The 140,845-nt window shown below is 52.0% G+C and overlaps 3 protein-coding genes and 1 long non-coding RNA gene across 5 annotated transcripts in view; 2 read left to right on the plus strand and 2 right to left on the minus strand.

Moving 5' to 3' along the window:
• Positions 1–11,582, plus strand: part of HELZ (helicase with zinc finger) — a 158,724-nt gene extending 147,142 nt beyond the window's left edge. For both annotated transcript variants that reach the window (XM_055326387.1, XM_055326397.1), the window contains exons 33-34: positions 2,297–2,549; positions 8,206–11,582. In XM_055326387.1, the coding sequence (XP_055182362.1) occupies positions 2,297–2,549; positions 8,206–8,540 (588 nt within the window). In that variant the 3' untranslated portion in view covers positions 8,541–11,582. The remainder of the gene's footprint in view (positions 1–2,296; positions 2,550–8,205) is intronic.
• A 15,172-nt stretch (positions 11,583–26,754) lies between these two features.
• CACNG1 (calcium voltage-gated channel auxiliary subunit gamma 1) lies at positions 26,755–39,720 on the minus strand. The gene is made up of 4 exons (XM_055327724.1): positions 39,386–39,720; positions 29,101–29,175; positions 27,955–28,092; positions 26,755–27,492 (listed from the first exon to the last, which is right to left on the minus strand). Exons 1-4 carry the CDS (start codon positions 39,618–39,620, stop codon positions 27,266–27,268), a joined length of 675 nt encoding a protein of 224 aa, XP_055183699.1. The 5' UTR covers positions 39,621–39,720; the 3' UTR covers positions 26,755–27,265.
• An 11,400-nt stretch (positions 39,721–51,120) lies between these two features.
• Positions 51,121–111,862, minus strand: CACNG4 (calcium voltage-gated channel auxiliary subunit gamma 4). The gene is made up of 4 exons (XM_055316201.1): positions 111,626–111,862; positions 64,025–64,108; positions 58,480–58,620; positions 51,121–54,137 (listed from the first exon to the last, which is right to left on the minus strand). The coding sequence occupies exons 1-4, from the start codon at positions 111,843–111,845 to the stop codon at positions 53,599–53,601; spliced, it is 984 nt and encodes a 327-aa protein (XP_055172176.1). The 5' UTR covers positions 111,846–111,862; the 3' UTR covers positions 51,121–53,598.
• On the plus strand, positions 69,828–71,329 carry LOC129503802 (uncharacterized). The gene is made up of 3 exons (XR_008663247.1): positions 69,828–69,910; positions 70,045–70,167; positions 71,153–71,329. It is a non-coding gene; the product is annotated as an uncharacterized LOC129503802 (long non-coding RNA).
• Positions 111,863–140,845: the final 28,983 nt, after the last annotated feature.

Consider the following 140,845-nt stretch of genomic DNA (forward strand, 5'->3'; position numbering starts at 1 on the left):
ATATAAAGCAGTTTAGAAAGGTTGGTTATTTTACTCAACACCATAATTTAATGTCCTAGACAAAGAAATTTTAAATATGCTGATTAAATTCACAGTTGACAGGATGGCTAATATTCTAGAAAAGCAGAATCAAATTCAGAATGATCTTGATCATTGAAAACATTCTTTTAAAGCAGAGGAAAATTAAAGGTGAATTTTGATATTATACTTAGAGACAGAAGAGCATTAAAAAAAGAACTAGGTAGATGGAAGTATTATCTCTTGCCCTCCTCAACCAGTAACTAAAAGTTTGGAAATGAAGAAACAACCTGAACACTCATTGTTTAATACGGAAAAATTTGCTCTTTTCCCATCCTTTCCTGCCTTTCTGAACAGGGACAGGCAGTCCAGACCCATTCCCTCCCCTGCATTATATTACTAATGGTTCATCTGGGATGATTTTACCCTCACAGTGCTTATACCCACAATTTCCTCTGTTCAGTTGGCCTGACATTTTCAGTTTGTGCTGTTTTATATTCCAGCAGACATCTTGCTATTAGTGTGCTAATTCATCTCTCTCTTTCCTTTGTAATCTAATCTCCAGTTCCTGATTTCCAATTATTGCTAACAGCAATGGTAAAAGAAAGATTCCTCAGAATCAAAATGATCACAAACCGAATAGTATATCTGTTATTATTGGGGAGGAGGGTAAGGGGTGCAAAAAAAAGTCTATTTCATTCCATCATTTAAGATCTATGTGGAATCTTATCTTTATATGTTGTATTATAGTACTTGTATGACAACAAACCCTTTCTGTGTGTCAGGAACAGTTCTCAATGCTATCTATACATGCTGAACTCATTTAATTCTTACCACAATCCTAAGAGGTAGGTCCTGTCGATAGTGAAGCTACACTTTACAAAGCTCCCAAGAGGTTAGGTCAGTTGCCCAGGTGACATTGCTGGTTGGTAAAAGGCAGCCTGAAGTCGAACCTGGATAGTCTGGCTCTAGACTGAGGCTGCATACCTAACTGCTCCTCATACTGCCTTGTTACTAGAATGGAGGCCAAATATCAGTTACAGCAATCAGGCAGGAAGAAATTGGAGAGTATGTAGGGAATAGCAAAAAATCTTGAAGTGGTTGACTGATGGCTCTTGTTGAAAGGATTAAAGATAGCTGGGGTGTACAGTTTAAGGAGGAGAAAATACAAGAAGTAAGTTAATTGGGTTTCAAATGTATAAAGGATTTTTTTTTTTTTTAAGAGAGAGAGAACAAGAGCGCAACAGGAGGAAAGAAGGAGAGAGAGAGAATCTCCCTTCATGGGGCTCAGTCTCATGATCCTAAGATCATGACCTGAGCCGAAACCAAGAGTTGGATGCTTAACCAACTGAGCTACCCCGGTGCTGTAAAGGATTTTTTAAATAAATATTTTATTTACTTGAGAGAAAGAGAGAGAGAACGAGAGAATGCACATATATGAGCATGGGGGAGGGACAGAGGGAGAGGAATAAGCAGGCTTCTCATTGAGCAGGGAGTCTGATGGGGCACTTGATCCCAGGAATCGGAGATCATGGTCTTAGCCGAATGTAGATGCTTAACTGACTGAGTCATCCAGGTGCCCCTAAGAGTTTTTATTTAGCTATTTATTTATTTATTTATTTATTTATTTATTTATTTATTTATTTATTTGAAAATAATGTTCTGTGTCAGTTGAAAATTGTGTGAAAGGAGGCACTCACAGTGGAGCCCAATTAGGAGCACTTCATGTTGGGCTGAAGGAGTGTCATGTCCTGCCATCAAGTCTAAGGAATAATAAATAGGGAGACTGAAGATTTGGCACAAGAGAGAAGTCAGGAATGGGTTATTGTTCATGGTGGCTATAGTTCAATTGACTGTGACTGTAATTTCCCCCATTTAATTTTGAGCAGATATGTTTCTTCATTCTTAATCTGATGTTACCTAAGATGGCAATAGAGTTTTAGAACTGAAGAAAGGTAGTTCAGCTCCGTACCTTACAGACAAGAAAACAGAATTAGAAATTATTATTTTATTTTTTCAGAAATCAGAAATTAGACATGTGTTGTCATAGGACTGCCAGCTAAGGGCCAGAACTGAGTTTTGAACCCAGTGTTCAGTTCTTCTGAACACTGTGTCCAGAGCTCACGCTGCTTTTTGGGGCCACGTGGTGGGAAGAGGTCATAGTCACAGCGAAGAGTATTTTGAGACTTGCCGTTTAATACAGTGAGATTACTGTGTACCAGAGGGGGAGGGGGTGTAAGTTTCACTGATTTATGAAATGTCCTTTTTCTCTGTGTAGTATGAACCCAGAGGACCTGGTCGGCCCTTGTACCAAAGAAGAATCTCATCTAGCTCAGTCCAGCCTTGTTCTGAAGAAGTAAGCACTCCTCAAGACAGTCTTGCTCAGTGTAAAGAACTTCAGGACCATAATAATCCGTCTTCTTTCAACTTTTCATCCCCGGAGTCCTGGGTAAACACCACCTCATCTACCCCCTATCAGAACATTCCGTGTAATGGATCCAGCAGGACAGCTCAGCCCAGAGAGTTGATAGGTAAGACTGAGTTAGTGGGTTATTAAAACTGCAGTTTTAACTACTCATCTCCTAGGTATTTATGGAAGTTTTTCTTCTGCTTTTTCCACCCTCATTTACATTATCGTCTTTGAATAATATTTAATGTTCATAGCTCATAGGTGTGTCAGGTATACAGTGTGAATTTAGGACTATATTGAGTCCATAATTATGGTCTGGAAGAGAAGCAGATCTTTCTCTGGGAGCTCATCAATTTGATCAGTTTGACCTGTGAATGAATGAAAGAAGTAATGGAATTTAAAGTGTATTTCTAAATAGAATCACCTTTCCTTGGGAAATACTTGTTTTCTGGCTTTTGATTCCCCCTCGCTCCCTACCCCCTGCCCCAGGATTAGGGGTGGGAGGAATTGGTTGGGTCAACATTAGTTTTCAAGAATTTTTTGGCAATAAAGCCATTGACAGTTTGCTACACAACAGAGAACATTAGTTTTCAAGAATTTTTTGGCAATAAAGCCATTGACAGTTTGCTACACAACAGAGAAACCAATAAAGTCCAACATTTTGAGATTTAGAAATCTTGCATTTATTCCTTATTTTCTAATGAACTGTGAAATCCAAGTCTAAAGAGGGAAAAAAAAGGCATAGAAAAGCATTGGAATGGACAGGACCATATAGTGTATTGTTCAGTGGGAAGTCTAAAGTCTCTAGCCTTGAACACAAATAAATGCACTTTTATCTTTTCTCTGTTCCCTCTTTTTTTATATTAAATGTAAGGAAACAAATGATACTATTTGAGTTCTCCAACCTATAGCCTTCTCTTTGTAGGCTGTAGACATTGATCTGTGTGAACAGGCCTGTGATCTTTGTTGGATGAATTTCTGCCCTGGTGGCATCAACCATTGTATTTGAATTTAATTTTGTTCATCTTTAGAATGTGAATCTATTGTTTCTGTAACTGGCCCATTTTTGAGTATGTGCCATATAAGCATATTTTTAGAACAATAGACATAGTAGGACAAAAGCTTTAAAAAGATTTTGGTTTTGTTTCCTGGCAAAGACATTGTCATTTTAATTTTTAAACATTCATTAATAGCTGCTGAATTTTTCCTGGGATTGCTATGTCATTTTAAAGGTCTGACATACATAGACTCATATTATCCTACCTGAATTTCTTGAGAAACATCTCAATTGCAAATCAGTGATAAGAATTTGTTAATTTTTAGTTGTTTTATTATAATTTATTTTTATTATAATCGATTTATTTTTATTTAGAAATTTTTAAAGATTTAAACCCAATGCAGTTAACATATATTGTATTATTAGTTTCAGGGGTAGAATTCAGTGACTCATCACTTGGATACAACACCCAGTGCTCATTACATCAAGTGCCCTCCTTAATGCCCATTACCCATTTAGCCCATTCCTCCACCCATCTCCCCTCCAGCAACCCTCGGTTTATTTCCTATAGTTAAAAGTCTCATGGTTTGCCTCCCTTCTCTGTTTTTATCTGTTTTTATCTTATTTTATTTTTCTTTTCCTTCCCTCATGTTCATCTGCTTTGTTTCTTAAATCCACGTATGAGTGAAATCATATAGTATTTGTCTTTCTCTGCCTTATTTCGCTTAGTATAATACCCTCTAGTTCTATCCATGTTGTCGCAAATGGCAAGATTTTTTTCTTTTTGATGGCTGAGTAATTATTATAATTTATTTTAAAGACAATATCCCTTCTTGTATTTTTTCCACCTTAAATTTTAGGTTAACTTTTGTCCTTGGTAAATCAGTAAAAACCTGATTTGAACTGAAAAGATAGAAAGTTTCTAAATAACTGCCCAAAGCACATGTTAAATTATCTTATCCACAAATATCCAGTTATTATTTTGTCATTACTAGCAGACAAACTGTAGTATTCTTTAGTTTGAAAGTAACAGTTAAAAGTGTTAAAAAAAAATTAACTCAAGATGAGTATCCTGAAGCACAACTTCCTGTCTATCAGTATTTATTTATTTACTCATTTTTAGAGGAGTGCAGCCATTGCCAGTGAGGTGAATCAGAGGGAAAATAATCACCACATGGGAAACTTCTTTCTAGAGTTTGAGACTTCTTGAGTTGAAAAAAACCGTTTATATCATATTGATTTGGAATTTAAAAGTGGTCCTTGTGTCTGATGTGGCCATATTTTCTCCACAATTGAAAGCTTGGGAGCAGAGAACTGTGTCTTTGACCTTTTTGAACTTTGTTTCCTGTTTTGTCACTGATCACACTTCAACCTCTCGGTGAATGTCTGCTAAGTGAGGGGATAGCCAGTCTGGTTGCACTGCTCAGCCTTCACACCTGGTGATGCCCACCAGGGGACAATGCATACTTTATCAGACATTCTCTAATGTATGGATGAAAATTTAAGATTGGATAGAGATACATACTTTGAAAAATATCATTGGGTGTCAGTTTTAAAGGATAATTTCTCTTATCTGGAGAATATGTGGTAAGTCATATTGCAAGAGATATCCAATTAGGCATTAGGCTAAACTGCCTCTGGAGTTATTTTGGAAGTATTGATTATTTAGTTAAAAATACTTTAAGCTCTCATTATATTGTCATGAAAATGAGAGCATACTTAAATAGTAAATCTTAGTAAAGTAAATAAAAAAAGTGATTTTTTTTTTAAAAAATCTATTCATTCATGAGAGACACAGAGAGTGAGAGAGGGAGGCAGAGACACAGGCAGAGGGAGAAGCAGGCTCCTCGCAGGAAGCCTGACGTGGGACTCAATCCTGGGTCTCCAGGATCAGGCCCTGGACCGAAGGTGGCACTAAACTGCTGAGCCACCCGGGCTGCCCCCAAAATAGTAATTCTTGAACAATCAATAAAATGTTTATGTGTTATATTAGGCAGTACAGGTTACTATTATATGTTGAAATATTTTTTTTTGTTTCAATATAAGTTCTAGTTAACATATAGTATAATATTCATTTCAGGAGTAGAATTAGTGATTAATCATGAAATGTTTGTTAAACTAATGCTCTTAAAAGTAATTGTTTTGCATGGCACCTGGGTGACTCAGTTGGTTAAGTGTCTGCCTTTGGCTCAGGTGATGATCCAGAGTCCTGAGATGGAGTACATCGGGCTCCCTGCTCAATGAGGAGTCTATTTCTTCCTCTCCCTCTCCCTCTACCTGCTGTTCCCCTTGCTTGTACTCTCTCTCTCTCTCTCTCTCTCTGTCAAATGAATAAATAAAATCTGTTTAAAAGAAAAAAAAAAGAAAAGAAAAAAGTAATTGTTTCACAAAATCAGTGACACTTAGATGGACAAGTGAGAAATGTTCTAGAAAGACATTAGGTGGTTTAAACTAATTTTGAACAATTTTATGAATGTTTTTTTAAAAGATTTTATTTATTTTTAAAGAGAGAGCATGGGCACTCATGAGTGGGGGAGGGGTAGAGAGAGGAAGCCAGAGACTCTCAAGCAGACTCCTGCTGAGCACAGAGCCTAATGTAGGGCTTGATCCCACAACTCTGAGATCATGACCTGAGCCAAAATCAGGAGTCAGGTATCTAACCAGCGGAGCTGCCTAGGCACCCCTGAACAATTTTATGAATTTTTAAAGTTTTAAAATAGTACTAAGAAATTAGCATGTTCAATTAATGAAATGCTAAGACTAAAAAATGAAATATTTTCACTTTAGTATCCCAATCCACAAATAGATAATAAACATAGGGAAAAAAATCTATAAATACTAGTAATCAAAGACAGGCAAATTAGAGCTACAACAAGACATTTATTTATAAAATAGGCTAAAGCTAAAAAAATTAACACCGATGTTGTGATTGGGTAGGGAAATGGGCAAGCATTGTTGGCGGAGTGTATGTAGGCAGTATCTATCTGCAGGGAAATTTGTAGTTATCAAAAGCTTTAATTGTGTATATACCTTATAATTCAAGCATTATACTTCTAGGGGTTTATCCTAAGGGATTAGTCATGATGATTTAGAAATATTTACCTATAACAACATTTATCATAGTATTTAAAGGTGAAAAATTGACTATAAATCCAAATTTCTGTGTTTTTAAAAGATTTTATTTGAGAGGGAGAAAGAGACAGCATGAGTTGGGGGGAGGGGCAGAGTGGGAAAAGCAGACATCTTTGCCCAAGCAGGGTGCCCAATGTGGGACTTGATTCCAGGACCATGGGATCGTGACCTGAGCTGAAGAAAGATGCTTAACCTACAGAGCCGCTCAGGTGCCCCTATAATCCAGATTTCTGAAAATAAGAGGTAACTTAAATAACTTATGAAGTATCTATGTTATATAATGTCTTTAGAAAAAAGCACACCAACAAGGCTTATCTCTGGTGTATGGGAATGTGAATGACTGATTTTCTTCTTTGGCCTTCTCAGCAATTTCCAAATTATCCTTGATGAATATTATGATTATAATTGAATACAGCATTACTGAAGGGGAGCAGAATTTACCACCCTCAGATAGGCTTTAAGATTATTTTAGGCTAAAAAAAAAAAGATTATTTTAGGCTGATTATTTTGAAGAAACTATAGAACCTCTGAAAATGGAGTTAAAGTTACCCTTTGGTAAGAAAGATTTACATTTATAAGGGAAATCTCTGTAAGAGAATCTTCCTCACTGTACCAGGAAAAGAAGGATGACTCTAAATTTCTGGAAACTACCCATGGAGAAGACAACAGTTTATCCTTAAGTTAACTTACCCTGCGTAACAACCTTGCCCTATTTCACTGTGCTTTTCCTAGTAACCTTGCATAACTGCCCTCTGCCCCCAACATCTTCTTTTGCCTTTAGCTGGAGATGTTATTTTGTTTGCTGGCTTGAGCCATTTCAGGGAGTTATTCAGTTTCCTTGGATCTCCCTCATGTACACAGAGGGTGTACATATTTATTAAACTTTTATTTGTTTTTCTCCTGTTAATCTGTCTTACTGTAGGGGAGGTCTCAGCCAACAACGTACAAGAGTAGAGGGAAAATTATTTTTCCTCCCCGCGTTTCAGTTAAACATTTAAGAGATTGAAAAAAAGCAGTGTTTGAAAACAAGTCACAGTTTGGTGGACAATAAAAATAGGAAGAATGGAGTCAAATCTTAAAGGATTGTTAAGAATCAGGCAGATTACATACAGGAAAGGTGAAGAAAAATTTATAGCTGTTTTTCCTCCACCATATTCTGTATTTACTTTCATATTACAAAAAAAGGGAGGATTTTTAAGAAATGGAATTTAATCTTACTATTATTTAGGTTAATAAGAGCTGTTTGACCAGAAGTCCACATATACAGCTCCTTTTTATTTCAGAAAGAACATATATATTCCCATTTTCAAAGTTGAGTAGTTAGAGTAGTTAATACAATACATATCAAAGTGTACAATAAGTGTAAAACGAGTTTTTTTGAAGCAGACCTTTGGCTTTGACCTTTAGTTTTTATATGTTAGCTATTCCAGTTTTCATAGTTAATCATTTTGCTGCAAATATTAATGAGATTGGAAGTTTGATTGGATGTGTTGTGACTTCAACATTCTGTAGCAAAAATTATCTGTCCTGTGGCTGCACTGTCACTGAGTTCCTGGAGATGAGAACCACTTGTAACACCTGAGCTAACGGATTGCATGAATATTGCTGGGTGTGCCCTTAAATGCGTCTTACTGTTCTCTGTTTTTAGTTCCATCTAAGACCGTCAAACCCCCTGAGGATCAGCTGAAGTCTGAGAACCTCGAGGTGTCCAGTTCCTTCAACTATAATGTGCTGCAGCATCTCGGCCAGTTCCCCCCTCTCATGCCCAACAAGCAGATTGTGGAGTCGGCCAACAGCAGTAGCCAGCAGAGCTCTGGGGGCAGCAAGCCCGCCATGTCCTATGCCAGCGCTTTGCGGGCCCCTCCCAAGCCCAGGCCCCAGCCTGAGCAGGCCAAGAAGAGTAGCGACCCTCTGTCTCTGTTCCAGGAACTTAGCCTGGGGAGCTCATCAGGCAGCAATGGCTTTTACTCATATTTTAAATAATCACTTTTTTTTCCTTCGAGGGAAAATGTTTTAATTTCTGTTTGTATCAGTAGAATTAAAATAGTTGGACTCCATCTATAGATGCACAGTTCCCTTTGTTTTAATATTAAATATGTTCTCACTTAATTGCTTTGCTGCTAGACTTGCAACTAATTTTTTAAAAGTATATTCCATTATTTTGCATTTTTGATGTGTCTTTTGACAGCTTTTATGTAGAATAAAAAATATTTTTAAATTTGTGTATTGTTACATATGTTTGCATCAAGCTAGCAGCTCAGAGGTTAATTGTGCAACTATAAAAAAAGAGAAAAAAACTTTGTCTAAAATGTATTTAAAAAGAAAAAAAATTGTAAGTAGCATTTACATTTATTCAATAATATTACCATATGCTGGGTTTCTGTACCAGAAATGGCCAGTTGATGTACAAATGTATGTTATTTTTGCTTAAATTCATTTAAAATTTTTTAAAAATAAAGGGGCAGCATCTTCTAAATACTTTAAGTTTTATCAGCTTTTTTTTTTTGTGACAAGATGCTGCATTCTAAAACTTTTATAGTTTTAGACTATGTATGATGTGCTGTTGTAATCTCCATCCACTGTAGGATAGAGTTAAAGGCATTCTTTGCAGGTGTATTTTATATGCCACTGTTTTTTGTAACATGAAAAAACAGTGGCATATTTAGTTATTTTTTGGACAAGCTATACTTCAAGCTTGTTTTTAACGTTAATTTGATAGTGTGTGTGTGTTTTTTTTTAAACAAATCATGAAGCTGAAAAATTTTTAGGATTGTTGGTGCTTAGTAGACTTGATAACTATTTTAAAAATGCGTGAATTTAGTAAAATCCTTTTTTTCCTCACTATGCATGTGTAAATGTTTGTAATCTGGCTTTCCCCCCCTCTCCAGTGGTATAAAGAATTGTGCCGCTTTAAGGTTTGGTTTTTTTTCCCCCCCTTCAGTAAAAATTTTGGTACCTTATTTGATGTTTACATTAAAATGTGACATTATATATGGCAATTCAACTATTTTGCTAACTGTTTTATTTGAGGAACATCATTAAAAAGAAATATAATGTTTGTCCAAGATGTATCAAAATTCATCAAAATCTAAGGGCAAAAAAACTACCCTTGTTTTTCATGGTCTTTTGATTCTTATAAAATAACCCCACTGAACTTGTATAAAAATATAAAATTTAAATAGTTATCTTAAATATTCTACAGCCTAAAAATTGTTTTGAATGAACTTTGGTAAAATCCAAAGGAAAACATTTACCCTCTTAAAATTTGTGGTCTTGTAACACATTTGAACAATGCATGTCCTTATTTTCCTGATTTGGTAGTACTACTTTTATACTTCAGAGATACCCTGAAACTACAGTATAACCTTTTTTTTTTTTTTTTTTAATGAGATAAGGTTGGAAAACATTGCTGATGAAACAATGGGTCCTGATGATCCATTCAAAAATAGTTTTTTGGAGGGCTACTTTTGAACAGGCCATCCTGTATTCACAGTACATTTTTAAAATGGGGTTGGAAAGCTGCGGAAGTAAAGAAAACTCCTTTCATCTCTTTTGTGACTGGCGTTTAGTTGCTGTTGGCCAGCTACAACCCCCTGTAATCCTCAGACAGTTTAGGAGAGGAGAATGCCTTTTTAGTTTGAGGGTAGCAAGCCTGCAGGACAAAGAAAGAGCACCACTTTTCTTCCTTCTTTCTGCTCAGAATGGGTGCGCTTCATTTGCCTGTGGCTTTCAGTGACGTGCTGCAAGTCTCCCTGTGAGGCAGCAGGTGGAGGCCTGTGGGCTGTGGACGAGTTCATGGTTAGTGTGAATCACAGTTGGAACGCAGTGCCAGCAAGGTACAGCACCACGTTTTCTCTGTGTGATGTCCGACCGCCACATGGAACTATGTCACATTTTGCTCAACATAACTTTAGTCACAAGAAAAGAAGAAAAATGTTTGCCACGTAGTTATGTATTTCTGACTCTATGATGAAACTCAAGACCTAACCCAAATGAAAGTTAGATCTCCCTGATGTGAGGATGTCTGTGAAAAATAATTCCTTTACCAGTGATGATTCTCCTGCCCCACAACACAGATGTTCAAGAGCATTTGACAATATGAAGACAGAACTGGCCTGGTCAGGGCTTTCGATTAATCCCCTGTTATGGAGTGATGGCCTAATTTTCTGTTTTCCATACTTGAAACTTTAAAAAATATCAGTTTGAAGTTATTTGTGTTTATATTTAAAGAGGTCAAGTGCACACCCCACCACTTTATATAAATATACTGAAGTTGGAAGCTTTGGATAAAGCAGCTGCTAAGTCGTTATGACAGTCCTTTTCTAAGCAGTTATTTCCAAAAAAACTAAAAATAATAGCTACTTCTCAGTCCCCTGCTCTGCTGTGTCCGAGGGTCCCTCATTCCCTTACTGTTTCTGCAGCCGGTCAAGGATTCAGATATTGTTTTCATCTACTACCCTTTTAGCTTCTGCTTCAAATGTGTGTTCTAACACACTTACTCTTCCTCAGCATTACTTAGTGCCATCTTTCCAAACCATCTTTCCAACAGCTTCCAACAGAATTCTAACACACTTACTCTTCCTCAGCAATACTTAGTGCCACCTTTCCAACCATGCTTTGAACCTGTTACTTACTCCTAATACTGTGTAATGGTTCTGAGCAAGTCTTACTGTGGGAATCATTTTAAGTTTCTCTTGAAAAATGAGGACTATTGATGCTGTCTGGGTATTTCTTGGGTAGTATTAGCTAGTACCCACAAAACAGACTTGGAAAACAACTTACATGCTGGGTTTCATTCAACCTTAGAGTTCAGACGGAACTTTTTTTCTTAAAGAAGCCTTGATGTTAGCTCTTGGATGATACCAAGTAATACCAGCTTCCTTTTCTTGCAGAACAGATTTCTTTTAAGTGAAGTTAATTGTTCACACGATGTCGTTCTACTTCTTTGTTCTTCGTATCACTCTGAGGTTTTTCCTTTTTCTTGCCAGAACTTTTTTTTTTTTTTTGATTCATCTCACTTTTTAATTTCAGTGCTACTTGAAAGAGTTTCTTTCTTTTTTCTTTTTCTTTTCTTTTCTTTTTTTTTTTTTTTTTTACCTTAAAGAAATTCTTTTGGGTGATAGAATTTGGGAATATCTATGCTAAAAGTTTTTTTCCTGATCTAAAAATGAATTTTTGTTAAGATGTGAATAACCTCCTTCAGTATAACATGGGTATTTTCTGATATACTTTTGAAAGGGGTGTTTTGGCTGCCATTTTGGCACATGCTTTGCCAAATGGTTATAACAGAGCTTTGTTTTTGATTAATCAGTAGTTAATTATTGACCACTCAAACTAACATGACCTTAATTTTCCTTTCCTCAGACAGATATGCTTTCTATCCAGGTCATTTTGTATATATGAAATAACAAACTGCTTTGTGTGGTTTTTTTCACGAGAGATTCTAGGTTTTTTTACACGAAACCTCTAGAGTTCAGGTTTCGTGTAAACATGAGTTGGTCTTTTCAGTTTGAAGAATTGCAGAATAAGTAAAATAAGCAGAATTCCCACTGAATAAGCATTACCTAATTAAACATAGCAATCTCCAAGACTATTTGCGAAAATAAGTTTCCTTGTTTATGGAGGCATTGAAATTGCTGAGAAAGCTAACTGAATTTCCTCACTTTGAGATAATTAATATATAGTATTATCTTGCTCCAGTGTAGTTACCTGACATGTTTAATATTTTCATGTATATACATCTCAAGAGCAAAACTATAAACATATAAGAATGTACCTTTAGCTACCTTGGCTAGAGAGAGCCACCCTTACTTAAAAGCCAGGGGTATGAAAAGACAATTTCACGTTAAATTTTATTTTATTTTTTTTTTCACGTTAAATTTTAGATTTCAGCTCTTGTTATTAAGAAAATTAGATTTACTGAAATAGTCATTTAAAAATAAAAAAGAGACACCTGTTAGCATTGTTTCGTGTCGGAGTTGTCTCTAAAATGGTGATCCCAGAAAAAGTATAAAAATGCAAGATTAAAACTTTAAATATATTGAAAGATACAGATTGCTGCCTTAAAATGTTCTTTAGGTTACCATCCATTTTTTTTCCTTCTAGCTCCACAAAGGTAGTGATTTGTCCTTTATGATTTACCAGACATTATTTCTTTCAAGCCATCCCCCCCTAACGTTTAAAAACCCTTAATTTCTATCACCACCCTATGTGTCTTCCTAAATCTTGAAAGTAAATGTGTTAATCAGATTTTGCTTCCCCCTCTTTGCTATCTGATCCATAAACTACCCAGAAAGTAGAAATAATGGATAATGTTCTATGATTTCTTGTTCAAACATCACATAGTGATGTCCGTCATAATGATATGGTCATGAAAGAGTAAGTGGCATGCTAGTCTTCAAAGTTCTCATTATATTAGGCGTCTCGCATTTCCCTTCTTCTTTGAAGTTGGATATTTATTGCTGAGATTTTACTGTAAAGCTGCTAAATTCACACTTACTACTTTCATACATCTGTTTAATTAGCAATTGCAAGACCATTGTTAAAAGGAGTGAATCTGACTAACGGTTAATATTCTTACAAGACACAATCAGAAAATGTATTGTTATTTAAACTAGAATATCAAACATTAAAAATAAGACATTTTTAATGTAACATTTGAAATTTTTGAAATGATGGAAAATATCTACTTTGGAATAAACTTTAAGGAAACAGTCACAGGAGTTTCTAAATTTTTTTGAAGGGAGGTACCTAATAGAAAAATCTAGACTTAGTAATGTGAGCTGTGGTTAAATCCTAAACCCAGTTATACAGTTGTTTAAAGCTTCTAAAACTGGAGCGTGAAGGAAACCCAGAGACATTCATAAACTAATAGTTTCAGTAATCAGTATTAGACCAGCCTTTATTTACAATTTGTTCAACAGAGAGATTTTATTTTGATACAAATATTAAGCATAAAGCATAGTAAGTTTTATATAATTGTTCATTAAACAATATTATGGAACTTTCATTATGTTCTTGGGGTGTCTTTTTAGCTATTTTTACACCTCATATAGGAGGCCTCTTCTGTGTTTTATTTTGCATACTAGCATGTGACTGCCTGCCTTAGAACTATGTCTAGGAGGGGAAATCAATATTACTTTAAAAAATATATTTGGTTTTTTCAAATATATTTTTTCATTAGTACTTTTTTTTTTTTTGGTGTTTGAGAAGTAAAGGGGGGGTAGCAAATTACCTAGCTTCAACAGAGAAGTCATCTAGTAGCATCTGTTTAAAAATCTGTCCTATTTTAAGATTTTAGAAGTTTGAGCAGGGTAGGTAGAGCAGTGGTTCTCAAACTTCAGCCAGCATCAGAATTACCTGGTGGTCTTGTTGAAATACAGATCGCTGGGACCCTGCCCCAGAGTTTCTGATCCCAGGCTGAAGCTTGATCATTTGCATTTCCAACAAGTTCTCCGGTGATGCTGCTGCTGGTGGTCCGGGAACCATACTTTGAGAGCTGCTGGTCTAGGGAAAGTCCAAAGGTCTTTCCAACCATGCATTTCTTTACTCAGTGTAAACAACTTACACGTGAGAAATTTTAATAGTTACGATGCCACGAGTGGAACATTTCATGGAGAAAGATCTCTATGGAGTGACAAGAGCATTTGGATTGACTGCCACCCTACCCCCACCCCCACCCCCCACATCTCCGCCACTGCCCACCCTCGTTAAGGTCTGTGCTACTCTTTCACACTAGGGTGAGGGAGCTCATTCATTTCTAGGGCAAGATTGGTTTTGTGAACCGTGCAGCCTGGGCTTTGTTCGGGAAACTGCGTTTGTGTGATGTTCTTAGAGGTGGTCTTGACCATATATATGTGGAGATGAGAATTGTGGAAGGGAGCCATCAGAATGTCACGAGAATGCACTTTGCACTTATCGTGGCACTAAGTACAGGAGGCCCTGTCCTAAGATGGCAGTGACATGGAGCATCGAAAACAACAGATAATCCCCAAATAATGTATTCCTAGTTTTTATGGCTTTTTTTTGGGGGGGGGTAGTGGGGGATGAAGGCAAAGGATTTGCTTTTTGAATTATGTGTTTCTCAGGTTAACAAAGTTATGTTGGATTCTCTGCCATGCCAGCAAGTGTTAGGGGAGCCTGAAGTGTTCAATATGGCAGAAAATTGATAATTGTCTCTGATTACTTAGCTACTTAAAAATCTACATATGTTTGCAAAAACAGTCTAGGGGAATCTACCACCTACCCAGCATGAGTTATTCATAAACTATAGGTGCACATGTATAAGCAAGTTATTTTTGAGAAAGAAACTGCCTATAATATAATAAATCTGACAAGTCTTTGGATATTTTACAATTTCTGTATTACTGTCGTTGTTAATGTCTCCCTGTCCCCCCCCCCCTCCCCACCCTCCCCCGGGCTGCAGCTTAGAGGGTATTGGGCTCTGCCTCTGGTTTTTAGTTTGGCTTTGAATTTACGGAGATACTAGAAAGAGAAAAAAATATTTTTAAGGTAATAGGTTATAGAATGACTTAGATGTAGAAGAACACATGATAAGCATCCTAGAATGCACAGCTTTAGAATTCTTCACACACAGTACTTCCTCCCTGAAAGGCTTGGTCACCTTCAGTGGGGATTGTTTCTGCATTCAGCACAGGTTCCTTTGTCCATTTCCAACTCACAGGGAGCTTCGGTTAGTCACATTTTGCTTTGCACGATGCCTTGTATACAGACACCTGTCTCTGTCTTTCCTTAGGTCAGAGGGCTTTTTTTGTCCAGGTTGAATTCCCAACGTGTGGGTTCCACCTGAGAATGTTTCTCAGTCCCCCTGCCCTCCCGTACAGAGGAAGGGTCTTGGATGTGCACATATCCAGACCATGCCTGCTTCCTGTCAATCCATGTATATGACATTGTACTGTATCCGCTTTCTGTGCCAGTCATCTGACCTGACTCTTTAGAACCCATGAAGGTACTGGTTACATGTAGTAGTTTGTATCCTAGGTCAATATGGTGATTAAAATACCTCTCCTCTAAATTATAAAGGTAATGGGTTTTGCATTTTGAAATGGGTCCTGTTATTAGTGACAGGTTTGTGTGTGTGTGTGTGTGTGTGTGTGCGCGTGCGTGTGTGTGTGTTTTTTTTTAAGCTTCAGAATGACAGTTCTTATCTAAACTTGTTCAGCTAATTTCATACAATCAATTAATTAGCAAATTCATACGGGGTCTTATTTTGGCAAGTCTTCCAAAGGGAGGCTTTATAAAACTGAGATGGCCTGTTTCCTCCTCTTTAGGAACCAGTTGTGCAGCCATCTGATAATATTAATTTCTGGCAAAATTATAACAATTATTTTTTTCTGTGCAGTTAACAATACCTCCTCTGAGAGGTTCTAATACCTAAAGAGTTTCTTCTTAAAAGTAAAAATGACTTTGTACCATAAAATAACCCCAAAGCCACTCTCCAGAGTCTTTATTCTCTTTCCTTTTTTCTTTTGGTCATTTTCTTTTCTAACCAGGTTTTGGAATTACTTTAGCCGCTTTGGTTCCTTAGGACAACTTTTCCATTTGGGGAGGGGAGGGTGTGGGGTCTACAGTTCTTACATTGTGATCATTGTCTCAGTGAAGTTCTTTTGTCTTAAAAGATTCATGGTAACACAAAATGTATTTTACTGCTACAACTAAAATGTATTTATAATAAAATGCCTTTTTAATAACTTGGAGATTTGTTTATTACTTGTGACCCACAATTTTCTGCTTCCTTTTACTTTTGTGATCAAAGGTCTGTTAGAAGTGAAGCTCAGCACCTTGATTTGATTCATGATACTAATCCGTAAAGCTAGCCAAAGTAACAACTCAGTGTTCATTTGTAAAACTCTAACTAGTTTCTGGAGATTTGTGACTTGACTTAAATTTCTGAAACTCAGGGGAAGCAACGGCCTTTATGAGGCCTCGAGGTGTGACCTGGAAGTGGTCAGCGAGAAAATGTACCCTCCTCAGGGAAGACGCCGTTCAATACAGATCTGAGGAATTGGGAAAAATCACCAAGGTCCCTTGTTAGAGCTGGGTTTGTGTAGCCCAGAATTTATTTCAGAACTCACAAACCTAGTTTATGTCAGTATACTCTATGGGGATAACAATAAGACACTACACGGTGGCGTGACGAGCGTTAATTCAACTATCCCCCACTCCCACCCCCAGAATGCGGGCTGTGCAAAAAAATCACCCTGAGTCAGGGTCTTCTTTTTGTTGGGGAAATAATTCTTTGCATCTGCCATGATGTGATTTTGAGAAGCATTCACAGGTCACAGAATGCTTTGTGTGCCTTGGCAATTTTATTTTTAACACCCTATTAATGTGGCACCATAACTCTAACTTGAATATACCATGCTTGAAGTTTGTAAATGTAAGTGGATGATAGGACCCTCAGCCTTTCCTAAGGACAATTTAGAATCCTTACTCATAGCCGCAAATCAGTTTTTAAGCTAGGTGTCTTGCTTTCTTTGAGTTGAATTGATAGGATACGACATAAATCATCTCTGGATTTCGGAGAGAGAAACACTTCTTTACATATAAATCAAATGGATTTGGAGGACTCCCTGAGAAGTAAGCCTGGCCCCTTTCAGTGGGAAAATGCAAATAAGACTCTCCAGTGTTAATCCCTATGCCTCTCCGGAGCATTTTTCTGAGAATAATATTAGTGTGAAAGCTGGTGGGAAAATATAATTTCATCAAAACTGCAAGGTGGGAGTGCAGGTCAAACACAAAGATGGAGAGGTTGGCTTAGTGGAGGCTCAGTGCTGGCACGCAGAGTTGTTTGCACTTCCCTTAGTTAACCGGCAACATCCAGGCCCCGCCGTGGGTGGTTTGAAGCAGCTCAAGGTCCCTGGGTCTGCAATGGGCTTTGCTGCTTGACTCACATAGTGTTGTCCGAACCGACCAATTCCCTAGTGGCTGGAAATCCTTTTCTTCAGGCTTGGTGAACCCCGTCTTGGTTGCACGGCCTCAGCTCCTCTGACCAACTGCAGCCAGAGTTACTTTCCTGAAACAGAGCCATTCGTGCGGCTCTTTTTCTGAGAAGCCCTTGGTGATTTGCCATCACATCCTGAATTTCTTAGCTGGGCTTTGGAGGCACCCCCCCCCCACGCCCTCACCCGGTCCTCCAAGTTTTGTTCCCAAGCACCACATACAGCCAACCAAATCACACCACTTGCCATTCCCTCCGTGGATGAGCCTTTCTTGCCTCTTTTTACTTTGGAGCAGCCCTTGAGCAGCCCTTGAGCCCTTGAGCCCTCCTACCCCCAACCCCAGGCTTGCTTTGGGGGGCTCCACATATTCAAGACTGTCAACTCCGGCAGTTGGAATTAGCTCACTTTTTCTCTCTGCATGCAATCGAGCCTTCTACCCCTGCTCTCATAGTTTGTGTTTTACAGGTTGGAGTTGGTGAGTTTGTGGGTGGCAGAGATGGTGTCCTCCAGACCTCCGGTCCCTATGCCTTTCACGCAGCAGGCCCTGGAACGCGGGCTGAAGCGGCCAGCTCCCAGGCTTGGCTTAGAGAAGAATGTAAAGACCCTCTCCCCTCCCCGCTGACGTCCTGTGCCAAGGCAGTGTGACCAGAGGACGGCCAGGTGACAACCAGGCTGGACAGCTGGCCTGGGGGGCAGGAGGGCTGAGCTGTCCTGTGCAGCGACGTCCCCACCCACTCCATACAGCTCCCCGAGCAGTGACAAAGCCTTAACATTCACCAGTTTTTGTGTCTCACCGGGTATCACTGTGAGCGCCCTTAGTTTGACAGCTTCACCATGGTTACGTCAGTTTTGATGGATGCTGCCTACTTTGGCATGTCCCAGTCTGTGGGCATATACCTACCGTGCGGAGTTGGGGGAAAGTGATGAAATGCCCTTTTGTCTGAAGCCAGCTCTGGTTGACTGTAAACCCACAGAGGGAGGTAATTAAAGTGAATAGAAGTTGCAGCTTGCAAAATCCATGGTATTATCCTGCTCTTTGCTCATTAAAACTGGGGCTCTGCAAAATGATTTGAACCACGGTTTTGGGAAACTGTGCTGCTAATCCCTGAGAAGAAAGTGGCTCTGGGGAGGTGCTCAGAGGAGCCGGCGAAGGACCCTGGTCACTGGGCTGGGCGTGGCTGGCGGGCTCTGGGCGCCCCTGCCAAGGAGACCACAGGGGAAGGTGCTGGGGTGCCGTTTGCTCACTGATTGAACAGGAAGTGTTGTCGGAGGCATCTGATGACAAGCCGTCTGGATAGGAGCGGAGCACCTGCGAGTTTGGAGACCTTGCAAGGGGACCTCGGAAAGGTCCTAATTAGCCTTTAGGGCTTTGTCCCCTTACTGTACAGGAGACACCAGGGGGCCTCGAGGGAAGGGGCTGAAGTCACGGAGTGGGTGGCATGGCTTTGTCTCGGCCCTTCTGGCCCACCTGCCGGTCAGGTCTTTCATCCTCTTGGAATCTAGACGCGTCCGTGTCCGTGTTTGTACAAAGCCGAACGGGAGTGGGTGCTCCAGGCGGAGGCTCTTCTAAGGGAAAGTTTTGAGGATTCAATCCTTTTAGCTTCCTGACCAGGCTTAAAGCTGGTTACGTAACCCGGGACAAAAGTAACGAGGAGGAACGCTTGGAAGGTGGGGAAGCAAGCAGGCTTTATCTGATGAATCCAACCTCCTCCTCCCGGTGACCCCACGGGCCTCTGGGGACCCACATAATTCCTGCTGGGCGGGGTCCGCTGGCAGGGCGGAAGATGAAACTATTTTGGAAAAAAAAAAGTGATGCAGCCTAATTAAAAGTGGTTTTGAGCCTTTCAGCAAAGCTCTCCTGGATGTGTGTGTCCTTCCAGGCCAGAATCCCTCCTCTGGGAGCCCTGCAGCCCTGTGCTCCTGGCGGCGAGTCCAGCCGGCCGGGTCTCGCCAAGGCGACCAGGCCGAGCGCGGGGACGAGCCACGCTGGCCGCCGCCACCCACGGCCCGGGAGCAGCTCACCGAGGAGCTCTTTCGGGGTCCTCTTGGCTGCCAGAGGCCTCCTTCCCGCCCCCGACTCCCTGCCCCGCGGCACTCCGGCTCCTGCACCCGCTCCCTGCACCTGCTCCCTGCGCCGGCTCAGTGTCCTGGGCGCCCTGCAGAGGGTTTGGGAGAAAGGACCGGTAAGGGGAAGGTTCTAGCTGCTGGGATCATCCTGGAGAAAATACAGCCCTGCCCTTCAAAGAGTTTAGAGTCCAGCAAGGCACGCAGACACGACGACTCGCTCAGAGCGGGGTAAGTAGGGGGCACCCTGAGGGCGGCGTCAAGGGCACTAGAAGGAGGGAAGCATGAATTCTTTTTTTTTTTTTTTAAGATTTTATTTATTTACTCATGAGAGTCACAGAGAGAAAGAGACACAGGCAGAGGGAGAAGCAGGCTCCACGCACGGACCCCGACGTGGGACTCGATCCTGGGCCTCCAGGTTCACACCCTGGGCTGAAGATGGGGCTAAACCGCTGAGCCACCCGGGCTGCCTGGGAAGCATGAATTCTGCATGAAGGGTTGGAGGACGTGTCGCCTTGTGATGTCTGAGCGGGGCCCTGGGGAAGAAATAGGACTTCAGTGGGTTCAGAAAAGGGGCCGGCCACCTGCCCCTCGGTGCTGCCAAGACCCGCCCAAACCTCACAGCACTTCAGTTTTAAATCTTCCACCCTTGAACTGTGACCTCATTATGTCCTGGTTTAACACAGTCCCCGGCAGGCGGTGGTGATGCCCGGCAGCATAGGCAGGTAATGGTCCCCCGAAGATGTCCCACAGCCGAATCCTCAGGCCCTGTGACTCACACGCCCCCATCCTAATCCCTGGGACCTGTTACTTTGTGTGGGAAAGGGCACTTTGCAGATGCGATTAAATTGAGGGTCTCGAGACGGGGAGATTATCTTGGATTATCCGGTGCAATCAGTCACAAAGGTCGTCGCAGGACGAGGCAGGAGGGTCAGAGCCGGAGAGGTAGATGCGAGGACAGAAGCCGAGGTGGGAATGAGGCCCAGACCGAGGAACGTAGGTGGCCTCCAGCCCCTGGAACTCCCACCTGGAGCCGCCGAAGGAGCCGTCCCTTAGGGCCCCGACTTCAGCCTCCTAAGAGTCATTTCAGACTTCCGACCCCCGATCTGTAAGAGAATACATTTGTGTTGTTTTTAGCCACTGAATTTGTGTGATTTGTTACAGCATCAGAAGAGAAAGAAACCCCCAAACATACCCAAGCACATACTTGTTTAAGTGAAGGACCTCCCTCGGGTGAAAGGGGTGAGCGGGCCTGGGGCTTTGGAAGGCCTCTCGGCGGCCAGGGCGCAGGACGCGAGGGGCAGAGTGGGGCAGCGGAGCCTGGGGGAGCAAGGCCAGGGGGCGGATGTTTGGGGGGGGCTGGGGGGGGCTACAGATCTGTGAAGCGTGGCTGGCTGGCTGGCGAGCTAGGAGTCAGCCAAAGGAATGACAGCGATTTGCAGCTTGGGTGATGGGGGCGATAAGGTGCCTTCAAACAGAAGGAACAAAAAGTGAGGAGTAGGTTTAGGTAAGAAGTCAGCGGTTGGGTCTGGACCTGTGTCCGGGGTCCTCCGGGACACAGGGGTGCAGGTGCAGAGCCACCATGGGAACAGACGCCTGCGAGGGGAGTTGGGGGGGCGCAGGCTGGGAAGGGGTCACAGGGAGCCCGGGCCCTGGGAAAGGGGGACGGTCCTCAGCAACTGTAATGCCCCAAGAGGGGAGACTGGGGACCGCCCAAGCTCCAGGGGCAGGTGGAGAAAACAGCGACACTGTAGAAAGGGAATTTTAAGAAGGCACAGCGGCCCGGAGTACAAAATGCTACCGGAGGGTCTACTAGGATGTGGCTGGCAATGCACGGTGGCCTCCAGGAGGGCAGTTTCGGGGGCCACAGGGCGTGGAACACAGGCTGTGTGGCTGGAAAGGTGGACGCAGAGTAAGGCAGTGGCGACGAAGAATTATTTCAGGACACGCGTGAGCTGATAGGACATGGACGGTGGCACGGTAGGTAGACCCAGGAGGAGGGACGCTTACCGTCCTTTCGCTGGCCAGCCGCTCTCCCCATCTGCCCTTTGCCCCTCAGACCCCTCTCACCTGCGGCTCCGTTAGTTTGCCTTCACCGGAAGGCCTCCTTCCCCAAATCCTGCCCTCGGCCGCGCATTAGATGAGCCACGTGTCCTTTAAGGAGATTTTCTTTCTTCCTTGAACTTGTACAAGTTATGACCCCAGGATTTGCTTCATTGAGTGTAGCTAGAAGGAATCTTAAAGATCATCTAACAAAGGTTTCCAAATATTTATCTATCTATCTATCTATCTATTTATTTATTTATTTAATTTTTAAGAAAGATTTTATCTCTTACAGAGAGAGAGAGAGAAAGAGAGAGCACGCACCGGTGGGGGGAGAGGCAGAGGGAGAGGAAGAAGCAGACTCCCCGCAGAGCAGGGAGCCCGATGGACATGGGGTTCCAACCCAGGACCCCGCGAGCATGACCTGAGCCAAACCACCCAAGTCCGCCAGGTTTCTGAGCATTCTAAGCAACAGAATCCTTTTCTCTAACATTGCTACTGTTAGCATCAAAATAGATAAGGCCTAGATATATAATATGTTAAATGGGTATTTTGTTTAAGATTTTATTTATTTAATCATGAGAGATACACAGAGAGGCAGAGACACAGGCAGAGGGAGAAGCAGGCGCCCTGCAGGGAGCCCAATGCTGGACTCGATCCCGGGACCCTGGGATCACGCCCTGAGACAAAAGCAGATGCTCAACCATTGAGCCACCCAGGTGTCCCTCAAACAGATATTTTATGAATCACTCAGTGAACCCAATGTGTAAAGGCTCCTTGGAACATCAGTTCACTGGAGCAATTACGATATTCTGAAGAACACAAGCATTTGACATTGGAATTTGTGAAAGATACAGTCTGATATCTAAATACAGCCCTGTCTTATTTTGTTTGGGTTGGAGCATAGGACCAACCAGCGTGAGTTAGGAAGGTGGACGGAGGTCTATTTGTACCATCTGATTGAACAGACTTGCATGGGCCTGAGTTTTATAAAGATGAAGGCAGAAGACACGTCCTAATCCCTGAAACGAAGACAAGAAATCGAAGTGTATGCCAGGAACTGTCTGAAGAAACTCCGTTTTAGGGTCTCCCTGGGAGAAAGTCACAGCCCGAGTTTTATCTCTTTGGAGTTAAAATGATGCACATCACATTGCACGTTGGTTTCCGTTCCAGTTGGAATAAGCTGGAGTCCAGTATCTGCACAGCTCACCAGGGACCTTCGAGAACCGCTGGTCCCTCCGGAAAGCTGCCACCCAGCAAGACTGAACCCAACTCCCATGGCCGGACGGCCAACAGGAGAAAAGAAGGTGGTTCTGACTGTTCATGACTTCGCCGCTTACTAGCTGTGTGGCCCTGGGTTACTCATCCTTGGTGAGTCTGTTTCTTCATCTGTGAAATGGGGATGACACTAGCTGCCACGCCGTGTCACTGTGAGGCTTGAGGGAGAAAAGTCACATCAGGGGCTTGACTTGGCTTAAATGCCCTCACCACCACGACCTTGGGTGTATTTTACAGTGATTTTTAAGATGTGTAAATCATGTTTCCTGAGGCCATATAGTGTGTCTCCGCGTCTCCATGAACCCAGAGGACAGTAGAACTGAAGGGACCTGGCGACGAGCTAGTCACAACAATGTGAATGTACTTAATATTATTATTATTTATTTTTATTTATGATAGTCACAGAGAGAGAGAGAGAGGCAGAGACACAGGCAGAGGGAGAAGCAGGCTCCATGCACCGAGAGCCCGACGTGGGACTCGATCCCGGGTCTCCAGGATCGCGCCCTGGGCCAAAGGCAGGCGCCAAACCGCTGCGCCACCCAGGGATCCCTGTACTTAACATTATTGACTGTACACTTAAAGATGGTCAAGTGTACTTCCGAACTGCTCGGTCAGGACCTTCTGTGTGTTAGCCAGGGCCCCTGGGTGGCTCAGTCGGGTAAGCGTCTGACTCTTGATTTCAGCTCAGGTCATGATCTCGGAGTCGCGTGATAGAGCTCCATGCGGGGCTCTGTGCTCAGCAGGGAGTCTGCTTCTCCCCCACTCTCTGCCCCTTCACCTCCACGCTCTCTCTAAAACAAATAAATGAATCTTTTAAAAAATGGTTAAGATGGCAAATTCTACGCTATGTATATTTTACCACAGTTAAAAATAATCTCACACTTGGGACGCCTGGGTGGCTCAGCAGTTGAGCATCTGCCTTCTGCTCAGGTTGTTATCCTGGAGACCGGGGATCGAGTCCCGCATCGGGCTCTCTGCAGGGAGCCTGCTTCTCCCTCTGCCTGTGTCTCTACCTCTCTCTGTGTCTCTCATGAATAAATAAATAACATCTTAAAAAATAATAATCTCACACTCACATATTTATCCCAATAACTGAATTGCTAGCCCTGGCTCCTCATGGAATCCAGTGAATTATAACTGATTAATTAATTTCTTACTTATTTATTTAGAAAGAGCATGAGGGGAGGGGCAGAAGGAGAGGGAGACAAGCTGACTCCCCACCGAGCAGGAAGCCAGACATGGGGCTTGATCTTAGGACCCCGAGATGATGACTTGAGATGAAATCAAGAGTGGAGGCTCAACTAGCTGAGCCACCCAGGCAGCCCAGAATCCAGTGAATTCTAAAGAGCTGATGGAGCCAAGGTGTGTGAGACCTTGATCTGGATGGCCGTGAAATTCCCACACACCCAAGCGAGGGGTTGGAAGCCCTGTGCGGTGGCTCCGCTCTGGGGCCCTCGGAGCACGGCCTGCCTGACCTCTGCCCTGAGGTCCAGTGGGCGCCCTGCATCCTGAGCCAGACCCAACCAGAGCAAGACGGACCGACTGCCCATTCCGGACATCTCTCCTGGCAAGCACAGGTCAGTGGGCTGGGGAGAAAACCAAGTTTTCCTTCATTGGTTTGGTTGGTTTCTTTTTTGGCATCGGGCTCTGTTTTGCTTTGTTGTGGCATATTTTTCTCCACAGCAGAAGCTGGAGCGGATGCGATAATGCTTGGCTCTCTGGCAGCCCACCCCCAACGGCCCCCGCCCCGACGCTTTTGTGTGCAAAGCAGTTTCAGGTGCACCCATGTCCTCTCGAAAGAGTTCAAATTCTGGGAAACCACATGCATTCTGTTCAGTCGATGTTCGACTCAGAAGGGGTCTTTGGTGCAGAAAATACAGGCACCCACATAGGCGTATAAAATGCACACCGGTCTGATTCTGGTAAAAGTAGTAGTAATAATAATAGTAAAAATAGTAACACTGACTTCCAAATGGAGTTTGTGGGATGAGGTCCAGCTGTCTTTCTTCCTACTCAGAACCCGTGGCCCCAATTCCCTGGCTGGCTCAGATGTTCGTTTTCCTATTTCTCTTGCCTAGAGCATGTTTGCTCTCAGGTTCCCTCTTTACCTCTTTGGGACAGTGACCTGCTGGTGGCTGTAGGCCACCCTCCCTTCTCTGTGGCTCCCGGGCTTTGGCTTCATGACATTTATGTCACCCTTCTCTCTTGGCCGCTTTTGCTTTCACGATCGTGTGCCAGACATTTGCACTGCCCCTGGTTAGAAAGCAGGCTGTGCTGTACCTCTCAGCCACCCCTGCAAGCCCAGCCCAAACCCCTGGGACAACAGAGAGGGATCTCAACAAGGCCCACCGCGGCCACCACCCAGATGCCTCCACGCTCATGCACCTTCCTTTTAAATTGTTCTCAGCAGGGGACACCTGGGTGGCTCAGCATTTGAGCACCTGCTTTTGGCCCAGGGTGTGATCCTGGAGTTCCGGGGATTGAGTCCCATATCGGGCTCCCTGCAGGGAGCCTGCTTCTCCCTCTGCCTGTGTCTCTGCCTCTCTCTGTGTGTCTCTCATGAATAAATGAATAAAATCTTAAAAAAAAAATAAAAAATTGTTCTCAGCAGAATGAATGAGTCTCTTTGCTCTCACATTACAGACAGGAACAGCAAGGGGTTAGTAAACCTACTGATGAGTATACAGTTACTCCAGAACAGGGGTCAGTAGACTTTTTCCATAAAGGGCCAGATAGGGCGAGCTGGACGGTCTGTCACAGTTTATACTGGATTCTTCCCTACTGCAAGAGTAAATTACTGATTAAAGATTTTATTTATTTATTCATAAGACATACACACACAGAGAGAAGCAGAGACAAAGGCAGAGGGAGAAGCAGGTTGAGTGCCCTTACCATTTTAGTGACTTTTTTTTTTTTAAGATTTTATTTATTTATTCATGATAGAGGGGGGGGGAGGCAGAGACACAGGCAGAGGGAGAAGCAGGCTTTATGCCGGGAGCCAGATGTGGGACTCGATCCCATCCTGGCTCTCCAGGGTCACGCCCTGGGCTAAAGGCAGGTGCCAAACCGCTGAGCCACCCAGAGATCCCCTTTAGTGAGTTTTTTTCTTTGACAGTTCCGATAAAACTTCATTTACGGACATTGAAACTGAAATATTTTTCAGACATCATAAAATATTCTTCTTCTTTCGATTTTTAAAAACCATCTAAAATTGTAAAAACCATTCTTAGCTTGTGGGCTGTGTAACAACAGGCGGTGGGGTCAGGCCTGGCCCACGGTAGTTTGCAAGCCCTGCTGTCGAAGAAGGAGGGCTAGACGGGACTTCCGGGGTATGTTCAGGGCAAGGGACACGTGGATCCTCTCTGCCACCCGCGTCTGGGTGAATACGATGGGGTTTTGGAAGGTGGAAAGTGTAACTTATGACACTCCGTGGGACCCTAAGTGTCTAACTGCTAAGCCCTGCTTCCTGATGCTCCTTGCATCAAAAATCCAGCGTCTGAAATCAGACACGTGTGGTTGTGCTGCTTGAGTGCTGTGTTAGCACTTGGATGCCAGCACGCTGGGGCTCTGGAAATAACCCCTCCTTATTTTTAACACCCTTGCCTAGTCAGATGGTCTCTGGTTTCTCCCAAAGAAACTCCCAGGGCCCAGCGATCCGGGCTGGAATTCAGAACCCCTAAGTCTTATCGGTAAACAGGATCCCATTACCCCGTCATCCCCACACCTCCCTACAAAAGTCCTGGACACAGGCCAGGGGGACATGGTTTTCTTTTTCCTTCGGGGTAGTGGGGCCGCCGGGCTGACCGATGTCAGGAATCCAAGCAATTTCTATGCAAGGTGCAAGGAAAAAGTAAGCTTTCAAAGAGCTTTTATTTCAAACACAGGTTGTACCCAGTTAAAAAATGCTCCTCAGGTGTCTTGGAAACCAAGGAAAGGGTGTATCTTGTCCCAGAGAAGGAGGGAGGGGTTGGCTATTTACACAGGCAACACCCAGAACTGGTAAAGGAGCACAGGGTGTCCCTAGAGGGCTAACAGAGGACAACTGGACCCAGCTTATCAGAGACAAGTGGCTCAGTGAGGGCGGCCTGGAGCTCCAGGGGAAGGTCGGTCCTCGCCAAACACCTGCGCACCTGCTGGCCCCACTGCGCCCGCCCGGCGTCAGGTGTGCATCACGTCCACTTGCTGGATTGCCAGGGAGGCCTGTCACAGCCCAGAGCAGGGCTCAGAGAGGGGAGCAGCCGCGGCTGTGGTGGGCTGGTGGGCGCGGGGGAGGGGCAGGCCCCGCCTCCTCTCTAGAACGTTCTGGGCCAGGCCCGGCTTCCTGAGGGCAAAGCCCCGGGGGCGGCTGGGGCTCCGGGAGGGCTAGTGCTCGGGCTCGGCGTCCATGCAGGACTCCCAGGGGTTCTGGGGCATTCGAGGCAGGGAGAAGAGCAGGAGGGCGAGGCCGCCGAGGAAGAGGAGGACGAAGGCGGCGCAGGCGCAGGCGAAGGACCAGGAGTAGTAGTAGTCGATCCAGGCCGTGTGCTCGCTGTCGATCATGCGCTTCACCGACTGCCGCGTGACCTCCACCGACACGAAGATGCACAGGCCTGCGGGCCACGCCCCTCAGGGAGCTGCGGGGGGGGGGGGGGGGTCCCTGCCCGCCCCGCCTCTGCGGCCCCCGCGCCCTGCACCCCGCGCCCCTGCCCGCCCCGCCTCTGCACACCCCGCGCCCCCGCGACCCTTCGCGCCCCGCACCCCGCGCCCCTGCTCGCCCCTTCCCGCCCTGCGCCCCTTCCCGCCCCGCCTCTGCACACCCCGCGCCCCTTCGCGCCCCGCACCCCTGCTCGCCCCTTCCCGCCCCGCGCTCCGCACCCCCCGCCCCTGCCCGCCCCGCGCCCCGCACCCCCCGCCCCTGCCCGCCCCCCGGCCCCGCCCCGTGCCCCTGCCCACCCCGCCTCTGCACACCCCGCGCCCCCGCGCCCCGCGCCCCCGCGCCCCGCGCCCCTTCCCGCCCCGCGCCCCTGCCCACCCCGCGCCAGGTGCACAGCCCCCTCCAGCCCCCCCCCCACCTGCGAACGCGTAGAACATGGACGCGGGCCGCAGCAGGTAGTCCCGCTTCCTCCCGCAGGACAGCAGCGCGCACGTGGTCCCCATGATGATGAAGCCGAGGCTGAAGACGGCGATGGCGGCGGCCGAGATGCTGTACTCTGCGGGACGGGCAGGCGCGGCGGCGGCTCAGCCTGTGCCCCGGCCCCTGGGGAGCACGCCGAGGGGCCGCGACGAACCCCGCACTCGGAGCCACGCAGCGGGGAAGGGGGACCGCGATGGCACCCGGACCCCCTTCCCACTCCCCGGGGGGTGGGGGGTCCTAAGCTGCGGGCTCCTTCCCCGGGCGGGGCCGCAGACCTTTCTGGAGCTGAAAGCTTCCTGCGAGCCACGGGGCAGAGGGCGGGCTCGGGGTGAGGGTGGTCTGTCCTGGGTGCTCAAGCAGCCGCGGCAAGGGTGGCTTGTTGCAGGGCTGAGTGTGCATGCACCGAAGATTGCCAGGGAGAGTGTGCTCGTGTGCACTGGCATGTGACCGCTGCAAGGCGGCTTGTTGCAGGGCCTCGTGGGTGATCGTGTGTGTGCATGCACCACTGTGCAGAGATTGCTGGAGAGAGTGTGCTCGTGTGCACTGGCATGTGACCCCTGCAAGCGTGGCTTGTTGCAGGGCCTCGTGGGTGATCGTGTGTGTGCATGCACCACTGTGCAGAGATTGCTGGAGAGAGTGTGCTCGTGTGCACTGGCATGTAACCGCTGCAAGGTGGCTTGTTGAAGGGCCTCGTGGGTGATCGTGTGTGTGCATGCACCACTGTGTAGAGATTGCCGGAGAGAGTGTGCTCGTGTGCACTGGCATGTGACCGCTGCAAGGTGGCTTGTTGCAGGGCCTCGTGGGTGATCGTGTGTGTGCATGCACCACTGTGTAGAGATTGCCGGAGAGAGTGTGCTCGTGTGTGCACTGGCATGGGAGACTAGTCCTGCAGTTGGGGGCCCTGCCGGGAAAGGCCTCCCCACAAGCTCCCTCAAGCCCTCGGGATGGCTGGCCACCCAGGGCTGTGGTCTCGGGGCGCTGAGCTGCTTTTCATCGCAATGGTTTGTGCCAAACGATTCTCTGGCTCAGCAGCCTTCACAGAAGTCACTCTTCCTGACCCTCCCTGCTTCCCCCACCAGCTCACCTTTCTGAGTAGTGACTTCGAAGATCTCCGAGGTCTCGCCAGGGTTAAAATGCCTGAAGTAGGAACAGTTTTTCTCTGTAAAGGGGGGAGACAGCCTATGAGTTGAGCCAAAGGGCCTGCAGCCCCAGCGGAAGCTCCACCCAAAGACGTTGGGTGTGATCCCACTGGACCTGCCCTCATTCTCCTAAACCCTGAATCTGGGCTGAAATAAACCTCTTTCTCTGACCCTTAGACCAACATTTCAGTAGGAGAAGGGGGTTTCATAAGAGGCCAGGAGATCTCCAGAAGGCAAAGGCCGACTCAGTGGAGAGGGCACATAGTGCTCTGGGTTCTGAGCCCATTAGGTAGATGGGATAACTGAGGCTCAGCAATTCGTTTGTCACGGGGTGACAAATGGAGGGAACACCATTAACAAAGGGCCAAATGGTGCTTCTCACCGTTTGGAGCTTATTCTGCCCTCCCAGGAGATGGTGGGCAGTATCTGGAGACAGTTTTGGTGTCACTACTAGCACATAGTGGACAGAGGCCAGGAATACTGCTAACATCCTACAACGACAGGCCAGCCCTGTACAACATAGAATTAACTGGCCCCACTGTGTCAGTAGGGCTGAGGTTGAGAAAGCCTGGTCACACCAAAATCTAGGCCTGTCCTGATGCACTGGGTGTGACCCCGAAGCCTGTGATGTTTTTCAAAGGCTTTCCAGAAGATTCTGATGCTCACTCAGTTTGGGAAGCCCTGCTCCAGGTCTCTTAAATGCCCCCACAAGGAGCTTTTCTGAGTGGGCCAAATGGATACTTTAGGGTGCAGGGGGGAGTGTTTCCATTCAAGAGCCAATTGTGACCATGTGTCATTTTATCAGACCTTTGACCCCTGTGGCCATAGAGACGGCCCAGACAGAACCTTTCCTGGTGAGCCAATTGTTCTATCTGATTAGTGTCAGAGAAGCCGTAGAAGATCTGTGAGTGACAGGACCAAAAATCTGGATTTTATGGGGGGTGGGGGCGGGGGGGGGCAGAGGAAGGACTCAGAACAAAGAAATTTATGCGGGTTTTAAACACAATTTCAGGCATAATTTTTCTTCCATTTTTCTCCTTAAAATTTCTCTGGTCACTTGACATACTTCAAAATCAAAGGATATCCTTAACCCCCCCCCTGCCCAAAAAAAACAAAGGATATCCTTACTGCTTAATGAATACAGTTGGATATTCTTTACTCCATTTTTAGGAAGTAGGTGAATGGTTTTTTAAAAATCATGTTATTCAAAAAAATAAAAATAAAAAATAAATAAAAATCATGCTATTTTACATTTCTTTAAAAAAAATTAAATTAGGCTGCTTTTTATTTGTGCAAGGCCCTCCATCGATTCCTTTTTCCCCTGGGCGGGCCCACGACCCTCCACTCCTAGTTCAGATGGCGTCTAGTTTGCGCATTCATTTCTTCACTTTCAGGCTCTATTGAGATCATCACGATTATTGGTGCCTGGTTTCTTTAGGAAATGCACCTGAGGCGGTGCCAGAGTCATAGCTTTCGTGGGGTTGCAGGCCTTCTTCCCTCTGACCTAAATCATCTTATTGCTCCTTAAGCCTATGGCCTCCCCCCCAACCCCGTCCCCCTCCCCCAAGGTCAGGGTTGCTGGGTTGCTGCTGCTCCCCGAGGTGGAGGAAGGAAGTGACCCCTGGAGCCGAGCCTGGTTTAGCCACAGTAAGTGTTCTGGGAGGTAAACAGCTTTCTCTTTGAGCTTCTATATTTAAATCACTTTCCTTTTGAGCAGAGTTACCTGGGGTGTCTGACTGCGGGGTGATGTCAGAATTAATGCTGCTCTTTTTTTTTTTTTTCCCTCACAGCTTCCGGCGCTATTTTAAAGCCTAATGCAACCCTCTTCAGTTGGTTAGATTATTGGCTCTAGATAATTATTTATTTATTTATTTATTTATTTATTTATTTATTATTTATTTATTTTTAGCTCCAGATTCTCTTGAATCACTGCTTCCGAGTGGCTGGTGCTGGGCCACAAGTCTCCGTGTGTGTCTCCCTCTGGACAAAGGAGCATTTCTGTTTCATTCTTTAAGGGCCAGTTTCGGTTGTCATTGAAAACCCTCTGAAGAGAACTGACTGGATTCGAGCGTATTTCAGGGTCAGCTGCCTCCCTGACCACGCAGTGCGCGAGGTAAAGGCCTTGGAGCCGAGGGCGGCCAGATAGAGGCCCACCAGAGCCCGGCCGCAGCGCAGCGCTTTGGCAGCTCGGGCTGCTGAGCGTCTCTTGTGGCCTTGGGTTGTGGTGTCAGCCCCCCCCCAGATGGACGGCACAGCGCGCTCCACCCGGACACACCGCCGCCTGCGTAAGCCCGTGCTCAGGCCCTAGCGGGAGGCTGCGTGTCTGGGGAAGCCGGCCTGGGGGTTTTCCGGGGGGAGATTTTCCCCTTCAGCAGCCCCGGCACACTGCCTCTACCTCCTGTCCTCCCCTATTGAATGATGTCACATGTGGAGGATGGGGGGGTCCCCAGTAGGGTGGGGGTGGCTCCCACACAGCACATCTGGAAGTCTCAGCTTCTCCCTGACATAGCTGAACCTTGGGCTTGAGAATGGATGGGCCAACCCCGTCCCCCCCGCCCTCTCTTTTTATTTTTATTTTTTAAGATTTTATTTACTTGGGGATCCCTGGGTGGCTCAGCAGTTTAGCGCCTGCCTTCAGCCCAGGGCGCGATCCTGGAGACCCGGGATCGAGTCCTGCATTGGGCTCCTGGCGTGGAGCCTGCTTCTCCCTCTGCCTGTGTCTCTGCCTCTCTCTCTCTCCTCTCTCTCTGTCTCTCTCTCTCTCTCTCTCTCTCATAAATAAATAAATAAATAAATAAATAAATAAATACATCTTAAAAAAAAGATTTTATTTACTTATTCATGAGAGACAGGGAGAGAGAGAGGCAAGACACAGGCAGAGGGAGATCCCATAGGGGACTGGATCCCAAGACCCTGGGATCACACTCTGAGCCAAAGGCAGACGCTCAACTACTGAGCCACCCAGGTGCCCCCTCTCCCCTCTCTTGAACTTAGCACGTGAGGAAGGCCGGAGTCTTCTGCCCTGAGCCCCAAGAGTAACATCTGCTCCAGGGCCCCATGACCCCCTCTGGAAGACGATAAGCCCCTTTGTGGTCCCTGATGACCCCAGCAGGAATGGGGGCATGTCAGACCCAGCCGTCATTCCGGACACATCCGGCACCAACAAGACACTCCTTCAGGAAGAATCAAGCTGGGCATCTGCCCGTGTCACTCAAGAGTTGCCCAGGGTCCTGCTCAGGTGGGCAGACCCTGCTTCTGCTTCTTTGTCTGAGGGATTCTGGGTAAACAGAGCATCCAGAGCAACTTAAAAAGGAAGGACATCCGAGTTGGGCTCTGTGTGGGCCACTTAGTCACCGGTGAGGGGCTCGGAGGAGAGAGGCAGTGACAGCTCTGTGACAGCTGTGCAGATTCCGAGTCTTCCTGCCTCTGCCTTTCTGAAGTCCTTCCGTTGCCTCTTCCCTGGCTTCCATCACAACTGCACAAAGCTTAGGGCTTATTATGGCTTAGCCTTGATGGATTATAGCCCCTTCACTGGGCAGAAGCAGCAGGACGTTGATCCTACTCCTGCAAAGTTCATGGGGGGCTGGCATTATACACACCAAAACCACCCAGATTGATAGCTTACTGTGTTTCGAGCCAAATCTGTGCTTTAAATCAAGTCAGTGGAGATACCAATGTCAGGGTGATGACCTGGGACCAATTATTAGGAAGTCTGAAGTTCCTCCAGCCTCCTTTGTCTCTGTGAATGGCTCACGGTGACTCGAATATTTGTATCTCTATTTTTCTATATTTCAGAAATGTCTGTCATGAACAGTCCTAAGACTCAGTGGGTTGTTCCTTAAAAATATAGTGAACTTGGGGGTGCCCGGGTGGATCGTGTCGGTTGAGCATGCAACTCTTGGTTTCAGCTCAGGTCATGATCTTGGGGTTGTGTGATTGAGCCCCGCATCAGGCTCTACACTCAGCAAGGAGTCTGCTTAAAACTCTCTCTCCCTCTCCCTCTGCCCCTCCACTCTGCTCTCTCTCTTTCTCATAAATAAAAATAAAACTTTAAAAATAATATGGTGAACTCAGCTATTGAGCTGGCCTGGGGTAGGGTATCATGGCTAACCAAGTATTCCGATTCAGGGAATGCCTGCACAGAACTATATCTAAGGAAGTTGGTCCGAGGGTTGTGGGTTATTGTTAAGCTGTTTAACTAATCTAACGGTGCCAATTTCAAAGAATTATAACAGGAGGTACATTTAACTACAACCTAAACTTGAGTTAATGCAGGTTTTCTCTGATAGTTGGGATAATTTATATGATTAGGGGATGCTTCTGGGTTATCACTGAGAACATATCAGTGTACCCAGTGCTGGGGGATGCAGACTTTAATATATTAAAAAAATACCTTGTTGATTTACACAAAACCAAGGGAACTAACGACTTAGGGGTCAGAAAAAATATTTCACTTACTTGTTACTTGCATCAATGCAAGGGCTGTCTTCACTCTTTTTGTAAAAGAAGTTCTTGATGCCTGACAGTGATTTCTCTGTGCTCTGTCTCCCCCCACCGCTCTGATTGAGGACTTCTATCAAATGGGTTGCAAAAGTCCCCAGGACCCAATCCCAGAGGGTCAGATCATTGCTGTTATTTGGGGGGAAAGTCTGAGCTGGGTCTCTAGCATGGGTTCTTGTGGATGGGAAAGGGAGCCCCTGAAATTCTTGGGGTCCATAACACGATGTTCTTCCATATGGCTCCAGTTCCTGCACTGGGAGAGAGGATGGGCCATAAGGGAAATGGGGTACTGGGGCAGTCTGCTGCCTTAGCCTGGAGAGACAGCGCCTGAGAAAAACAACATTCCACCCAACCCACGGGCAGGGAATGATGAATCATCCCTCTGGGGTGATTCACTTGGGCTTTCAGACAGACAGCGTCTCCTGACAGTGGGGGAAGACCCTCCTCTCATTCTGAAGGCATTGGAATTGACCTTAGATGTTAATCTTTGCATGACAGTCCTTCTAAAACCCTTTGGGTCAGTAGGGAAAACCAGATTAGACAGTTTATGTCCTTAGAGCCTCCAAGGCTCTAAGGCTGAATAGGAACTTAAAAAGTCTCCTCTATTGAACCAGCCCCCCCGGCTGAGCTTCTCCTAAAGCATGGCCTGCCAAAAGTTGGCCTCTTATGTGTTTGCCTGGATCAGCAGCTTTGAGGAATTGTGTTTGTACGTGCAGTGGCGGTGGGGTATCATATGGGAGTGGGCTGGTGAGGAAAGGAGCTCTGGATTTGAGACTTGGGTGTTGAACCTCTACTTGTGAGAAGGTTAGCTTGGGAAGGTTGCTCTAAGCATCAGTTTTCCCACATGTAGAACGAGAACCATCTAAAGAATGACAGCCTCCCCACTGGCTTGTTGTAAAGTAATATAATGTAGCAACCAAGAAGGTGGATTTTAGGGGTATGAGCCCTAGCCGGTCTGCCATGGTAATTGTGTTGACCTCAGTCAAGTTACCCAACTTCTCTGTGCCTCATTTTCTTTATCTGTAAGATGGGATGATGGTAATAGTATGAATCCTGTAGAGGATTTTGTGAAGATTAGATGAGTGTATATATATTTCTGCTTGTCATCCCAACTGCCTTCTGGCCTCCATGGTTTCTGGGAAAAGTATCAGCTATAAATCTTACCTTACTAAGGTCCCTTGTATGTGGTGAGTCATTTCTTGCTGCTTCCAAGATTTTGTGTCTTTATCTTTTAACAGTTCTGATTATGATATGTCTAGGTGTGGATTTGTCCTACTAGGATTCATTAAGCTCTATAAATTTTAAGATTAATATTTTTCATCAAATTTGGAAACTTGAGATGCCTGAGTGGCTCAGTAGTTGAGTATCTGCTTTTGGCTCAGGGTGTGGTCCCAGAGTCCCGGGATCGATTCCTCATTGGGCTCCCCTTGAGGAGCCTGCTTCTTCTGCTTATGTCTCTGCTTCTCTCTCTGCATCTCTCATGAATAAATAAATAAAATCTTTTAAAATTTTTGGAAACTTTTCAGCCATTATTTTTCTGCTTTGCTACTTCCTTTCTCTCTCCTGTCCTGGGACCACCATTATGTGTATATTAGTGCATTTGATATTATCTCACAGGTCTCTGAGGCTCTGTTCTTTTCTTCTTTTTTTTTTTTCTGTCTATTCCTCACATTAATCTCAATTGATCTATCTTCAAGTTCACTTATTATTATTATTATTTTTGCACCTGCACAGATCTGCTATTTAATCCTTCTAGTGAGTTTTCCATTTCAATTATTATAGTTCTCAACTCCAGGATTTCTATTAGGCACTTTATTTTCTTTTGTGTGTGTGTGTATGTTTTCTTTTTAAAGATTTGTTTATTTATTTAAGGGAGAGAGAGAGAGAGCATGAGCAAGAGGGGCAGTGGGAGAGGGAGAGAGAATCTCAAGCAGATTCTCACTGAGTGCAGAGCCTGAAGTGGGGCTTGATCTCATGACCCTGAGATCACGACCTGAGCCAAAACCAAGAGTTGGACACTTAACCAACTGCACCACCCAGACACCCCAACTGGGTTCCATGCCCAGTGCAGAGTGCAACATGGGTCTTGAACTCACACTATTAGATAATTTCTATCTCTTCATTGATAATCTGTATTTCATGAGACATCATTCTCATCTTTAGTTGTTTAGACTTTTTTTTTTTTTTTTTTTAGTTCTTTGAGTGTATCTAAAATAGCTGATTTAGGGCAGCCTGGGTGGCTCAGTGGTTTAGCGCCGCCTTCAGCCCAGGGTGTGATCCTGGAGACCCAGGATCGAGTCCCACGTCAGGCTCCCTGCATGGAGACTGCTTCTCCCTCTGCCTGTTTCTCTCTCTCTCTCTCTCTCTCTCTCTCTCTCTCTGTGTGTGTGTGTGTGTGTGTGTGTTTGTGTGTGTGTGTGATGAATAAATAAATAAAATCTTTAAAAAAATAAAATAGCTGATTTATAGTCTTTGAGACCAATATCTGGTTTCCTTAAGGATCTATGGACTGGCTTTATCCTCCTTATTTATGGGCCATACTGTTTTACCTCTTTGCATGTCTTGTGATTTTTTTTAAACTTAAAATTTAAATTTAAAGCTGAAATACTTAAACAATATAATGAGCAACTCTGGAAATTAGAGTCTCACCCTTCCCTAGGATTTGCTCACTGTTTATTATGGTTTGTTTAGAGACCTAATTAATTTTGCAAAGTCTGTTTTCTTTGTTATGTGTGACCTCTGAACTCTGCTCAGTTAGTTTGGTAATCAGCTCACATTTTGTAAAATGCGTGGACTAATACACCTCCTAGTCTTTACTGAGGGGCTCTGTGCTAAGCAGAGAGCTAAGTACTCCGCCAAGCAGCCCACATTTCTGCCTTAGCCGCCGCTTTCTGCTTTCCCACAGCCTCAAGATCAGCCTGAGGTGAGAGCTTAGGGCCTTCTTGGGCTTTCCTGTGCACCATACAGCACTGTGCATGCACATGGCCTTCTAAATTCTCAGGAATATGTTGGAGCTTTGCTTTTCTTTTTCAAAGATTTTATTTATTTATTCATTGAGAGACACCCAGTGAGAGGCAGAGACACAGGGAGAGGGTGAAGCAGGCTCCCCCTAGGGAGCCCAATGAGGGACTTGATCCCAGGATCCTGAGATCACACCCTGAGCCAAAGGCAGATGCTCAACCACTGAACCACTCAGGCATCCTTGTTGGAGCTCTTCCAAGCCACCTCTGGACATCTAACTCTCTAGCGGTTTTGGTAGCCTATTGTTTGCCGTAACTGTTGTCTACTGCCTCAGGAAATTATGCTATTAAACAATTGCTTCTAATTGTTTTTGCCAAATGCCCCCTGAGAAAAAGACTGTTTCCACTGAGTGAGCTCAGCATCAGGTCAAATAAAGACAGCCTTACAAGTGGGGACTTCCAGGGAACCACCAGGCAGATCAAATAATGACAGTTCTCTGGGAATGAGGCTTTGAATGAGATCCAGCCCCATCTGTCCCCTTTGGGGGCTAAATTTACACTGTTTGCAGGCTGTTGGTTTTCAAGGCTCTAATAGACTTGGGGAGTGGGGAACAGAAATAGAGCAAGTTAAAGCACCACAAAACTCACCATTCTGACTCAGATTCACCTGTTTTTCTTGAATAAGCACTCGCTGGATTGCTGCAAGATTCGTTAGTGTCCAGGGTTCTGAAAAGGTTTGTTCTGACCGTGTTTTGCCAGAGTTCTCATTGTCTTTATGGAGAAGAGGATTTAGGGGGATTCTTACCCTGCCATTTCTTCTGATGTCATTCAAAGTTAAAAGATGGGAGGCACTGAAAACAATATTTGGCAGATTTGTGTTTACGGTCCCTATTACTGCTATTAATAATAAGCGAGAGAACATGTATGCCCTTTCTTCCTCCCTCTAGAAAAAAGTAACCCCACAGAGCATAGGAAAGGTGGGTGGGGAAGGAAAAAGGTGTCCATCTGCAGAGAAAGGAGAGGGGAGATTGCTGGCACATGCTTTAGAAGCTTGTCAAGGGTAGGGCTGGGCTCACAAGTGTGGGAGGTATGATTCACTCTGGAGCGGGGCAAGAAGGCGTAGAGATAGACTCTGGTCAGGGTCAGGACCAAACCATGCCTGTCGGGCCTGTGCAGCTAACCTCTTGCTAGTTTGTCCCTTCCTTGTATGGACTTGCCTCGCCTCCCTGCTCATCTGCTCTATAAACTCAGCAGACTTTAAAAGGTAGGTGCCTCTGAGGACAGGTGGACGGGACCATGGCAGGGCACTCCCATGCGTGGTCCGTGGAGAATCTGCCTCCCCCTGCCCTGCCCCACCCATGGGAATTGGCTGGATGATGCATCTGTTTACGGCTGTGCTGGGCCGGGGCTGAGGAGCGCGGGCATGTGAGCTACGTGATACCCTTCAAGCACATGTCCACGTCTGTTAAAGCCCTCGGCCCGGGGACGCAGTGTTTCTAAGACAGCTGGGTATTTACGAGTCTTCCGTGTGTCCAGGGGGAATGAGCAAGGCAGGGGTTTTCTAGAGCCAGCAGGAAGGAAAAGAGGAGGAAAAGGAGAAGTAGAGGAATGGGGTTTGGGCTCCTTTGTCCCACGCACAGACTGCAAGATCTCTGGGGACTTAGCCCTGACTTCCTTGAAAGTTCAAGGAACTGGGTTCAAGGAACACCCAGTCTGATAACAGAGGGAATAATTCTGCAAGGCAGGTGGGTCCCTGTACTCGCCCTGGCCCACTGCCACCTTACGGTGCCATTTGTAAAGGCTGAAAGGGGCTTTGCAGAGCCCGAACACTGTATTTTATAGGGGGAAGCAGAGGCCGCAATGGGCTTGGTGGACCCCGGAGTCATTGGAGTGTCGTGGGCAATGCCCGCAGAGCCCAGTCCTCTGGTTCTCCACGCAGGGCTCTTTCCCCAGCGTGTTCTCTGTTCGCTATGAGTGTGGAGGGCTCCGCATTTGAAGCATAGACTGGTCACCCTAATACCACCCTGATCCTTCACGAGGAGCTCACCTCGGATGTGCGGTTCGGTCACAGGGCAGGAAATTGGGGAACGCACTGAAATCAGAGCAGGAGGACACGCATCCCAGCTCTGAGGGGTCTGAGCTAAGAGAGGATGTGCAGGTGTGACAGTTCTGACAAAAGGCGGGAGGCTCGTCTACGACCGGGCCCTGCTTTACAGATGTGTGGCTTCTGCGGTCAATCAAGGCCCTGCACACAGAAGGGACCCACACTCGGCTCCGTGCGTCACTGTTACCATCTCGAAATCCTTAAAAATATTCACAAAGAGCCTTGCGTTTTCGTTTTGCGCTATGCTGTGCAAATCTGGTGGCCGACCCTGGGGAGTGACCGTGCTGGCCGCACATGTCCCGGCAGCCTGAGGACTTAGGGCCACTGAGCCTGTCTGTGCAGGGAGAGAGGAAAGCGGGGTCACCCAGAAGGGTGGCCACTGCGGGGGCCAGGGCCTCGGGCCTGTTAGGCCCAGCTGGGTAGCCCCCTGCTCAGGGTGAAGGCCAGGAGCCTCTGCGGGACAGAAAGAGGGACAGATGCCCTGGCTTTACAAGCGGCCCTGGCCAGTAGGACACAGGCCGTTCGGATCCTCTTCCCTGGGCACCGAGGCTAGGCGCAATCTCTGCTCTGAGGCAGGGAAACCTGCCCTCTTTCCCAGCGGCACCTTTTCCAAGGGCATGAAGCAGGGCAGGAGGCAGGGACAGGGTCAGAGGGTGGGTACGTTACCCCCAGGCAGGGTGATGGGTCCGCACGTCTTGTCCTTGCTGTCAGTCATGACAATGCGCTTGGTGCAAATCCGCCAGAGGCCGAAGTGGGCCGCCTCGCAGGTGGCATTGTGGTGCTTCACCTCGGGGCTCAGCACTGCCCAGTGGTCGGTCACCACGGCCACCAAGGCCAGCACGATGCCCACCAGGATGCAGAAGAGGGTCGCGCGGACCTTCGGCGCTTTGGTCTGGGACATGGTGGTGGCGGAGGAGTGGGTGCCCTGGGCACAGTTTGGTGGCAGTGTGTCCCGCGCAGGTGGCAGCCAGGCTCGGGAGGTGACGGTGATTATCGAGCTGGGGGTGGAAGCTAAGTTTAGTGCGTCCGGCTGAGCCAGAGTGGGCTGGCCTCGGGGCTGAGGGACACCAGACGGGGCTGAGCAGCTGCCCAGACGTGTCAGGGGCCTGAGGGAGGCTTCTATTAATGCACATCCCAGGCGTGTCACCGAGGATAGCTTCTCCTCGGGTTTCAGGACTTTCTTTCCCTCCTGAGACCTAAAATACCTCAAGGAGGGGCAAGGAGAGAAGGCTCTAGATGGTGACTTGGGATCTCCACGATTAGCAGCTCAGGATACCTGAGTTGGAGGCAGTGAGGGATAGGCCACAGGGATACTAGATGTGTGGGAATGTGCTTGCTCTGGGCTGCAGGAGGAGGCGACACTGCTGGGTGAGGGCAGGGGACCCTGGGGGACACAGGTGCCACAGCCCAGCTCCCACACTGGGCAGGCGGGTCACCAGTGCAAAGGGGTGTGAGTGGGTCCTTGTCCTGGGGGTCTGGGGAATGCAGGAGCCTGCGTGGGGACATCTTGGGGCTCCTCCAGCAGAACCACCAGGGGCCCACCTCCCTGGCTTTAGCCTCAAGTCCTAGCACAACCCTAAACTGTGGGAAGATTCCTGGTGGTTCCTGGGTCTGGCATTACCCAGCACTGTGCCTGGTGTGGGAATGCTTTTTCCTTTTCAATTCTCCTCCCACCCCTTCAACTGGGCCCAGAAGGAAAGGAAGTCTTTAGCTAACCTTTCTGATGCTTGAAAATCAAAGACTAGCTTGGAGAGGACAAGGAATCTAGCTGGACCTGACTGTAGTTCTGTTTTTATTTTACTGTTTGAGTTTTACTTCTATTAACGTTTTGCCAGTTCTGTTTTCATTTACAAAATAAATATATTTAAGTTAAAAACAACAGAAGAGGGTTGGTCGGCAGGGAACTGTGAAGAGGCTGATGGTGTGTGGACACAGCAGAGGACAGAGGACAGTTTGGGATGGCCCCCAGAGAGTCCTGCGAGCCCGTGTGCCCCCCACCCCAGGCTCGAGCCCCTGGATCCCTCCTGGGTTCTGCATCTCTCTCTCTCTCTTTCTTTTTAAGATTTTATTTATTCATGAGAGACACAAAGAGAGAAGCAGAGACATAGGCAGAGGGAGAAGCAGGCTCCACGCAGGGAGCCTGATGTGCGACTCGATCCCAGGACCCTGAGATCATGACCTGAGACGAAGGTAGATGCTTAACAGACTGAGCCACCCAGGCGCCCCTCTGCATCTCTTCGTTATCAATTGACCAGTTGCCTCTTCTGGGCTCTATCCAAGAGGCTAGTGTGTGGCCAAGAATAGACCCCTGAGCTGGGCAGGGTTTTGACTTCAAAATCCCAGCCTCAGGCTGACACAGCTCACAGAAATACTCTGCCTGTGGGTGGAGAAGCACTCAGGCGTCCAGCCTTGGAGTCACAGACGGTTAATAATAACGATAATCATCGGAACAGCTCATCTTGTGTATCTACTGTATATCACGTGTTGTGGTAAACCTTTCCACATCATTGCCCCCCCCCCTTTTAAAAGATTTTATTTATTCATTAGAGACACAGAGAGAGGGGCAGAGACATAAGCAGAGGGAGAAGCAGGCTCCCTGCAGGAAGCCTGATGTGGGACTCGATCCCGGGACTCCGGGATCACAACCTGAGCTGAAGGAGCCCCTCAACCACTGAACCACCGAGGCTTCCCTCCACATCATTGCCTTTAAGCTTCACACCAATCCGTGAGGTGAGTGTGACTATTACGTCCGTTTTACAGGTAAGGATACAGAGGCCCAGACACACGAAGCAACTTGTCCGAGGTCACCCAGCAGGGAGATGGTGAAGCCAGGCTTCAGAACCCAGAGCCCGAACTCTAAAGCAATGCTTGGAGCTGGGAGGAGAGGTCAGGATCTACTGTGGCTACCGGGAGCAAAAGTATCGTTTCCTCTGCCCTTCTAAGTCCTCAGTTTAGGCTCCCATCACTAGAGAAATGCATCCAAACTTATTCCCTGTAAGTTTTCCATGGCACGGAAGCCTTGGCACGGAAAACAAAGACCCAAAGGAAGGGTTAAATCTGAGTGTTTTTATGCCAGTGGGATGAAGAGAGGAAAGTTGGTGGAAAATCTGATAGGAAAACAAGAAGCTATGAACTAAGTGCCCTAAGTTGGGGAAACAAGATCTGTTCTGACCTCTCTTGGGCTGGGGGAGTCCTGAGTGCTCCATCCCAGTAAGCAGAGCATTAAAGACGGTTGGCCTCTTCCTTTGAAGTTGTCTTTGTGTAAATCTGCCACGATGGAGGTAACTCCAGGGGTTGCAGGTGATCACCCCCTACCCTCCAACCCCCCTACCCCTTGTTTGCAAAATTTCTCCAATCAGACCTTTTCTGCTCATTGAGGCCATTGTCAGCCCCCCCCCCCGCCCCCGTGCACCTCTCCAGCACCTTGCTGGGCCAGGGCAGGGGCTCTGTGGAAGCTGGCTTTTGCTGGGAGCCAGGGCTGAGAGACATCTGTACCTGCTGGGTGGGCTCTCCCCTTTCCAGGGCAGGGGGAAGGAGGGCGTCCTGGGAGTGGGAACTAGCCTGCCAGGGATGGAGCAGCCACCTGGGCATCAGAGCCCTGCTCTGCCCTCTGGGATTCCCTCAGGTCATGGGCCTCCCTAAGCTGCCCTCCTGCGTCTCTAAATGAAGGCAGTGCTGGCCGGCTGGGGTGCTGGCCAGCATCACAGATAATGCTGTTTACCAGCTTAGCCTGGGCAAGGGGCTGCAGACAGAATTATGTTGAAGCCCAAACCCCAACGTGATGGTGTTTGGAGGTGGGGAGGTCTCTGGGAGGTGATTAAGTTAGAATGAGGTCATGAGGGTGGGCCCCTCGTGATAGGACTCCTGTGCTTAAGAGAAGAGATACCAGAAGCTTGTTCTTTTTCCCTGCCACGTGAGGACTCAGTGAGGTGAGCCCAGGAAGAGGGCTCTTACCAGAACCCAACTGTACTGGCACCCTGATCTGAGACCTCCAGCCTCCAGAACCAGGAGAAAGTACATTTCTGTTGTTTAAGTGAGGTATTTTGTGTTCTGAGCTACTAGAGTAAGCAGTCATCCAGGATGGCTGGTGATATTATTATTATTTACAGGCCACAGATGGATCAGCTTTCTCTGATGGGCGATAAGCCTCTGGACAGTAGAGACAATGAGGCCATATGACCTACTCCTTCTGGGTGCCCTCAGAGAACACCCCCAGATCGGAGCCCAGGGTGGGATCTTCATAGATGTTTGTTGAATGACTGAGGGATGGCCGGATGGACAGATGCACTAAAAGAAGGGGACGGAATCAAATAATTTATCCCACCAGATGATCCAGAGGACTTTTTAAATTTTTTTTTTATTTATTCATGAGAGACACACAGAGAGGCAGAGGCATAGGCAGCAGGAGAAGCAGGTTCTCAGTGGGAAGCCCGATGCAGGGCTTGATTTTAGGACTCCGGGCTCACGACCTGAGCCAAAGGCAGATGCTCAACCACTGAGCCATTCAGGTGCCCCCCAGAGGAACTTTCTATGTGGTTTGAGGCCATAGGGACATTAGAAATGGTAGCTTGGACCAATGGCTAATTTGCCTCAAGGTACTGAGGGACACCCCCGGAGGGCATCATCATTATCCCTGAGGTCAAATTCAAAAGGAAGCAGCCTCCTGAGAGCCAAAATTTTTTACAATCTTTAGATATGCCCCAATGAGCTAAACGGGAGTTGTCTATGTTTTATTTGTCTAAATGAACCAGTTTTCTTTTTTTTTTTTAAGATTTTATTTATTTATTCATGAGAGACATAGAGAGAGAGAGAGACAGACAGAGACACAGGCAGAGGGAGAAGCAGGCTCCATGCAGGGAGCCCGACGTGGGACTCGATCCTAGGTCTTCAGGATCACGCCCCGGGCTGAAGGCGGCGCTAAACCACTGAGCCACCCAGGCTGCCCGATGAACCAGTTTTCAATGGTCCCAAATGACTGTTCTTTTTCCAAGAAGGACCAGACACAAGTAGGGGAAAGAAAACGTCTCCCAGAGGTGGACCTCATTCCGAGCTGGGGCTACAGCCCACCTGGGAGGGTGCTGACTAAATCTTCCTTGGCAACATGCTGATCTAATTTTGAGCTCAGCCTTAATTAGGCTGCAGCATGGCCTTGAGCGTTTGATCTTAAGATACTCTAAAAAAGCATGGTGCCACTAGTTGGTCCAACCTCTTTACACCACTTTATCTGCTTCCCTACACTGTTCAGCTCAGACCTTCTGCTGCATCGGGCTTGCTGCCCCCAATTCCATCCTCTGAGTCCAGCGGACCAGGAGCTCTTCCATCATCAAGGCCGAGGATGGCGCCACTCTGACCTCTGCTTCTGTCATCATGTCTCTTTCTCTGACTGCTGCTTCCCTCTTTCCCTTAGATGGACTCTTGTGATGACACTGGGTGCCCCCCCCCCCAGACAATCCAAGAAAAGCTCCCCATCTCAAGATCCTCGTTTTAATCATATCTGTGAAGTTCCCTTTGCCACATAGAGTGACATCTTTGCAGATTCCAGGGATTGGGACTTGGACATCCTTGGAGGCCACTGTCTGGGCACACGTGTTGATTAACAATTTGCTTGATTTTCTCTGGCCTCCAATTGCAGCTCAGATGCAGGAGAGGATGGAAGGTGAGAAGAAGAGGGTTGGGGTCTTCCAGGAGGGAAAAGAGGTCAAGGGAATGGGAGGCGTTGGCAAGGATGAGTTTAAACGATGATTTTTTATGGCCCTGCTACCAGGAGGGTCAATGTATTGGGGGAATATGGAGCAGTCAAGGCCCCCAGAGGACTTGAGAGGTTGGAGAACAGGTAGGGGGTGGTAAGGGAGAGAAGGGGTGGTCAGAGAGGAGACACTGTCCCAGAAGATTATGGGGCAGAGGGGGGGCAGACAGGGGTGCTACCAAGATCCAGGTGGGCGACAAAGGTCATTGGGCTAGAAGGAAGGAGAACTGTGGGACCAGGGAGTTGGGGTGGTTGGCCCCATGGATGTTGATGATGGCAATGAGTTTATTTCGGCTCAGTGGGCCCACGGATGTGGGCTGCAAAGGTGAAGCCTCTGATGAATGTGAAGGAGTGGCCCGGAAGGCATTTGAGAGATGATGATGATGAGAAGGGGCTCAGGGTGGTTTACCCCAGGACCTCAGAGAAGGCTTTCTCCTAGGAGGGTGGAGGAATAATGGCCTGGAGGTGTCAGCATCCCCACACTTCCCTCTCCTGCTATTACAAGTCCAAGGACATGAGTTCATGACCTTCTCTGACCACAGACTTCTGTTCCTGAGGTTGTCCTGGCAGTTTTGTTGGAAGTTGCAAGTTTAAAAATATCTGTGTCAGGTGTATGAGCCCCAGTCTTCCTCTGGACCCTAAGGTCCCTTGGATTCCATTTCTCCCTTTGCAGCCCCACATCTCTCGGGACTGAGGATGGGGCTGAGCAGCCAGGAATGTCATGTTGGGAACCTGGGCAGGGAGCCCCAGCAGAAGGGACAGCTATCACCAGGAGGACAGGGATGAGGGTGTCCTTGGAAGGGAGGGTGGTTTCATGTGCCCCCAGAGGTGGAGCTGCAGGGAGCTCCAGAGGACACAGTGGGGACAGAGGCCAGAAGGGAGGATTGGTGGGTGGAGAAGAAGCCTAGGGCAGGCAGGGTACCAGAGGGATGGTAGTAGGAGACGGGAGATTGCATCTTCCAAAAAATGGCCACAGAAGTATTTCTGTGGCCACATGTTCTTCCAGAACCTTGTCACTCCTTGCCAAGAGTGCAGATCATTTCCTCTCTCCTTCAATTCCAGTGGGTCTTCACCCTTAAAGTGCAATGGAAGTGACTTCTGGGACTTCCACCTTTCTCTCTTGCTCTGGAGACATTGGCACTTGGACCCAGCCACCATGCTGTGAGGAACCTCAGGCCACACAAGAAGCCGGGTGTAGACAGGCTGAAAGCTGCAAGTTGAGTGTTTGCCAATAGTCAGCGTCAACTGCCAGACCTGTGAGCAAATAAGCCTCTAGATGATTCCAACCCTCAACCATTGAGTCTTCCAGCCAAGGCCCCAGACACTGTGGAGCAGAGATTATGCCATCCTGATCCTGTCTCTATCAAGCATCCATGACCATATTTAATGGTTGTTCAATGCCACTAAGTTCTGGTGTAATTTGTTACACGGCGCTACTAACGCATACGGTCGGAGAGAGGAAGGAATTACATTTAGCCTGGCTGAGGATGGCTGACTGTGAGGCGTGGTGGAATGAAGCAGCCCCAGCCTTTCGAGAGAAACTTGGCACAAAGCTGCTTCCTAGCCACTGGGGAGGGGAGGCTGTTATCCACCCCCAGCCCATACACCCAGGTGTATGTGTATAGACAAGATCCTGAGTGTATTTCAGTGTGGACAAGGAGCCTGACCTTTTCATCGGCCTCTAGGATAAGACTGAGCCAGAAGTCCATAGTGAGAACTCACCGGATCTTAACAAAATGCATCCCGAGAATCCCAGCACTTCAGCCCCATTCAGCCACCATTTAAGATCTAGGGGGCAAAGAGGTCACGTCCAGCAATAGGACACCAGTTAAATCAATGGCAGCACCTCTGTTTTATGTGGACATTAAAGATCATGGTTTTGAGGGAAGGGGTGCCTGGGTGGCTCGGTGGATTAAGCATCTGACTTTCGATTTTGGCTCAAGTCATGATCTTAGGGTTGTGAGCCCTCAGTCGGGTTCCACATTTAGTGGGGAGTCTGCTTGAGATTTTCTCTCCCTCTCCCCCTCCCCCTACTTTCATATCAGCTCTCTCTCTCTCAAATAAACAAATCTTAAAAGACACCCCCCCTAAAAAAAGACATGGGAAGATTCCCATGATGAGAAGCAGTGAACAGAGGCAAGGTATTAAGCTGCACCCCGACACGCATTGGTGTGCACTGCATAGTTATAACTGTGTTTATGGCTTGGGTGTGGGATTTTGGCTGTCATTGTCTTAATTTCTCTGTATTTTTCAGATTTTTAAAGACAAAAGGGAATACTCTTAGAATTAGGAAAACATAGCATTATTTGTCTTAAGAAGGACCTACCTCAGAGCACCTGGGTGGCTCAGTGGTGGAGCATCTGCCTTTGGCTCAGGGCGTGATCCCGGGGTCCTGGGATGGGTCCTGCATTGGGCTCCCTGCAGGGAGCCTGCTTCTTCCTCTGCCTGTGTCTCTGACTCTCTCTGTGTGTCTCTCATGAATGAATGAATAAATAAATAAATAAACAAACAAATAAATAAATAAAATCTTTAATAAAAAAAAAAAGGACCCTGCCCTTTGCAATTTAATTTGTGTGTCCTGGAGGTGCCCCAGGGGTCGACGTCTCTCTGAGAAAACTTATCAGGGGACGGAGGTCGGAAGTAGGTCCCGTCCTGCAGTTGTAAGCACAGGGAAAAGCACTCGGAACCCTCTTCCATGGCAGACTTCTGTTCCTGAAGTTGTCTCTGGGGTTTTGCTGGAAGCTGCAAGTTTAAAAATATCTGTATCAGGTGTGTGGGCCCCATGTCCCCCTTTGGATTCTAAGGTCCCTGAGTGCCTCTCCTGCCTTCAGCCCCTCACCCCACCCCTCCTGCCTAGGGAGGGGCAGCCAGGGGTGCTATATTAGGAACCAGTGCAGGGAGCTGAAGTCACTTGCTGGCTCTGAGCTCCCTGCAGGGAGGCCTCCCTTCCCCGGCTCCCCCCTCCCTCACCCAGGCCTCTCCTGTGCTAGCCTCACGCTGGGGGACCCAGACCTTCTCGTGCAGCCCAGCTCCCAGGGCACCTGCAAGTGGTCGGGACCGGGCTCTTGCCTGCTTCCGGGGGACACTGTATCGTGTCGGATGGGCTGGATGACAGGTGTCTCCCAAACCAAAATGCAGTAGGCACAGCACCCCGCAGGCCTGGCTCTCAGAGCACCACCTCCAAGGGCTGTTCTAGAACAGTCCATCTGGAGAAACTCCTTGTGTGTTGTCAGTCAACAAACACTCCTGAAAGCTCACTCCTGATGCTACTGCTGAGCTGGGGCGTTTACGACTGTTTTTTTGTCCCGGTTTTCTTTATTCTCCCAATAACCCTGGGAGGGAAGCACCACCTTGTCATCTGACCCTGGAGGAGGGTCACTGGGGGCCTTGCCCAGTGCTGCCTGCGGGAGTCGGTCTTCCTGGCTCCAGGCCACCCCTGCAGCTGCCGGGTGGGTGCGGGCAGGGAGGGCTCCGCAGCTGTGCAGTCCCAGCAACTCAGGCTGGGCCGGGTTTCTGGCCTTGTTCTCCGGTGGCCTGTTTGGTTGGATTCAGGCAGCCTTTTGCCCCCAAACCCAGGCACCCCCACCCCCGCCCAGGACAGGTGGCTGGTTTCCCATCTCCTTCCACAACAACCAATGTGTCGCCAGAACTGTTGGCTCAGAAGCGAAGAGGAAAAGGCAAAAATCAGGGACGCCCAGGTGGCTCAGCGGTTGAGCATCTGCCTTCAGCCCAGGGCATGATCCTGGGGTCCCAGGGTCAAGTCCCACATCAGGCTCCCTGCATGGAGCCTGCTTCTCCCTCTGCCTGTGTCTCTGCCTCTCTCTCTTCTGTGTCTCTCATGAATAAATAAATGAAATCTTAAAAAAGAAAAAGGCAAAAATCAGAAAGTGTTGCGGGGAAAGAAAATCCTGGACATAAGTGAACGAGTTTTCCTACTATGTGCACAGCCTATTTGTAAATACCAAAAGCTCATATGTGATCCTGTGCCAGGGACCTTCCCGGCCAGTACCTTAGTCTCCCTCGCTGTAAAATCAGGCCAGTGCGTGGTTTTTGGCATTATTGACATCTTGGGCCAAGTCATCCTAGCGGGGTAGGGTGAAGGCGCCGTCCTGCGCGTCGTAGTATGTTCAGGAGCGTCCCTAGCCTCCACGGAGAAGAATATCACCCCTGCTTGAGAACCACTGGGCTAGTGGCGCCTCCCTTTTAGGGGTGTTGTGAACATCCTCAAAAAGGATTTCCTTCCTTCTTCTTATTCTTCTTTGATCCCTCTCTGCCTCTTTGGGCTTATTTCCTCTTCTAGGATGAGTGCGTCAAATGAGATGATTCCTAAAGTACCGATCACTCCCGCTGGGCATAGTGTCCAGTGATTCTGTGGTTCTTGTTTGGGTCAGGGTGCAAGCTCCAGCCTGTTCCTCCAAACCTCGGGAGAAGGGAGCATGGGCCCATTTTGCAGATGGGGCATCAGGAGCAGAGAAGAGGCCAGATGTCCCGCTGGAGCTGAAGGAGGGCCCAGGCCACACAGAGGTGGGTGCAGTCCCAGACAAAGTGTCAGGGTCAAGTGGGCACTCCCCAAAAGATTGGCAGTGGCGGAGGCAAAAGAGGGAGGTACTGAAGGACACAGACCAGGGAGCCGAGACTGGCCAGCTGTTCCCCTGAATGCCCCCCCCCACCCTGCCACCAACTGAGACTGGCCAGCTGTTCCCCTGACTGTCCTCCCCGCCGCCCTCCCAGACTGGACTACATTTCCCATCTTCCCCAGCTCTTAGAGATGTGACTGTGTTACTGAGTTCTGGCCAACGGCCTACGGGCAGAAGGGAAAGTCATAACTTCCTGGTCCATTGAAACTCCCCACAAGACCCCCCCATTCCCAAGATCACCTGCCCTCCGTCTTCTCCTTCAGCCTGCTGGACGTCAATGCCAGGGCAACGTCGGAAGCCTATGTTGAAGATGAACGGGCCTCCGCAGCATGAGCCTTGACCTCTGGATGACCGTGTGGAGCACAGCAACCTCCCACCCCCCGCCCGGTTGGGTGGACTTGACATGAGTGAGAGGTAGACTTCTGTTGCCTTAATCCGATCTACGACTAGGGGGTTTTGGTCATGTTGTTGTCCTGCTCTAAGTGATAGAGTGAAGGGAAGAATGGGGGACCCGCTGGACCGGAGTGGGGCTCACAGGGGCATTTTGGTTAGGGAAGAGGAACACCCACTTTTGTGTCGGTTCTTGTGGCTCTAACTGCAAATTCGGGTGGCTGAGTTTTTAGTGGAAAGAAAGTCGTGACCACGTGAGCCCCACGCAGGAGGCCGTAACCCACCCGCTTAATTCAGACTGCTGTGGGATTCCACGAGCATGGCTGCAAAGCTTGTGCCCAGCCAGAGGTTCCTGAGGGCTAAGAATAAATAGGCAAGGAAGTTCTGGCACATGGCGCTCGTGATGGGTGGCGTTGGCTCCGGCTGGCAGAGCCATGGGCCCAGAGCTTGGCAGGGGGTCAGTCGGCGGTGGGGTGGGGGGCTGAACTCCCCTGGCCCCAGTACCTGGTGGCTCAGCGCATCTGGGACACGGGTTTCCCCACACGCCCATCTCGGGTGGGAGGGAAGAAGGGTCCAAAAGCCAGGGCTGGAAGTTCAGCCATTCAGGGAGTGGTTCCTGCAGCCACCAGAGCGGGGACGGGGCACACTCAGCCGCCCTTTGCTGGCACCAGGCTGAGAAAGGCCATCCTGAGGTTCAGAGTTTAGAGCTTCTAGGTTCCAGGAGGAGCAGCAAAGTCTCCTCGGGGAGGAAAACTCGAGGTTATGATCCCGGAAGACAGGGGAACGTGTGATTGATCTAGAAGTCCCCTGGACTGCAGCTTGGGCAAAACTAGGGGAGGCCACCGATCATCCCCTCGACGTGCCTCCTCGGAGGGGACGGCTGACGCATCCCACCAGTGCCCACCTGCCCGGGTGAACGTGCTGGGTTACAGCGGGTGCCCAGTGCGACCGGCTGGGGCCTGTGGCAGGGTGTCAACATTGCTCTGATCAGGGGGGTCACCCTGTCCCTCTCTCTGACCCTTACCTCACTCTTCCTTGGTGACTGGGGGCAGTGGTGGCCGGCTGCTGTGCCCGAGATTAGGTGGCTTGGTCCCATTTGGCCTCTGGTGGGAGCCCCATTCTCCTGTCTCGAGTACCAATCATTTTGGTACTTGGCTCTCCTTTATTTCTTAATTATTTCAAAATTTGGAGGGCAAAGGAGGCTGGACGCCTTAGAAACCCAGCCAGGCAGCCTGGGGCCCCCGAGGCTATGGTTCCGTCTGTCTGGCCGCCACCCTGCAGGTTCTGAAGACAGGCCTGGCTTGCTCAGCTGCCCAGATGGGCGCAGCGCACCCAGGGTGGCCGGTCCGTCCGCCAGCCCATCTGTGCAAAGGCGCCTCGGCGACACCACCCAGCAGTCTGGAACCAGCCGGTGGTGCCGGGGAGGTGGCTGGTGACCTGGATGAAAGCCAGAGAAACCCACCTTGACCAGAACAGGATCCGCCCTCCCTCTGTCCTCTCCTGAAGGGTCCGCTGGGTTCCCCGGACTCCAAGTGCCCACAGAGACTCGTGGGGAGCTCTACCCATCCCCCCCACATCAAGAAGAGAACATTTTAAAAATGTTTTTATTTAATTAAAAAAAAGACAGAACTAACAACCCAAAACCAGTAGTAGGTACAGGATTCACAGGTGCTTAACTGGCGAAACACACAGGGGCTGGTTGGAGAGGGCGGTGGGATGGGAGGGGGCGGGCACAGGCCACCGGGTCCCCCCCCTCGAAGGACGCAAGGTCTCAGACTGACAGGTGGCAGGGAGCCAGTCCGCCCACACCCCCAGGCAGGCCTGGCTGAGAGGGGGTGAGCGGGGGTGGGGGGGTGGAGGGGTGCGGGGGGGACCAGGGCCGAGTGAGCGGCCAGGAGCTGGGGGAGCAAAGCTACGAAGACCAGGGGCGCTGAGGTGGTTCTGCTCCTTGCTCTTCTGTCCTTCTTTGTTGCTTCTTTCTGCTCTTTCTTGGTCCCTAGAGCGGGCCCCACATTCTCTGCCTGGGACTGGGCAAGAGGTAGGAATCGCTAGAACACGGCTTTCTCCGACGACGTCCAGGGCAGCAGGTGCGGGCGGGTGACGGACGTGGAAGAAAGGGCTCGGCTGCGTCGCTTCAGGAAGGGACAGAAGAGCCTGGGGACCTCGCTGGGCGATGGGTTCCCAGATCTTGCCCGCTTCCTTCGAGCCTGGTGAGATAGTGTCATGGATGGGGTCGGGGGGGGGGGTGGCCGCGGCGGGGGCAGGACGGGCCGGGGTGGCCCACGGTGGCGCAGGCCACGAGCCCTGACATCCAGCATTCACTGCGGCACGTGCTTGGACCAACCACCACACAAAGCCAACCTCGACGGCAGGACGGGGTTTCGAGCAAGCACTGAGGGGCCCCAGCACACCGCGCCTCAGCTGGCCCGCGCTCCGGGGCTGTCGGGTCGGGGGGGGGGGGTCCCTGCGGAGATCTCCTCTTGGGGGCAGGGGTGTGGAGGAGGATGGCGATGACCATGACCCAGATCTGAACTCCTAGGGGTGGGGTCCGCCCCAGGGGGTCGCTGAGCAGGTGGCTGAGGTAAGAATTTGCTTGTCACTTCTAAGTATGACAGCTACCGGGACCCCAGGCGACCGCTCGAGATGGGATTACCAAGTCTCAAAAAGTAAGAAAGGAGTTGTCTTTAGAAAGCACGTGTTTTTATATAAAAGAGGGGGAGCTCCCGGTTCTGGAAAGGTTTTCTTGGGAACCCACACAGGCTTCCACGTTCTCCGCTTGCTTGGGGGAGGTGCAGGGAGGGGGAGATGGTTGCGCCCCACAGCCGTGGAACCACCCCCAGGATCCCCAGCGTGGAGATGTCCCTCTCAGGCCCAGGAGGCGGGGAAGCAGAGCGCGGCCACCTCGGCCACCTCGGCCACCTCGTCCCAACTCCCCCGGCTGAGCCCTTCGTCGTCGGGTGGTGGCAAGACAGATCACGATCCTAGGAGTCGGGGAGGGGGGCTGCTGCTGCCTCTTTTAGGGTGAAGAAATGAGCGTCACTTGCTCTCCTGGCCTTCACTGGCAATAAACCATCATTCATGACCATTTGGGAAATGGATGTTTGTTCGGAGTTTTTGGTCGCTGTTCACCCTCGGGTCTTCCTTTCTTGTACAGAAGTCCGGGCTCCCGTTGCCAAACACCAGTGGGGGTGGGGGGGGTCTGGCCTTTCCTCTCCCCGAGGAGGGACCGAGCTGCTCCTCGGCTCGGTGGGGAGGGGCACAGCAAGAGGCCATATGGCCACCCATCCTCGGACCCGTGGAATCTTCCAGACTCTCAAATACCGTCAGCATGTTCTGCCCTTTCAGTGTGAGGCAGAAACTTCTCAAAGCGGGTGGGAATGCCGGCAACAGACTCTGGCCTTGACCTCACACCCAGGCCAGCCAAGGCCTCCCCGCCTCTGCGGATTGTTCCACAGGCCTCGGTCTCCTCGGGTTGAGGGAAGCTGGGCCCAGAACAGCACAAAGGCCAAAGCACCAGTTGGCCACAGGGCTTTCTCCTCAGGATTGCTGTTGTTTCAACGACTGGCCGCTGTCAGACAGAGAGAGAGAGAGAGAGAGAGAGAGAGAGAGAGATGGACAGGAAGGGGGCAAGTTTCGGCTTCCTCGTTTCCCGGCTCACGGACACGGAAACCCCAGGTCAGAAGCAGCTGACCAGCGTCCAAGGCTCCCGTGCACCTGCTGGAAGCCCTGCCAGCGGCCCCGCACCCGGCCAGGGAGGGGGGGCCCCGAAAGCCCATTCTTCTGGCAAGATTTGTTTCCAAGAGGAGATAATGGCTCAATTTTATTTTCCCGGGTTGAGCAAGGCCGTGCAGCCTCAGGAGATTTCAGAATCCTGGGGCATCCAACACCTTTTTTGGGGGGGGAGATAAAGTCAGCCTTCTGCTTTCCATTCCCGGCTCCCGGGGCTTCCCTCCAAGCCAGCCCAGCCCCTGCCACTTTCTGGAGACCCAGGGAGGGGTTGGGTTTGGCATCAGTCCATGGCTGGTCCATCTTAAGGGTCAGGTGCCCTCCTGTGGGATCCAAACGGCTGTTCTGGGGAGAGGCCGGTGCGAAGAGAAAGGGGCAGCTCACACGGGGGTCGTCCGCCGGTTCAGCATGCTGACGTGCAAGCCTTCCTTCAGGTCCTGCTGGAAGAAGTCATGCACCTGCAGGAAGCTGGCCTCCTGGTCGGGGCTGTAGCTGGCGGCGGTGGTCACCTTCAAGGGCTCCCTGGACAGCGTGTACATGGACAGCTCGCCCATGGGGATGGCCCCGGTGATCTTCAGGCCCACCGGAGACGCTGCCCGCGACGGAGAGGCCTCGGTGGACCTCGAGCTGGACCGCGAGCGTCGTCGCCGGTACCTGTAGCTCGGCATCCTGGCGTAGGGAGACGAGGAGGGAGCCTTCAGGAACTCCCGTTTGGTCTTAAATCTCAACTCTTTATTTTTCTCAATGTAAATGTTTACCGCCAGGACACCCACGGTCTCGGCCACAATGAAGGACAGCGCTCCAAAGTAAAAAGACCAACCGTAGTTGTAATGGTTTTTCTTGTCTTCATCGCGCTTGTCGCTGGGGTCACCCGTGTTGCTGGAAATGTAGACGATGATGCCGATGATGTTACTGAGGCCTGAAAGAGAAGCAGAAGAGGGGGCGGGGGGAGCGAGGCGGAGGTTAGGCCCCCAGCTGGACAAGCAGAGGAGGGGCTGGTGGCCACACTCCCTTGGATATATTCTGGTGGTGAACTTTTCTATTAAGTGATTAGTTTGGAATGGGCAATAAAGTCAAAGTTTAGATAAAACACAGGCACTTTGTTACCCAGTTCCCTTCCTGAAGGCGGCTACTGTTTTTATATCATGGTTATATCCAGTCTCTCTCTCTCTCCCTCTTTTTCCCTCTCCCTCCTTCCCTCCTTTTTTCTCTCTCTTTCACACACACATACACACCTATTTTTTCTTTTTCTCTTTTTTAAGATTTATTTATTTATGATAGACATAGAGAGAGAGAGAGAGAGAGGCAGAGACACAGGAGGAGGGAGAAGCAGGCTCCACACTGGGAGCCCAACGCAGGACTCGATCCTAGGACTCCGGGATCACACCCTGCGCCAATGGCAGTTGCTAAACCGCTGAGCCACCTAGGGATCCCCTATTTTTTTTTTTCTTTGCACAATACTCTTCATCCCCTTGCTTCTTCACGGAATAGTCCACCTAGTAGACGGTTCTATGTCAGGACACACAGAGCTATCTTTCTAAGTGCACGTGGCACCTGCCGTGTGGACATCTGACCAAGCGTCTGCTGTGGACATTCAGGGAGCTCCCAGCCCTCTGCTATGACAAAGTTGTCACGGACACATGGACATCCCTGTGTCCACACCATTGCACATATGCACGAGTACAACTTCGAGACGAATTCCTTGATGTGAAACTGTTGCCTCATCGGGTATGTGCATTTAAAAACCTAAAAATAAGCTTTCAGGATGTTAGATTTATTGCAAAGTTGTGACGATAGTACAGAGAGTTCCTTTCTACCTCCTTACCCGGTTTCCCCCATGAACATCTTACATTACCAGGTACATTTGTCACAACGAGGAAACCTGGAACCCCCCCCCCCCATTATGTTACTACTCACTACCCTCCAGGCTTTCCTTGGATTTCACTGAGGCTTCCACTGGTGTTCTTTTTTCTCTTCCAGGATCCATCCAGGATACCATGTTGTGTTTCGCGTTTTGAATTCAGAGTTACTGCCCAAGAGCCTTCCATAGGAGCACAAAATGTCTCAAACAAAATGTTGAAAATGTCTCAACAGCCTATAGTTTGTTACGTGAAACTGCTGGATCTTTGCCAATCTGAGAGGTGAGGTACAGCCACCTGTTGCGGTCTTTATTTGATTTAATCTTTCTAAAAAGTTCATTTATTTATGAGAAACGCACACAGAGAGAGGCAGAGGGAGAAGCAGGCTCCCCACAGGGAGCCCGATGTGGGACTCGATCCCAGGATCACGACTTGAGCCAAAGGCAGAGGCTCAACCACTGAGCCACCCAGGCGTCCCCGATTTAATCTTATTATAAGTGAGGTTACGTAGAGCCAAGCTGCCTGGGTTTGAATCCCAGTTCTACCAACTATCAGCTGTAGAAATTACTCAGCTTCCTGTGTCTCAGGACTCTCATGTGCAAAATGGGAATCCCAGTGCCATGCACTTCATAGGGTAGACGTGAGGATTAAGTGAGCTAATATATACAAAGCACAACAGCACCTGGCACACAGTGAGTGTGCTGTACATTCCATTATAACCCACTGGGTTTTATTGTAAAGTGGTGTGTCATGTGCTCTATGCCCTGCCCATGTCCTTTGTCCATTTGCCAACAGGCAGTGATCCCGGTGTGGATGGTGTGCTTCAGGTTCTCCCAGACTTTGAACCACATGCCTCTCCCCAGGCTCTGACCATTTTCCACCTTAAATACTTTATGGGCCTAAATCACCTTACTGCTGGGGTTGGAGTGGTCTGGAGCTGGCCTCTGTGCCCTGCCACTGACCCCTGGCCTGCCACTGCCTTGGCCCATGATCAAAGCTTCCATAACCCAGGAGTAAACGGGAACAAACGAACATTGCCTTGCTTGTCTGCCAGGATTGCTCCTTGTTGTCACTGCCTCCTCTCCTCTCTGGACCCATGCTTTTAGCTGATCGTCCCTGGGTCCCGGGACTCCGCAGTTCCTCTGGTGACCCAAAGCATCTGGATATGGCTTTGTATGCTTCCTCCTGGGGAAATGGGCAGCTGCAGAGAACACCTCACTTTGGAGGCTGACAATGCTGGGTATAGCCTGTGTCTTTGCCACCGTGTGACTTCAGGGAAGCCACCCAGGCCTGACTGCTTCCTCAGAATCTGGGATGATGTGGTTGTGCTCACGGAGCATCTGGCACCATGGCCTTAATGTGTGGTAGTTGGTGTTATTGCCTCTCTTCTTTCCCGGGAAAGGAAAGGGGACAGTACTCAAGCTTCATGGCAGGGACTTCTCCAATGGTTTACACCTTCAGAAATCTGGGGGCTCATGGGACACCTGGGTGGCTCAGTGTTGGGCGTCTGCCTTTGGCTCAGGTCATGATCCTGGGGTTCTGGGATCGAGTCCCACATCGGGCTCCCTGAAGGGAGCCTGCTTTTCCTTCTGCCTATGTCTCTGCCTCTCTCCCTGTGTCTCTCATGAATAAATAAATATGATCTTAAAAAAAACAAAGAAATCTGGGAACTCAAAGGAGGAGAGAGAATGGGGTGTGCCCCTGTCCTTCCACCTCTGCTCCTGGAGGGGACAATAAGGAAAGGGATGGGGACCTGGCCAAGAAGGAGACCCTACACTCAGATTCTCCTTGCCAACACACACACATGCACACCTTGCACCCTTGACCACACATACAGCCTCTCAGACACACACACACATATACACATTATTTATTGCCTTGGAAGGATGCAAAAGTGGAAGTGATGGAGGGGAAGGAGCAGAAGAAGCTGGTTGACAGATTTTGAACTTGACAGATTTTGAACTTCCCTTAACTGCTTTGGCTCTTCTCTCTCACAGAGAAACTGTGAGGAGAGGACAAGATGGGGTTGGACACTGTGAGGCCCCTCCACCCCCTCCCCTGTCCCCGCTGCCATCCTCAGAGAAGGAAGCAAGACCACTAATGACCACCAATAACCACCGCCATTATTGGGATTCCCATTGTCATCATCATGGGACCTCCTGACTGTTTTAGGATGCAGAGCCCAGGCCAAGCTAGGGCAGCCCTACTAGACCAGGGTAAGAAAAAAGATGCTTTGAAAGCAAGAACACTGTTAAGGCCTTGCAAGGAGCTATGGTAACAATTTCGGAAAGAATCACTGAACTCAGGGCGCCTGGAAGGCTCAGTTGGTTAAGCATCTGCCTTGGGCTCAGGTCGTGATCCCAAGGTCCTGGGATTGAGCCCTGAGTCTGGCTCCCTGCTCCCTCTGCACCCCCACTCTGGTGCTTGCTCCCTTGCTAGCTCTCTCTCTCTCTCTCAAAGAAATAAATAAAATCTTAAAAAAAAAAAAAAAAGAATCACTGAACTTTGTAACAGATCTCAAGCTTATTTACTAGAAGGCTTAAGACATCAGGCGGGTCCTGTTTCTCCTGTCAGGGATCCTTGATGCAAGTTGATCTGAACTTCACAGGTGCTGCCCGGAGCCTCCAGGATGCCACTGGCCAAATTCTGCCCTGGCAGGTGCCCCCTCAAGACTCCTCTGGAGACTCAGGCCAGGAAACCTGGGCTTTTCTCCTGGACTCTGTGTATTGCACCTGCCGGCCACTAACCAGCTGTGGGACCCACTTCCAGCCTGGATTTTTTCCATGTCTGCAGTGGCAAGAAATGTCCTGAAGTGTCTCCATCGAGGTTCAGAGGAGCGACAGTGTGAAGGGGGCAGGGGGTGTGTTACTGTCACCTACAGCTCTGTCGGTTTTCACTGGGTCTCACTCATTGGGAGGCTCCCTGCCAGTTCTGTAGCCCCTTCACCCTGTCCTCACCTGGTCAGTTCCTTTAGGTCCTGGCTTCCCTGGGTACCTCCATGGCCCCCTATTCAGCCAGGCTTCCCTGTTCCAGGCTGCAAGGCCCCAGCACCGCGCCTTTGTGGCACTTTGCACACTCGGACTTACTTATTTTTTTGGTCGAGGTGAAGTTCACTTAACATAAAGTAACCCTTTAAAGCTCATAATTTAGTGGCATTAATACATCTACAATGTTGCACACTCACCACCGTTACCAAGTTCCAGAATATTTATCATCATGCCTGAGGGAGACCCCGTGCGGGTCGAGCAGTCGCTCCTCACTCCCTGCTCCAGCCTCCACACGTGGACTTTTGAGATCCATCTCGAATGACAACTTTATGTCTGTCCCCCTCCGTCCCCGCGCTGCCCTGTGCACGCACCGGGATGCACACCCTGTGCGGAGGGAGCAGGGCTGGCGGCTCACCTGCAGCCACAAAGAGGATGCCCGCGCTGAGGACGATGTTGTTCCTGCGGCTGTAGAACCTCCCGGCACCGATGCAGAGGCCGCCGAGCAGCAACAGGATGGTGCTGAGGATGGGGAAGACGCTGGAGGCGCGCACGATACCTGGGATGGGCAGGAGACAGAGCAGAGGGCAGTGAGATCGCCTGCCATCCTGGGCACGGCCACGGGGGCCCTTCCCCTGACACTGAAGGTTCCCATCTGGCCCTGGGGATCACGGTGGGTTGGGAGCTGACCGGGTGGGGGCAGCTGGACCAGACTGGAGTCACCTCTGCCCATAGCTCACGTAGGCTCTCCCTGGGCGTGGGTCATGCTTCTGCTGGCCCAAAGGCAGGCAAGCTTCTCTGTGGCATCAGGGAGCTACAATGACAGCCAGGAAAACACTGGTCTGCCTTCCATTCAGAGGATACTGCACAGCGCACGGAGCCTTTCACGGACACCATCTCTAAGAAGCCTCTAGAAGGCTGGGAAGTGGTGTCCACAAGCTTCAGCTCTGATGGGTAGCTGAGAGCACAGGATTTGGCATCAGGTGGTCTGGGTCTGCTCTGTGACCTGCTGGTTATGTGGCTTTGGTCAAATCACCTCTCCTGAAAGTGAGCTTCCCCATTTGTGGGAAGCAATTCAGAGTAGTGCCTACATCCTCTGGTCGGTTTTGTACGTCTAAGGGGCTTAGCACAGGGCCCGGCCGAAGCACACACGTCCTAAGTGACGGCTTTAATCTCTACCATCTTCATCACTGTCATCACCCCCAGGTGACAGACAGGGGTGCGGAATCACAGGACATCCTGAGGCCACAGAGGAGGAAGTAGCTGACCAGTGGGACATACGCGGACCTCGCTGTCCAGCAGAGCTGGGTTTGCACACTTGCTCCCCATCGACTAGGGGGATGACCAGGGCAGCTGACGTCTGACAACGTCAGTCCCCTCTTATATAACCTGGGGAGAATCGTCATACCTATCGGTGGGGGTTGCATTACACCCCACTTCCCGCCCCCGGATGTGACCAAGTCCTAAACACGGGTACCTAGGAATGTGACTTTTGTTTGGAGAAAAGGTCTTTGCAGATGTGATTTAATTACAGATCTCAAGAGGACACCATCCTAGGTTAGGGTGAAGGTTCCCATCCGGCCCTGGGGATCACGGTGGGTTGGGAGCTGACCGGGTGGGGGCAGCTGGACCAGACTGAAGTGGTGGCTCCCGGCCTGCTGGTTACTCCCTGCAGGACACCAGGTGGCCTGGAGTCATCTCTACCCATAGCTCTGCCCATTGAACCCAAATCCAATGACAAGCACCCTCGTAAGAAGAGGAAGAGTCGCGGGCAGAAGACGAGGCCCACAGGGGAGAAGACAGAGGCAGAGAAGGCAGTGAAGTGGCCCCAGTGGAGGAGAGCCACCAGACTCTGGGAGAGGCAAGGACAGATGCTCCCCCGGGGGGCTGTGGAGGGAGTCCAGCCCGGCCAGCCTCGCACTGTGAGAGGGGAAGTTCACAGTAAATTCCCATTGTTTTAAGCCACCCCGCGTGTGGAATCTGATCATGGTGGCCCTAGGAAAAGAATACACTATGTGCACTTCGTAGGGGTTCAGGGGATGCGGGTCCCTCTTCCTTGGCGTCTGGCTGGGAGGAAGACCGGGAGGAAGGGCAGTGGGGCATCAGGAGGAGCCCCTGGCTCAGCCTCCCTGATGCACCCGCAGGTCTCCCAGCCCTGCAGAAATCCTAGCTATGTGGACCTCGGTGGCCCCAGCAGGGGACAGTGAGCCAGGGGAGCCCTCGCAGGCGCCAACTCCTGAGCCGGCTGAGCCAGTTTGTGGCCTCTCAGCCTCTGAAGGCAGCATTTGTCTCCTTTCTTGTAAGGCCACCAGTGTGTGCCCTGCTTCACAGAGGGGGCTTTGTTGGGGGCATTAAATAAAGCTCTTCTCTCCAGCACCTCCTCCTCCTTCCTCCCTTCTCGCAGCCACAGGCCCCGGGAGGTTTCCCGTGGGCTTTGGAAACATGCCTCTGAGCCATGCTGGCCAGAAACCCTGGGATCGGCTCCCCTTAGATGTCCTTGTTCCGCTGACGGGTCGGAGGGGCTGGGGAGAGGAAGCCCAGTGCATCTAAGGTCCCTGAGGTCAGACGTGGCTCAGAGCCACCCACCCTGCCCAGGTAAGTCACGTGAGGGCCTGTCCTTTGCCACACTGGCTCATCCCAGAGTTCCGGATGTGCAGATGCCAGCGGGGGCTGCTGTGGACACTGGTGCAGGTCGGTCACGCAGAGCTGAGGCACGAGCAGGGCTGAGGTCCAGCCCATGCCTCCTGGCCAGATCAAGCCCTGGCGAGAACCTGTGTCTGTCTAGAGGATGGGCATCTCCTTCTAACGTACCCTCAGGCACACCATGGCCTCCCAGCGGCCCTGATACCAGCACTGAGGGGCTTAGTGCAGAAATTAGCTACCTAATGGGAAGTGCAGAACCTGGGGAAGAGGCACCAGACACAGGGCAGGGTGGATGGGATTTCTGGGGCCAGCGAGGCTGGTGGAAAAGACATGGGGGGTAGGGTGTGGGCTGGTGACCCCTCAAGCCTCACACCTGCCTGTGGATCCACAGACCAGTGGAGGGGGGCACCAGAGCCCCAAGGCTGGAGGGAATCCCTGTGACAGTTACGGAACTCAGTGCACAAGCCTGGTTTCTCCAGACTTCAGAATGCGTGACCTGCAGCTTGACCTCATTCTTGAGTTGTCGAAGACAGGGTATGAGAAGCACAGCCCCACAGTATCCCGTGGGATACCCCATGCCTGGACCAGCTGCCATTCCAACAGGCTCTCTCACAGGCAGACACCATGGAACCTTCTGTGACCTTCTCTGACCTACCTGTTCTCCGCTGGAATGTCAGCAGCAGGACGCAGAGCTCTGTTTTGGTCACTGCTGTACCCCACATGCCTAATAGGGTGCCTGGCAGGTAGTAGGCCCATTATCACTTTCTGCTACAGGGTGAATAAATGAACTCTCACGGCGCCTTGTCTCACTCTGCTGTGCGTCTACATATTGTCAGGATCACAACAGTGTGGGGACCAGAGGACCGAATACCGGGAATCAGGGGGGATGGCCATGGCGACCATGACCATGGCCTGTCCCGGGATGTCGCCTGCTTCCTCTGGCTGAAGCTCACAGGTACCTGCACTCTGAGCCTCGTTTCAGGGCCGGTCCCCTGTTTCTGCAGCCCCTGAGTGGAAAAAACCACCTCCCTGTGGGAGAGTTAGGTCTGTCCTCCTCCCCAGTTGCCTCAGCAGCTGGAGCTGCAGGCCCCGAAGCCGTCACCTCTTCTCTTCCTTGGGCATCTCCACGCTCATGAATGAACCCGCTGGTCCCCCCACGGTGCACACACGTGAGGAACGCATTTCCTTCCCAAGTGAGCTTTGGCTGATGTTCAGCCGTCACCATCAATTTGGGAAAATCGCTGCTGGGCCCCCGCGAGCCCCCATGCCCCCCAACCTCAGGCATCACGGGTGGAGTTTGAGGACCGCAGGAGCCTGACCCTAGACGGGTAGTGCCGCACATCCCAATTAGCCCCTCTTGATCCTTGCTCCAGCTTTCTGATCCTGCCCCGGCCCCCGGGAGGCACAAGCCTTGCAGATGGGAGGAGGGTGCAGGCGGGAGTGTTGGCCCCTCAGCTTCCTCCCTGGGGCTGCGGTGAGGCGGCTGCGTTCCTTCCTAAAAGCCACCGCTCCTGCCAGGCAGCCCCGTCCTCACCGCTTCTCTCTTCCAAGCTCCCAGACCTGCTTTCCTCCCCTGCTCATGCCCAGGAGTGAGGGCTCCTTTCACTGCTGGCGCTGGTGTCCTCACCATCCAGGCAAGTTTTCTTATACCCTGCCCACACCTTTGCAAACAGTCCTTCACTGGATACCCTTCGGTCACCCCATCTGAGCAAAGCATCTGCTTCCTGCTGGGACCGCAAAGAGCTACATCGTCTGATATCTGGACTGATGGTCATGAGAATAATCCAGAAAGAGATTGCAGGGCTCTGGGGATGAAGAGGGAACGAGGGCAGGGAGGAATAGAGGAAGAGCCAGTGCCGATGTCCATAAAGTAAGTTCAAGAAGGAAATGGGGAAGGGATGGTTTGTGTCTCTGTGTCTCGCTCCTCACAGCTCCAGGGATGGTCAGTAGGGCAAATCTGCCCTCAGAGCCTCAAGAACCCCCCGATTGCCTTGAGTAGGACAGAGAATGGCAGGTTCTGAGTCAGGGTTGGTTTCCAGGTGAGCCATCCCAGCCGGGCTGAGCAACCAGGGGCTGCCCTGGATGGCTGCTCAGGCTACACACTGTACAACACCAAGGGTGTCATTTATACCATAGTCTATGAAAGTGGCATTCCTTGAGCCATACGTAGGCTGCGTGGCCCTTTGAGGTGGCCCTATGGACTATCATTTGCTTGCTTCATTTTTGGCCTCCAGAAAGCAGAAAGAAAGGACAGGCAGGAGGAAGAAGAGAAGGTGAGGGAGGACGGCTGGGAGGTAGATCTGGCCAATTTTTTTCAGACCCTGGGCCCCGCCAGAGCAGCCCAACACTTCCCCAGGCTCCATGGGAACCACACGCTGCACTGTTTCACCAGATGACTCAGAACCAAAGTCCTTTCTCTTAGAAAAAATAAAAAAGATCCCTAAGCAGGTGCAGAGTGAATTATGCTCCCCCTGAGGAGGCTGGTATCGATTCTCCATAAATGAAGCCAGACCTGGTCCCCTGGGGGTGATGCTGTGAGCAGCTCTGTGTGCATCTTAGCTAATGTGAGGGGGAAAGTGGCTTCAAAATCGTGCTGTTCTTCCATTTCCACGCACCTTCCCCAGCTGCGCCTCCATCCGTCCTCCCAAGGAGGTGTTCACAGGCTGAGGGATGAGGTCCAGATTTAAGGTGTGGGATGGGGTTTGTCCTCGTCCAGTATATGCTGTGACTTCCAATCTGGGGGCCCACCGAACCCAGGGCCGGGGCGGAGGCCGTGGCTCCCCCCGCTGACGCTGAAAGCCAGTAAGGCCCACCCATCGGAGCCCGCGTCTGCCACCCGCCGTGCCTTCTCCTGCAGATCACCAGTGGGGTGTGTGTTTTTTTTCCAGAATGGAAATGCTGGGTGCGTGGGGGGGGGGGTGGCTAGGTCCAGTGCTGGCACGGCAATGTCCTTGGGGTGACATAGCCCCCCAGGGATGCTCGGCCGGGGCAAGCCTATGCCTTTAACCCTCACCCCAGGCCCAGCGGCAGTGATCAGCGACTCTGAAAGTAGCCATGACCAGCAGCCCTGGCGCGAGGGGTGCCCACACCTCCATCTGCTCCGCCTCAGCCTCAGTCTCCCCAGGCATGGGCCTATCCCCCAAGTGAGTCCGCTGGGATCCTCAGCATGTCATGGCAGCGCTGGACAAAAGTCCTTCCTCTGAACTAACAATTCTGAATCAGAAAGGGAGAGAAGGGGCATCCAGAGAACAGCACCCCCTTTACCCGCACCCCTCCCCGCTCCACGCACACCAAGGGAGTGGAAGATTCTTGACACTTACGAAGGAGGTACTCGGAGCTGTCGTGGTCGTAATCATTGTCCTCTGGGAAGTGATTGATCCGGAAGCAGTGGCCTTTATAGATTCCTGGAGAGAAAGAGCAAGAGGGAAAGAACGTAAATGCTCCAGGGGCTCACGGGCCCATTCACTCGGGACTGGCGTACGGCATGTGTGCAGGCCCCGGGCAAGGAGAGAGAACGGCCGGCCCTGGCGCGCCCACAGAGAGGGGACCCCGAAGGTGACCATCTCATTTAGGGGCCTCGTCTGGGCGGCTGGGCGCCTGTAAAAGCGAGAGGCCCACCATCAAGAACACGCAGGACATGCGATCCCCTGTCCAGAGTCATCTTGAAAAACCACAAAGAATTTGCCCCTGGGAACAAATTCCCAGCGAGAGGGGGTCTTCTGGGAGGAAGAGGAAGCTGAGGAAACGCAGGGCTGGGGTCAGAACCTGGGGAGTGGTGGGAAGGTCAGTGGCTGGACTCAGAAGCACCTGTGTGGGGGGAGGGCCTGGGTCTGGGGCAGGTGAGTCCGGCTGAAATCCGCCCCGGTGTCTTCCCTCTCCCTTAAACAGCTCTAAGTCCCTCCTAACGCACACACTATATCTGCACAGCTGGCAGCCTGATTCCAATCCCCTCAGTGTGATGGAGGGGAGAGAACAGGGAGCCAGAGAAAATTCTGGAAAGGTTGACACGGCCTCCTGCCTGGTTTCCCTTCCCCACTCTGAGAAGTTGCCTCCACAGAGGGGGAGGCAGGACACCCTGGGTCATTTTGTAACCACAGGAGGCGAGGTCAGCCTTCCCTTCCAGAAGCTTCTGACCAGTTCTCCCAGCCCCTGCTGCCCTGCAGTCTGGGGATGCCCAGCACAGAACTGGACGCAGGTGGGGAGCAGGGCGCATGGGGTGTCAGGCCCTGCCCTGCCAGCCAAGCCCCTCGTGCCCGGCTCAGCCTCCCTGCTTCTGCAAGGAGCTCTTGACAACACTGCATGGCTGGGGCTGGGGCGGTTTCCAACTGGGGCCAATTCTTGTTCTGCAGCTGCTGCCAGCGTCCTGCTGGCCTCCCACAGCCCAGCCTCACCTCTCGGGTGGAGGCACAACGTGAGGCACCAGGCCTGCGCCAGCCCGGCATCCATCTCTCGGCGCCTCCAAAGGAGAGGGGCCACTGACAAGCTCGGGCCACCCCACTCCCACCTGTTTACCCGGTAGCGGGCTCCCAGCTGCCTCCCCAGGCCTTCCGCTCGGCCGGGTTCCTTAGCTGCAGCCTCCGGGAAGCCGGGTGCTGGGTGAAGACCCCTGCTTCCTGAAGGCCCTGGGCCTCGAGGGCCCACTGGTGTGCAGGCCGGGTTTGGTCAGGGAATGGGGGGGGTCTCGGACGTGAAGCCCTGAGCAGGACGTGCTCCGACAGTGTTCGCTGTGCAGGCTAAGCAAGAACAACCCCATGGCCTCATCTGTAGAATGGGAACGGCCACAGGCTCTATCTCCTACGGATGTTGGAAGAATCCCAAGAGGCAACACTTGAAAGGCCCTCAGACGAGTCTTGGCCCCAGTGATGGCTCAGGGAAGGCTCGCTGCCACCAGGTCCAGGAAACACCCACCCCTACCGTGTGGGTCCCTACTCAGGGCCTGGGTAGGTAGAGAAGCAGCAGAAGCTGTGTGACAGGAAAGAGCAGGAGGGCGCACTGGTGTCAGGATGGCCAGGAGGTGGGCCCCATGGGGGCCAGAGTGGGCCAGTCACTCTGAGAACAGGGAGCCAGAGAAAATTCTGGAAAGGCTGAGCCCTCCCCTCACTCTGGGCTCCCACACTCCAGAATCTGGATGTTCGTGGGATCACAGACTTAGTGTTTTCCAGGCATGGGTGGGCTAGGTGAAGCTCTCTACCCTTCCTCCCTCCCCACTCACCTCTCTTTTGGGCCACATCACGGGCCTAAACAAACTGACCAAGTCACACATGCTGTGGGAATGAGTCAAATAGTAAGGGGGTGACAAGGAAAAAGTAAATAATCTCTCTTCAGACTTGTTTTTCGGAGGCCAACCATGTGTATCTTCCCACATCTTTGTCTGTATGCACACCTACACACGTACACGTTTGTGAGGTTCCCCCCAATTTTTAAACATTTTAAAAATTATTTATCTATTTTTTAAAAGATTTTATTTATTCATGAGATATATGGAGAGAGGCAGGGACACAGGCAGAGGGAGAAGCAAGGTTCCCTATGGGGAGCCCGATGCGGGACTCGATCCTGGGACCCCGGGATCATGACCTGAGCCAAAGGCAGATGCTCAACCACTGAGCCACCCAGGTGCTCCCTCCATCAATTACTTTTTAATTGAACATTTTATTTGCAGGTAATGATACCTTTACGGGCAGTTGTAGGAAATAATACATGTTCCCTCCCCCCAGTTTTCCCTCAATGGTAACATCTTGCAAAATTATAGAATCACAACAGGATGCTGTCACGGCCAAAGTCAAGATATAGAACATTTCCACCAGCTGGAGGACCCTTCCTGTTTTTGAGTCACACCCACGTTCCTCTTGCCTCCTCCTTGACCCTCCTTGACCCAGGGCGACCACTAAGCTGTTCTCCATTTGTGCACAATTGTCATTTCAAGGATGTTCTTTCTATAAATGGAATCGTACAGCATATAAGCCTTGGGTTTGGCTCTTTTCACCCAGCATCACTCTCTTAAGATTCATCCACATTATTACGTGTATAAACTGTTTCTTTTTATTGCCCAGGATTACGCCACTGCATGGGGTGTACCATGGTTTGTGACGTCAGATTCTAAGAAGCAATTACGCCTGTGATGTCCAGCTATTTCTGATAATGTTGTTGTGTATGTTCACCTACAAGTTTTGGGGTGAATCTAAGTTTGCATTTCTCTGAGATAAATCCCCAGGAGTGCAACTGCTGAGTCATACGATAGGTTAGTTTTACAAGAGATTGATAAACCTGATTTCAAGGATGCCCATTTTTTGAATGGAATTATACAATGCCCTTCAATCCATAACCTGTTTTTTTTTTCTTTCATTTAACGGTATGCGCAATACGGTGAAAACAGAGAGGGAGACAAACCATGAGAGATGCTGATCTCTAGAAAACAAACTGAGGGTTGTTGGAGGGGAGAGGGGCGGGGAGACGGGGTGACTGGGTGACAGGCATTAAGGAGGGCACGTGATGGAATGAGCACTGGGTGTTCTATGCAACTGATAAATCACTGAGCTCTACCTCTGAAACTAATAAAAAAAATACACTTAGAATCTTAAGCAATCTGTACAATTATCCTTCCAGGTTTCTACCTATAGATTTAACTAAAAAAACCCCAAAACCCTTTTGTCTATTTGTAACAAAAAATAAGTTGATACTAATCCAACAGTTGCTAGAACCCCTAGGGAGAAACAGCCTAAAGTCTAGGACAAGAAGGCTTGCTCCAGCACTGATAACGTGAAAGGAAAATATGCATTGGCAGAAATGAGGGAAGAAAAATATTTATATATTCAATCTGAAAATAAAACTCGGGTTTTGAACTGTTAGCTTGCATATGGATACCTTTGCTCCAAATGCTCCTTGCATATGTTTTGCTAACCTCCACTCTACATTTAGGAGAGAGATTTTATATTTAATGGAAATTGTAAGTAGAGCTCACACTGACATATCGACTGTTTTTGAAAACCCATTGTTCTTAGTGACTGCCTAGCCATCCAGAGTTATGGTTTATCAATTCAACTATACCCCCAAAAAAATCCCTTCCTTGGGGCTGTGTGCACACACTGTAGATCCCACAGAGTACAGTTATGCTCAAAGATACATTGAATCATGCATGCAGTGGTGCACTGACCCCTTTCTCTTTCCTTTCTCCCCTCCCTCCACATCAAGCTCTTACGCACAGACATGCATGGACATTGTTGTGGCCTGGATTATGTCCCCCTGAAAGATGTACTGAAGGCCTAACCCCTGGTACCTGTGAATGTGACTGTATTTAGAACTAGGGTCTTAAAGAGGTCACATTGAATTCAGGTGGGTCCTGAATCCAGTGACTGGTGTCCTGATGCTAAAAAAAAAAAAAAAGGGGGAAATGTGGACACAAACACACACAAGCGAGAAGGCCACGTGGAGACAGAAGGAGATACCGCAGTGACGCGTCTACAAACCGAGAGATGCCAAGGGTTGCCCGCAACCACCTAAAGCCAGGGAGAGGCAAGGAAGGATCCTACCAGAGTCTCAGAGGGAGCATGGCCCTGCTGACGCCTTGCTTTTGGAGTTTTGGCCTGCACAACCCTGAGGCAAAGCATGTCTGTCGTTCCCAGCCACCGGTTTGTGACAACGTGTCACGGCGGTCCTAGGAGCTCAGACACGTGTTGTGCTGTGTGTGGGAGAAGATGCCATGGGTGGAGTGCAGCCCTACAGGAAGGAGAAGGTGTCCTGCTCGAGACTGTGTTTTGTTGTCCTGCTCCTCGGTCCAGTACGAGAGCCTGTAGGCAAAGGCTAAGGAGTCAGGTTTCCATCCCCTGTCGTCAGAGTGTGCTGGAAGGAGACTCACGCGGTCTCTCAGGCTCAGGCGTCCAAAGCAACTTTGCAGCCATCTGGCACATGTCCCCATCAAGGCCCTGAATCCTCTCCTGATTATCTCCCATTTTGGTAACTGCCAGCCACGGGGACCTCATTACCTCCCCAAGGCGTTCCATTTTTAAACAGCTCTAACTCTGAAGTTCCCAAGAACTTAAAAAACTCCATAAAACTCTATCCACGGTGCTACACATGATCCCTGGGAATAAAAGAATCTCTATCATGCGCGGACCCTTCGAGTCATTGAAGAGAAGAATTGTGTCTGACAGGATGGAAGCAAAAAGCTACTTTTCCAGTTGCCCAGGATTTGCAGGTGAGGCCCAAAGCTGAGGACAAAGGATGGCCTACAGCTGCCGACAGTTGAGACCAGCCCACTCCCCTTGCAGGCCTCATCAACAGGCAGGAAGCCTGACCCCCATCCCCATCAGCCCTAGTCTAAAGAAAGGGGGGCTGTGAAGAAGGCACCATTGTTTTTGGTGCATGGAGAGTGAAAGAGGTTGCTCCCTTCCCCTAGAGTCAAGGATTTGGGTATTTCCCTTAAATGAATGCCTTCTCTGGGTCAAACATCTTCAATTCCTTTAGTCTTTTCTTTATTGATGGTTCCAAGAGACTACTCTAGCCTAGCTCCTTTCTTTGGGTCAGCTTCCAACTCTCAGTGCCCAGAAACACAGCTTCCACCACCAAACCCAACGTTTCAGAGCACAGCGGGGCTGTTCCCTCCTCTCCTCTGGACTCTATGCTTCTGTTAATGGGACCTGGTGTCAACTCCGGCTCTCAGGAGTTCTTCTCAAGAGCTGGCTCACCTTCCCCAACTTGCTTTTGTTGAATGGAGTGTTTATTCCTAGGGACTTCACATTTATCCCTGTCAAATTTAATTTTGTTAGTGTTGGCCCAAGGCATTTGATAGGGAGAAAATTACTGGCTGATGTGAGAGGTAAGAGAGAAAGCCATTTCCAATCCACTTCACGTCCTCTCTCTCTCCACGAACAGGCTATTTGCCACGTTATCTATTAAGTGATATTTAGGGTGGTTAATTATGAGATCCTGGACAGGCCACATTGCAGGAATACTGAGGCATTCCTGAGGTCACTGGCCTGTGATGACTCAATCAATCCTTCCTGAGGGTCAGGAAACCATTGGTGTGAAGAGACTTTGTTCATCACATGGGCCCAGGCAAGTTATTTCATCTATAAAACTCAGGAACTGGGCCGGAGGGAGCCTCTCCTACTCTAAGACTCGAGGACTATTTTGTGCAGAAAAGATAAGAGTGCGTGCATATGTTAACACAGCCATTCGTCTACGTCCATCATAGACCGCTTTTGTTAAAGGTATTTGTAAAGGCATAGGAAACATCTGGAAAGAAAGAACCTTAAAAATGTGCAGCGTTTAACTTCTGGGTGATAGGGTTATGAGCGAATTAACATTTTCTTCTTTACATTTTCTTCTGAAATTTTTTTTGCAGGGTCTGAAAATGAAGCAGTAGGGCTTTACCAAAAGAAAGCAAAGCACCGGTGACTTTGATTTTAGCAAATATGTGATGGTCCTTCTGGAATGACCACGAGTGCGCTCGGATGTGGCTGAGCTGGTGAGTGGGGTGTGGAACCGGGTGGGGGGGGGGTGCGAGCATTGTGGACGGCGTTGTAGCCTCTCGTGGGTGAGCGTCCCCTCTGTGCTGTGCTGCTCATGCCCGGGTTGTGCCCCTCTATGCCGTCGGGGTGGGCAGCCCCCCACGACTTGGGGGGGTGTTGGGAGGTTATGGGGAGGTAGGACTTTCCAGGCTACCACCAGGAAAGCCCCCGCAAAGCGAGAGGAGTCGGTCGCTGCGTGGGTCATCTCAGGAGGGCCAGCCTCTGACATAAGCCCCCATGATGGGCCACTTCAGAGGTCTATTGTCATTAGGAGAATCCTAGAGAAGGGACTTAGAGGGTGACAACATGGTGATCATTCATGTACTCCTCCATCGTGTGCAAAGCATTTCCGTAAGTATGACTTCATTCGACCCTCACAAACTTTAATTGCAGCAACCAACACCTCCCGAGAGCACAGACACCCTTTGCCCCACCTCATACCTCTGCCCCCTTCTTGCTCCAGCCAGTCACCCGTGCGGCGGCCAGCTCCGCGCAGGTGGCACCTGCCGATACCTCCATTCAGCTGTACCAACTATTTCTGGCTTTTGGCCCAGGGCACTGGGTAGGTTGCCCCAGGGGAGCCGCACTGCGTACCCATGCATGGAGTGGGGAGATTGAGGGATGAGGGTAACCTTTGAGCTGGTGGATGGAAGCTGCTGGATGAATGTGCCCATCCTCCCTCCCGGGGGTCCTACTTCTGGGGACGGGTTCCAAGAGCACGGAGCCAAGTGATGGTCTGCTCAGCCATGCCCCTGCCACTGGCTTTCCCTCTGTCTTGGTTTCCCTCTCCCCAGCCCCCACCCCTCCGCCCCTGCCACCGTGTCCGCTCCCTAGGACGGCCACCCAAGATGAGCCACCTGCATGCAAGCCCGGGGCTCAGGCGACAGTGGGAAAGGTAAGTGCTGAGGCCGTTCGGTGCATCAGCCCATCTCATCTTTGCAGTGACGCTCCTCTGCAGAGGGAAGGAAGGCGCTCAGAGATGTTGGAAGGCCTGCCCCACGGGCCGCACTGCAGAGGTCCACCTCGGAAAGACGGGGCATTCGGCCTTCACAGGAAAGTTCTTTGCTCCATTTTAAAGAAGAGGCTCGCGGGATGCCTGGGGTGCAGGTGGCAGAGCCGTGGCGCCCGGAATCCATCCGCTTGACATCTTAAGAAGCTCGGAGAAGTAACTGTGAGTATCATCTGGGGTGGCGATCGGGGCCGGAAGCCAGGGGAAGGGATCAGAGGTGCTTTAGATTTTAGGCTCTTGTCCTGAAGTTCTGGCGGAGGTCAAAGCTGAGGTCAGGGTCGGGGGAGCTCAAGTGGGGGGCCCACATCTGGGAACAGACGCCGCCCTGCAGGGGCTGCTCGGGCACATGGCAGCCCAACGTCCTCGTCCCCGCCATCCCCGCCCTCCCGGGTCTAGAGAGCGATGGAAAAGCCGAGAGGAGGCCCAGCTGCTGATGGAGGAGGTGAGGGTGAGACCCGCCCGTGTCCCTAAACATTCCAGCAGATTCATCTAAATCATCTTGGAAAGCAATCGTGCGTCTCTTTTTCTAAACAGCTACCAATCGACTTTATGATCATTTGAAGCGGCTGTCTCCTAACTCGTCCAAATTAAGGAGGTTTCGCGGGACTGTACGCCGCGGTGAGCTGGGTCATCATATGCTGGTCACCGCCTGGTCCAAGGGTCAAAGGGACCAAGCCCTGATCTGGGGGTGGGGCATGTGGGAGAAGCTTGGAGGGAGCCCGCGTCTCCCAGTCCTGGTGCCGACTACCCACCAGGACTGCGTCTCCTCCAGCATCTCCCCAGAGCTGCTCATCTGTCAGGGAAGGGCGAAAACAGCTTGTAGGGCTGGGCGGTTGTATGCTTCCAGGAGGATACAGGTCTTTCTAGAAAGGACTCAGAACCTTGTGAGCAAGTGGAGAACCGAGGGGCAACAAGGCTTTGGCCAGGCTGATGGGTGGGGCGGTCGGAAGAGGATTAGCCTCATGGTAGGAATAGCAGCCAGGATTTACTTAGCACCTACTATGTGCCAGGCTCTATTGTAAGCACCTGTCACTTGTTTTTATTTATTTTAAAGATATTTATTTATTTGAGAGGAAGGGGCAGGTAGAGAGCATGACGGGGGAGCAGCAGGGAGAGGGAGAGGGAGGGGAGAAGCAGGCTCCCTACTCAGCAGGGAGCCCGACATGGGGCTGCATCTCAGGACTTCGGGACCATGACCTGAGCCGAAGGCAGACACTTAACCGACAAGGCACCCCGGCTCCTGTCACTTATTAACTCACTTCACCTTCCTATTAATCCTGTGAGGTAGATAGGATGACTAATACCATTTGCTACTAAGTGTCCTAGCCAGGATTCGAACCAGGCCACCCAGGTTCAGCGTCCGAGCCCTCACCTCCCTCACTTTGGAGGCAGAAAGATGCGGCGCATTCTCAGAGCTACAAGTGGTTCTGATGGGTTAGAGCGCGACGCGGACCCGGCGCTGGCGGTGTGCCGGCCATCTCCGCGCCTCTCGGCTCTGGGGGCACCACCTCGGTTTCCACCTTCGGCCTCACACGGGGTTCTCCCTGTGGGTGGCTCTGCCTCCGAATTTCCCCTTTTCATGGGGGCAGCAGTCCTATGGTTTCGGGCCCACCCTCAGGATCGCATTTTCACTTTGCAGATTAGCTCTGCAAAGGCCCTACCTCCAAATAAGGTCACATGCTAAGGTACTGGGGTTAGGGCTTCGACATAAGAATTTGAGGGGGGCCCCAAAGGCAGAGCGAGGGTCACAGGCCCTGGCCAGTGCTCTGGCACCCACCAGCAAACCACTTCCACACTTCTCCTACCCCTCCAGCCCTCCGCTCTGCCCCCACCTCCTGCTTTTATAATCCTCCCTCTGAGTTCCCCTCGTGATCCCTCCGCCTCCACGCCCATCTCCAGAGAAGCCTCCTGGTAACTGTGCTTTCCCACTTGGCACGCTCCGGTGTCCTCCCACGGGCTGGCCTCCCTCCAGCTGCAGCGAGGCGGGCTGTTGGGGAACCACTCTCTGGGCTCCCGAAGAGGAACTCCAGGCTTGAGGAGGCAGCGTGGGCTGGGCTGGACTCTCCTGGGGGTGTCCCAGTTCCCTGGCTCGTGAGCCACGCTCCGGGAGACCCTGTCACAGCGACTTGCATTTAGGGAGCACCTGCTGCGTCCTGGGTGCTGGGCGCTCAGACACAGCAGAGTATCTGCTGGGCCTAAAAACTCGTGTCCTCTTCCTACTGGATGCAAGGCCACCCCGTATGTCTCAGCTTCCTCTGCACTGAGAGGCAGTAGTGCGACCAAGTTGGTGAATGGAGCACGAGCGGAGGTGCTGTGCACCCTTTCTGGACAAAGTGGGTGCGCGCCCTCCAGCCCCATGCCCCCTCCCTCACCAGCCACAGGGAAGGGTGGCAGGAAGGGCCCGAGTCCCTGGATCAGACTATGCAGGGACGGTGCCCGCTAAGAGGACGGTCTGCTTCGAACTCTTCCATGAGTAATAAATCCACTTCTATTAAGTTTAAGACACTACACATTGGAGTGGGTCTCTGTTCCAGCAATAATAATACAGGAAGAGAAGGAGGCAGATGTGGCCTTTGCCTTTCTGGAGCTTTCCAGTTAACACAGTCAATTATGACTGCGTGGAGAGGTCTGAAGGAGGAGTCCGGAGCTCCAGAGAGCACTTCTGTGAGGACCTGACCTGGGTTGCCGGGTGGAAGTCGGGAAAGCTTCTCCACGTCTGGAAAACGGACAAATATTTTTTTATGACTTTTCAGAGCCAGAGTGAGGCCCAGTGAGCCCCGTGTTGGTCACAGCACTTTGAGAAGGATAAATCCTGATGACATTGTGAGGGCGAATATATCGTTTCTGGGCGATGCCTTCAGACCGGACCAGAGCCTTCCGTGTCCTCTCCGTGGCCGTGGGGATTTGGAGCCTGGGCAGCCTCCTTGGGCATCGAGACACCTGCCACCAGTGCTGGGGCACGTTTCATGTGTGCTCTTCCCTTCTTCGGGTTGCCCTAGGTTAGAGGCATCGAGGTGTCTCCTTGTGCTTAAAGGATCTGTTTGGGGTCTTTCCTTTGACAGAGACATGGTTCATCCGTTTGACCCTTAGCCTGTCTGTCCGTCCTTCCTTTCTTTTTCTTTTATTTTTAGATTGATTGATTTATTTTAGAGAGGTGGGCGGGGGGGAGACAGATGAAGAAGGAGAGTCCCAAGCAGACTCCACGCTGGGCACAAAGCTTGACGTGGGGCTCGACCTCATGACCCTGATATCACGATCTGAGCCGAAACCAAGAGTTGGACATTTAACTGACTGGGCCACGCGGGCATCCCATGCCCATCCTTCTTTTAAGTCAGTATCATTGATTGATGCCAGGCGCTGTTGTTGCCCAAAGACATTGGTCCAGTGGGGCATGAACTTACAGCCCAGTTGGGGAGATGAATAGGTACCCATCACCTTAAAACAAGCAAGCCAGTGACACATGTCATGAGGGAAGCAGGGGGTTCGTGGAGTTTCAAAGAATGAGGGAGAAGTGCTGGATGGGGTGTCTGGGACAGGGAGTGAGTTTCTGGAAGAAAGCACTCATGGCGAGGAGAGATAGAGGCTGAGAAAGGTGTGCGGGGCTGCCACCACCGAGCTGCCTGCATCACCCTGTAAGGGGACTGGATTTAGTGCCATTGGCTCCGAGGTGCCATCGTGAGCTTTCCTGCGGCTGGAACAGTCTCCTCGTGACTAATGCAGGGAGCCCTCGTCCCCAGAGGCTGTGCATGGCTGTGAGTCTATTCCCAGCCCGGCTGGGTGTCGGTTGACCTGTTAGGTCTGTGGCCCTGCCCGGGGGCCCCTGGGGGGTCTTGTTTTCATCTCAGAGGAGCCCAGCTGCCTGGGAGACTGCAGGCTCTGCTCCCCCAGGATTAACAAGCGCCCCTTCATCGCGCCCCTCACATTGAAGCGCCTTGTGAGGAGGGACGCATCTAAACTCTGGCTCAGAGTCGCAGCTTCCTGCAGCTGCCAGAGGGCCGTGGCAGTCTCCGTGTGGCTGCTGCCAGGAGCGTGGGGTGGGGAGGCCAGCGGGGGGCCTGGGACTCGGCCTGCCTCACCCCTCGTCCACTGTCAGTCGCAAGGAGGGTGCCACATTGAGGAGCGACAGGTGCCAACAGCAAAGAATCGCTTCTACAGCGACCTGGACCCCAGGCCTCCTCCCTCAACTCGCTTCTGCATAACCAGATGGTGGTGTGGGGCTCTATCTCCAAGACGCCTCCTCCCTCTAGCAGTCTAGGTGAGCTACGGGGTCCGAAAGGGTGATTCTCTTGACTAGGAGAGCCCTAGTGGAGCATTTGGGGGAGATGTCACTCTTGTCATCAGCAAGAAAGAAAGATGGCACCTGTTTCAATGGAGCTAGACTCTGGTTCAGTGTCTGCTAGGGTTCTGGCTCAAGCTCCTTCCCCCAGGTAGTGGGATTCCCAGAGAGCACTCTATTTCTGCCCCCAAACTCTGTCTCTATACACCCAGGACCTGGAGAGTAAAGTTACTCTGGTAAACTGAGGCAGCTCTCCAAGACCTGGATTCTAAGGCTCATGTCTTGCACAGCTGGGCAGTGACGCGGATGGGGGGAGATGGGGAGAGGAAGGGTGAACCACGTGCCCGGCCCGAAGCCCATCCCGAGGTTCTGATGTATCTCTGGAGTGCACCTGCGGGGAGCCCCTTTCTCCAGGTCCCTCTGGCCCCTCACAGAGTCCTTCCCAGTGGCCACTTTGGATGTCCCCAGCCAGGAATCCTGGGCGCACAGCTGGCCCAAGGGCTGGACCAGTCAGAAGCTCTCTTGGGGGTTTGGATTTGGGATCAGAAACAGAGGAGAGAGACCCAGGGGCTAAGGGACACGGGGGAGTTCACGAACAGGGTGATCTCAGAGGTCCCGTTAAACTCCCTCAATCCCTCGGGCCCTCCGCACCCCACAGAGTCCTCTTTTGGGATCTAACCAGAAAAAGTTAGTTTCTGTGCCTGCAACCAGGAGAACCGCACACCCCAATCAATCACACCTTCATCAGGAGGAAGAGATTACAAGCCAGTTTTTGTGGGCTCGGAAGCCCGGCCCATACGGCATATTTGGGACAAGTGTGCAATCCTTTTACAAGATACGAAAATGAGCACAGGCTCCCGGGAGACCAGAGAGCTCAGGGGACAGGAGGGACGTTGTCACTGCAGACAGGAATTCCGAATGCCAGTCTCCAGACTGCCAGGGGGAAGCTGTGTGTCCTGTGACCTTCATCTCTCTGTTTCCTCCTCTACAAAGTGGGGATACCCATGGACCTCACACAGTTGCCATGAGGAACAAGAAAATGGGACCACGGGATACCAGCAATGGAGAAGTTTCCCCGTAAATGGTGGTTTCTCTTCCATCCCAGTAAAAAAGAAAACAGGTCCTTGAACAAAGTCTTCTCCCCCACAAGCCTGCTGGGAGGGCCCCAGAGATGGCTGGCTCTTGGCCCCCAGGACCCCATCCACAGGGCCCTGCTCCCGCCCACACACCCCGACCCTTTGGCAGGAGATGGGCCATCCCCTCACGTGCCATCTCAAATCCCAAATCCCTCGGATCACTAGGTGGGTTCTTCAAGAACTCACAGCGCCAGCCTCACGCCTCCTCCAACCCTTCGCTCCAGGGCGGGCCGGGATTTTCCAGGCTTCCTGCCGAGATTCATAATTGAACAGAGCCTGGGAGACTTCCCCAACCACCAGCTCGTTTTCTCTCCTAACACAGGGAAATGGGTGTTCAGTTATTGTCCCTGTAATTTTTCCACTTGTATCTGCTCCCTAACTGCTGCTTGGATGAAATCTCCGTATCGAGGTTCCATTTTTTTGTTCTTTGTTTCTTTCTGTCTTTTAATGAGGAGCAAATACAGAGCTCCAAGGGGGTGAAACGGCTCTCTGCAGATTCCAGGCTTTTCCGTTGGTTTGCCTCTGCAGATCTCTGCAAAGTTATGCTCCAATAACCTGAGAGTTTTAATTGAAGGGATCGAAGGGTCTGGGTGAGGGAAGCAGAATCATAGTGTGGAATCATAAACTTCTAGAAGGGACCCTTGGGACCATCCACTTCATCTCGTTCACTTTACACAGTAAGAACCTGAAGTCTGGAGAGGCCAAGGGCCGTTTCCATGGTGATGGGCTGGTTGGTGCTGGGCAAGCTTAGGGTAAGCCTAGAACTCCGGTCTCTTGACTCTGAATTCAGTGCTCCTTCGCCCACCCCCTGCCGACTACCACGGTGCAAGGGTGCTCAACCAGGGGGCAATTCCGCCTCCCAGGAGACAATGTCTGGAGACTGTTTTGATTATCAAACCTTGGGGGAGCTCAGTGCTCCTGGCAGCTAGCGGGTGGAAGCCAGGGAGGCAGCTAAGCGCCATGCAACGCACCAGGCAGCCCCTACGACACAGAATGATCCTGCTAGGGTGTCGGTGAGGCCAAGGCTCACGATGAATAAGTGGCCTGCACAGAGCTCAGTCCTCCCTTCTCAAGTCCATGGCAGACATTGCTAATCAATCACAGTACTTTTCTCCCCTGATCACAGTCTAAATTCTTCTCGACCCAGTACCCCACGCAGGGGCTACCAGTTACTGATCATCTCGTGGTGGGATACCACAGAGGTGGTAGGCTATGAAATTATTGTGCTTGGGTATTAGTCCTGGTGCTGTCACACAGCTGTGTGACTTGGGGTCCTAATTAACCTCTCCGTGCCTCATTTTTACCATCTGTGAAATGGGACCATAAATGGGAAACTCTTCAGAGGGCTCTTTGGGGCGATTAAACAGGTGAATGCAGTCACTGGGCCTGGAACACTGATAGTGCCTAAGACATGCGAGCTGTTGTTGTTATAATCAACTCCGCTCTAGTGACAGAGAGACAGATGGTCCTACAATGAGAAGGGAGGAGGCCCAGGTTTGTCCCCTCTCAGGACTGACACGGATTTTTCCTTGTCTTCCTTATCTGTGATATTGCAGCTTTCAAAGTGAGCAAAACCTTCTTGACTTTTGCGACCTTGCTTTCTCTTAGCCCCGTTACCACTGGGCTTCAGTTGAGCTAGACCCCCTGCAAAGTCCTGTGCTAAGCTCTTTCCATTTTCTCACGAAAGCCTTGAAGTAACCTAGGAAGCTGAAGGTCCTAGGAACCCGTTTTACAGATGAGGAAAGCTAAGATTCTCTGAGGGCAAGTAACTGCCAGAGGTAATAGAGTCCCGAGCAGCCAAGCCAGGCTTCTGTTCCTGTCTGACCCTGGTACCAGAACTCTCACCACGGCGCTGCCCTGCCTGCCTATTCTATTTGCAAACAGGGCAAGAGAGAGAGAGGAAAGATGGGAGGCAGAGAGAGACGGCGTCCCGGAGGACACACACCTGCCAGGTCACCAGCATTTTTTTTTAAAGATTTTATTCATTTATTCATGAGACACACACACACACACACACACACAGAGAGAGAGAGAGAGACAGAGAGAGAGAGAGACAGAGAGACAGAGAGAGAGGCAGAGACATAGGCAGAGGGAAAAGCAGGCTCCATGCAGGGAGACCAACGTGGGACTCGATCCCAGGACTCCAGGATCAGGCCCTGGGCCAAAGGCAGACACCAAACTGCTGAGCCACCCAGGGATCCCCTCACCAGCATTTTCTGACAGCGCAGATGGGCTGGTCTGCAGGGCACATGTTCACTCCCAGAGTATCCTGGGTGCTGGGGGAACAGCTCCTCCTGGGCAGCCAGAAGCCAGATCCAAACCCAGTTTTTAAGACCCTTCTCAATGGGGGGCACCTGGGTGGCTCAGTCAGTTGGGCATCCGACTCTTGATTTTGGCTCAGGTCATGATCTCAGGGTCACAGGATCAGGCCCCATGTCGGGTTCCACGCTGGGTTTGGAGTCTGCTTAAGATTCTCTCTCTCTCCCTCTCTTCCTCTCCCTCTGCACCCTCTTTCCACTCGGGTGCATGTGTGCTCTCTGTCTCTCTCAAATAAATAAATAAATATATAAATTTAAAAAAAGAAAAAGATCCCTCTCATTATCGCTGGCACCTGAGGTCCAGAGCGCCAGGTTAAAATTCTCCCTCACCTGCTGGAACCCCGGTGCTTCCAGGTTACTTGGTGAGGAGCCACCAAATCGTGGGCTTAGATGGGACTCAGTGTGCCTGGGCTAATCAGCCACACCTGGCAGTCTGTCCCTTTGTCCCCAACCCCCAGAGCACCCGATGTCCTGCCTGGCATCTTTCCTGGAAGGGCTTCTCTCTTTTTGGACCTTGTGCCTCCCATTCCTCTGTGGGGCCAGAGAGAGCACGTCAGTCCTCCCCCACCCCCCGAGGGTCTCACAAAGTGCTGGAAGAGCAGCCGCGTGTTCACGGCCACCCAGACCTCCTCAGTTCGGGTCATTGCCCGTGTTCCGAGAGCCTGCCATATGCCAGGCACTGGCCTGGGCACAGCGCTACCGGCGGGCAGTCAGCCAGACTCTTTCAGCTTTGAGTTGGCATCAAGGGGGCCGGGGAGGCTGGAACAGAGTGAGGGAAGCTGCCCGGGGGACTGACGCTGCAGCCCGGCCCTGAAGGCAGAGGACAGATGCCGCAGACAGAGGGAATCGCACTGCTGAAGCCCAGGGGCAAGAGGTGGGGCGGCCAGGGCATGTCTGGGGAGGTACAAGGGGGCCCAGCATGCGGCCGGAGGTGGAGGGCTATAGGGAGGAGACAGGTGGTCAGGCCTTGCAGCTGTAGGGAACCGTGGGGAAGTGTTAAACCAGCTCTTGGATGTGATCAGATTGCTTTATAGAGGGGGATGTCTTTAGGGCGGGAGAGTGGGGGGGCAGAGTGGAGGCAGGGAGGCCAATTAGAATCCAGGCTCTGGGACAGGAGCCTCCCTCAAGGTCACCCGCTGACTGGGGGCAGAGAGGAAGGATTCCCCAAGGCTCATCTGAGCCCCCATCTTTATCTGGCTTCAGACTAACCATCCATTCCCTCTGGAAAACACCCCTGGCTTAGAGGGACCAACACCCTCTCAGAATGGCCTTCCCAGGGCTGTTTCACTGACTTCCTCTCGGCTATGCCCAGACTCAGGGCCTGGAAGAGTTGGCCTCTAGCCTTCGCTTGTCCTCCCTGGTGAGTCCCAGAGGCCATGCTCACACCCGTCCACAGCAGGCACCTTGCACCCTTGGCCCTTCTGGCTGTAGGGCCTGTAATCCCAGGCACAGCTCACTCAGCCTTGGCTTCCTCCGGGAAGGAGGAATATGTAGATATAAAAGCCTCCCTCCCTCCAGGCAGAGCGGGGCCCACGAGCAGGGTGATGGTGGGCTGGGACGCGGCACCTCCAAGCTGGCTGTGAGCTAGTGTCGCTCACTACGATGGAGAAACCCCCAGGAAGAGGGCACAACAACTGTCATTGTGACTCAAGCAGACTGTTTATGGGGAGGATAAAAGTTAATGGGAAGCCATATCCCAGCTTCTCACCATTAAGCAAGAGAATTGCTGGTGAAAGACACAAAAGGGGGAGACGGGAGGCCCCGCATGCAACAGGGTTCTGCTCGCAGGGAGCCCGGGGTGAGGCCGGGTGGGGGGCCCAGTAGAAGCGGGTAGAGAGGAGCCACATTTGTCACCTGCTCAGGAAGGCAATCAGTGTTGGCGCATCACCGATTTCCTATCATCTCCAGGGGCTTCTAGATCTATTACCCACCATCCCTTCCCAGGCCCGTGGAAAGTCAGCTGGAGTGGAGGGGCCGGCCCTCTCCCCTAATTCATCTAAACAGTCCACTCCCAGGAGGCCACCCAGCCAGGCAGCCTGAACTTGGAGTCTCCTCTATCCTAATAATGGGCAGGTGCCCTGGTTTCTTGCCCGTCTGTGGAGATGGGCAAGGGACACAGGTCCAAAGTCTGCAGAGGGGACCCCTCGGGGGTGGAGCAGCTGCTCCCACGCTAACTACTGCCCTTGCAGTACCATGAGGACTACCTACCAGGAGCAGCTAACACGTACTGAGGCTCTCCCTGTCCTAAGCACCTTATGTTTTAACTCACTGAGTCCTCCTATCACCCACTCTTGTGGGTTCTGCTCTTATCATCAATCCCATTTTCCAGGACAGGAAAACTGAGGCCCTGAGAGGTTAAGTACTTGCCCAGGGCTGCCCAAATCCTAAGTGCAGAGCCGGGATTAGAACTCAGGCAATCGTCCCTCAGAGCCTTCGTGTTTAAACACCCGGCTCTACCACCAGCACAGACTATATATAATACATACATGGATACAGGCACTTGTGGGTGATACAAGGGCCGAGGGAGTCCTTACTCATCTGCTGGAATGTTCCATGAGCTACCTGGACCATCTCAGGAGCACGTCCCTCTTACCAGCTTCCGTAGGAACCAGGCCAGGTGCCCAAGTGGACCAACCAAGAGTATGGTTGTGTCTCCCTGGAAATGCGTGGTGAAGGGCTCAGGCAGGAAGGCAGAGCCAGGGTGAAGGAGAAGGATGTGCGGAGCGCCCGCAGACGAAATGGGATTTGGAAACAGCCTGAGTCAGGGAGTGGGACTGGGTGAGCTGGTCCATGCTGCTGAAGAGGAGCTGCCTGCCTGGGGGACACCCCTAATGTCCCTGACTGTCCTACTCACTCTCCTCCATGGGCTCCTCCTGCCTCCACCTGCAAGGGCTGTCCACCTCCCGTGTGTCCTCAGATCCTGTCTGTATACCCCCGGGGACCTTGCGCTCCTGCAGGCGGTGACTCCCCGGACTGCAGCTTCTTGGCGGGCACCCCCACCTGGACCGCGTGGCTCACACTTCAACTCTCATCCCGTCCTTGGTAACCTTCTGCCTCCTGCCACCGTCCCTCCCCTCTGGGGGAATCTTTGCTGGAAGGCACCCCATCTCCTCCCTCTTCTTCCCGCCCCCCCCCCCCCCCGCCTATATGGGATTCCACCTATATTCCATCCACTGGTCAATCTTGCAACCTGGCTCCCTCAGGACGCCCGAGGCCCATCACTCCCCTCCATCCACGCCCTCGTCTGGGTTTGCGTGGCCTTTCTCTTAACTGGCACTCTTATCACTTGCTTCTCCCCCAGCATCACCTGGTGGGGTGATCTGGTGACATGGGGCTGACCACGGCACCATCAGTGACTTTCTACATCCTGCAGGATGAAGTTTGGGCATGCTGGCCATCACAGGCTGGTCCCCGTCCTCCGGGAGTCTCTCCGGGTCCTCCAACACTGAGCTGTGTGCAGCATTCCTTACTCAAGGTGTGCTCATCTGAGCCATCTTCTGGTCCTGGCTTTCCTCCTTGTGAGCTTCCAAAAGTCATCAGGGCAGGTGCCGCCCCTTCCAGGAAGCCTTCCTGGACCTGCCTCCACCTTCTCTTTGGAGTCCACCTAATGCTTTGTGCACACCCCTATCATCGCAACTTCCTGCCGTGTATGTAAATTGTGTCTCCTCCCCGAGCCAGAGGCCAGGTCTGATATCTTTGAATCTCAAGCTCCTATTCAGTCTATTTGATCCATGGTGGTTGGACCGCACTGAACCTCTTTCTCCAAAGGGAGTTTCTGTGGGATTGGGGAGGAGGGGAGATGGTCATTGCTCTCTCCAGACCCCCGTGGTTCCACGGCCACAAGGTGGAGGGAACATCTCCTCTGCACCCCCATCTGTCTGGCCCACCAGTGGGTGACAATTCGCAGAAGAGGTCCAGAATGCCCAATCACGAGGCCAAAAGGCACTGGCAGGTGGAGCATCGCCTCTGTTCACAAGATGCCAATGAAACGCGCTGCCTGTCATCAACCTTCCTAAGTCAAGAAACCTTTGGAAGCACACGACGACTGTAATACGATAAATACAACTGATCCAGAGGTGACTCCTTGGGATGCACAGCCGGGGACCCAGTGTGACCGGCGGTCAGACAAGTTCCATTTTAACCAACTCCAAAACCAAAGTAAAACCTGCCCCCTCGTAAATAGGTGGAAGTGACAGCAACAAAAGGGAAAAAGGAAAAACCCAGAGACCTGTCTGGATCCCACTCTCAACACAATACACGCTGCCAGAAACTCCTCCTCTCGATGTTTCAGAAGAAATGTTGGCCCATCCCGAGAAGATGCCAGCAAAGGGGCGGTGTGGATGCCTGCAAGGGCCTGAGCCGCAGCCCACTGCCCCCCCCCCGCCCCTCCTTCCTTAGCCAGAGCTCAGAAGTCTGCACTTCCTCGGGCACCGCCACGGGATGGTAAAGCTTTCATTATTCAGTAAGCCGTTTTTCCTCTCGATTGAAATCTGGATCCAGACATAGGAACGGCACAGGCTTCGGCTCCCCCGGCAGGACCTCTCCCCGCCCGTGGACGCAGAGCTGGGGACACACGGCCGTCTCCCGCGCTTCAGGTCACGGCCGGGAGGACGAGGCCCCTGGAGGTGCCGTGACCCGGGCCAGCCGTGCCAGCCGAGGCCGGGGGCCAGCACCATGTCGGCGGGGCCTGAATCTTACATCTAAGGGCTCAGACTTAAAGCCTTTAAACCTTGAGATACCAGAATAAACCTGATTTGAAACTGGCCCAGGGGAAATTTGTTAAAAAGAGAAATAAAGATGTTGGACGGAGTCGATTGCACTTTGCAGGTGGCCTTGTCCACCTGTGTTCACGAGGTCGTGGGTTTCTGGGGGATTCAGGCAGCAAAGTGCTCCAGCCCTGCTCGTGTCAATGCTGTGATGCTCCCCCTTCTCCGCCCCTACCCCTGTCCCGGAGATATCCATCCCTATGTCACTCACCGCCTGGCCACCAGTCAGCTTCCAAGAACGGAGGGAGGGGCAGCGGAGAGTGACTTTGCGTGGGCGCCCTGCCACGCTGCCCTCAGGTTTACTGCCTATCCCCATTTTACAGAGAAGGCAACGGAGACTCCAAAAAGCAGTGGAGAAGCCAAGTTCCAATGCGCATGCTTTTTAATTACATGACAGCCAGCTTAGTGGTCACCAGGGCTGGGCCATTTAGGGGCCAGTTTGGCAGTCAGCTGAGTCCACTATGGGCTGTTCATATCTGGCGAGTTGCTTAACTGTTCTGTGCCTCGTTTTCCTGCTTCGAGTCTCCAGGATAACCGCGGGACCTGCCTCCAAGGGGAGGCATGAGAGGTCCTTGGCACTGTGCCTGATGGGCCTTCCCCATGTGCGTTTGCCCTGAGTGGAGAAGCGCTTCATAAACTTTAACCCCAGGCTTGAAACACTATTGTCCCTGAATGACAGGATGTGTCACCCTGTGTGTGGGTGGACAAGCGTGCTGGTAGGATGGCGATGGGGTGATAATGGATGGACGGGTGTGTACTTGTCCCAGGGGCCTGGCCCAGCCCCAGCAGGGGTGAGAAGCTGCCTTCTGCCCCCAAGGGCACATGCTTTCCTTCGAGCAGACAAGCACTTTGGGTGTAACCACGGGCAGGAGCGTGGCAGATGCCAAACCCCTGGAAGCCAGCAGCCTTGCCTGCCAGCCTGTCAGAGCCCACGTCTCCAACCGAGCCCTAATTCACAGGGCTGCTGCCAACGCTCATTAATAAATGAGAGAGAATCTCTCAGCAAATGTCGAGCTCCGACATGGTGCTGTGCAGCCCCTGCTGCGGGCCTTGGGCCCACACACAACCATGAGCCAGCCGGCTTCGGGGTTAACGAGGCCAGGAGGGTGACCTGCGGAACACCCTGTGCACAGGCATGAGGTCCCCTACAGCCAATCCAAGCCTGGGCAAGAATGTCGGACGCCAGGGTGGGTGTTATATCTGGGATTTCCTTTGGGAAACTTAGAGGCAGCCGGGTTTGGAGGGTCCTGTTTGCTGCTACGGATCAGGACCATTGGCCGGAGGCGGAAAGGACTGTCTGATTAGTGTGTTTTCCAACTGTCTGGGGAGCTGGAGAGTAGTAGGGTAAGGAAAGGAAACATACGATCCTTACGGGGGGACCCATACCTGGCCTGGGCAGAGTGAGGTTCTAGGAGCAGCATGCTGGCTGGCTTTAGCCAGGAGGGCTCCCCAGTTTCCCCCTAGAGCCTGGCTTTGTTTCGGTGTCAGAAGCCCATTGTCTCTGTCCCCACACAGTTTGATTTAGAGAGGCCTGCTGGAGGAAAGTGAGCTACCCACAGAGGTGTGCGTTTACATTCAGGGACCCTGTACCTTCTTTCATAAAGGGTCTTCCGGTGCCCCTACAGACAGGGACCTCATCTTCCTGGGAAGTCCTGCTTGGGTGATGTTTATACCTATAGCCGTATGTGGAACAGATCCAGATTGTGCTGGGCTCTAACGTATGTGCAATTACACTGTCCCTCCTAAAGGAAAAAAAAAAAAAACCCCACACATAAAATTAGGCTTAGGAAGCGCCCGCTCAAGGGAGGGGGACCTGACGCTTCCTAAGCATCCCATCAGCAGCCCATCTGTGGGCTGACCCAGGCCAGGGAGCCCAGGCCTCAGGGCTGATCTTGCTCAGGGAAAACAATGCAAACACCGCAGCCCCCTCACCCCCACCAGACCAACAGTCTCTACATTAAGCTCTGGGAGTGCCATTGAATGGATGGATGGATGGATGGGTGGATGGATGGATGGGTGGGTGGATGGGTGGGTGGGTGGATGGATGGGCGGGTGGGTGGGTGGATGGATGGATGGATGGATGGGTGGGTGGATGTGTGGGTGGATGGTTAGATGCGTGGGTGGATGGATGGATGGATGGATGGATGGATGGGTGGGTGGGTAGGTGGATGGATGGATTGGTGGATGGATGGGTGGATGGGTGGGTGGATGGATGGATGAGGTTAAGATTTCATGGGGAAGACCACCCCTGAGATAACTCTTGAAGGATGGACAGAGTTGGGTGGGCAGTGGTTCCCCTGGGGACCATCCCATGGCATTCCAGTTGGCATGGCAGGGGGTGGGTCTGGAAATGTAGAGCAGACAGTGCAATTTCAACCCAGAATTCTCCTCTGAAGTGGTAAAGAAGCTCAGTCTGCAGATTGGTGCCTCCCTGCCTCTGTACACTTCAACGTCAGGGCCAGATTATGTCCTAAACGTACAAGGTTTCTGGTCCTCAATTGGCAAGATGCTTTCCCAATTGCTCATGCACCCAAGAATCATCAGCATGTGCTTGGGAGGCGACAGGTCATATCCCAGGACTCGTCCGTGGGGGGTGTGGTGTGTAGGGAGGCACAGTCCCTGTCCGAGTAAGAACACCCTGGTCTGTGTGAGATTCTTAGGAGGGTCATGACATAAATGCCGAAGGTGTCAAATGGGCCAACAAGTGATCTCACAGGAGGAAAGACATCTGCCCCCAACCTGCACAGCATCACCCCCTGCTGCTCGGCTCAGCACCAGGAGGGCGGGCACCCTTCCTATGGGATCCAGCCTCTGGGCTCAGGGATCCGCGCCTCACGCTATATGGGGGGGGGGAAGACCTTACCAAAGCATTGTTTGTTTTGTTCTGTTCGGGGTTCTTATTTCATCTCCACCTCCCCCAGGCAAAGCTGCAGTGATTCTTCCCATTCAGGAGCAGGGGAAGGGGCAGCAGACACTGTGGGACAGCTGAGCCCTGCCTGGGAGATGGGGCTGGAGCTCAGCCACGCCTTCCAGCTCCGGCCCGTTGCTTCCCACACGCACCACCCACCCCACGTCTTCCTCCGTGAGGGAACCACGCTTGCGAAGGGAAGGGTGGGAGCTGCCACTTCCTGAGCTCCTAGCAACTGCAGGGCTTGACGGTTAAACTGATCTAATCCTCCAAAGAGCCCTCGGAGTCTGGTAACGATTGCCCAACCTTGATAAATAAGGAGACTCAGAGTGAACGCGTGTGCAAGAAAATTCTCCAAGGACGCACCCTAAGGTCAGGTTCACTGCCAGGATTCCAAGTCAAGTTCACCTGAACCTGGTGGGCAGGATCCTACCATAGTTCCTGAAATCCCCCCACCACCACCCTGGAGCGTGGGAGGGACCTGTGAATTTGATGAGGAGATGACATTATATAAGACCCCAGCGTGGCAGGCTGGAGGGGCGAGTCAGGGAGACGTTCCTGCGGGCGTGGAAGGAAGCACACTGTGGTGTCGGGAACCACCAATGGGGCCACTGGGCAGGGAACGGGGGACATCCCTCTGGGCCGAGAGGCCCCTGGCTGATGGCTAACAAGACAACAGGGCCTTGTCACACATGGAAACCAATTGTGCCAGCCACCAGCGAGCTGGGGAGAGAAGCCCAGGCTCCAGAAAGGAATGCAGCCCGGCTGACACCTTGCGTGCAGCCTGGGGAGACCCAAGCGGAGGATCCAGCCAGGCTGGCCCCGACTCCCGATCCACGGAAACTGTGAGATCATACATCTGTGTTGTTGCAAGCCACTGAGCTTGTGGTAATTTGTTAAGAAAAGCCTCGCAGACTCATATGTTTCTCATCTAAACAAGTCCACGTAGCCTTCGGTAGCTCAGTCCGGTCTTGAAAATAGCCATTGACCCAGAAAGAAATAAAAATATTCACGTTGCCTTGGAAAAATCATTTCAGCTCCCTGCGAATCAGTTTCCTCAATTGTGAGCGAGGACAATAACAGTACCGACGTCACAGGGTTGGTGGGAGGGTTTGCTGGGGTGATGCAGACTCGTTCTCAGCCTACAAAGTGAGCTCTCAACGCACGGTTGCTAACAAAGTCACATTTCTTTTATTTCAGGTTCCCCACTCTCGGAGTGTGACGTGAGAAACATTCCAGGAGGCTGGCTAATTTGGTGGGTTTTGGCAAGGCTGAATTAATTTCCCCGTATTCGCTTCCAGGCCCTCTGCAACCAAGTACAACAAATGAGGAGGACTCAGATTCCTTCTCTCGTAGTTCTGGAGGCCACAAGTCCAAAGTCAAAGTGTCAACAGGGCTCTGCTTTCTCTGAAAGACCCAGGGAAGGAGCCCTTCCAGGCCTTTCTCTTTGCTTCTGGCGTTTGCCTGCAATCCTTGGCATGCCTCGGCTGGTAGCAGCAACAATTCAATCTCCACCTCCACCTACCCGGGACCTTCTCCCTGTGTGCATCTCTCATCTTGTCCCAGGGCCCCAGTCTGTGGAGTAGGGCCACAGACTTGATTGACTTGGTTACCTCTGAAAAGATCCTATTGCTATATGAGGTCCCATTTACAGATACCAAGGGTAGGACTTCAGCATATCTTTCTAGGGGCACAATTCCACTCCCATCACACCCCAATGCCAAAGACCCTCACCTTCCTCTCTTCTTACCCAACTCTCCAGCATGGGATGGAACCAGAAACAGGAAGCCTCTGCCAACGGATTTCTGCAGTGTTCTGGCCCAAGGGAGGTATCCCTGCAATGATGTTCTAGACCTCTCTGGAGGGCCACAGAGACCATGTGCCACTCAGGTGCTGTCTCAAAGCAAGATGCAAGAGCCAAATGAATGATGGAGGTGATGGGAGGCAAGGGGGCAGGTGCAGGAGGCCGGCCCTGCAGGAGGCCAGGCTACCTGCGGAGGCAATAGGCAGATGCCCGAAAAATCCCTGACAATGGAGCTGAATTTCTAGGGAAGACAGTAAAAGTTGCTTCCTCACTTCAAAGAAAAGCTGGTGCTGCAGACAGATTCTGGGGCCTTCTTTCTTCCCAGTTCCTCTATGCTCCCTTTTGCTGAGGGCAGTGGAGGAGGACGGTGCATCTGCCCGGTGGCTCAGCTGACCAGATCGGCCGAGCCACTCTGAGCCCTGATGCTTGTGATCCAATGTGGTTCTTCCACCATGGCCACGGGAAGGGATGGGCTGCAAGCAGATGCGGCTCCAGAGGCTTCTGGGCGCTGGTGCATGGGGACTCACACAGTCAGCTGTGTCCTCTCAGGCTGGCGACTCTGTAGCCATACCGTGTGGGGTTGCATGCCTGTGCACACAAAAGGGATGTATAGCCACAGGGCACACACATCCGTAGGGTGCAAGTCTGCTTTCTCCCTCGGCGCACACCTGTGTCCTGCACAGGCCAGGGGCATGTCCAATTGCAGCAAGCAGGTGTCATATGTGAACCAGCACACACAGACCAACAGTAAACACTCCTCACCACCCCACAGGCAGCTGAGAGTACCCCTGTATCCCAGGGAACTACATTTCCCAGGCTCCCTTGCCCCTGGCTTCTGGGCAGTTTTGGCCAATAGGAGGTTCTAATGGAACATGAGAAGATACAAGGAAGGGAAAAGTCAGGGTATTTCTCCCTCCCTTCCTTGCACAGTGTTGGTGGCGGCTACTGCATCTTCTCCAGGGGTCCAGTTCCTTCTGGAAAGTCTTTCCCTTTGCATTCCCGGCTTCCTCCATGATCCAAGCACTTGCTGGATGGGCCGGCCTCTGGTAAAACCACCTTCTCTTGTTTTCATTTTACCGAAAGGCTGGAAGGTGCTTCCTCTTGTTGCTCACGTCTGGGCGCCTGATGATTCTCCTGTTTGGCTTCTCAGCTCTTCTCTCACCCAGGAAATCAATTCCCTTTATTAAATTTCCTCAGTCTGAACGACATAGAGTGGCTTTTGTTTTTCCTGGGATGGACCCAGACTGAAAGAGTGATGACAACAACCATTTATTAAACATGTAGAAGGTGCCAGTGATTCTTTCATGCATTATCTCCTTGAATTCTCACATGGGTGGACCAGAAGGATGATCTATTGGTTCCATCTTGTAGGCAGAGAAGATGAGGCTCAGAGAACTTAGCTAACTCGCCCAAGGAGAAACCCCCGCTTCCAACCCAGTTGTGGCGGAAAGAATACAAGCTTTGGAGCAAATCTCATTTCAACCCCTTAGTAGCTAGCTGGGCTCAGGTAAGTTACCTAGTCTTCCTAAACCTGTTTCCTAGTTCTAGACTGTTCTTATCAACCTAAATGGAAACCCCGTACCCATTAAGCAGTCACTCCTGTTCCCCTCTCCCCTGTGCCCTTGGCAACCATTAATCTGCTTCCTGTTTCCATGAATGTGTTGGACGTTTCATATAAATGGAATAATACAGTATGAGGCTGTGAAGAGCTGAATTGTGTACCCCCCCCTCCTCAAATTCCTGTGTTGAAAGAAGTTCTCCAGGATCTCAGAACTTGATCTTGTTTGGAAAGAACCACGCAGATACAATTAAGAAGTCCATGAGGGTGGGCCCCAAGTTGACTTGACTGATGTCCTTATAGGGAGGGAAGATTTTGGCCCAGACAGACACACCCAGGGAGAACGCCACAAGAAGACAAAGAAAGAGATGTGCAAGGCAAGGAACAGCAAGGATTGCCAGCAGAAGCTCGGGGAGAAGCACGGAACAGATTCTCCCTCCTTCACATGGTCAGAAGGAACCAATCCTGCCCACACCTTGATCTTGGACTCTGGCCACCAGAACTGTGAGACAAGGAATGTCTGGTGTTCAAGCCTCCCAGGGTGTGGCACTTTGTTACGGTGGCCTGAGCTTTGTGGGTGGCTTCTTTCACTTTGCATGTTTTCGAGGCTCACCCATACTGGAGCAGCGTGGCTCGTCTCTGTGTTCTGGGTCTGCTAAGGCTTAGCTCTAGAGTGTTGATAGCGAGGGGTCTCTAGACAGTAAGCGGGCAGCAATGTTCTCTTTGCTGCAAGGGTAGACATATGACTAGGGTGGCGGGGCCAGCTGCCACAGGCGAGCCTTCCAGGAAACACAACTGAGGTTACACCTACGAGATCTTGGGGTGCAGAGCGACCTACGTCTCGCTGAGAAACAGGTAGCAGCCTGTATGGCTTTTCTCACCACCCAAGAGCTGTTCCTGGCTCTCATCTGCATCCAGGGGCTGAGGGAGGACCTTCCTAGGGTTACCTCTCCATGCGGAGGTCAGGCGCGTGGTATCCAGGCTCCTACACGCGAATCTCAGTGCCAGCTCTGCCGCTTACATGCCCTGCCACTTGGGTCAGTTACTGCAACTCGCTGAGCCTTGGTCTCCCCATGTGCAAAATGGGGACAGTTAAATAGTGAAGAAATCAGCTAAAACAGGAGAGTCTTGTAGGGTCTGGTCCAACCTGTAAAGGCCCTGCTGTTCCCCTGCATGTGCCTGTTCTCTGTGTCCTTGGCAGCCCCACTCTCAAAGCCAGCTGTCCTCCCAGGGGTCCTGTCTTGCTTTGTGACACACCATCTACCTCCCTGCCCCCTCCCGTGATGGGTTCCCCTCTGCATCTCCATATCCAGTCTGTCTCTAAGGTGGAGCTCATACCCACTCTCTCTTTGCTCCATCCTGTTGTCCTAATTTAGGGCCCATCACCCTGGTCTGGACCTTTCTAGTATTTTCCTAACAGGTCTCTCTGCTCCCGGCCTTGTTCCATCCTCTGTAGTAGAGCCACAGTGAGCTCTCAAGACACAAGTCAGAAGCTGGAACCCCTCACTAGCAACCCTGGCCAGGAGGGCCAAACGCAGGCTCCCGAGCACAGAGTGAGGGACTCAACTTCCAGCCCTGCCTTTCTCCTCAACCCCTGCTCCTGGGCCTTCTCTCCTTTGGGCCTTTTGTTTCAGTGGTCCCAAATTTCTTCAGCATTCCAGAAGACACCCTGTGTCCTGTCAATCCCCAGTGGCTCACTTAGGTCCTGGGACACGGTCGGGACTCGGTAACTATGGAATGCCTGGTGGCTGAATGCAGGTGTTGTACTTTGCCTATGCTGGTGTTCTGACTCTTCTTCTCTCTTTCTCTCTCTCTCTTTTTTTTTTCTTTTTCTAGATATAGAGAGAGCCATGAGCAGGGGTAGAGGGCAGAGGGAGAGGGAGAGAGAGAGAATCTCAAGCAGGCTCCACACTCAGTGCGGAGCCTCATGCAGGGCTCCGTCTCACGACCCTGAGATCAAGACCTGAGCCGAAATCCAGAGTTGGATGCTTAATTAACTGAGCCCCCCAAGTGCCCCTCCTCATTTTCTTAATGAACTCATGTTCATCTTTCAAAACGGGCTCAGATGATCTATTGTCTAAAAAGACTCCTCTGTCCACCTCCTATGCCTCAGAGGCCCTCTCTCCCCACCCAGACTACACAGCTCCTTGAGCTTGCATTTATCATCACACTTCCACATGGAATTATAATGGATCTGGCTGTCTCGCTCTCTCTCCTCTCCCTGCCGGGCACTAATTTCCTCCAGGAATAGGGCTGGACTCTGTTTTTCATCCAGGTACCTCAATAAAATGTCTGCTGAAGGATGAACAGACGAGGGAACGAATGTGTGAATGAATAAGGCACGTGCCTCTGTAGGCTCAGTGGCCCCTGACTGCAGACTCCACCACATTCTGCAAGACATAGCCCATATCACTGCCTCTGGGAAGCCTTCCCAGACTTCCTCAGGCTGATAGAAGTCAGGCCTCCCCGGAATCGATAGGCCATGACTAGGCTCCCAGCAGAGCCCCACCCACTTAGGAGCAAGCCAAGGGCAGTCCCCACATTATTCAACATGGTAGCCAGAGGGATCCTGTTGGAACCCAGGTGAGAGCTGTCAGGCCTCTGCCCCAAGGTCTCCAGCGCTTCTTCCCTCAGAGTAAAAGGCCAGGTCCTTACTGGTGGCCACAGTCCCCTCTCTGACCGACATCTACTCCCTGCTCTAGCCACTCAGGCCTCGGGTAAGTTCTAACAGAGCTGTGACGCTTGCTGTCTGTCCCCTCTGCCCCACACAACTGTCCCCAAGACCTCCACGAAGCTCGCCTCCTCATCTCCTCCCAGGGGGCCCTCCCCGGCCACCCTCCTGATTTTTCTTGCTTTTTGTCCTCTGAGGCCATATGATCGTTATGTGAATCACTCTCTGTTTTCCCCCACTGCTGGGAAGGAAACTTTTCTCACCACCTCGAACACTGCTTGGCTAAGTAGCAGGCACTCAGTAAACGTTTGCTGAATGAATGAATAATCTGAGTGCCCAGGACTCAGTCTGGGGTCTGGTTTTTAAATTCTCAGTTTTTGATGGATTTGAATAGAGACTCAGAAATGCTGGTGGGGCCCTGGGGGCGCATGGGACAGGATGAGAGCTGGAGGCGCTGGCTCCCCCAGGTAGGGTGACAAGAGGTCTCTGAGAATCACAGTTGCCTGGCCGAGAGAGAACGATCTCAGAGAAGCAAAGTCATTCTAGGCCCTTGGGCCAGACCCTCTCACCCAAAACATGCCAAGCTTCTGCTACCCTTAGGACCGGCCTCTGTTCCGCAGGTGCGTTGGGTTTAGGGGAGCATCCCTATAAGGACAAGGCCTGTGTGGGGTGAGAGGGGCTCTCAGCTCGTTGCCAGCACAGACTCCAGCCTAACAACCAGAGCAGCCCTGAGGTGGGCTTAGACTCTTCTCAGAGGAGGAGGGTCAGCATCGTGACCAGAATAGTGCTCCATGCAAGTTCAAGTCAGACTCTGCCTCCCCTGCTCTATCTACCATCGGAGGCCGATAGAACCCACGTCCCTGGGAGGTGGAGAGAGTTTTTCCATGAGAGACTACAGACTGGGAGGCATGCTCGAGGGGCAGGTCTCATGAGCTCCCAATCACACATCCTGCTGATACAGGAACGTCTTTTTCCTCTACCTGGCCAAGCAGTGCTCCCAAAAGGCTGGATGCAAAATTCATTGCTGGATGGAAGAATAAAATGAATGAATCACTGAGTCCTCAGAACTGCGCAGGGGCTAGGTGCTCGTTCTCAATGAGCACTCGCGGGGTTGGCTGGAACCGAGGAAAACACGACCAGCAGGTGGGGATGGATGGCGGCAGGTGAGGGCTGGTGACAGGCCACCTGGGGATCCTCGTCACCCCAAACTGTGTGTGTCTGTTTTTAATTTTTTAAAAATTTATTTTAGAGGGAGAGACAGAGAAAGTGCGGGCAAGGGAGGGGCAGAGGGAGACAGAGGGGGAGAATTTCAAGCAGACTCGGGGCTGAGCACGGACCCCCACTTGGGACTCGATCCCAAGACTCTGAGATCACGACCTGAGCCTAAGCCAACAGCAGACACTCAACCGACTGAGCCACACGGGCGCCCTGTCTGATTTCATTTTTACTGAGGATAAAACACAGAGAGCAATCCTGAGTGCAGCTTGATGAACAGATGTCTACGTTCATGTAACCACCATCCAGATCGAGATATAGAACATGGTCACACACACGCCTGGGGCTCCCTCTTGCCCCCTTCCAGTCAATTCTCCACAGAGGGGAGCCACGCCGCTGACTCCCATCGCCCTGGATTAGTTCTGTCTGCATTTGAACTTGATATGAATGGAAGCATCCAGTATGATCAGACTGTTTTTCTATCTGCTTTTCGTGAGGTGGGAGTTAGCACGTGAATGCCAACAACTGGAATCTGGGTGTGAAAGTGTGCTGGCAGGTGGCCTCCCCTGCAAAAACGTGGGTTCTGGGGCTTTGAAGTGGATGGTTAATGCCTCCTTAAAGGAGCTGTCTTGAGCAGAATGATTTTCACCTTCTCTGCTGAGAGCCCCCGATCTTAAGAGCCGCCTTCGGTCTGACAGCAGACTCTCTCCTCTGCGGGCTGCATGAGTCAGACTCAGAGCCCAGCATCGTGCACTGTTCTGGTCACGATGCTGTGCCCACCTCTTCCGAGAAGCCTGCCGTGCCAGCCTGGCTCACAGCCAGCACCCGGCAAGCACAGAGCTGGCACCTGTAGGACACGTCCTGCTCTCTCTGGACCCCCCACCCACCTCCTCACCAGCAGCACAGGAGCCTACATTCTGGCCCCTGGGTTCCTAGGGTCATTATGGACAGTTTGGGATATTTGCAGGACACAGAGCTGCCCACCGGCCTCTCCTCAGGGAGACTAACGCTGCTTCTCTTCCTCGACATGCAGCAGGCATGGGACAGTGTTTCGCATGGGGCTGTCGGAAGAGCTGGGAATGAATTCTGGAGGCAGACACCTGGGCATCCGTGTTGGCCTATGTCTGGGCTGGGGAGCCCGCTTAGCATCTCTTACCTCCCACGAGGGAAGTGCTGCTTGTGGGGTGCTGCAAGGAGGAGAGGAGCTACACCAAGTGCCTGCACGTTAGCTATTTCAGAAGTTGTAGCTTCCGCTATCACAGCTCGCAAAGAGCAGGGGTGGGGAGCTAGACCGCCTGGTTTGAATGCCACTGTCACCACTTGGCCCTGGGGCCTTGGGCCAGTTACTTAATTTCTCCATATCTTAGTTTCCCCATCTATACAGTAGAAGTAGTGACAGTTCCCACCTCACAAGCAAGCTGAGGATTAACTAAATATATATAAAGTGCTTGGGACGGTTCCTGGCATATAGTAAGTGCCATGTACATGTTAGCTCACTCTTTCTCTCCCCCCTCATAATATACCTGAAAATTACTTAAATAGTATTTAATCATAGCTGTTATGATGATGAGCTAACATATGGAAAGTTATGGAAATAATACATTTAGTCCCTGGTACACAGTGAGTACTTACTAGATATTCATTCTTTTTTTTTTTTTTTAATTTTTGTCATTTGGACCCTATGCAAAAAAGTGGGCAGGAGAGTGTGGGATGGATAAGCAGGTGAGGGTGGAGGGGAACACGGGCCCCCCTGGCCCGGGCACCTACCAACTCCATGGGCAACTCAACAACCCACCTGTGATCAGCGGGGAGGGTGTCCAGTGGGTCTCTGGACCCCGGGCCTCCCCACCCCCAGGGTCCTTGGTACCAGCAAGCACATCACAAAGGCTTGAAGACTAAAAGCCAGAAACGGTCTAGAGAAAACAACCAGGTTTAAAAACAAACAAAACCCCAAACCAGGTAAATTTCCTTCCCGATCTTTCTGAGATGAGAGAACTAGGGGAGGACATCAACACCACTTCCGAGAACATGAAGGGCTTTTAAGGCCAAAGATGAGTGCTTTGTTTTCAGCTTCAGGAAAGACTGAACGGGAAGGAACAAACATTATCATCAGAGGCACAGCGATTTTGATAGAATCAAGGAAGAGCCCTCTAGTCTGAGACCGGGTGTCTCAGTCGCAGCCACTGGCCTTGGGACCTCACGTCCTCCTCTACTCGGTGGCCTGTCTGGCTCCCCTAGCTGAGACCCCCGCTGCCAGCTGAGACCAGCACTAAGGAGCATGTGGCCACCAGGACCCCTGGGCGATGACCGCTCAGCATCGCCTGGCATTTGAAGGGTCAGCCGACTCGCTGTCCCAGAGCTAAGCGGTGCTGGTACAAGCCACAGTGGGAATCGCCTTTCCTCCAGCAGTCGCCACGCAAAGACTTTTTCTAAAGAATTTACACGAAGGGAATTGGCAACGGAAAAAAAAATCTGAGACAGAAGAACCCTTCATTTGAAAGCCCCATCTGGGGATTTTTTGGTGCAACGGAGCTTGCTTAAACTTGCCCAGGGAGGTTTTTCGGAAAAGAAAGAGAAAAGGAAGAAAAGAAAAAGAAAAGAAAATTCTGTTCAAACTTCACCGATTTTGCATTTTGAGAGATGTTGGCCAGTCTGACTCAGGCAGAAGAATTCTCCCAAAGGAACATTTCATGATGTGGCTTTTATCTGAAGCACTTAGTTTTACATATGTGATAAAAGTTTGTAAGGGCGTCTATCTGGGTTTTATTTTCTTTTCATTTACTTTTGTGGTCAGTTTGGGTACTTTGAAGGTGTGAGATGGATTTCTAGGAACGGAAACCCAGTGTGTAAATTGTGCTTACAGGAAACAAAACTTCGACTGTGGACGGCTCACAGAGGCTTTCATCCAGGAATCAATTTGGTTATAAGTCAGGGGTGGCCTGTAATAAAACACTGACATAAGGTGACTGGGCGTGATGCCGGGGAGCATGTTCCTGGAGGCATTAAGAATAAAGAGAACAAACACTGTCCACGCTGAATGGACTTACACACCCCACTATCCGCCTGAGGACTGGAGACTGGCCTTGATGCTTTCTAAATTTAAATATCAGGTTTCTATATCCACCCCCCCCATAACAAATAATCTGCAAAATTTTGGAGACAAAATAAATCACACATAGTTCCCACGACCACCACTGTAACATTTTGGTGAAATTCCTTCCAGTATTTTTTATTTTCGGGCCTCACAGAATAATCGTAGCCATATTCACATCTGTTTTGTACCAGATGACCTTTAGAGGTTCCACATCTATGGGTTTTTGACTCACTCAATTTGCTACTTAATAGAATTCTCCCTATGTTTAATAAACCTTCTAATAATCACAGACTTAATACATTTTTATCCACTAAGTGCCTCAAGAACTTTCAAAAGTCGGCCTTGAACAGGAAGGCGGAGGGCGTTTGTGTGATTGGAATATGGCAGGCTGCAAAGGCAAGGGGGAGAAACAGGAATACAGGGCAGAAAGCAAGGAAGGGAGGGCAGATTGCCAGGTAGGAAGGACAGGACACTTGGGGTTTGTAGGATGCCCCTGGAAGGACACCTATGGGTTCGGGATGTGCTGATGGTGGGGACAGTGGGAGTGGCTACAACCCAAAGGAGGATCCTGGGACCCAGCCACCAAGTGGGTGACCAGGGCGAAGGCGGAGGTCAGCAGGCAACTAACTCCTGGAGAGACTGAACCTCGGGGCCACGGGCCACAAGGGCCACCAAGGTGGTGGAAGGGAGACCCTGCACGCGGCTGGGCCCACGGGACTCTTCACCCACCAGGCATCTGGCCTTGACTCACACGCAGGAATCCGTGGGCAGAGAGACAACAAAAGCTATTTTTCATGCAAGAGGAGTCGGACATCAGGAAAAATCAGAGCCCCTTTGTATGACATGCCAAATTGCTGAAGCGAGAAAATGTCTCGGGCGAGGGCTCAGATGCGAGCCGGGAAGGGCGCGCTCGCCCAGGGGGACCCGCCGTCAATGTGCGCTTGTTATCGGGGCTTTTCAGAGCGAGGCCCGGAAGCGAGCGCCCCCCCCAACCGCTGCACGGCAGAGATGAGCCGGTGACACGGCCTTGGCCGGACTGGCCGGCCCCTGGAAGGGAGCCTGGGTGTCCTGAGATGTCCCCGGGGAGTCTTCGGGGCCCCGTGTGCTTTCCCTTGCTTGTGGCTGGGGCTGGGGCTGGGGCTTGGCCAAAGATGCCCTTCCCCTGACACCTGTCCTCACGGGTGGGACCCCTTCCCGCTGCCCAGGGGCAGGGCATTCTCTGGCTTAGTAAAGGACAGTAACTACCAGGCTTTGGGCCCTTTGTTCCCGGCTCGAACTAAGCCCTGGCATAGCTCATCCCGCCTCCGGTGAGCAAATCTGGGCTGTGGGGTGTCGCTAACGCCCCATTTTGCAGAGAGAGAAACTGAGGCTCCGCAGATCCCATGAAATGCTTGGCTGGCTGCCCCACAGCTAGCAGGAGGCAGAGACTGGGCTCCAACCCCACTCCCCTGGGGATTTGAGCCCGCCTCCCCCACCCCACAACCCCCCAGGAGGCCACTGGTCCAGCCTGTGTATTTCAAGTCTATGGCGAAGCAGATGGGCCTGGAACCCTGCATGTGTTTCCCTCCACATCCTCCCGGCCACCTTATGAGACAGGACCTGGTACAGCCCCCAGGAGCAGCACCCCACAGCCCGCTGTGCTCCCCTGCTCTCCACGCCCTGAGCTGCATTAGACGGCGCTCTTGTCTCCTCTGGGTTCCCTGGACCCCGGAACCAGAGGGTAAGTTCCCCGAGAGCTTGATGCACTTTGCCAGGGCGAAGCCAGGCACTCAGCAGGCACCCCAGAAATGCTTAATGGTGACGAAGTTTCAAGTAATTCTGCTCCCCAAGGCAGCCTCGGGCCTTGGGTAGAGTTGGGGGCAGCCCTTGGACAAAAACGAGAGAGGTGAGGTCTGCATCCAGCACCCACCTCTGCTCCCCACTCCAGCCACCGACTTCTGGGCAAGCTCAGGCCCCCCAGCACCAGCTTCCCCGCCCTGCTTTTCTCATCAAAGGCTCTGCTCCGGGCAGAAGGGCACGCGGGGGAGGCTATGTCATTTATGGGGTCCAGAGCAAAATGGCAAGGCTGATCCTCTTGTTCAAAAATGATGAAGAATTTGAAGATGGTGACAGCAGAGCACTGAATGCATAGACGGGGTTCAACCCCACAAGTCTTCGGCCCATGAGTACAGCCCTGGTGACAATAGTCATTTTACATCTTCGCACATGACCTGTTATGGGGTCTGGATTTTTCTAGAACAGTCTTGATTTTAAAAGCATCTCTCCTCTGCCTTGCCGCCTCCTCAAACAAACAAGGAATACCAAAATCAGGATTTCAATAATACCTCCTATAGTACCTCTTACACCTTGGACAACAGTAGAAAACCTGTTGCCTGCTTTTTACCTAGTTTTGGTTCAGAAAATACAAATGCCACAGTGTCATTTTTCCGGGGGGAACCGAAGGCACTGGGGTTCAACATTCACGGCCTGACATCTCATCACAAGGGGGACTGGTTTTCATCCATCCAGCAGCTGACTCCCACATCTGTCTCCGGGCCTGCCCTATCTCATCCCTGCAGAGGGGCCTGGTCCCCCACCCTGTGCACTCAGCCCATCTGAAATCCAGCTCTTCTCTCTCCAGTCCCCCTAGACCACTCCTCCTCGGTTCTGTGTCTTGGGGAATGGCTCCACTGCCTAGGGGGGTGTTTATCATTGTATCCCATTTTATTTTAATTTTTTTATTTTTTAAAATTTTTATTTATTTATGATAGTCACACAGAGAGCGAGAGAGAGAGGCAGAGACATAGGCAGAGGGAGAAGCAGGCTCCATGCACCGGGAGCCCGACGTGGGAATCGATCCCGGGTCTCCAGGATCGTGCCCTGGGCCAAAGGCAGGCGCCAAACCGCTGCGCCACCCAGGGATCCCTGTATCCCATTTTATAGATGCGAAAACTGAGCCTCGGAGCAGCTAGGGAATTTGTCCAAGGTTGCAGAGAACGCAGGGTAGGGCAGGATTCAAATTCATGTCTCGGGGCGCCTGGGTGACTCAGTTGGTTAAGGGTCTGCCTTCTGCTCAGGTCATGATCTTGGGGTCCTGGGATGGAGCCCCATGTAGGGCTCCCTACTCAGCAGGGATTCTGCTCCTCCCTCTCCCTCAGCCCCTCCCCCTACTCATGCTCCCTCTCTCTCAAATAAATAAAATCTTCAAAAAAAAAAAAAAAAGCATGTCTCTTTGGCCACCCCCCACCCCCTACCAGCCCCCATCCTATTAACCATCACACGGATTTGGTTCAGATATCACCTTCCCTGACTCTTTTTCTGGAAAGTGAAGCTCCCAGTGGGAGATGTCAGAGAGGTGTGTGAGCCCATATCTGCAGGGTTTCGCAGATCAGGGAATGAGCCTGAGTTTATCACAAATGGGTTGTGGTCCCATTGAAAGGTGTCAAGCTGGGGAATGAGGTCATCTGATTATATTTCTATAAGATCTTTCTGTGTGAAGGGCTGGCATGGGGTGGGGGGCAGGAGAGAGAGCAGGGACACCAGTCAGGACCCTGCTTGGGGCATGTGGGCGAGAGATGACAGAGGCTGGGAGCCAGGTGTAGAGAAGTGGGGGGGAAGCAGGGGGTGTGTTCGGGGGTGAAGCTGGCAGGGCTGGGGAGGGCTGTTGCAGGAAAGTGGTTCCTGCGGTGGTCAGCACTGTGCTGGGCAGTGGCTGCTGGAGGCTGAGCCAAGCCCCGAGTGGGTGGGAGATGACTCGAGGCTGATTCTCCTGAGAAGAGACCACACTGGCCAGCAGCAGCACGTCTGACATGTGAGGCCACTGCCTGCATGTGGTTCCTTGCCAAGGTGTCAGGGTGAAAAGAGGCCAAGCCAACAGTGTTTCCAAGAAAGGCAGCCTGAGGTCCTGTCCTCTGTGCAGTGCCTCCGTGGGAGCAGCCGCTGTGCCTTACCGGCAGCTTCCCAAGTACCTTCTCACTGCACAGTCACATAACTCTGGGGGGGAGAGGGAGGGACAGAGGGATGGGGAAGACAGACAGAGGATGGGGGGAAGAGGGAAGGAGGAGAAAGAACGGGGGAAGAGGAGGAAGGAAGGATAGATGGAAGAAGGAGGAATGAAAGAGGGAAGGAGGGTGGAGGGAGAGATGAGAGAGGAGGGAGAGAGGAGGGAGGAGGGAGGAAAGTGGAGGGAGGAGGGTGGAAGGAGGGAAGGGTGGAGGGAGGAGGGAGAAGGATGGAGGGAGGAAGGAGAGAGGAAAGATGAGAGAGGAAGGGAGAGGGAGGGGGGCAGGATAAAGGGATGAAGAATGGAAGAGGATGGAGGATGGAGAGGAGGATGGAGGGAAGGACAGGTATCATTTGTCAGTTTCCCACATGAGCAAACCGAGGTTCTAGGAGGTTGAGGGATAAGTAGAGGACAGGTCAGATGGTCAGTGGCAGGTTTGGGACCAGGCCACAGGGCTCCTGACCCCTGTTCCGATGTTCCTACACCCAGGCACCCCGTCCTCCTCTATCACAGCCCAGATCCTGCCACACCCGAGTTCACAGCGGCAGCCTCAGTGGGTGCCAGGAAATGGGACGGGGGCACCCTCGGCCTGGGTGGCCATCACTGCCCCGGGCACTGCCTGGGTGCTAGACCCTATTTCAGTTCCTAATTGAGAGCCCTCAGTCAGGTTCTGATTTTATGGTTCTCAGAAGCCACTCAGAGCGGTTCAGCCTCCGAGAGGTGATGACATAGCACCGTGCTCTCCACCGGCCCGAACATCCCCGGAGACGCTCAGCCCTCCATTCCCAGGCCCTGGGCCCAGTGAGCTGACCTGGGGCCCTGCTCAAGTTGGCTGCAAGGGTGGGGCAACTTTTTCTCCTGGGAAAATTTCCAAGGTTCCAGAAACATGGACAAGGGAGAAGGCAATTCGGCCTTGACTATCTATCTACAAGATGCCAGGCACCTCACAGGTTATTTTGCACACGACCCTGTGCACAAAACCATGAGGTTTTCTCACAGAACCTTCCAGATGATCCCAGGGGCTAATCTGATGATGTCCCCACCTTACCATGGAGGAGAAGTTAGGAGTCTGGACTCCAACCCAGGTCCATGTGACTCCAGGGCTGGCCGTCTCATGCTGCCACTTGGGTGCGGGCTAGTGGGGGCTGGGAGAGTGCCCTGGGGTGGGCATCCAGCCCCGCCTCTCCCCCCAGGGGCCAGGAGGTGCCCGAGAGAGGGACAGCGGGGGAGCCAGGGAGGACGACCAGCTTCCGTTCCTGGGTTTTCTCCCAGGCTCTGGAGTTGCGCTGGAGTCAAGAAATCCCCAGGGCATGGGACACCTGAGTGGCTCAGTCGGTGAAGCATCTGCCTTCGGCTTAGGTCATGATCCCAGGGTCCTGGGATCGAGTCCCACATCGGACTCCTTGCAGGGAGCCTGCTTCTCCTTTTCCTGTGTCTCTGCCTCTCTTTCTATGTCTCTCATGAATAAATAAATAAAAATCTCAAAAAAAAAAAGAAGAAAAAGAAAAAGAAAAGGAAAGGAAAGAAAAAGAAAGAAGGAAGGAAGGAAGGAAGGAAGGAAGGAAGGAAGGAAGGAAGGAAAGAGAGAAAGAAAGAAGCTCCCTGGGACCTTTCCCCACTCTCAGAGAGTGGGGAATGGCCATGGAAGAGGAGGGACACCTCATAGCATTTGGGGGTACCTCTGCCTCCATGGGCTTGGTGTGGCAGGAGGCATAGAAGGGTTGATGTGGCCACAGGAGGGACCTTGCTCCAGGTCTGCAGTCCTACTGGGCGGGCATGGGGCAGGCCAGGTAGGGGAAGGGTGGAGCAGCTCCAGTTAAAACCCCAAGCCCTATAAGCCCGAGCACTAGCTCTGCGGCTGGGGGCTGGTGCATAAATTCTCGAGGAGCCCAAGGAAGGAGCTGGGGTGGCTTCGTGGGGGAGGCTGGCTTGAAGAAGGATGGACAGAAGTCAGGGCAGGGGGATGGTAAAGTGGGGTGAAAGATCCTGATGTTTAGGGGAGCAAAAAACAATCAGAGGACCCTTCCAACCCCATACCCCAAGAGGGCAGCTCCCAGGCCCCATCCTGGCTCCAGGAGAGTGGGAGGGCAGGGAGGCCTGTGCCAAGGCTGGGTATGGAGTCACAGTCTGCCATCTTCCAGCCAGTCGAGCCTTGTGTCTCCCAGGGGAGGACCTGTCTGCTTTGTACAAACTCTGGAGCTTCCCTCGGAGGGTCGTCTGGCCCCCCCAGCCCTGTCCTGACACTGCAGAGGTATCACAGAGCCCTTGAAATGCAAAGGGGCAAGGATGTCTAGCCCTTGCCCGGATGGCTACGGGGTGATGGACGACTTTCAGGCCTCCTCACAGCCCCTGTGTGCTCCAGGATGGCAGCTACCTTCATCTGGCTCCCGGCCTACACTCGGGAACCTGCTAGAATAGGGGCCAAATGCAGTCCTGAGTCCCCCCAGTGTTGTCCAAACGTGCATTCTGTTCGGGGAGCACCTGCTCTGTAGGAGTGCGCTGGGCACTTTCGCATTTGTTGCTTCATTATCTTATTTTCCAGACACGTGAATGACAACTCAGAGAGGTTAAGTAACCTGCCCAAAGCTGCACAGCTACCTGGGAAAGCTGGGATTTGAACTCAATACCTGGCCTCCTGCCTCTACCGCATGCTGCCTTTTCAACAGAGTCTATTTTAATGTGACAGAAGGAGACAGGGAATACATTTTTCCCAGGCCTCTGTATCTGAGACAGTCTGGCGTCTCTTGAGCAGTGATGTCCTTTACCAGGTGCACCCTGGGCGCCTCACACTGGGTCAGGCTCTCGTCTCTGTCCCAGCCCCAGGAAGCCCAGGGGCAAGCGTGTGGCCCATCTCCAGCAACACGGCCAGCCTTGGCGGCGTGTATTTTGTGTGCTAATCGGACTCCGACCCTGCTCTTATTTCTACTTCCATCCCAGTGCCTCCCCTACTTGGTTGTTTGTTTTTATCTTGTCCCTTTCTTCCTTTCTCTCTTTTTTGGTTAGAGGGAGAAGAAGAACTAAAAAGAGTAAAATCATGCGATGTCATTTTCACAGCTTTGAAAAGTTGTTCATATAAAGAAATTGTTACGTTAGAAAAGCAGCGTTCCCCCGTCTGCTACCATGTCCTGACTTGCAGTTCAGAAGAGATGGTCTCATGCAGCACCTCCCAGAACTTCATGGGGCTGGAAAGCAAGAACTGTGTGTGGGGGGGAGCTTGGGCATGGGGCCCTAGCCTTAGCACCCCAGTGTGTGTTCTCTAACTGAGGCTGTTCCCAGGCAGCTGGCCCGTGCACACGTGTCCTTATTGGGAGCCAGGGGCTGCTTCTCTGAGTGTGTGTTTGCGGGTTAACTGTGATGGAGCTGATGAGCGGTGGCACAGAAAGGCCCAGAGGGAATGAGCTCCCTTCATCCTCCTGCATTTCTTGCTGCTTTCTTCTCCTACTACGGTGGCTGTTCATTGCCCAGTCTCTGCCCGGTGCCCGCCTGAGGGGAGGCTGCACCAAGGAAGCCCTCACCAGGCAGCCCCCAGACCCCCTTCTGCTCCCGGGTCTGTCACAAACGAGCTGTGTGACCTTGGGTGAGTCACTTTGCCCCTCCGGCCTTGAGTTTCCTTTGCTTGCAGAGTGTGAGGATCGGGCCATATCAGCAGCCCCACCCCCAGTGTGGACACATGCTGGGGTGTCACAGGCAGGGTGAGCCGGGTCATCTGCGATTCAGTACTCCTAAGACGGGAATGGAAGTGAGCACCACTTATGCCACCAGTCACCTAAAGCAGATGCCAGGCCGCCCTGCGAGTGGAGCTGCTCCCATGATACGTTTTCTTGAAGGAAAGAGAAAAGAGTGGAGCTTCCCCCCCCCCCCCCAAAACGATGCTTCTCTTAGAGCAATGGTTCTCTACCAGGGGTTGATTTTGCCTTTCCCCTATACCTGCACCCCACACATGCCAAGGGGACATTTGGCAACGTCTGGAAGTATTTTGGGTTGTCACAGCAGCGGGGGGATGCTCCTGGCTTCTAGTAGGGAGAAGCCAGAGATGCTGCTCAACATCCTATAGCACACAGGACAGCCCCAACCACAAAGAAGGACCCAGCCCCAAATGTTGGTGTACTGATGTTGAGAAACCCTGTCCTGCCGTGAGGGGCAGTTGATGATGAATCCAAACACTGGGGACCGTGATGACTTAGTGTGGTCCTCTTGCGGTCCCCTCCTCAGCTCTTCTCAGCATGACTTTGGGCAGTGGGCATGTGGGGTGGTAGCCCCAGACTCTGGAACCCCCATGAGTACGTGCTTGATTTCCTTTCCCGATCCTGCTCCCCACTCAAACGTGGCCCCCCCCGGCCTCGCGGCTGTCATACCCCCAGACCCAGGCAGTCACCCCTGACTCCTCACCTCCTCCTGCCTGTCCTTCTCTCCACTTCTCCCCCTCGCTGCTGCCGCCAGTTAGCCCCTGGCTTCCAGGCTGGTCCCCTGCAACGATGACCAGACTGGTCTCCTGGTGGCCTCCCCTGCCTTCCAGTCTCCACTCTCCACGTGCAGCCAGAGGCTCTTCTAAAATCATAAACCCGATCACTTTGCCCCCTTGCCCCAAGCTCCTCAAAGCACCGACCCTGAGCCTGACCTCCAAGCCTCACCAGCACCCCTACGGGGTGGTCCCCTCAGGACCTTAGCTTGCCTTTTCCTCTTCCTGGAAGATCCTCCTCCAGTCCTTCAATAGCTCTTTCCTGTCCCCTTGACCGATGGCAACGCTCCCCAGCCCCTCCCAGCATACCCCGCTCTGTTTCCATCCTAACCCTCATCAGTACCTGGAAGTGTCAGCTACCCCATGAAAATGATGGCTCCAGGAGAACAGGGAGTCAGTCCCACCCACCGCTGTGACTAAGAGCCTTGCGCGTCTGACACAGAGCAGGTGCTCTGTGAGCACGTGCGGAACAGTGAATAAATGAATGGCTGAATGAATAAGTGAATGAACAGAAGCAGGCCTGGCAGATCGGCGACTTATAGCCCTTACATGTGTGTCTTAGCAGAAAAAAGGTTGAGAGCCATTGAAAGAAGTAATCTCAGAGGTTCTTCCAGCTGGAGGATCCCCACCCCCCACCCCCTGCTAGCCCACGTTGTGGCCTCATGAACCTGATTCATTCTGGAGGCTGGGGGGCAGAGGGCTCTCTGGGGCTTGTGCGGCAGACAGTCAGCAATGGGAGGAATGTTCCAGAGCATCTAGGCCTCACCTTCAGATGAGGAGACAGAGGCCCACCAGGCTCTCTTCCACAGCATCAGTTGGGCTATGCAGTTCTTTGCCTCCCCCGCCTCTGAGACTCTGGATCTGATGACCTGAGGTCTCTTCTTCCTCTGCCCTTCTGTGACTATAGCCTGAAAATCTTGAGTCTCCCCATCTGAGGAGACTGACCCGGGAGAGTTATTTTAAAGAGCTGCTGCTGGGGTGCCTGGGTGGCTTAGTCGGTTAAGCATCTGCCTTTGGCTCAGGTCATGATCTCTGAGTCCTGGGACCGAGCCCCACATTGGGTTCCCTGCTTAGCTGGAAGCTTGCTTCTCCCTCTGCCTCCCATGCTTGCTCTCTCTGTCAAATAAATAAATATATAAAATCTTAAAAAAATAATAAATAAAGAGCTGTTGCTTTCCTACAGAGCCTTTTTGAAGCCTCTCACATGGGGGTCCTCCAAAGCTGGCTCTGTGGTGAGGTCATTAAATCAGACCACCGAGATTCCAGCTTCTCCTCACTCACTCAGCGGGGTCCAGCTAAAAGGACCTGGGTTTTTCTTATAAGAAGAGACAAACCAGTGAAGAACAAAGCAGGGCATTAAGGAAAAGTAGACACGAGAAGGGACTGCCAGGGTCCCTTCCTGAATGTCTAGAGAGTGAGCACCAGTTAGGGAGAAGGCACAGGTAGGGAGAGCACCCCTGTAACAGACTGAATGCCGATGTCCCCCCGAATTTCATAGATGTTGACGCTCTAACCCCAGTAGTATTTGGAGGGGGGCTTTGGGGGCAGTGAGGTTTAGATGGGGACTTGGAGGGGGGGTCCTCATGATGGGATTGGTGCCCTTCTAAGGAGAGAGCAGAGAGCCAACGCTCTGCCCTGCGAGGACACAGCGCGAAGGGGATCGGCCACCTGCAAGCCAGGAAGTGGGCTCTCACCAGGAACCAGACTGGCTGGCACTGGATCTTGGGCTTCTAGCCTCCAGAACTCTCAGAAATAAATGCTGCTTAAGCCACTGGCTCTATCGTATTATGTTATGGCAGCCTCAACTGAGTAAGACAACCCCCACACTTGCCCCTTCTCAAATCTGTGTGGTTCAAATAAAGGAAATCCTCTGGTTGGTGGAAAGCCAAGCTCATTCTGTAATACTCAAGAGCTGGGACCATCTTACGCCTCATCTTCTATATCTGTGAAAGGCAGATAATTAATATTTACCTTGAAGTGTTGTTGACAATTACATGAACTAATGTAGACCTGCACGAAGGTCTTCACTAAGTGATGGCTGTTATTATCAACACCAGAGGGCAAAGGAGAGCCGGCGGGTGAGGTGACTAGCTGGGGGAGGCCTGCTCTGGCTGCTGTCACCCACCTACGCCTGCCTGGACAGGCTGCCTATGAGTTATTGCAAGAGAAAAATGAAAGCCAACACGGACAGGAAAAGTTCCCAGTCCAGTGCCTGGAGTGGAGTGGGTGAGGAAAGGACGTTATTTGAATCAAAACATCTCTGAACGGTCCTCCGTGGGGAGCATTGTTTAAGGCAGAGCTTCCTGGCACCTGCTAGGAGAGGGTTCCGAGTGTCCTGGAGGAATAAGCTCCGTCCCCAGGCCTTTTGGCCACTGGGCCCCCGGCAGCTGCAGCCCCTGGGTAGTCCCTGATGGCTGTCCTCTCTTCCCCCGGCCCCAGGCTGCAGTACTAATAGTTTCTTTTTCTCTGTGTGCCATGGTGTGAATGAAGTCTGGGTATACTGGTGTGAGAGGTGCTGCCCAGGTGAGGGAGGTGGGGCCATGAGGGACCCCCCAGGGGCCCCAGCGAACACTCCGGAGCTAACAGTGGCCCTGGGGGCTTTGGCACCCTGACATAAGCTGCTGCCTTCTGGGCCCACAGTCTCCTCCCCTCCTGTGTTTACACGAGGTCTTCTGTTCCCAGCACACAGCACATGTTCCCATAATGCTTGCTTGCATTCTGTAGCTTGCCTAACTGCAAAACGATTAGAGACTGGACAAATGCTGGTTGGTGATACTTATGATACAAAAGTCCACAAAGATGGTATTACTTATTTTCTATGTCCCTAGCCTTGGGCTGAGTGTCACCAAAGGCACAAAGAAAGAATGAGGTGGGGTTCTGGGAAGGGAGAGAGCAGGAGGCCGAATGTGATAGTGACAGGCCAGTCCAGAATGTGGTAGAAGGAGAGAGAAAGACAGACAGAAACAGAGACAGAGGCAGAAATAGACAAAGAGAGAAGAGATGAGGAGGGGAGGGGAGAGAGGAGGAGAGGGGAGGGGAGGGGAGGAGAGAAAGAGTATGTTATGCAATTTGGGCATCACTTGTACATTCTCCCTTCTGAATGCCTTCATGCTGCTGTCAGCCCAACCCCAGAGCTAGGCTCCACTGGGTAGTCAAGTACTTGGTTCTATTTTTAATGGCAACCCAGAAGCTGTTTGGGAAAGGGCAGGATGACATGGTGGGAAGAGCTTTGTAGTGAGACAAAGGCTCAAATCTGGCCCAGCAGCCTCCTACCTGGGTGCCTCTGGGCAAGTGCCTTACCCTCTCTGAGCCTCTGCATCCTCGGCTGCAGACAGGGGTAAAGACAGCATCCTCTCAGAGCTGTCGTGAACGTGGCATGTGCGAACGGGCACAGGCTCTGCACACTTGTCGGACAGAGGAGCAAAGCGGGGAGACCTGGCTTTGGGGCGGCAGAAAGGGGCTGGGGTGCTGGTAGCCCTGCCAAGGCTGGGAGCAGGCCTGTCGGACTGCACGGATGCCCTAAGTACACAGAGGGCTGGGCTCTCCTGGCCTGGCCACATCACTGATGGGAGATGATCTGAAACACTGCATTTTGAGTTGCCAGGAAAGCCTTCGGACTCCCATGGTCACAACCAGTGTTTTGTTAGCGGCCTGGCACAGTATTTCTCCAGGATCAGCCCAGACGCTTGATCTTTTCATCTCCCCACCACCCATGTAAAGCTTTGGGGTACTCTGTTAGAGAACAGGTGGAAATCATGCATTTTACACTCAAGGCCAACACTGGGGTGACCAGGCCCCCAGGAAAGGGCTTGGGATGACTGTGCTGTCGGGGTCCCGGCCTGGACCCTCACTGGCAGGCGGAGGCATCGCCGATGTCAGGAGATTGTGCTTCTCTGAGGTAAGCGGCAGTTTCCACCCAAGTCCGGGGACCGTCACGATGATGCTAGCCACAACAAGGAACCCTGAACCAGCATTCCCAGCCCTGGGTTGGTCCGAGGATGCTCCAGCTTTCGGATGTGGCCTGGTTTGGCCCTCAGAACCCCTGAGCTCAGGTTGGTGGGGGGATGGCAGAGGCAGCTCAGTTCTTGTGAAGTCCCCCAGATGGCAATTCCCCACCCTCCCTCTGCCAGCGGAGCCAGCTGCCCAGATCGGCTTGGGGCTCTCTTGATGAACACCGAGTGCAAACGGCTCGAGGCAGCTGGCAAGATGCTAAGTGCAGCATCAATCCTAATTAGGATGAGGAATTAATAAAGGAGGCATTCGAGCCACTCTGCAGAGGCCAGGCTTGCTGCCGTGGAGGAGTTAGTTCCGATTTCCACTGGGAAACTGGAAGGCCTGGGGTCCACGTGTGCATTTGGGTGGTGACAGCGGCATGACTTTACTGTGCCACGCAGAGCCTTTGAGGTAGAAGATGGGGGCTCTGCAGCCCCTGTTCTGTGTCTAATTCAGGTGCTGTGGCAGGTAGTGACGTGGGTACATTCTCCAGATGAGAAGAGTAGGTGTTCGTGATCTGAGCAATTGCACACCAAAAATGATGTTTTTCAAAAGAAAAAAGGAGGGTGTGATCGTGGGCCCACTGATCCTTTGTGTGGCTGTGTTTCCCAAACTATTGATTGCACATGCCTGCTCCTCCAAGACTGCACTTAGCCCTGGCATTAAAGCCCAAATTGCAAAGGGCAAGGCAGCCTCGTTTGGGAAGAGGGTGTGTGTGTGTCTGGAGGGGCGGGGGGGGGGGGGGTGGAGGGAGGGAGGCAGAGGTGGGCAGGATTCCCGTGAGAGCGAGTCTAGGAGGAAGAGAAGGGAGCAAGTTCAAGCTCGCCAAGCCGACCCAGCTTTACAAAGCCTCTTTTTAGATGACTCCAAATACAGCCAGAAAAAGGGCCATCTCTTTAAGGGCTCCCCACCAGCCTTCACCAAGCTCCGACCCCGCTGAACTATTTGCAGGAGCTGGACCTGCAGTCGGGAAGGCTGGGTGTGTGGGAGAAATACCCGAGTAACCGAGGGGCGGAGTTAACACCCGGGGCGCGGGGCGCGGGGCGCGGGGCGGGGGGGGGGGTACGGAAAAAGAGGAAACTGTGCGACGAGGTCCGAAAGCAACGCTCCGCCAACTTGCCCCATCCCTCCTCGCATCCGAAAGCCGGGACCCAGCGGCAGGCCCGTCCACACCCGGGCTGGGACCAGCCACCTGTTCATTCCAGCTCCGCAGCGGGGCGGGCGGGAGGCGCTGGAGTCGGGCGCATTTTACCATTGGAGGCGGCCGGGCCCCTCCCGCGGAGGGAGCGGTCTCCGCGGTCCCGGGACACCCATCCCGGCCCCAGAGGGATTCCCACCTTACACCCTCCGCCGGGATGCACCCTCGCGCGTCCGGGGGGCGCAGCGCCCCGCCCCTCCGGCCCCGACGGGGCGGCCCCGCCCCTCCCAGGCAGTTGCGGGTTCGCGGGTCGGCCCTGCGCGCTCGGGTGTCCTGCCCAGGTCTCCCGCAGCCTCCCTGCCGAGGGACCAGGGCCACGGGCTCGCTCCCCTAGTCGGGGGGGGGGGTGCAGCCTCGGTGACGCACCCCTCCCTCCCCACCGAGCAGGGAGCAGCGGGCCGGGGCCCCGCAGAAGAGTAGGCGGCGGGGCAGGGTCTGGGCGGCGGCAGGCTCCCGCGACCCCGCGCTCCCGGAGCGGCTCGGAGCCCAGCCCGCGCCCACCCCCACCCCCACCCCCACCCGCACCCGCACCCCCCGGCCCCGGCCTGGAGCTAGCGAGCAGCGGCCCCGGCGCTCCCGCCCCCGGCCGGCCCCGCCCCAGGATGGCCAGTTCCCATAGCAATCGCACAGACACCGGTTGCCAAGCAACCCCTCCCCCTCCCCCTCCCCTCCTCTCCGGCCCGCTCCCCCCACCCCAGCCTCCTCCCGCCCCCACGCCAGCCTCCACCCCCTCGGGATCGCTCCGGGCTCGGGCCGCACGCGCGCCCGTGTGAGTTTCCGCGTGTCCCATTGTGTGTCCGTGTGCGAGGGGGCGTGCGTGTGCGCGGAGTTGGCGGGGTCGGCCCGCGGGACCCCGGCTGGCGCGCGGCTGGCCGCGAGGGGACCCGCCCGCCCGCCCGGCTCCTTTGTGTGTCGCGTCGCGCGGCGCCGGGGCCGCGCCCACCCGGTTCGCGGCCGGCAGCCCGGGCAGGCGGTGCGTGCGCGTGTGCGCGCGGGGCCGGGGGTGGGGGCGCGGGGGCCGGCCGTACCTTCGATGCAGCACACCCGCCACAGCCCCGAGTGGGTGAGGTCGCCGCGGGCGCGGCGGGGCGCGGGCCCGTCGTCCATGGTCAGGTTGGTGCCGTTGCAGATGTGCGCGCTGGAGTAGAGCCAGTAGTCGGTGCCGATGGCGATGGCCATGAGCGAGAAGGCTGCGAAGGCTCCGGCCGTGGTCAGCAGCATCTGCAGCCCGCGGTCGCATCGCACCATGGTGGGCGCCTCATAGTCCGCCGCCCGCCGGCCCGGCCCGCCGCGCCCGCCCGCCCTCCTCCCTCCGCGCGCCGCTCCGGGGGCGCCGGGCCGGGGGGCCGAGGGCCGAGGGCCGAGGGCCGGGGGGCGGCGCCGCGCTGCGCGCTCCGACCCCGCGCCCCGGGCGTGCCTGCGCTCCGGCGCCGCCGGGGCTCGAACTCCGAGGCGCGGCGGCGAGTGAGGGCTGCGCGGGCCGCTGGGCGGGCTGGCGGCGGCGGCCGGGGGCTCCTCCCTCTCGGCCCGCCCTCCCGCTCGGCCCGCGCCTCCGCCCCGCGCCCTCCGCGCCGCCGCCCGCCGCCCGCCGCCCGCCGCCGCCGCGCTCCGGGCCCGCGCCCCGCTCCTCCCGGCGCCGCCCCGCGCCTCGGCCCCCGCCGCGCCCCGCCGCGCCCCGCCCCGGGCCCCGCGCCCCCCGCCCCCCGCCCCGCGCTCCCGCGCTCCCGCCGGCCCGGGCTTTCTCTCCGCGCGCCCCTCCGCGCGCCCCTCCCCGCGCCCGCCCGCACGCGCCCTCCCCGGCCCTCCCCGGCCCTCCCCTGCCCTCCCCGCCTCTCGCCGGGTTCATTCACATTATTGGAGCGGAGGAAGCCGAGGCGCGGGCCCCCGGGAGGACGGCGGGGGAGCCGCGGTGCCGGCCACCTCGCCCCCGCTCAACCCGGGAGGACACCCCGGCTGCCCGACTCTCCTCTGGGGAGCGTGTGTGCGCGCGCGGGGGTCGCCCTCCATCCCCCCTGTACCCAGCCGCGCCCCTACCTGGCCGGGGCGGTGGAGGCAAGGCTGGCGCTGGGAGTGCTCAGGGCCGGGTTCCAGAAGCCCCAGATGTGGGTCACCACAGGCCACGCCGGGCCCTGGCCACTTCCCTCCCCCACCGGACTGCTCCTGCCTCCCCCCCCCGCCCCCCGCCCCCCGCCCCCCGCCGGCTCCTCCAGGGGACCCAGACTTTGGGGTCGAGGGATGTCAGCCGGAGGTCATTCGGGAGGAACGTAGAATCCCTGTTTGGCCGAGGAGGGGTGAGGTTTTCCCTGAAAAGGGGGCTCCCCTCCATTTCTGTATTTCTGATGGTCGGTAACTGTGAGCCCAGGGGCACCCCAGTTGCGCTGGATTCAAACACCGCGGCCCTCAGGGCCGTTTCCCTCTTCCTCCTAGCTCCCTCTCGAATACCTTGATTTCCTTTCGCCTTTCCCTCTCTACTCGAGCTTAACTGGCTTCCCTCACCTCCGTCCCTTTATTGCCAGCCTCTGCCTCGAGCCCCCGAGCCCCGCTGGCTTCACTTAATTGCCTTTGCTGCTGGCACGATCCCAACCTGGACACGCTCCCTTCTCCAAGGAGCCAGCGCAGGCTCCCTCTCCTTCAAAACCCAGCTCCAAACTCTTCCCTCCCGCAGGTTCCCGCAGAGACCAACACCTGGACGTCCAAGGTGGCTTCACTTCCGCCCTCCCCAAAGCTGGTCCTGTTGGCATCCGGGGTGACTGTGCTGGCGCTGCTGCCCTGGACCCCCAGGGAAGTGAAGGGAGCCTACCCAGAGCTGCTATATTCTTGGCGAGAGCCAGCTTGAATTTCACCTCCTTTCTAGCACTTTCCCCGGTCCCCACTACCCGAGGAAAATTAATGACCTCGTGCTAGAACTACTGGTCTCTCTTCTGTGAGATTGGGAGCCTTTCTCATGTCCGACGTATGTGCTAAGTGCTGAAGGAACGTTTGGAGAGTGAAAGATGTTTCTTGTCCCCTGGACAAGAATTATACTCTGATTGGGGGAAATAGAGCATATAAATAAGTTCCAAGATAATGTAGCCTAAGGACCAGACTGGCTGCATTAGTTCATATTTGTGGCTCCTTCTCCTGCCTTTGGGGTGTCTTCATGCCTCCCCAAAGTTTCAAAGGACAAGAGCTGTCACCTATATTTTACTTCCAAGCACCTGCCGCCCGTTCTGCACACGGCAGGTGCCCAGCGTATGCCCGAAGGCGCACACCAGATGTGAGATGGCCTGCTCTGGCTCAGAAAAGGGCTGCCTTCCTATGTCCCTAATAGCCACAAGGATAAACTCTGTCCTCAGAAGCACCCAGAAAGGTAGATCTCAAGCTTTCCTGTTTTTGTTTGTTTGTTTGTTTAGCAGATCTTTGCCTCAAATTAAATCTTAAACAGAAGCTCAGCATAAACAAACCAGGTCTCCCACCAGTTAGCCATGCAGGTAAGAGCTGGCACTGCTCTGGTTAAATAGGGACCCAGTGTACCTGTACCTGCCCACCCAGCCCCCAGAGCACTCCTGTGAGTGGAAACCTAGATCCCACGAAATATGATATGAAAACCAACATCCTGAACCAGCATCTGGGTCCCTTGGGGACATCCCTTCCACCCTGTCCTGCTTGCAGTCTTTCTCAGGGACTTTGAGAGAAATAAATGGAAGCAAGATAAATGGATCTCATTTATCTGTCGGATGGAGCAGGGGTGAGTGGCTTCCCTCGATCTGCTCTTAGGTCTGGGGAGTGACATATGGGTGGTGGGACCCTCTTCCAAGTTAGCGATCCTCCATCCTCGTGTTAATCCCAAAACAGAAATCTTCATTCATCGGAGCCCGACTGGGCCAGCTCCCACCAGCAATCCAAGGAGCATTTGGGAGAGGAGACAGCACTGGAGTAGGAGCCAAGATGTCAGCATCTCATGCTGGCTCCACCACTCACTAGCAGATGATCTTGGACAAGCTAGAACCACCCAAGAGAAAGACACCTCTCCAAGTGCCCCTTTCAGAATGGTTTTGAGGATCCAATAAAGTAGCCTTGCACACCGTACACTTAGCAACCATTTGTGGAATCAGTAGTAAATGCTTCCTTTTCTACTTTTTGTGGGAGACAGTGAAGGAGACACTGTCTAGCGGATATATGTTATTACATCATCTGTTATTCTCACTGTTATCCCCCTTACAATACCTGGGGAAACTGAGGCACAGGGTAGTTGAGTAACTTGCTCAAGGTCTCACACCTGGAAGGTCTCAGCTCAGATCCTGACGACCAGAATTTTTCAAGGGCACCAAACCGTCTCGTTGTCCTTGTCAAGTGCTGCTTGACTGTGTTGTTACATATTACCTGTTGATTTGGGGGGAAAGGGAACTCGAATGGGGCTTGGCTATTTGCCTTTCTATCTGTGAACACCCAACTGGCAACCGTGCTTAGTTCGGAGGTTGCAAGGGTGTAGACTGTGGAGTCAAATAAGGACTTGACCGCCAGCGAAGGGAGCTGGAGCAAACTCAAGACTGTCTGAGACCGTTCATCATGCCTGGGTGAGCACAATTTAAATCTGGAAATTTCTGCTCAGCCGGATTAGAGAACTCTAAATGGCAGTATTTAACTGCTGCCTGAGGTCCCTGGAGTTTGTCCCATGTGACATTTCCAGATCTGAGGGAGGGAATGTGTCTTTTGCTTGCTCAGGAGAAGGCACTGGGTTGGTCTTGTTCTGGAAAGGCTGGACACTTGGCATTTCCCCTTGGGGAGCCAGCCGCTCAGTGTCAGGTCCACTGTTGGGGGAGGGGACAAATCATCACACGTATTACCAACTCTGTGGACAGCTGAGCAGGTGGAGATATTGGGACCCGTCCTTCAAAGCCATCTTTTTTCAACACAAACTAGTTTCTTTCCCTCTCACCGGATCACTTGGGTAATTACCACAATTCTTCGTTTTACTTTGGCTGTGAAGACAAAGCTTTAAAATGAGCTCAGAACCCTCTGAAAATCCCAGCTCCAAGGCGAAGCAGCCGGGCGGTGGCCGTGGGAGAGGAATACGCATTAGACTGTTCACGCTGTGTAACGTGCATGTCAGAGCCGCCGAGCATCTGCAATCAGGGCGAGAAGGAAGGGAGAGGCCCTCCGCCAGCGAGGGGAACGCGGTTCCAAAAGCCTTTATTAAAAGCTTTGCTTTCCCCCTTTGTCCTCCGGAAATAATGACCTTTGTGTGGCAACTTTTTGTAATATCTCATTTCCATGCCCAAAGCAGATGGTTCTGCTGATTTCAGAAGACTTAATGGGGGCGGGGGGCATTTGGAGAGCCAGGGAGATATTTCCAGTGAATAGACATAAAGAGTGATTTTGATTTTCTATAGCAGAGGGCTGGGGATGAGTCTTAGAAGGTTCCGGGGCTTGGCTCAGTGTGGAGGCTTATCTGCAGCCCATCCAAGCTGCTCAGAATCCAAGAAGAATGCCTCCAGACCCTGGTACTGACAGCCTCCCCTCCATCAGATTACGCACACCGCAAGAATGAGGTTTTTTCTTTTTCTTCATATTTCAGTAGGTTCCTTTGAGGAAGAGCGCGGATCACAAAATGCTTCCTGGCTTTATGTATTCAAGTTTATTCCATTTCATTTGCTTATCACTTATATCCCATTCAAGGTGCTTGGAGCTGGATATGCAGCCTTCTTTCTCCGCCACAGTAAAGCGGAGGTGTTGCTCACCGTCTCCACACCAGGCCAGGCCCTAGAAGTGCAGAGGGAAGGGAAGCAGCATTTCAGGAGTGTCCTCTGTGTGCCAGTCCCTGTGCGCGCAGCACTTCATTCCATCATGGCACAGCCGCCTAACAGCCGTGGGTGCCTTTACCCCCGTCTTGTAGAAGACGTACCTGCAGCTAAACAGCCTGAGCTGGGATTTGAACCCCGGTCTGCATGAGCGCAGCCAAGGTCTGCTGGCTACCAGAGGGCACCGAGGTTGAGGGTCTTCAAAGTCCCTCTGCCCATGCCTGCTTCCTTCCCCGCTCCTCTTTCATGTATTTTTCCAGATAAAATCAGGTTCGAATGATGATCAAAGCCACAGGAGGGTGGAGGGGTTACCCAGGGGAGATGAAGCACATTTCCCATTTGTCGGGCAGTGAGCGGGGCTGATGGCAGGTGCGCGGGAAGCCGGCCTCAGGAACCCACCCTCCTCCTCCTCCTCCTCCTCCTCCCAGTGCCCGCCCTGGTGCTGGCCACCCCTTGATCCAGGGTCCTCCGGCTGCCACCCTGTCCTGGGTTTTCTGTTTACTGTCAACGGGAGGCGGACGCAGTGGCCTGCTGTCAGGGTTGCACAGCGAACAAAGCGGCCAACTGTGAGTGAAGTCCATGTGGGCTTCTTGAAGACCTGTGTGTTTTCAACCCGGATCCCACCAGGGGCTGCGCTCCGTGGCCGGCTGGGCGGTCTCCCCCGCTGGAATCTGTGCCAGCCCCGGCCCTGCTGATGAGCATATTGATATTAATGGCCCGACTTGGCCGAAGCTTCCGGCACAGCACGCTTGATAGTTAGCTGGTTATTCTGAGAACATTCTTTTCAAAACACTCGACAGGACAAACAGGCCAAGAGGTTCCTTTGTCCACAGCCAGCCTCTGAAACTGAGCCGACTCTCAAAGGATTGAGAAGAACACTCCAAGGAAGAAATTGGTGGCAGAGGAGGCGCAAGCATTTGAAACCGGGGGGCTGGGTGGAGAAGATGGTCAGCGAGAGCGCAGCCTGCCACTAACGCGTATCATTTGTGCTTTCGCCAAAGCGGAGCTTTTAGTTCCTAAAATATAACAGCCCTGTGCAGGGGCTGAAAGAACAGGGAGCGTTTCATGCAGAACTTTGCCACAAAGTGCCCGGCTGTGGAACGCGAGGTCTGCTTCGGGGTCCATCTGGCTACTTTGGGCTCCTGAGTGGCACCTTCCTTTGCACCCCCTGCTCTCTGGGCTGCCCACGGGGGGATGGGGCCGGCTCCTCTGGGCCCTCTGGGAGCTGAGCTTGCTACCGAGTGGGAGGGATTGCTTCACACTGCAGATGTCCTTCTGAATCGCAGATATCAATGAGATATTTGCACTCCGCCTCCTGTCTTGGCTATTCCCACTCGTTTTGTTTTCAAAGGGCCACTAGGTCTTTGCTGATTTTCTCTCCATGGCCTTTTCTTGGGAACAGGAAAGGGAAGGTCACTGGCTTCAGGGTGACCCGGGTTTCTAGTTGAGCTCTGCCGTTTGCAGCTGTGTGGCCTTGGACTCATGGCTGAAGCTCTCTGGGCTTCAGTAGAATGGGGAGCCAAACCCTGCCTGGTGGGGTTCTTTAATCCGTTTGCGGATTAAAGAAGCCAGGCAAGGCACTTCCTGGACAGTGCTAACAGCTGATGTTTCCTGAGCATTTCATAAGCACCAGGCTCCGTTCTAAATGCTTTACCACATTGTACATAACTCGTTTGGTTTCCTCCAGAACTCTTCGAGACAGGCGTATTATTGATCTCATCCTACCATAGAGGGAAGGAAGGCACAGGGTGGGTAAATCACTTGCCAAAGGATGTACACTACAGGGCCAGATTGTGAACCTCGGCGGCCAGGCTCCAGAACCCATGCTTATAATTTTGATTTAATATGTGCTTAATAGGGGCACCTGGGAGGCTCAATGGTTGAGCGTCTACCTTCAGCTCCGGTCGTGATCCCGGGGTCCTGGGATCTAGTCCTGCATCGGGCTCCCCGCAGGGAGCCTGCTTCTCCCTCTGCCTATGTCTCTGCCTCTCTCTCTGTATCTCTCATGAATAAATAAAATCTTTAAAAAATTTTAAAAATAATATGTGCTTAATAAATGGTAGCTTTCATTATTCTACCCATTAATACCCCCTAACAGTTAAGTTTAAGTTACTCAGTATCCTCCTCTATGAATCATCTCTGACTTTATAAAACTCAAGCTTCCTTTATAATATAGACCAGCTTCCATTATCCTCTCCAGTCCCAGAAATACTGGATTTTTCCCAGTGGACCCCTTTCTGTTGGTTCATTTTGTCCTCTGGGAACCTATGAATGTGGATCTTCTGGGTGACAAAGACATTACTTTATTAATATTAATTTAATATTAGAGAGAGAACAAGCAGAGGAGGGGCAGAGAGCGAGCGAGAGAGAATCTTAAGCAGGCTCCATGCTGGGTGATGTGGGGCTCAATCTCACAACCCTGAGATCATGACCTGAGCTGAAATCAAGAGTCGGATGCTCAGCCGATTGTGCACCCCAGGCACCCCGACAAAGACATTATTAAAATCATTGCTGTCTGTTGCCAAGACTCTCTGAAATCTTGTGGCTAGAGGATAGCTGGGCCTGAGGCAACCAGGGGTGTAGGATTCAGAGCTGAGGCAAGTTCCTCAGTTCTCCCCAGCTACCACATGGCACAGCAGCACCCACCCTGGGAGAGCCGTTGGAAGATTTGAAGACAATGTATAGGGTGTGTGGCCCCAGCTGACCCAGTCAAGGTGGTCTGGCATCAGCAGGTGTCACTGGTAGGTGCACATCATATGCAATAAGAAATAATACTTATTGTATGGGTGATCAACACACCTAGGGTTCTTTCTGGGGGTTGACTTTGGGATCCTCTTCAAGTGGTCTGCAGAATCACTGGGGTTTTCTCTGGTGTGTCTGCTGGGAAGTACCTGCTTCCTGGCATGGCCTTTGGGCCTTCTTCATCCCCCCCTAGACCAAGGCAGCACTGGGCAGAGCGCATGCTCAGATGCTCCCATCTAGCTCCACACTTGGCTGGATCTGATAACAGACCATTTCCAGATAAACAGGGGATGTGGAAAATGAATTGGCTTCCTAGAGGAAAGATCTTAAGTGCTTCAGATCTTTTTAAATTCAGGAGAAATATTCTTTGGCTGGTGCCGTATCTTTAGAGGGTGTTGTCATCTGGGGGATGGCACCTGTCCTCTTGCAGCCCCTACCCAGAGGGGAGGCCCTGAGGCAGTTCCGCAGGTGATGGTTCTGAGCATCCTGGAACCAGGTGCCACGTCTCCCACTTCCCTGACCCGCCGCCCCGTTGGGCTCCTTGGCACACCTAAGTCCAACAATCTGTTGTCCCACATAATGGGTTTGTGATGCAATAGGATTAACAGCAGCTCTCATTTATTGAAACGTTACGTGTGCTGTGGCACTTTATAATAACAAAGATGTAGTTTCCCCATTTTACAGAAGATGAAACGGAGGCGTTGGGGGGCAAGTAACTTACTCAAGGTGGAGGCTAGTACACAGAAGAGCTAGGACTCTGGCCTAGGACCGGCCGTCTCCAGGGAACACATTCTTGCCATAGCTCCATAGTTTGCCACCCTGGAAACCCTTGACGATGGCCGAGGGGGCCTTAAGGGATATATGCCCCACTCCCAGAGATTCTGACCACGCTGAAATGACACTTGAACATCAATATTTCTTAGAACTCCCAAGTGATTCCTGATGTAGAGCTGGGAAAGAATCAGGGCACGAAGCCATAATACCTTTAGACACAAGTTCTCTGAAAAGTGTTTGGTTTTTGACTGAATTCATTGCCAGCAAACACAATGCCTGGCTCGGTCTCTGTGGTAACTAATAGGAAATGGTGGGCTGGGGGCTCCTGGTGTCAGCTGGGCAGCTGTGCCCAGGGCGAGTGGGGGAAGATAGCCATTATGCTGGTGAACATCTGGGAGATTCTACAAGACTCTCATTGCCACTTCTAGCCCTGTAACCAAGCTGACTTGCCCTGTCCCCAGCGTGGGTCATGCTGTCCTGCCATTTGTCTGCCTTCTCACCCAGCAGGCGACAAATGCCCAGCAGGGCAAACGAGGGAGGGCTCTGGCTCTGCCTGCAGAAGGCCTCCCGGGATGGGAGAGTCTGGGAATGCAGAGACCAAGCCAGCTTCTTCTTCTCCAGCGCCTTATCCCACTGATAATTGGAATCTGCTGTGGGGAGCTGGTCACACGCACCACCCCCCTCACTGGTTTAGCTGGGAAAGTCAGGGAGCTTTGGCATCAGACCAGAGGGCATGAAGGATGAGATGCAGACGGGATGCTCGTGGTGGTCCTGTGCCTGGCTCTTATGGGGGTTGGGGGCTGTGGGATGTCAAGTGGCAGACGTACCTGGGTCTCTCAGGATGCCCCAGCCCCATCCACTCCTCCCTCTGTTTCGGCCCCAGGCTCCTCCTCCCTCTGCCTCGGCCAATTCCCAGCAAGCCGCCCGCTGCACTTGCCAATGGAGCCAGATGCTGCTTTAGGGAAAATACCTTCTGGAGTTTGTTGTCTGAGCCCTCCCAGCTGACACCCACGGTGGAGAAGATGTGTCAGGATAAATGGAAAATCTCTTCATAAATATTTGAAAAAGGCAAAAAGGAAAAGAAAAAAAGAACCCCAAACTCCTAGCATTTGGGAGCCTCTTAGTGATCGCTGCTAACAGACGGGGATGCAGGTCGCTAACATTCATCAGTTTGTAGTACAATCCTGGGGAGAGCGGCCGGGAGCCCTGGGCTTAGTTCAGGGGCTGCGGGCATCGCGGGGTCCCTCGGCTCGCCCTGTGGCGCAGGGGAGAGGACAGACCTGTCCGGCCCACTGATGGAAGCCACAGAGCACGCGCAGATGCCGAGGTGCCCTTTATCCATAATGCATAATTGTGTCTTTAAACTCAACTGCCTTGGGACTTTATTACGAGTAGAGCACAGGCTAAAGTGGCTTACAGGGGGACCCCTGGGAGAAGAATAAAGAGGCCCTGGGGGCTGAAGAGCTAACAGGGTAATGCTGGTGCCCACAAACAAAAAGAGAATGGCTTACCTCGGCCTGTAGGGTCCAAGGGTTGGGGGCCCTCCCACCCCCACACTCCCTCGGGCGGTTTTGGTGCAGGGGAGACAGGGCGTTTTGAAGTCGGGACTCTCTAGTAAAAGGGGGGCCCTTCTCAGGTTTGGTTATCAGAGAAACTCACCCATGCAGGGGCAGCATCTTGGCCTCAGCCCTGACACTCCAGGTCTGGCCACACCACCCCTGTGAGCCCCTGGGAACAGAAGCTGGGGCTCCCGACTCCGTGAATGTGCCCTACCTGTGTGCACACCCCTCTCTGCCTTCCTCATGCACTGTCACTTTCCTGACCCAGGGGCCTGGTTTCCTGCCCATCTTGGATCATGGCAGATGGATTCTTCATCCTGAAGGGGAGCATGGTCTGTAGGAGCAGGAACTGGGCTGGGGCCGAGTCTCTAGGAGACAAAACCCCGGGGTGGACAATCACAGTGTGGGTGCTTGTGGTTAACTTGGAAAGGTAGATGTGTCTGAGACCCTTGAGGGACCCTGCAGAGGGCCCCCTGTGCTCAGAGCCTCTCTGCCCTGAGAGGTGGGTGCACAGACAACCCTCCCACTTTTTAGCAGCTGGAACGCTTCAGTTTCCATAGCTGGGGTCATCACGATGGCAGGGGTTCTTCAGTGTGGGCTGGAGTGTGAGGAGGAGGCTGCCTGTGAACGAGGTGGGTGTGATGAGATGTCTGTCCCCAGGCATAGGATGCCAGGTCACAGATACCTTGACCAAGGCATTGGGAGGAGTCCACTTTCTCATGGACCTGTGTCTTAGTCTTCTCCAGAGAAACACGTGTATGAGAGGAGATTTATTATGGGCATCCACTCACAAAATTATGGAGGCAAGAAGTCCCAGGGTGTGCCGTCTGCGAGATGGAGAACCAGGAAGCCTGGTGGTATAATTCAGCCTACACCCAAAGGCATGAGAACCAGGTCTGATGTCCATGGGCAGAGAAAGATGGATGTCCCAGCTCCAGAATAGAGAGAGAATTCTCTCTCTTCCTCTGTCTTTCTGTCTTAGGGCTTTAGTGGATTGGACGATGCACCCCCCACCCCTTGCACTAGAGAGGACCATCTCTACTCAGTCTACTGTCTCAAAGACTAATCTCTTCCAGAAACACCCTCAGAGGCGCACTCAGAAATCATCTTTTAGGGGAATCCCTGGGTGGCTCAGCGGTTTAGTGCCTGTCTTTGGCCCAGGGTGTGATCCTGGAGTCCTGGGATCAAGTCCCACATCAGGCTCCCCACATGGAGCCTGCTTTTCCCTCTGCCTTTGTCTCTGCCTCTCTCTCTCTCTCTGTGTGTGTGTCTCTCATGAATAAATAAATAAAATCTTAAAAAAAAAAAGAAAGAAAGAAATCATCTTTTACCAGCCTCTGGGCATCTCTCGGCCCAACCAAGTTAGCCACATAAAATGAACCATCATAACCCACCTCCTCCTCACGCACCGATATTGGAATATTAATTGCTTTTGGAAGGAGGTCGGGAGCAGGAGAGCACGGAGGCTGGGCCATGCAACTATGACTCAAATTCTCTGTGGTAGACGATGAGTCAGTTCTACCTGAAATGCTGTGCTCTGGCCACAGTTCTAACCAACCTCAGAGAAGCTGATGGTAAATACAAACACCCCGAAATGTAAGCTGGCTGAAAAGCAGAGGGTTTGCTTCTGACAGAGCATCTGAGTTACACGTGGTTCTCCAGGCAATAGCAGTGTCTGGCCTTGGGTTGCTTGAATTCTCTTTGATGAGGGATTATGAAGGGTAAAGGAGATGGCCCATTTATTTACTCAGTTGGCAGATGTAGTGGGTTGAATTGTGGCCCCCAAAAGGGAATGTCCGTGGCCTAATACCCGGAACCTCTGAATGTGACCTTATTTGGAAAAAAGGCTCTTTGCAGATGTAATCAAGTTGGGGTTCTTGAGATGAGATCATCGTGAATTAGAGTGGGCCCTCAGTCTGACAAGTGTCCTTACAAGAGGATGGGAGGAGACCCACAGGCCTGGAAGACACAGGCAGAGAACGGACTGACACAGACGTAAAGTCAAGGAATGCCAAGGATTTCCAGCAGCCACCAGAAGTTAAGGGAGAGGCGTGACATAGATTCTTCCTCAGAGCTTCCAGGAGGAACCTATCCTATCAACACCTTTGATGTCAGACTTTTATCCTCTAGAATGTGAAACAATAAATATGTATTGTTCTAAACCACCCAGTTTGTGGTAGTTGTAGCCCTAGGACACTAACGCAATGAACATTCGAGGGCTCTCAGGTGCAAGGCAACGGATTCATCACTCAACACTGCAATAAGCAGAGAAGGGGTCTTGACTTTTCCCACACAGGGCAAAAACCCCAAGAGGGCAGAGGCCATCTCTGTTTTATTCACTTCTGACCCTCCACCCCCCAACGTAAGGCCAGGCACGGAGAAACGCCCAATATATATTCGTTGAATGAAAAGATAAACAAATAGCTCTCCTGAGCCATAGGGGGTGGGGGATAGTAAAGACGGACCCACACTGGGGGCCCCTGAGGGCCTCAGTGGGTTAAGCATCTGACTCTTACTTAGGCTCAGGTTTCGATCCCAGGGTCATGGGATCGAGCCCCGCATTGGGCTCTGCGCTCAGTGTGGAGCCCGACTGTCCCTCTCCTTGTGTTCCTCCTCCTCTCTCTCTCTTTAAAATAAATAAATAATAAAATATTTTAAAATATCTTTTTAAAAAATTAAAAAGAAAACAAATACCTGCTTAAAAAAAAAAACAACAAAAACAGAAAGAATCCACACTTGTGCGGCAAACTTCTCCAGAGACCCTACAAGTTTATTATCTCATGACAGCAGGCTTGGAAATGTAATTACTTTGTTTTTCTCTCTCCTCCAAAAGCCTTGTTTTTAAAGTTTGGTTTTTTTCTACCCCCTGACGATTCCTGCCACCCCACCCACCCCGGAGTAAATACGTGCTGGGGCAGCAGAAAGAGAAGAGTGGGCTCAGGAAGGAGAGTGTGCGTGCTGGCTTGCGAAAAGCCAGACCCCCAGAAGGAAAACTTGCTGTCAAACTGAACATCTGATGAAAGTTAAAATGCTCTTGCAGAAATAAATTGGTTGCTCTAGCAACCCCCAGAAGAAAAACATAGAAAGAGAAGGTGGGGCGGTGGCGGGGCTTGGGGGGGTGGTGGAGGGGTGGGGGGAGTCAGCTAACTCTGGTCTGAGCTTGAGAGAAGGAGCTGTCCAAATAGAACTGTGGGACGCTACTGTGAAATGTCTCACGTTACTGGCCTAAAAGGATGTTTGCCTGCTTGCCTGGGTCTGGGCAGTGCAGTCCTGATTGGCCACCTGCGTCGCCTTCCTGGCTGGCTTCCGTGGGCCGCAGAGTGTTCAGTGCCCTCCACACAATGCCTCTGGCCCCTCTCAAAGTTGTGCACCGGCTCCTGTATTAAAATGCTCCTGGATACTTGCTCTTTAAAGAGACCCTGTTCTGGGTGCTTCGATAATGAGTAATCAACTTCCAAAAGACTCTCATTGGAAATTCAGATTCTTATCTATATATGGTTCTTGGGAGTGGAATCCACCCACTTGTGCCAGGAGAGTTCACCAAAGGTATCAGAGCAAGGAGTGAACGCTCAGAGGAGACTCTTGGTGGTGCATTTGGGGTTCATGGGGAATGACAACCCACTTCTGGGAGAGAAGGGCAGCAGGGCGCCGACCGCAGGGTTGTGGGAGGGTGGGTACAGGCACGTTTTTTTATGAAACGTGGTGGTCCTACTGAGCGAGCAGCCCAGCTGTGGCTGGTTTTCTCTAAGCAGATCATCTGCTGAGCATGTGAGTCTAGAGAAGCTAGCCCTTTTAAAGGTGAAAAGGCACAAAGGATGTTCACGTGGAAGTGGTTGTTGGGGGGATGGGGCTCTAGAAGTTTGCAGGTCATCCCACTCATTCATCCTTGTTCAACCCTTGAATCCTGTCTTTGGGAGGCAAGATAATGGCTCCCCAAAGAAGCCTGTGTCCTGATCCTGGGAACCTGTAAATATATTACATTGTGTGATGAAGTGGAATTAAGGTTGCTAATCAGCCGACTTTCAGATGAGCAATTATCCTGGGTTATCTGGGTGGGCCCAATATAATCACGAAGGTCCTTAAAAGGAAGCTGCCAGAGTTCAGAGTGATACAATATGACAGAGCCTTTGCTGGCTTTGATGATGAAAGAAGAGGCATGAGCCACAGAACACAGGTGGCTTCTAGAAGCTGGAAAGGCCAGGAGATGGATTTTCTCATAGAGCCTCTGGAAAGGAACACCACCCTGTAGACACTTAACTGTAATCCCAGAGACCCATTTTGGACTTTTGAATGACACAAAGGTAGGCTAATAAATTTATGTTGTTTTAGGCCACTGAGGTGTGGGAATTTGTTATAGCAGCCCTAGGGCACCACTCTGCCTCTAAGTACCAGGCCCCACACCAGGTTCTGGGGGGATGGAGTCCATGGAGACATGGCTGCTAGCCTCACAAGGTGTGTAGTCCAGAGAAGGGGGAAGCCAGGAAAATCCACAGTTGAGGCCCCGTAATGTAGGTAGTGGAGTGCTGTGGGGGTGGCAGAGGGCTGTACTCAGGGAAGGTGTCCCTTGAAAGATGGACTGGAAGGATTGGCTAGTGGTGGGGCAATGATGTCCAAGATGGGGGGAAGAGATGACCACCTGAGGTGGAGGTGAGAGAAGCAGCACTGAACTAAACTAGGCATTACAGAGCTAAGTGAAGTAGCGTAAACTAAGCTAAGAACCATAGAACTAAGCCAAGTACAGAACTAAGCTAAGTACTATAGAACTAAGCCAAGTACCACAGAACTAAGCTAAGTACTATAGAACTAAGTACTTTAGAATGAAGCTAAGTGACTATAGAGGTAAGCTAAGTACTTTAGAGTTAAGCTAAGTACCATGGAACTAAGCCAAGTACTTTAGAACTAATCTATATACTGTAGAACTAAGCTAACTAAGCTATGCACTATAGAACTAAGTCAAGTACCATAGAACGAAGCCAAGTACTATAGAAATAAGCCAAGTACTGCGGAACTAAGCCAAGTACTGCAGAACTAAGCCAAATACTGTAGAACTAAGCTAAGTACTGTAGAACTAAGCTAAGTACTATAGAACTAAGCACTCTGAGCTAAACTAAGAACTGTAGAGCTAATTGAGGCACAAGGAGCTAAGTACCATAGAGCTAGGTTAGGTACTGTGAAATCAGCCAAGCACTACAGAGCAAAACTAAGCAATCTAACTTTTATCTGGAGAGCTTCAGGGAGCCTCTGAAACATTCTCAGAGGGGGCTGACAATATTTTGGTCAAACTGACCAGACAGAGTAGAAAAGGGCCTGTCAAAAACAGGGCCACGCTGATCAAAACCACAACTTCTCCAGTCAGTGGGCTGAGAAGGATCCGCCTCCTGGGAAGAGAGCGAGGCCTTTCTGCTGGGGCTTTGCCTTCCCCTTCACGCCACCCTCTTCGTTCCTATCCCAGCTGGGTCTGGATCCCTCAGTATTTCTTGACCTGCTTCAAAGAAGTAGTCAGAATTCTGCAGACTGGCCCTGCTTCCCCAACCTCCAGACACTATCCTCTTCCCAACTGGCAAGGGAACCCAGGGAAAAAGGCAAACAGAAAACAAAGCCGTCGTCACAGGCGGAGCCCCAGGCTGCTATCCCTTCATAAGTTAAATGTAAACTGTAAACATGGATTATTTAAGGCGTAATTGCCATTATTTTCTGATATAAAAAAGCAGAAATGAGCACTGTGATGGATTGTGAGCCCCAATGGAAAGAGGCATTGAGTGAATTTCACAAAACAGCTGAAGAGCTATCCCTGTGGAGCTGGGGGCCTCCTCGGGCCACGCCGGGCTGCAGCTGGCTCTGCCAGACAGGTGCCCCCAGCCTGGGGTGTGCTCTGGAGCCCCTTCCTGGCGGGCTGAGGCCTGGGAGGGGCAGGAGAAGGAAGGAGCGACGGGTGAGGGGGGCATGGGCCAGGCTCTCAGGATGGCTCTGGCTTCATGTCTGCACCTGCATGGCAGCTGGTCCGGCAAGTGGGAGGTCAGCAGAGAACCAGAATCTGGGCTCTAGAAGGTGGCGGCTGAGCACGGACACTCAGCTAAGCTTCCCGTGCTCGACCCCCGCTGTAAGATCTGTTTGCGGGCTTTGAGGTAAGAGCCCGAGTTCATACCTCCTGTGGCTGAGCTCAGGGACCCCTTACTAGACTCTGGTCATTATAAGTTCCCACTGTCCTCTCCAGCTCTTCTAACCAGATCTTGTCTTGTCACCTGGGTTCCTGGTCAGCATGGTGACAATGCCATTTCATTTACAAGCCATTGTACCCCCAGGTCCTCTGGTACATGCCCAACAAACCCACCAGGTGGGTGCTGTTCTGATTTTATAGGAGCAGCTGGAGGCCCAAAGGGCTAAGCAGTTTCGCAGGAACATGTAGCTAGTGACAGGTCACAACTGGCACCTAGGTCTCTGGCCCGTCAAGCCAATCTCTCCCCTCTGTGCCACTGGCCACCATCCCGACCTCTAGCCCACAGTCCCCAAGGGGCCCCTTGGACCAGCCTGAGGGGGACATAGCTGGTGTTTCCCATCTGCCTGCGGAGATGGGCTGTATCCTGACCAGACCCACTTACTACATCCTCACATGGTCACCAAACTGAGCAGCAACACGCAGGTGAAGGCACCAGCCCTGGTCCCGATGCTGGGTCCTTCCCTCGCCCTGTCTTTCTCTCCCATCTCCATCTGGCCCATGCCTCGTCTCACCTGCACCCTCTGGCACTGGGCCCGAAGACACAGATTTTCCTGTGTCACAAGCCCTACTCCTTCATTCATCTGTGCACACTCACTGATTAAGCATTTGCCATACTGGGCACTGAGCTAAAGACAGAGACAAAGGCCTGAGAGTCTGCCTTTCGGGAAAGATCCCAACCAAAGAGGAGAGATGTCTGGACAAGTCATCAGGTGATGACAAACTCTCCGCAAGGCAGGGGCTGAGGGATTCCCTGATTGGGCGGAGGGAGGTGTGAAGAGGCAGGGGACCAAAATGATGGGAACAGCGGAGAAGAGCCTTCTGGGCCAAAGCACAGCCCAGGAGCCTGGGCCTGCCCGGGGAGGGAGAGTGGACGCTCGGGGTGGGAGCTGAGGCTGGGATAAACCCAGAGCTGCATCTTTTCTTAAGAGCTCTGGGGTCATGGAAGGAATTGAAAAGCCGGGGTTTGAGCCACACAGCAAATCTTGCAGAGAGATGATGCTGGTGTGAGCGTGGAGCCCTGGGCAGAGGACTGGGGAAGGGAGGCCCGGGCTGGGAGGCCGGGGAGGGCGGGGTGTCTGGGTGGGAAGGTGCTGGCTTTTGGGGCGGGTGGAGGGGGTGGGGGGGATGGAGGAGTGGGAACAGGTTTGGGTTTATTCCAAGGCAGCGATCAGAGTCTTTCTCAGACAGCGATTTCCATAGAACTAAACTAAGAAGGAAACAGCAGAGAGAAAGCAGCTGCTCCTGTTCCAGACCCTTCCTCCATCCCGTCTGGTCCCCAGGACACGCTAGCCGGGGTCTGTTTGTTATTTCTCCCTCCCATGCCCTGTCTTGAGCTTTCGGGATGTGTCACTCGGAATTGACTGAGCACCACCATCCTGCCACTTGTGTGATTCACGGTCCCCGCGACCGGCGCTCCGGGGACGCTGGCATGGCCTCTGAGGCCCCCGGCGTCTAATTGATTTAATACATCAGCTAAGGAACTGCTGTTTCCTGAGCGAAACCTAAAATTGCATTGACGCCACAGCTGCAGCTGAGAAGAACTTACTCCCGTCGTCCAAATGCACGCACGGAGGTGGCGCGGGCATGGCAGGGACTGTCGCCCGAGTTAATAACTGCGCCTTTGATCTCTTGTCTTCTGTATCCCCCCTCCCCCGCCAGGGAGAGGGGCACGGCCGTGGGAGAAAGCAGGGGGCTGCGTGGGAGGCTCTTCAGAGGGTGACAACGGCCACTTGTAAGAAAGCAGGTCTCCCCTCTACACACACACACTCACACACACACCCCCACGCACAGCGGGGCTAAGATAATGAATGTTCTATGAGCGGCTCTCATCTGAAGGGAGCTAATTGATTCCAATATTCATTTTACCGGGTCCCATAATTCTTGATTATGCCTTCTTCTACGCCTTGGGAGACTTGGCGCCGAGTCGCTGTGTAACAGGAGGCCTGTGTGATCCACGTGATGATCATTTATTCACCAGCAGGACAAACGGCGCTCTGTGTCGCCAGGGGGACGCCGGGGCGCTCACCCTGCCACTCTCCCTCTCCCATCCTCGACGGCCCCGTGTCAGTCCCCGAGCCACGAGCCACGTAAGCTGCAAGCCAGCACCCACCCCCTCTGAGAAGGAGGAAGGGGACCTTTCCAGGGATGATAACATGTTGCGGGGGCGGGGGTGGGGGCGACGGGGACATCATGCTCCAAGATGCTTCCCCGGTGGCAGGTGGCTGGAGACAACATTTACGCAGGAGGAGAGGACTCAGCTCTGTCTACACGGGGGCAGGGTGTCCTCCTCCCGGGGCCGGCCGGGCAAAGCTCCAGGAAGCCAGGTTATTAGGCAGCTTTCAAAGACTTAGGTCATCGCCGTGCCGTCCTCCCCGCAGCTGACTTCACAGGTTCCTGGATGCGGCCTCATTCACTCACTCTCTCATTCACTCTCCCTGCACACACATTTATCAAGCCCCCGCGGTGTGTCAGGCGCCGGGGATATAGAGACGAACCATGCACGCGGCCCTGTTGTCAAAGAATGGCTTTCTGGTGAGGGAGGAAGAAAGAAAGAGTGAGCCGGCTCAGGAGCAGAGGTGGGGACGAAGGGGGTCAAAGAGGGGAAGAGGCTGGGACAGGAGGGGTGATGAGCCCTGGGGTCTGGGTGGCCCCTGCGCTGGGCTGGGGACGGGGGATGACAAGGCTCGCGCTGTGACACCAGATGTGACTGTGGGCAACTCTTAGCAGAGGCTCAAGGAAGAGAATAGCCAAGGTTTGGGGGAGCCAAATCACAAGGGCTGTGCCTGCCTTGCTAAGCAGTTTAGGTTTCATTCTGCAGGCAGTGGGGAGGCCACACAGGTCTCTAAGGCACACAGAGACACTACCCAATGTGCAGTGTCTGCATTTTAGAAAGATCCCTTCAGCTGCCGTGGGGTGAGGCCTTGGAGACGGAGGAGAGGAGGGGGAGCAGGAGAATCTGACCTACCAAACAGGTGGTGGGCATGGCAAGGAGAGGACGGGATGACACCAGGGAGATAAAAATCTCCAGGACTCTGTAACTTATGAGACATCAAGGGCGAGGAAGTACAGAGTGAATTTTACTCCTGGGATCCTGGCTCTCGGAGCTGGAGAGGTGACATTGCCCCTATCTGTTTTAGGAATGCTTTCGTCAGGCGAGGGATAGAAGCCCAGCAGTGACTTAAGCAATAAAGGAAAGGCCTTAATGGTCCCATGCACTGAGAAGTCTGGAGGCCAGACACCTTGGTCTGGTGTCTGACATCTGGAAAGTGTCGCTAGCAATCTAGGATCTTTCTTTCTGCTCCGCCATCCTCCATGTAGTGGCTCCCCCACCCCCCCACCCCCATGGCTGCAAAATGGCTGCTGCAGCTCCAGACATTTTCATGGCATTCCAGGCAAAGAAGAAAGGGAAAGAGGTGGCCACAACCATGCTTCTGTTCCCTTAATCAAGACAAAAAAAAAAAAAGCATCATTCTTTGAAGCTTCTACTTATGAGTCAATGGCCATTCGTAGCTGTGAGGATGCTGGGAAGGTGAGTTTTAAATTTTCCTGGTACCAAGATTGGAGGCAAGTAAGGAAGAAAGGGATGAATATTGAGTCAACCGTGTTGTCGACCAAGAGGGACAGTGAAAGGGAAGGCGGGCAGCATAGCCCCATGCCCTGAGCCAGTGAGATGTGGGAGAAAAAGCAGCCTCTGGCCAAGAGAGTTATGTATGGGGAAGTGGGTGTCATAAGGGGGGAGCCTGTTTGCCTTACACACACTCCTTGCTCTTCCCCTGCCCTGTATGGCTGTGTTTCCCTGGCTCCCCACTCATTCTGCCAATGGGAGGCTCTGGGGGCTCCTGGACCACCCGAAGGATGGAGAAGTCGGGGTGTCATTCCCCATCCTGCTCCGTCTCCAGGGCCTGCTTCTCTTTGCAGGCCTGGCTTCCACCTGCTGTGGCTCCAGTGGTTGACCCTAAACCCTCATTGCTGTCCTTCCAGCCCCAAAGGGACAAGAGGGTGGAGACAGCACTGGGCTGGGGGTGGGGTGGGGTGGGTGTGTGCATCCCAGGCTGTGCCGGGACCTGCAGTCATGGGACACCCTAGAGCCAGTGCTGGTGAAGCTGGGGTCACCCTTGTGGCAAGTATCCAACGTACCCCCCACTGACAGAGTGAGGAAACAAGGCAGAGAGTTTCTACCTTTGCCTTCTCTGCTTGATGACCTGTGTGTTCGCTTCCCGTGGACCTGCTAAGACACAGCTACAGAGACTAGACTACAGGGGTCTCTGACAGGGCTCAGTGCGGAAGGCCAGTTTACCCAGCAGTCTGTGCTCGGCTATGCTACAGTCACCAGCCACGTGCCCACTTGCAATGCCCTCATGGAGGACACTTGACGAGGCCAGGCCTGCAGGACCCTATCTGGTCACATGCATCCATGAGAGCCGCAGCTGCGCGGAGGAGACACGGAGGGCTGTGCTGCTCTTAATGCTTCCACCCAGGGCACCCGGCCCTTCTGCTCCTGTTGCATTGGCCAAAGCGGATCACACGTGCCCAGGAGGAAGAGAAATGGAATCTTTGTGAACAGTCCTCATGGATGCATCCCAACAGAAGTGGCCTGGAGCTGCCAGCCGAGCATGCTGCTGCTGCTGCTGTAGGCATGCTCGAGGAGGTGAAAGTCATTCACACTTTAGCAATAATTAGAGCCCCCACATCATGGTGGTAGCTCTGCACGTGTTCCCCGGAATGGAAACAACGTGAAGGCAGGTGTCTATTTTGATCACTGCTGTATCTCGAGCATCCAGAATAGTGACCAACACATGGTAGGTGCTCAGTCGGTGTTTGTAGAGTGAATTATCAACTCCTCAAGCCTCACGACAGCCTTGAGGAAGCTGGTGTTAGAATTACCTCCGTTTCACAGGCAAAGAAGCCAAGGGTCACCAAAGTTAGTCTTGCTTCTTTGTGGCAAGGTGCTGCCAACCTCCCTTTACCAGTCTGGAAAGCAGGTGGGATCCTCCGAGACAGACTTTCTGGAGACGAGGGAAAACCCACGCCCAGGGATCGTGACGGCTGGAAAAGACAGCATCTCAAAGCTCTCAACAGCAACCACGCCTGGTTTTTCTAGGTGTGTTCCTGGTTTTCGGTGGAGGCAGAAGTCAAGGCTTCTATTCCTCGGTCACATCGCCCAGGCCGGGGGTGGGGTGGGGCGATGGCAGCTGGTTTCAGCCCTGTGGCCTTGGCTCCCCTTCCCATGGGCTGTAGCACCTTGTCGCCCCCTGAGGACATGGTCTCCCCCAGATGCAGCCAGGCAGGCCTGTCGATCCGGAGCCCTGCCCTCTGCGGGTCAAGGAATGGGGGGTTCTCCAGAGCTTGATGCCAGCACATGAATCCCTCCTGGTGCTGGTCTTCTGGAGAAGGCCTTTGAAGGTGTCACTGCCCTGCCCTCGGACCCCCTCCCTGGTTCCAGCACCTATCCTCAGTTCTGGGAGCACGCCACCCCCTCTTCATCCCTTAATCCTTTTCTGCAGGGTTCAGCCCGAGATGCAAGTCTGCTGCATGCAACCAAAATAACCCGACTGATGTACGCAGGGTTACTAATTCCAGAGCTGGAGGGCAACTCCGAGACCATTTGATCCAACCCTTTTATCCTATAGCTGAACAAATTGAGGCCCAAGAGTCAATTGGCGTCTGGAGAGTGGACACAATGGCAGGCGGTGCTGAGTGCTTTCTGTGAGTCAGCCGTTTTTCTAAGCATCCCTGGCAACCCAACAACTCACTTTGAGGGCTAGCATCCCCATTTTAGACACAGGAGGCTGAAGCCCAGGAGTGCTGAGCAATTTTCCTCAAGGCACACAGCTTCCCCAGGGCAGGGACCGTGTTCGAAGCCAGCCATTGGGTTCTGGAGCGCAAGCCACTCCCTCCCGGGGCTTGCCCAGGGCTCCTGGGTGCTGCCCGGGGTCCAACTGCAGGTCCTTGTGGAATCTGTGCTCAGCGGGCCGCTATCAGACTCAGTTGTTTCTTCCTGCCCTCTTTCCCTTCCTTGCTTCTCTGGGGCTGGCAGGGTCCCCACTTTGCTGTTTTGAAGGCTGTTCCTAGAAAGCCTGTTGAGCAATCAGGGAATTCAGATGTGGACCTCTGACCACACGGGTCTCCTCTGCCTATGTGGTTGGGAGACAGGGGGCCAGGGCCTGGGAGTTCGCAGGGCCAGAGCTCTCAGAGCCCCCACATGATGACTGGGGAGCAAGCCTGACCCTCTCCTCTGGGGGCCCTGCATCATCCCAGACAACAGGGTGAGCCATGAGGGAGGCCCCCTCCCAAAACAGCTCCCTGAAGGAGGCTCAACAGCAAAGACCTACTGAGCTCAAGGCACTGCCCACATTCTGCACAAGAGGAGGGACTCACCCCTGACCCCCCAAAGAGGCCTTTTGGGAATCCTTTCTTCTTAGGGAGCCTCCATCATCAAGCCTTCAGCCCAGCCTCCCCAAGGAAGGGGATGCCGCCCTCCTTGCTCCCTTTCTGTTACCTGCAAACTCCAGCTGGGCAAATGCTGAGAGGGATTCTCATCTTCTCCTCTTTGGCCTTCCCAGAAGGGGAAGGGCCAGCTCTCAGTCCAGCCAAGAGAGCCAGGCCTCCTTCGTACTCTACCCTCAGCAGCCAACTATCGTCTTTCTGGGGCCAGCCAGGGCAGCCTCACATGGGGAGAGGATGTCCCTGTGTTAGCGGGGCTCAGTGGCACCCCTCGTGTAGAATGAACCCCAGGATTTTGCATCAGGAGACATTGCACTGTTTTCCAAATGTTATTGTCTATCTACACAGGGCTGGTTCAGTAGTAAGACAGGGGAGCAGAGCCAAGGGTCTGTACTCTATCTTCTGGAGGATGGGGTCTTTCTGGTTATCTCCCCATGCCACCACCCACTCCACAGACATTCAGGGAGAGATGACAGGATGCGTGCTAATGCACAAGGCAGGACTCACCTCTGTGAGCAGGGCAGACAGACATTAAACACGCAGTGACAGACAGGGGCCCTGAGCATCGCGTGGTGAGACACAGCGGGCAGCTGGGAGGATTGGTGGCCTTCCTGGGAGGGGATATTTAAGCTGACATCTGGGGAGACTGGGCGTCGCTTAGCAGGACAGAATGAGTGGGGTGGAGAGAGAACAGCTGAGGCAAAGCGTGGGTCTCCTGATGAACTGAGCAAAGATCAGAAGAGCTGGAGCGAGAGTTCAAGAGGAAGAGGGATAAGGACATTTAATTGGACACCTAAGAGCTCTAGGTGCTGAGCGAGAAGGGTTCTGGAAGGCTGGCCAGGTTGTAGGGGTACTTGTAAGTCAGGTTGAGGGATTTGAGTTTTATATTGAGAACAATGGGAACCATCTATGTCTTTTAAGCAAATGAATACTGGGTACATGTGGGGTAATACTTGGACTGGGGATTGGCAGGGGTGAGGGTGGAGGCAGGGAGGCTCTATCTGGAGGTTGTTGTCATAACCTAGATGAGATGCAGGTGGCTTGGGCTAAGGAGGTGGCAAGAGAATGGAGAGGAACAGGTGGATTCTTGGGCTATTTAGCAAGTAGAATCAGTAGGTGGCAAAGGGGAGAGGGAGAAGCTTTGATAAAAGTTTCCTTCTGCTTGGCCCATCCTTCCTTGGTTTCCCCTGGTTAGTTGGGTGATGGAGTAATGAGTGTCCCTTCCTAATGCAGGGCAGTGGTGGCTAAGTAGTGCGCTGGGGATCAGCAGCCAAAGGAGTGGCAACCCCCCTCCCTCACTCATTCACAGGGTCCAGGAGAGGTGGCACCTCCGCCCCTTAAGAACATGAACCCTCAAAAAGAAAAAAAAAAAAAAGAACATGAACACTCTCTCCACCTTCCTCCCCACCAGAGTCCTCCTCTGTCCTGTGGATCGGTCTGTCACCCTCAGCGGTGCCCTCACATCAGCCCTCCTCTAGTTGAGCCTCACAGGGACCTCGGCGGCTGAGCCTCTCAGCAACGTCCTTGGTTCTGCGTCTTCCCTGGGCCACCTCCATGATGCACCAGGAATAGTTTTTGTGTGTGCAAAACTGAAGAAGTCACAGCGAGATACCATGTCCTACCCACTAGGATGGTTACTGTCAACAAACCCCAGGAAATTGCAAGGGTTGGCGTGGAAGCCTTGTGCATGGCTGGTGGGAATATAAAATGGTGCAGCTGCTGTAAGAAACAGTACGATGGTTCCTCAAAACCTTAAACACGATCCACCAATTCCACTTGTGGAGATACACCCCAAAGGACTGACAGGAAGGACCCAAAGAACATTTGTACATCCGTGTTCATAGAGGCCTTAGCCACAATGGCCGAGAGGTGGAAGCCACCCAAAGTGTCCACCAGTGGGTGGACGGACAAAGTGTATGGCTGCACATCCATATAAAGGAATATTACTCAGCTTTGAAAAGGAAGGAGGTCCTGACATAGGCTTCAGCGTGGATGAAACTTTATGCTGAGATAAAGGGGTCGCAAAAGCACAAAGTGTTTGATTCCACTTATCTGTCAAATTCATAGAGGCAGAGGGTGGAACAGTGGTTTCAGACGGTGATGGACTCGGGAGCTAGTGTTTAATGGGGGCAGAGTTTCAGGATTTTTTTTTAAAGACTTTATTTTAGAGAGAGAGAGAGAGCGAGCAAGAGAGAATGTGAGCAGAGGCAGAAGGAGAAAGACAGAGAGAGAATCCCAAGCAGACTTTGCACTGAGCACAGAGCCCCACAAGGGGCTCCATCTCACGACCCTGAGATCACGACCTGAGCCGAAATCAAGACTCTGACACTCAACCGACTGAGTCACCCAGGTGTCCCCAAAGTTTCAGTTTTAGGAGACGAAAGGAGTTCTGGGGATGAGAGGTGGCAGCAGGTGTACAGCAACGTCAATGTGTTTAACCCCGCTGACCTGTACTGTTAACAGTAAAGATGGTAAGTTTTTTTGTTATGTGAATTTTATTACTGCAATTTAAAAAAATCAAGTGTAAAAAAAAAAAAGATTGCCAGAGAGAAAAAAAGTGCAATCTGCTGCTGCCTGTAAGACATTATCATTTGGGAAAGTGAGCCTCAGTGTTCCCATCTGCACAATGGGGTTTGCGGTGAGTAAAAGGTTCCTGGGGCGGGGGCGTGGGGAGAAATTAAAGAAAAGGGAAAGAAAGGAAAGAAAAGAAAAGAAAAAAAAGGCAGGAAAAAAAAAATAAGGTGCCCAGGACTTGTCTGCATTGTTTTTGAACTTCTCTCTCTTTTTTTTAAAAAGATTTATTTATTTATTTATTTATTTATTTATTTATTTATTTATTTATTTATTTATGATAGACATAAAGAGAGAGAGAGGCAGAGACACAGGAGGAGGGAGAAGCAGGCTCCATGCAGGGAGCCCGACGTGGGACTCGATCCCAGGACTCCAGGATCACGCCCTGGGCCAAAGGCAGGCGCTAAACCACTGAGCCACCCAGGGATCCCCTGGAACTTCTTATCAGTTTATAATTAATCCAAAATAAGGATCTAAGGAAACAGGGAGAAAGCTACAGAATGGTGAAAAAGCAAAGTTTCCCTCTGCGTTCCCATCCTACTTACAGACTTAGTCCTGCTTCACAGCCACCCCAGGAAACCACCTGAGTTTCTCACTCACCCTTCCAGAAGTTGTTTTGGCGTGTTCGAGCAAATGCAAACAGAGGTGATAGTTTTCCCTATTTGTAAACCAAATTAGCATATTAACACACTGTTCCACACTTTGTTTTTTTTTTCTTTTCCCCATTGAACAATAAATCCTAGAAATCCTTCCATTTAAAGATTTATTTACTTATTTGAGAGAGAGAAATAGCATGAGTGCAGGGAGGGGCAGAGGGACAGGGAGAGAGAAACTTTGGCAGACTTCTCGCTGAGCTCACAGCCCAACGACGTGGGGCTGGATCACACAACCCTGAGGTCGTAACCAGGATCGGACGCTTACCCGACTGAGCCACCCAGGTGCCCCATAGGAATCCTCCCATTTAAACACAGAGGGCTTCCTAGTTGTTTTAAAATGTGCACATAGGGGATCCCTGGGTGGCTCAGCAGTTTAGCGCCTGCCTTTGGACCATGGCGTGATCCTGGAGTCCCGGGATCGAGTCCCGCGTCGGGCTCCCTGCATGGACCCTGCTTCTCCCTCTGCCTGTGTCTCTGCCTCTCTCTCTCTCTCTCTCTCTCTCTCTCTCTCTCTCTCTCTCTCTCTCTGTGTGTGTGTGTGTCTCATGAATAAATAAATAAAATCTTAAAAAAAATAAAATGTGCACGTAGTTCCATAGTATGGGCATACCATGGATGACTCAGTCAGTTCCTTTTGGATGGACATCTAGATGGTTTCGCTGTTCCAAACAGCGCTGCAGCGAGTAACCTTGTTCACATGCCACCCTTGCCATCCCAAGCGTGTGATCCCTGGGCCTTTTGCTAGCCTATCTGGTGATCAAGGGGTGACGCGTGGGGAGGCTGTCTGCCGCTGAGGAAGCAGTGCCAGCTTTGCAGTCAGACCCACCTGGGTTTACCTGGCTCTGCTACTCACCAGCTGTGTGACCCTGGGCAAGGCCCTCCACCTTTCTGGGCCTTGGTTTCCTCATCTGAGTGTGGCTCTTGCTGAGGATTTTCCTCTGACAGGTGTGTGTCCCTGTTCAGCACAGTGGCACTGCACTTTTTGTTGCTACCAGTGTGAACAGGTGTCAGAGCCTTCCTGCCTCAGCCTCCCCTAGCAGTTACTGAAGCGATGGATGTGTACCTGCCTGTTTCCAAAGCAGGAAGAACCTGCTCCACCGTGCTGGCACCCTCTCATCCAGCCAGATACTAAAACACCAGAGTGGGAGAGCAGAGAGGCAGCCCCCTGCAGCCCACCCCACCCTCCCCGCCCGTGTCGTCCACACCCCAGGTTTCCTGAGAGCTCCTGATTCCAGAGGTGGGCCCCATTTCTCAGGGTTAGTTGGAAAACCTGGGACTGCACTCAAAGCTGGCTCAGGGTAGGATGCTCCAGCCTGTCCTGGAGGGATGGGGGGGTTGGGGGGGGTTGGCTTTCCTCTGCTGCCTGCTAGCATAGACCTGACCCCAGAGCTGTTTCGGAGGATGTTCTGGCTTCTGCCAAGCAGGAGGATGGCACCATGTGAGATCACGGAGATTCAAGTAGGCGGGCCTGGAGATGTATTCCAGTTCACCAATCAGGTGACCTCGGGCTTCAGGGTCCTTGGCTGTAAGACGGAGATCATACTACCTGGCCTCCTGGGCTATCACCTCAGTGTGTCCTCACAACAACCCCGAGAGACTGGCGTCTTCCGCAAACCCCAATGTGCAGATGGGAACACCGAAGCTAAGAAAATCCCAAATCTGGCTCCAAAACCTGGGTCTGTCCCCCCACAGTCCTTTCCACCAACAAAAGAACTCCTTCATCCTGAAAGCAGAGTCCACCTGGCCAGCAGGTGGAGGAAAGTCTTAGTCCCTCCCCCCCATCCCCCTCCCCCAACTTGGAGCTACCTGCTATCTCTGATGGTGCCTGCTCCACACAGCCCAGCTGGGAGTGAGCTGGGGAGAGATACAGTTGGCAAAACACATTAGCATCTTCCTCTCTGCTAATTAGTTTTGTGAAAAATTATTTATTTATCTATTTATTTTCACCAGAGAGCAATTGGGGCTACGGAAATGTGGTGACATGTTTCACATGAACAGGAAAGGAAAGAAAAATGCCATGCCCTGTGAGGCTTAAATCACGTCCTGTGTGGATAACGAGCAGGAACCTGGGAGGCCTGTGTGCAGGGGAGCGATTGGGGTTACGGCATGCGTATGATGGGGCTCTTGCTCTCCGGGGGTCTCGAAAGACACACCTGCAGCCGGGACCGTGTCCGCCTAAGGGTCATGTGGCCGGTGTTGATGAAAGGCTGTTCCCCGTGCCCATGACCTTTCTCGTGCTGATCCCGCTGCTTAGAAAGCTCTTTCTACCCTTGTCTGCCTAGAAAATGCTTCCCTGTCTCTCCAGGGTCAACTCGAGCAGCATCTCTTCTGGGGAAAGGTTTCAGACCCTAAGGGGTAGGGTCCCTTTCTGGGCCACCATGGCCTCTGTTAATGTGTTAAGCACCTCAGTGGTTTCCACATGCGTCTCATGAAGAGCACGCCTGGCATTCAGTAGATGCTAGTTGAGGATGGGACGGCTCGCGTGGAGTGACGGCTGCAGCCTGAGCTGGTGAAGGAAGGTTCCTCAGAGGAGGGGACTTCGAGCTGTGTGTTCAGTGATCACAGGATACAGCCAGGTGGCAGGGAGGAGGCTGCTTAGCACATAACACTGGTTGGCTCCCATACCCACGGTCCTCCCTGCCATAAGTAAGCTTCTTGGGAGCAGGACTGCACATTTGAACTGAACCCAGTCCGACTGAGCACGGCTGTACTTGGGTAGCTGTGCTTTTGAGAGGCCTCCCCAGCATAGGCCTCCACTAAACATTTGCTGAAGGAATGAATGAGACATTGTGAATAACCAGAAGACACTAGCCGAGAGGTCAGCCAAGATGAAGATTCATGATCCTTGCGATCAGCCTCCGTGTGATCCCGAGCCAATCCCTGTCCCTCTCTGGGTCTCCTTACCTCATCTGGTGATTGAAAGTGTCAGGCTGAGTGTGGCCTTTAGGATTCCTTCTGTTTGTCATGTTGATGACTGCCCTTTCCACATTGGGAGAGCTGTCTGCGTTACGAGTTCCCCTCAACCCACCTGTGGGCCACTTTTCCAGCCTCCCTTGCAGCTATGGTGGTGTCATGTGACCTGGACTCCACAATCAGACACACCTGCTCAAGTCTTCCACTGGCAGAGCAGTATAAGGTGACAGACACCGCTTGCGGCTCATCATTCCGTGATGGAGGCAGAGCTCTCAGGGGCAGCAGGTCCTGGTGGTGATGTCCATGCAGGGTACACTTCTGGCGTGAACTGAGGTGCCTATGTGGGTGGCAGGAGTATCTCTACTGGGCGCCGTTAATGCGCTGCCTCTTCCAAGTCTGACTCCCTGACCTGTGGTGTTTGTGGTTTGTGTAATAGTCCCAATCAATTTCTCTTTCCCTGAGACCAGCTAGGGTGGGTGCTGGTGTTTGCACCTAAGAACTGTGACGGGTGCACCATCGGACTCAGAGATGCCTCACTCCAGATTGGACCCGGTGACCTAAGACTAGGTCTTAAAATAGAGATACAGAGTAG

This window comes from Nyctereutes procyonoides, unplaced genomic scaffold (genome assembly GCF_905146905.1).
Source record: "Nyctereutes procyonoides isolate TBG_1078 unplaced genomic scaffold, NYPRO_anot_genome, whole genome shotgun sequence".
Lineage (NCBI taxonomy): Eukaryota > Metazoa > Chordata > Mammalia > Carnivora > Canidae > Nyctereutes > Nyctereutes procyonoides.

What these genes read in the sequence shown, in the direction of transcription:
- CACNG1 (XM_055327724.1), bottom strand. Translation starts at nt 39,620, where the DNA reads ATGTCCCAGACCAAAGCGCCGAAGGTCCGCGCGACCCTCTTCTGCATC. An exon ending in ACCCATCACCCTGCCTGGGG is followed by an intron (nt 29,176 to 39,385) that starts GTAACGTACCCA and finishes CCCCCTTTACAG; the next exon opens with AGAAAAACTGTTCCTACTTC. An exon ending in CGAAGTCACTACTCAGAAAG is followed by an intron (nt 28,093 to 29,100) that starts GTGAGCTGGTGG and finishes CCCGTCCCGCAG; the next exon opens with AGTACAGCATCTCGGCCGCC.
- CACNG4 (XM_055316201.1), bottom strand. Translation starts at nt 111,845, where the DNA reads ATGGTGCGATGCGACCGCGGGCTGCAGATGCTGCTGACCACGGCCGGA. An exon ending in CAGCTCCGAGTACCTCCTTC is followed by an intron (nt 58,621 to 64,024) that starts GTAAGTGTCAAG and finishes TGCCCATCCCAG; the next exon opens with GTATCGTGCGCGCCTCCAGC. An exon ending in CATCCTCTTTGTGGCTGCAG is followed by an intron (nt 54,138 to 58,479) that starts GTGAGCCGCCAG and finishes CTTCTCTTTCAG; the next exon opens with GCCTCAGTAACATCATCGGC.